Source organism: Antennarius striatus, chromosome 4 (genome assembly GCF_040054535.1).
Source record: "Antennarius striatus isolate MH-2024 chromosome 4, ASM4005453v1, whole genome shotgun sequence".
Lineage (NCBI taxonomy): Eukaryota > Metazoa > Chordata > Actinopteri > Lophiiformes > Antennariidae > Antennarius > Antennarius striatus.
In genome coordinates, this window is record NC_090779.1 from 11,860,543 (window position 1) to 12,004,317 (window position 143,775).

The 143,775-nt window shown below is 41.6% G+C and overlaps 9 protein-coding genes across 14 annotated transcripts in view; 4 read left to right on the forward strand and 5 right to left on the reverse strand.

Annotated features, from left to right (window-relative positions):
- The window catches only part of LOC137593551 (cadherin-related family member 5), a 9,833-nt gene extending 7,324 nt beyond the window's left edge, over window positions 1-2,509 (forward strand). The window contains exon 17 of the mRNA XM_068312363.1: window positions 198-2,509. Within this exon, the coding sequence (XP_068168464.1) occupies window positions 198-1,196 (999 nt within the window). The 3' untranslated portion in view covers window positions 1,197-2,509. The remainder of the gene's footprint in view (window positions 1-197) is intronic.
- Window positions 2,510-2,640: 131 nt separating this feature from the next.
- On the reverse strand, window positions 2,641-6,479 carry calub (calumenin b). The gene is made up of 7 exons (XM_068312364.1): window positions 6,415-6,479; window positions 5,298-5,532; window positions 4,918-5,111; window positions 4,622-4,788; window positions 4,476-4,536; window positions 4,123-4,322; window positions 2,641-3,921 (listed from the first exon to the last, which is right to left on the reverse strand). Exons 1-7 carry the CDS (start codon window positions 6,473-6,475, stop codon window positions 3,817-3,819), a joined length of 1,023 nt encoding a protein of 340 aa, XP_068168465.1. The 5' UTR covers window positions 6,476-6,479; the 3' UTR covers window positions 2,641-3,816.
- Window positions 6,480-7,061: 582 nt separating this feature from the next.
- Window positions 7,062-10,079, reverse strand: gtf3c6 (general transcription factor IIIC, polypeptide 6, alpha). Its single transcript, XM_068313757.1, has 6 exons — window positions 9,932-10,079; window positions 9,651-9,731; window positions 9,458-9,521; window positions 9,222-9,266; window positions 8,996-9,103; window positions 7,062-8,389 (listed from the first exon to the last, which is right to left on the reverse strand). Exons 1-6 carry the CDS (start codon window positions 9,953-9,955, stop codon window positions 8,241-8,243), a joined length of 471 nt encoding a protein of 156 aa, XP_068169858.1. The 5' UTR covers window positions 9,956-10,079; the 3' UTR covers window positions 7,062-8,240.
- Window positions 10,080-15,493: 5,414 nt separating this feature from the next.
- Window positions 15,494-32,541, forward strand: LOC137594339 (zinc finger homeobox protein 3-like). Its single transcript, XM_068313756.1, has 11 exons — window positions 15,494-15,666; window positions 18,091-19,795; window positions 19,880-20,418; window positions 20,554-20,767; window positions 21,417-21,524; window positions 21,654-21,784; window positions 21,950-22,060; window positions 23,603-23,765; window positions 23,932-28,685; window positions 28,805-29,470; window positions 29,577-32,541. The coding sequence occupies exons 2-11, from the start codon at window positions 18,127-18,129 to the stop codon at window positions 29,685-29,687; spliced, it is 8,466 nt and encodes a 2,821-aa protein (XP_068169857.1). The 5' UTR covers window positions 15,494-15,666; window positions 18,091-18,126; the 3' UTR covers window positions 29,688-32,541.
- Window positions 32,542-41,180: 8,639 nt separating this feature from the next.
- si:ch1073-390k14.1 (deoxyribodipyrimidine photo-lyase) lies at window positions 41,181-46,054 on the forward strand. Its single transcript, XM_068312114.1, has 9 exons — window positions 41,181-41,402; window positions 42,460-43,063; window positions 43,208-43,516; window positions 43,601-43,773; window positions 43,870-43,954; window positions 44,036-44,268; window positions 44,893-45,087; window positions 45,190-45,415; window positions 45,519-46,054. Exons 1-9 carry the CDS (start codon window positions 41,181-41,183, stop codon window positions 46,052-46,054), a joined length of 2,583 nt encoding a protein of 860 aa, XP_068168215.1.
- A 1,151-nt stretch (window positions 46,055-47,205) lies between these two features.
- On the reverse strand, window positions 47,206-49,516 carry gcsha (glycine cleavage system protein H (aminomethyl carrier), a). Its single transcript, XM_068313524.1, has 5 exons — window positions 49,333-49,516; window positions 49,042-49,124; window positions 48,891-48,954; window positions 48,044-48,175; window positions 47,206-47,705 (listed from the first exon to the last, which is right to left on the reverse strand). Exons 1-5 carry the CDS (start codon window positions 49,481-49,483, stop codon window positions 47,608-47,610), a joined length of 528 nt encoding a protein of 175 aa, XP_068169625.1. The 5' UTR covers window positions 49,484-49,516; the 3' UTR covers window positions 47,206-47,607.
- A 1,139-nt stretch (window positions 49,517-50,655) lies between these two features.
- fam107b (family with sequence similarity 107 member B) lies at window positions 50,656-67,434 on the reverse strand. Of its 2 annotated transcripts, none has more exons than XM_068312925.1 (4): window positions 67,272-67,434; window positions 54,482-54,620; window positions 52,217-52,373; window positions 50,656-52,035 (listed from the first exon to the last, which is right to left on the reverse strand). In XM_068312925.1, exons 2-4 carry the CDS (start codon window positions 54,607-54,609, stop codon window positions 51,916-51,918), a joined length of 405 nt encoding a protein of 134 aa, XP_068169026.1. In that variant the 5' UTR covers window positions 54,610-54,620; window positions 67,272-67,434; the 3' UTR covers window positions 50,656-51,915. The 2 variants fall into 2 exon arrangements, with proteins under 2 accessions (XP_068169026.1, XP_068169025.1); XM_068312924.1 differs by lacking the exon at window positions 67,272-67,434 and adding an exon at window positions 55,427-55,654.
- A 4,425-nt stretch (window positions 67,435-71,859) lies between these two features.
- elapor2a (endosome-lysosome associated apoptosis and autophagy regulator family member 2a) lies at window positions 71,860-95,899 on the forward strand. Of its 5 annotated transcripts, XM_068314089.1 has the most exons (24): window positions 71,872-71,999; window positions 73,907-74,017; window positions 76,198-76,284; window positions 85,393-85,513; window positions 86,862-87,051; window positions 87,133-87,280; window positions 88,084-88,173; window positions 89,040-89,145; window positions 89,234-89,386; window positions 90,598-90,686; window positions 90,771-90,951; window positions 91,058-91,186; window positions 91,787-91,877; window positions 91,952-92,054; window positions 92,131-92,268; window positions 92,505-92,768; window positions 92,856-93,029; window positions 93,106-93,292; window positions 93,461-93,557; window positions 93,644-93,745; window positions 93,851-93,977; window positions 94,118-94,296; window positions 94,704-94,872; window positions 94,964-95,899. In XM_068314089.1, the coding sequence occupies exons 2-24, from the start codon at window positions 73,997-73,999 to the stop codon at window positions 95,030-95,032; spliced, it is 3,015 nt and encodes a 1,004-aa protein (XP_068170190.1). In that variant the 5' UTR covers window positions 71,872-71,999; window positions 73,907-73,996; the 3' UTR covers window positions 95,033-95,899. The 5 variants fall into 5 exon arrangements, with proteins under 5 accessions (XP_068170192.1, XP_068170188.1, XP_068170190.1 ...); XM_068314087.1 differs by lacking the exon at window positions 73,907-74,017 and having other exon boundaries at window positions 71,864-71,999; XM_068314088.1 differs by lacking the exon at window positions 73,907-74,017 and having other exon boundaries at window positions 71,931-71,999; window positions 76,216-76,284.
- Window positions 95,900-98,928: 3,029 nt separating this feature from the next.
- grm3 (glutamate receptor, metabotropic 3) lies at window positions 98,929-117,215 on the reverse strand. The gene is made up of 9 exons (XM_068312524.1): window positions 116,952-117,215; window positions 115,883-116,489; window positions 107,086-107,328; window positions 106,798-106,987; window positions 105,465-105,774; window positions 105,152-105,345; window positions 104,822-104,954; window positions 102,819-102,996; window positions 98,929-100,673 (listed from the first exon to the last, which is right to left on the reverse strand). Exons 1-9 carry the CDS (start codon window positions 117,087-117,089, stop codon window positions 100,597-100,599), a joined length of 2,070 nt encoding a protein of 689 aa, XP_068168625.1. The 5' UTR covers window positions 117,090-117,215; the 3' UTR covers window positions 98,929-100,596.
- Between the last annotated feature and the right edge of the window lie 26,560 nt (window positions 117,216-143,775).

Sequence of the window (143,775 nt, forward strand, 5' to 3'; positions counted from 1 at the left end):
GGATTAGTTTTAACAACTGTAAGGTCTCAAATACATTGAACCCAGGTTTAATTATTATGCTAACTGTATTTGTTTACCTGATTTCCACTCACAACAGGTTTGACTTCCTGTTTGTTTGATGATCTAACAAATCCCAGAGGATTCATTGTTACAACCTTGGTTTTCTTTTTCTTTTTCTTACCTGGTGACGTAACCAGTTGAGTTACCGTAGCGCGATGCCTTACGAGGAGGAACGTTCCTTCAGCAGTGATGATTTTGGGACCTACAATCCATCCTTTAGCTTCACTAACAAACCAGACGACTACAGCGACAGAGAGTCTTGTCAGGCTCCTGTTTCACCCGGAGTGACCACCATACCTGATGTCAGCTTCCCCCCCGCTCAAACTGTAAACAGTCCTGTGATCCTCAAGAATAATGTTTCCACAGCAACCAAAAGCTCTTCTACTTCACCCACCTTTCATCCAGACAGAGTGGATACGAATCCAACGTATTCAGCTCAAGATGCAGCTCCACCTAAAAAAAGCCCCGGTTCACCTACCAATTCTTTACCGAACCCCACTGAGGCACTCCCCAACATCAGTCCCAGTCCTATGAGCCAGGATACCAGTGACAACCCATTCACTCATCCTGATTCACAAACTACACAAACAACCATCAACGACGACCCCACTGACCCCGTCAATAGCCCCTCCTCTCAGTCCAGCATGCCGTGCATTAACACACGAATCGCTTCCGCGGAAATAGACAAACCCCTCTGCAAACCCTGTGTGAAGACACCCCCTTACTCACCCCTTCCTAAGGAGATGGGTACGCCACCCACCCCAGACCATGCACCTTTCAAAGCCAAGATGGTGCACATAGATTTGTCGCCCTTTGACTCACCTTTAGCAATGCCAGAGCGAGCATCTCTGCTTATAACCACAGACGTAGAGAAACCCAGCACCTCACTGGACCAGGAGGATCAGTCAGGACACCCGGGGGGGGGCGCAGACATGGACAGTCCACCTAAGGAGAGAGAGAACCTGATGAACTTGGGGAGTGCACAGGACTGCTGCGATGTGGACGATGATGGTTTTCTGGGAGATGAAGATGGAGACAAGAACAGTGATGGTGATGAAGAGTTAGACCCAGAGGACGAAGAGCTGCTAAAAGTGCTTGCTTTATGTAATCCAGTTTTTCTCACATTTAGTAAGTGATGTCTTTACAACATCGCAGGCACCTAGAGTGATGAGATGGATGGCAGAGAATGAAGGAGGTGGTAAGATAAAGATGGAACCGATGGGACACACCATGAATAGAAGGAAACACTGCAGTCCAATTCTGCTTGTGCTGGAGGCAAAAGTGCCACAAGTAATGTGGACAGAATCCATGCAGAACACTGATATACTGTAGAGTCAGCACATTGGTCTGATAAAAGCAGACATGTAAATGTTCACAAACTGGAAAATAAACATTTAACACCAAGTATTTAACAACACACAATCAAAGGATATGCTGTAATTTCAGGTAAAGGATTTAGCTTAATCGATCACATGAATCAGTGAATTTGAATGCAGAAAATAACACTGGAGAAGCTTTGTCAGGGATAGAGCATTTATTACAAAGTTGTTACAAGTAGAACAGCCTGAATGAAACATTCAAATGTGTTTGTTTATGTTTACAAATGATATTGAGATTATATGTGTTTTGCAACGTCTCCATGAAATCACACAGATCGGACATGAATGACTTGATTTTAAATTAAATAGGTTTTGCAGCGGCAGCTTTTCTCTGTGTGGTTCCATGTAGACTTACTTATACAAACCTACAGACTACTTTATGTTCAAAACTCTTAGTGCCCCGCAGCATTAACTGTTGTGTTGTACCTACTCGACAAGCTTCCTCTGTTTGGTTCTTCTAACATAAAGTTATTGTGTGACTGAATCAATCAGCCAAGAGTTGCTTTCAAAGACATAAATAAATAAATAATAATGTGCTGATTTGGTTGAAAGTTTTGTATAAACAGAAGTCCAGCTGCTTCTGATGAAGTTCTGATAAAGTTCAGGTTCTGATATGTTGACAATGTAGCGTTGGAACTTTTCTCTCAGAATGGGACTTATTATTAATTTTCAATAATGGGATATTATCCGTCACTGATCAGTATAATTGATGAGAAAACTTCCTCCAGTTACCACATGCCATCACATCCTTTTCGTTTAGCAGCTTTAAAGGAGGTGCTTCAACAGTAGTGTATTTCTTCACCATTCTTCCTGTTCTAGCTGTTCTTGTGATTTAGCAAGTATTTATTCATTCATTAAGCAATGCAGTAATTGAATAAGATTGACATCCTTTACAATCAGAGGATCACTGATGAAAAAACTTTGTTTTAAGGTTTCATCTCTTTGTTAGACTTTCTAGTATTCACTTTAGGGAAATCAAGGAGCAAATATTCTCCTTTCTGAAATAACAATCCAGAGATTAAAAGGTCAACAGCTGGGAGGAAAGACAAACAGAACATTTCCTGAAAATGAAGAATGTTTGGAAAACCGCTGACAGCCGAAACGGATCACAACTTCCACATAACACAACATGGAATGGCTTAAAAGTAGAAGCCATCTGAAGAATGTTAATACTGAAGGAGAAATAAAAGCAGACAAAAAATCTCAATGTTTTTTTTATTGAGACGAATGTTTTAATCACAAAAACTGGACCTGATTGTTAGTGCTCAGTTTGCAGCCCAATATAGTTACTCACTAGAGAAAAGGTGGTCGTATCAGTGAGCATGTGAAAACAAACAACACACATTGTAACATACTATAAAAATATCAAGTGGTTATAAATGGTGGAAGTGATAATACGAGCAGAGCAGACATGTTTTGGAGGGCAAAGACTTTGTAGTGAATATTTTCTTTTTTTACCAAACTGCTTATAAATATGTTTGCTTGGCACAAAAACAAATTAGTTCAGCTGAATCAAACGTAACATGACATCAAATAGGGAAAGTTCATCATTTGAATGCAAATAATATGCACGCACACACACATCCACGCCCACACACAAACACACACAGAAAAAAGAAAGAAAGGAGGCAACCTGTGGGACAGAGAATCCATCACAACGATTGATTCCTTCATCTGACAGCACAACACACCCTCTTGTTGGGGCCCCGGCGTGAATTTTCAGGGACCAGCATCACAAACAGTTTGGTCATACGTGTGACGCTATATTGCACCACTGCAACTAGTCCATGGTCACTGGAGATAAACATTTACTTGTTATCCCAAACATTTCCAGTGATACCACATCATGATCAATAAAGACATGAAGATCAAGTTCAGGAGGGTCCGGTTACATGATTAGACAGAAGAGTACGACTAACTCTATTTAATAGAAATCATCTTTACTCATCACAGTCCAGTGCAATGCAAAAACAAATGGTACAATAAATTTGTATACTGTACTGCAAATCTAAATATTGTAATTTCTGCTGTCAAACACAGTTGTTTCATAAAACTATGCTTAAAAAAAAAAAAAAGTCAACAAAAAACTGTCCTTCGCCCCACCTGGTAAAGGCAGGTTTAGTGTCTGGAAGCAGAGCAGTAGCTGGACATATATTCCAGTCTACTACACGGATGAGAATGAAGATGCGCTGGTCAAGCGTGTACACTGTGCTTTCAATGTTAGTGTGTGTACAACTGGACACATTAAAAAAAAAAATCAAATAAATTATTGTCTGAGGCGTTGGATTAAACCAGCTCATCCTGTTGGACACCCCACCCAGAGTGGGAGGAGGAAGGTAGCACGAGGGATGAACAGTCTTTGCAGGACGACGGGTGTTTAAAACTCGTCGTGTCGAGTTAGAGCCTCTCCGAAGTCGGTCGCCTGGCTGCCCACAAACAGATCGTACTTATCCACGATTTCTGCCTTGGTCAAACGGCCATCCTGAGGGAGGAAGAACAAGAAACACGATAAGCCTTGACACCTTAAGACTGTTTTAGCTATTAACAAGATAAACAGGCATTGCATGTTTGCGTTAATTTGATATGTCTCGTATGTTGATGACCTACATTTAGCAAAAGAAACAGTATCAATTTCACGTGAACAACATTTGTCTGAGGAAATTTTAGATCTTATCATTAGTACTTTGTCTGAGTCTGATTCATAGACCAGATGTTTGGCCTCAGCGTCGGCGTGGTCATAATCGCTGGGCAGAATCCAGTCTCGAGTTTCATCCTTGTCCATCTTCCCATCTTTGTTTTTGTCTCTGAATTCAGTAAACTGTTCCCTCTCCGTCTTCACCCACTCTGGTTCGGTGGAATCTCCCTCCTGGTTGTACATGTCACCTGGAACATCAAACAAGCTCATTTCACAAAGGTTCCTCTACATAATTCCTCAAAAACCCACTCACTACTACTAGCTATTTGCAACTATTCTGTCTTGGTTTGTCACTATTAATGCAAATTAAACATTAAGTACAAACTCATGACAGAACTTACCGATATATTCATCTAAATCTATTAAGCCATCTCCATTCTTGTCTATGTCTTCCATGGTTTCCTACAGAAAAGAAAAACGAGAAAAGCAGTGAGATGAGTTGAAGTGTTAAAGTAATAATTCAGCAGTTGGGGTATTTGTCCCTCACCAGCACTACAATATCCTTCATGTGGTCGTACTCTTCAGGGTGAAGGAATGCTGTGAACTCCTCCTTGTTTGCTTTCAGGTCGTTGTCCTGGTCTGCCATTTTGAATCTCCTCTCATCACGAGCCATCATCTGCCTGTAGCTGAAGCCATCATCAGGGTCGGGGTCATCTGCAAGTCAGAGGTCAAGACATTGTTATTTAAAGTAAATCTGGTAAAGTAAAAAGGCTATGCCCGTGAAGTATGCAGGCAATACTGTATATACTACAACTATATACAACAGATTGCTTGGATCCATACCTAGAATGTACCCATAGGTGGCATTCTTGTACTCCTCCCAGGACACCACTTCATCCCCATTGAGGTCATGACTCTTCCACTGTCGATCCACATCGTCGTAGATCCACCGCTTTTGAGCGTGTTTAATCCACTTTTTCATTTCCTCAACTGTCACATAGCCATCTTTGTCGTCATCAATACGTTCTACCAACATGCTGTAAAGAAGTTAGCAGGCAAATATTCAGCTTTCTCTTGTTTTACGTATTTGTATGTCACCTCAGATCAATGTTACTTTAGGCAAAACTAGATTTTAATCCCACACAGTATTTACTATCATTATTATTGCAAATGAAAATCTCCAGTCAGTCAAATCTAGTTTTACACACTCCTCCTAAGCTTACCCAAGCCTCTCCTTGCTCTCTTCTGGTGTGAGCTGGTCGAAAGTTTTGGCCTCTTCTTGTCCCAGAAAAGCTTCATGGTCATAGTCGAAGTTCTCGCTGTCATCGTGCTCCCTGTTACTGAGGGGGTCGTCGTGGTGAACACGGTCCTTCTTCTCTGTGGGTTTGCTGGTAGCATAAACCAGACAGAGTGCAAAACACATGACCAGTGGCCGCAGCTCCATCCTGCAAACAAACACTGAGGACAGGAAGATATGGAAGACATCAAAAAATATTATTAGTGTCAAAAAAGTGTAGTTTTGTAAGCAGAAAAAACTCTAATCTATGCACATGTAGTAACTGCGGTTTCTATCAGTCTACCTTAGTGCTACTCAACTCCGCACACGCCAGTCAATGACTCACCAACAGAGTAAATACTATGACTAATTTATTTTCTTGTCAAATCTGTTCCACCTGATGCTACCATTTGTTCTCCCTTAGGGACCTAACTCAAGCTACACGACTCTGAGATTCATCATTCATGGGCAACAACTTATAAATGACTGAATGTATCCGTGTTTAAAATGACATTATTACTACTAATCCATCAGATAGGTGCTTCTCCAAAATTCCAACTTACTCAAATTAAATGCTAGACTAATACACGTCGTAATGTTGACGTTAACTTATACTATACATGTTGATTTAAAGGTTAAGGTAATGTTTGAAACTGATGGCGTTAAATGAGCAACACTTTGCCTTTTCCCTAATATTAATTAATCCCATAAACTATCGTAGCCAAATTGCTACGTTTCTCCTCAGAGCTGTTAGCTTGTTTTGTGTCATTCTTCTCACCTTTTCGTGCTTCGACACTTAAAATCTCATCATCATAGTTCTGCTGCGGATCGGAAGCAGGTTTTTCCTTTATTTCCATCTACATTCCGTTACAAGACAGAACCCAGGCTACAAACCAGCATTAGATCAGGTAACCTATCCTAACATTAGTTTCCCCCTGACGACCTACATAATCCCTCGTCCGAAGCAACTTCATTGAGCAAATATTAAAATGCTTTTACTGTTCTATTAAAAACATATTCCATCTATTTTCTGCATTTGAATAAAAAATATCAAGATAACTCACCGGTATCTTCAGGCAAGTTTGTCGATAGAGTTGAAGACCCTTCCCTCGGAAACACACCCATACACTTCCTGTGCTAAAACACCAACCGACCAATCAGGCTCCGAGCAGGGCTGTGTGATGTCGCACGCTCATTGGTCCACTTCACGTAAACATCCGTGATTGGATTGGCCGAGAACCGCCACGTCCTCAAAGGCAACAAAACCCAGTTCATTCATAATCTGACCCCACAGTGTGAACCAGAGCTGAGATCCACGCCGACAACCACAGATACAGTACATGCAATTTCCTCCGGGATTAATAAAGTATCTATCTATCTATCTATCTATCTATCTATCTATTTATTCTTCAGGTTTTATTTTTAAGAAAAAAGGAAACACGACATGAGTAACTACGGAAGAAAAGTAATTTACGTTGCCATTCTTAATACATTTATAAAACTAGGTGATACATTTTTGCTTTGTAACCACAAACAATAAGGTACACAGAATTCATGAAATAATGGAAGAATGAAAGAAAATCCTTATTTTTAGTTGAAACACCGGATAAATCTTTGTAAAAATCTGGAACCAATCTACAGTATTTGTTAAAAAATAACAATGGAGACTGCATTTTTTTAAAAGAAATCATTTTTATTCATTTTTAATTTAATACAGTTATAATCCCCGAAGGGAAATTAAGAACGCACTCTAGTTTTTGTTAGTCAATCAAATCAAATCACTTGCATGCATATTAGTGTGTACAGGCCCCTGTAATACACACACCATACACAAGGGGGCCTGTAGGCATGCAAGGGAGGTACAGTGCAGGCAGCTCCTTCTTGGTGCGCCTCAAATGAGCAATTTGTAAAGGGGACGGCACCTTGCTCAAGGGTGCCTTGGCAGTGCTCCGGAGGTGAGCTGACACCTCCCACTGTCAGCTCACCTCCGGGTATTTTTTTTGGGCGGGAGTGGGAATTGAATCGCTGATCTTGAATCATGGGGCAAACCGCTCTAACACCTGCTTTACCACTGAGCCACTGCCGCCCTTAAGATCTTGCGTAGGGGAAATTATTTGTCCACTCTAGTTGTTAGCTGTTGTTAGTCACGTGTATATATGTGGGTACAAGCCTGTGAGACGCACACACACGGGCCCGTTAACATGCAGATGATGAGAGGTAGAGTAGCAGTCAGCTGCTTTCTTATGCACTAATGAGCAGATTGTAGAAGGGACTGTGCCTTGCTCAGGGGCTTCTCGGCAGTGCTCAGAGGTTGAAGTGGCACCTCTACATTACCAAACCACATTCCAAACTTTTTGTGTCTACAACTGGCCTTGAACCTGCCACCTTCCAGTCCCCAGGCCCAGACCCAGTGGACTGAGCTCCAGTATTCTTCCACATCTTCAAATTAAACATCCCATTCTCCACTGAGCACATCTCTACTATAAATGTATAGCTCAAACAGATTTCTCTTCCTTTGCTGTGGGAACAAAAACTGATATTGGAGGATCACAATGACAGGACATCCTAAGCTGATGGTGCTCACCGTGTTTCTTGAACAGCTATTCCCAACAGCCCTCTAATTTGGAGCTGAAAGAAATTTTTTCCATGTTTCATACAACAGTAAAAGGCTGTTTAATCATCAGGTGTTACATAACATCGATCGTGTGTATGAAATTTCACTGATTTTGATGTTCAGCAAATAAGAGGCATGTTGGTCCTCTGGAAAGAAACTGCTACTGTGCAGAACTTTTACAGTACGATTCAGACTTTCCTGATTCATCTTGAACCACAGTGAAAGTGTCTGATTCAAGTGTGTGTCCTTCAGTGTCAAAACACTAGACTCCGCAGTTCACAAAACAGCAGCGTCTGAATCTCCCTCCACTGCAGAGTCTTTAACATCAGTGTTTTCCACATCGTCTGTTGACCCTTCCTGCGTGTTGGAGTTTTCTTGACTGGACGTACAGGTGATTGTTTTCTGTTCATCACCGTCACCACTTCCTAATGAGAAAATTAAAAGAACAATTTCACTTTTATTTCAGTGACAAAGTGCAAAACTGTTCCTCAAAGTCATATACAGTGCGCCGTCGTTACTCATGGTTAAGACATTCCAGGAACCACACGCGATTAATGAATCCCGCGACATAGCAAAGAACTATTTATCTTATTATTTATGGTAATTTAAACGTTCATGAACCCTCCCCATACTGATATTAAACCACCTTCTATCTGTATTACCTTTTCCAAAACTCTTATCGACTGTTTAAAGCACTTTGTGTCTCACGTGAGTCCGAGACTCACGGAACAGAGTGCACTTCTGGATGCCGTCAGCCAATAGAATGCGTGTATGGTATCATGTGACTGCCAACCAAAATCTGCGATGAGGTGAAGTCGCGACCGTTGATGCGCGAATGCATGAGGGCACATTGTATGTGTGTGTGTGTGTGTGTGTGTGTGTGTGTGTGTGTATATGTAAAATCAGCTACTGCTTAAAATAATTATGATTTACACCATGAAAATTCAGTCTCTTTAAAAATAATTATCTATATTAGAAGGAAGAGATCCCATCCAATTTGCACTACGCTTAGTTTTTCTGTTGGGGCTGACCTGTGTTGGATTCACCCTCTTTCTTCTCAGTGAGGAAGACTCGTTGCATCATCAGCTTCTTTCCGGTGTGACACGTGTACTTCAGATCTGGACCACTGCTTGAATTTCCTGCAGTCAGAATAGACGGTGAACCAATAAAATGAAGAAAAAGAGATATGAAAACTCAAAGGATTGAAACACATTCCACCTTATTAATTTGTAAATTCTCTTAGTTAAAAACCTTTACCTTTCTTTGGTCCTTCTTCAAACAGCACACAAGTTCCGAGTGTATCTTTGAAGATGGAAGGATAGCTAGTGAACAGTGTACAGTTATCCTTGTCATATGATAGGATGTTATTGAAAAAGGACTACAACAGTTAATTGTCTTTCCTGTGCTGGTGAGCACGACTATGACTAATGATAACCAGCGACATTATTAAAAACATTAGGAGAAGGTATTTATCTTCAAACTCTTGTGCTTACCTTCATATTCACCTGAAAACACATATGGTCCAATCTGCATCATGGGCTTCTCACTGGCAATGTCCTGGAACACACAGATGTAACTGAAGCTGATCTTATATTCTACATCAGTAGAATATATAATGCATACATAATAACATACTGTAATAATGACATAATACAGTATTCACTAGAGGACACGGCTGTAACTCACCAGTATCTTGCATGTTCCCCGACTCTTGGAAAGACAGTCATTGTTGATGATTCCAGAGAGCTCCACCACAACAAGCTGCTCCTAAACACACAAGGAGAGAAAAAACACTTTTCCTTTATATGTTCCAGAAAGTGCAATGGCAAACAGTTTGTAATAGTTTTCATTCAGATTATTATTATTATTAAATTATCCGGAGCCGACAGTGGCAGCGCTACCTATAGCTACATGAAGCTAACTCATGATGGTGTCGCTATGACGACAAATCTCATTTTATTTCGTACCTCCTCTTCCCATTCGTCTTCCATGTTGAAAGTCCAGCAATAAACTACCAAAATGCTGGATATTCTTTTAAGTTGTATCCACGGAAATCTACTTTTTGTGTCACCAAGATAGTCGTAAACACCGTTCGCTGATGTACGGTGTCCGGGAAGGCTGTGAGGGCTGCTGCCGAACATCTGCAGTTGCGGAGTCCAACCATCAAGGGGCGCTGTTGCTCAGCTACTTCCTGGTTTGTTCTATGGCTGAGCCTTTTACTCTGAGCTGGAAATTCAGTTATGTAAATAAAAGCCATCCTCCGTCCATCTATCTGTCTGCCTACCTATCTCTTCATTCTACTTATGGTCGAGTATGATTGGATCTAAATATTGGCTACCTGTAGGCACACTCATCTACATCTAACATTAATGTTATTAATGTTCTCCTGCAGGAGGCCATAACTGAGGTGATGAGATGAGATGAGATGAAATGAGACGATACACTTTATTGATCCCCAAGGGGAAATTCATCTGTCAAAGACAGCGGCAACAAAAACTATAAAAATAAAACACACATGCATCAAACACATCCAAAACAAAAAAGAAACATTCACAGAAGCAGGAGACCAGATGAGAAACGTGATTGACTCATAATCAAACTGCAGAGTAATAAAATTATATTAAATACAAAACCAAACCAAGACGCTTGATGTGTATGAAAAGCATGTGAGCAAGGTGATGAGTTTTTGAGTTTTGCTTTTGCAGGAACTGCAGATGTCTGACATGGAATGGACATAAGCGTGTACTTGAATATCAAATATCAGATTCACAAACATCAATTCACGTCAAAGTGTGTCTTTACAAATTTATTTCTTTCCTCAAGGTCACAAGTGAAAATGCAAAATCATTAAAGGCCAAATCAGGTAGATCTATCAGTTATGAGCCAAAGCTATTTTGTGAAGGTTTACTGAGTATTATGAAACGTGAGGAATGCTCCTGTATTTAATTTGCCCACACCATTTAATTTTGGTAACAGAACAACATTCTTGTTTTGAAATAAACAAAAGACATGGTATAGTTTCTGGAGAACAAGATTTAAATCAATCATTTTATAACAATTCAAACCAGGATCCTCTTTGATGAGAGGTGAAACATTTAGAATCATTATTTAGTCATTTCAAATATTTTCTTCATATTCGCTGAGAGGCAACACCCCTGGAGCTGGCTGGGATTCGTCGTCATCATTTTTCAGGACTGTTATCACGCATATGAGTCTTTTCAGCACGTCCTCCACTTGAAGGACCATCTTTCTAGTCCCCTTAAAAAAAAAACCTAAAAAAAAAACCCGACACAGGGGTGCCAGGACGGCCAGGAGCGGTTCTAATAAAGAGCAGATGTATAAATAATTCACAAGTGTTTCTGCAAATCTTCTAGGTTGGCTATTAGTTACTATAATATACATTATTTGTGCATTATTTACACATTTACAATTGTTATTCAACATATATTCTGGCAAATTGATATTTTCATGGGAGGTGGAGCCGTGAGCCCTTTTCCATGGACATCACATTTAAAACAGTGACTGAGTAAATCACAGTGATCCTAAAACTGGATAATCTAAGGTATATCAATTTTTATAGAAATTTGACAGATTTTAATGAATGGGGATTTGGGAATACAGACATTTTTATACCTCTGAGAAATCACATATTGGCACTCTCTTCCACATTCAGTAATAAATATTCTCCTCCGTACAGCTTTTCTATATTAACCAGCAGAATTTATCTGCTTTTTGAGGAAAATCGTTTATTTTAGGTCTGTTGCAGGGATACTGGAAGTAAGCAGCAGATTTTTTAATTGTACATATTTTAACTTTTGTTTTGAATAAGATTATAAAATTATAGTGGTGATAGAATAAAGTCGAAACATATTGTTCTCTCTTAATATGCTATATGCCCATTCAGGTGCCACCGAGTGAGGCAGGTACCAGTTGATTTGACAGTAAATACCAGTATAAATGTAAAGCAGGCTCATGCTGATATGAGCCTAACCCTGGAAGGAAAAAAAACACATTTTGAATCAAAATCAGGCAAACCAAATTAAAGGGGGTGCAACCCCCCCCCCCCCAATGCCTTTCCCCTCCCCATTTCTGGCCTATCATCTATCTCTGGACCATGGTGGGGTTGTCATGTCGACCGGCCCTCAAGTTACTATGACAACGGCTCAAGGGGAAGCACTTGCTAGGGAGGTTATTGCCTCCTTGGGGATGTAAGAAAGACAGGGGGAATGCAAGTAGAGACAAAGATAGAGGGACTTATAGACACCAGAAAGGCAGAAATGAAGCTGGAGGTCAAGTTAGTGTATGCTGGTCTGGACGTGTGACTGCATGTGTGTGCACTGCTATAATTAATGACTGGTACACATTAATAATTAGAGACACAGACACTGAGTAAATCAGTATTGCCCCATGGAAGCTTTACATGCAGAGTACAAACTTTTCTCTCTGAGCCTCTCATTCCCATGATGTATTGCATTTCCTCTTCAGTGCCATACCCTGAGGCATAGAGGGGCGGGGGCAAGGGAGGGAGTGACATTAAGGACCCTCCAAGGTGTCAGAAGGGTCCCCAGCAACCCCCATAGTTTGTCATATAAATGTCATAAAGACAAGTTTGGAGCTCAGGAGCTTTTGGTTCTCGTTCTGCCTGGGGGGTATCACGGTGGTTAATTGCCCCATTAGCACTGACAGGGTAAATTGGCGGAAGAGTAACTATATTTTACAGTGAAAACAACAACCCCTGGCATACACCTGAGGGCATTGAAAGCATGGCACCTTTTTACAATGCAGTCTGTATGTGCTTGAGTACATATGGAAGTGTACATTTAAGCATGGGCAAACACACAGACACACACACACAGACACACACACACACACACACACACACACACACACACACACACACACACACACACACACACACACACACACACACACACAAGGAGCTCTAACATTCTGTATTTCTGTAATTCTGTATTTGCCACGATGAAATGAACGTCCAGTGCAGGTCTTAGAGACCCGTTCTCTTTAATATGAACTTTGTCAGGGCATACATTAAAAACAATCAGGATAGTTTTAAAATTATTTTATTCCATTGAATTCTGTTCCATTCTACTGAATTCTATTCAGCCACTTCTATACATGTCAGTTGTGAACCACGACAGCATTTGTCACCCTTATTATACACAATCATAAACGTCAAGTACAAAGTCAAGTACTGACATTTTATGGTTTTAAATGGAACCTAAAACATAATTGCAAAGTCAAAAACAAATTTACATTTGTCAACATCAATGTAAATAATCCGAAAGACTATTTCAAAGCATTTGATCATTGTGTTACTGTATATCTTGGCACTAGAACATAACCTTGAATACTATTTTGTGCATGACAAAATTCATATACATTACATAATTAATGTAAAACCAAAGACAATTCTATAGATTTTTTTTAACCATTTGAAAACACATTTCATTTAAATGTGTGCGAGACACAAACATCTTACATATTCTAAACAAACTAGAGTTTGCAGGAAAAACAAACAAACATTCAAGCAGTAAAGCAGCACAGAGCAGCTTTAGATCAATTTGAGACTTACACGTTTGTCTTATTGTTTAAACCCATTATTGCACCAAAAGCATTTCTCATTGAATTTATGTCTGCAACACTCACGCACGCACGCACGCACGCACGCACACACACACACACACACACACACACACACACACACACACACACACAGGCACGCTCCCGATAAGGACTAACGTTAAAATGATTCCACCAGTCATCCTCATTGTGTTTCACCCATTAAACGCAGGTCATCACCGCTGCTGCAGCCATAAAACCAACACAGAACATTCACGTATGCATGAAGACAACAGGACAGTAACTGATTTATGTTTGTGATATCTTGCTTTGCTTGGGTGTAAATTGCATTTAAATCGTAAAATAATGTACACAAACGGAGAACAAATCATGTGGCACTTAATTCGGTGTTCTATGCATCTTTATATACGTGCCCAAATGCAAGAATATAATGAAACCAAACCAAGATAAACCAAAGTCGAAATGTCAGTGCGCTCAACGCCGACGAAATATCATAAATATTAATTTTCAGATATGGACATGTAGTGCGCAACATTGAGTTGATAGTTACGGGCCTAGTCCTCTTCACCTCCTGTAGTGAAGGATTATAATACTATACACATGCTTCATTACGTTTGATACAATTAAAAATGTTTATTTATACTGCACCTGAATGAGGACTAGATCATCTTCAAACCTAATAAAAGTTTGAAAACACAATATTACACGTAATAAATAAATGCAGTTTTCACCTTTTAAATTATGGACGATGGACAGATTGCACATCCAGCGTGAAATTCACAAAACCTATTATCATAACAATAGAACCGAATGGAGAGGATAGGACGGCCGGAGCTCTGCTCTGATGACGAATGTAGAAATGCACACATCAGTTCAGCTTCTTCTTCCTGTCCTTTTTGGGGTTTATTAGTTATACATAGCAATCAAAAAACAAGAAAGAACAGAAATGAACCCGTAAACTCACGCCTAAAACCCAGACCCGCTGCACACATCGAGGGTAAAAAAGTCTAGTTTTATATTTTGGCGTCTTTGAAGGAGACTTTTTTTTCTTTTGGATTTCAGCATGCGTATATAGCTTTTTGTTAAAGGTAAATATTTGTCTGTCAAATCGTCATGAGTACATGACACAACTTTTTCATATCAAGTGGAATATTTTTTTTAAATAAAGTAAATGTTTCATTTAAAAACAGACAGACGATTGGAGTCGAGGATGCAATACCTGTCGACATTTGCGCGTCTTTTTAAAAAACAACAACAAAACAACAAACAAACATAACATCAATATAATACTTCCAGAATAACCCTCTGGGGCCCAATGTTGTGTTTGGTGTTTTCAGTACGGAGTCACAGACGTATTTGTGGTGCGTTTACTGGCATTACAATGTTCCTATAAAATCGCTCTTGGTATTAAATGTATAATTTAGGTCTCAAATTTAGGTCTTAAATCCTGGCATTGTTGTAATTTGTAGTTTTTGTTACCCTTTGGCTTAACTATATTTTTGTGCAAAATTATTTTATTTTGCATTTTTGGATCATTCCGTTTTAAAATCAAATATAAACCGCTAACATTTCCACTCGTACAATAATAAACTGAAACGTTTCCGCCGTCATTTTTCATACTTTTACATATATTCTTATTTCTCTTGTCTTCTGTCCGCCTCCCCTGTAGCCCCCCCCCCGCCCTTTTCTCTCTCGCGGAATCCTATTGATCCAAACGGGCTAATTAGCGGTGTCTGCGCAATTACGCACATGCGCACTGGGCGTAATCTCAGCCATTTTTTGAAGGAAACTAATTAGCAGGAATAAAGAGCCAAGTGTTTTTCCCCCCACACAGTGATCAGAACTCATTCTACCTCTGGAGCTGGCACAAACCCCTCCGTCCCCCCATCTTCTGTTTACTACAGCCTACATGTAGCTTTAATTACACTGTTGTTTGGTCAAAACTTGGACCCCGCTGCTGTCTCTCCCTCTCTCCCCCCGTTTTTTCCTCTTGGCTCCGTGAAAACGCAGAGGATCATTCTTAAGGAATGAGTGTACGGTTGTTTTCTGGACTACTACGCATTCATCGTACGGAGCTTTGTGCCGGAGCCGCTGCAGAAATGTAAGTCTGACATTTATTTACGGTAATGAAGGGATCCGGGAGGAAGAGACCCGGCTGATGGGGGTGGGGGGGTGGTGGTGGTGGTGTTTTGTCAAGACAGCCTGGAATTCACACAAATAAAACGCTTTTGATGGTCTGTTTGCGCATTGAGTCACCTGTTACTGATACAATCACTCTTGGTTTGACTGAATCGGAGGGTGGTACGGCGCGATTCTCTGTAAACAAAGGGTGAACTAATCCAAAGTCTTATGTGGCTGGAATACACACGCACACAAATACACACACACACACACGCGCACACACACACACACACGCGTGCACACACACACTGGGAGTGAACTTCAACTCGCTTCTCGTTCAGTGTCCCTTTACAGTTCCAATAGTCGTGTAGTTTAGAGCTTTACCTTCAGACTGCTGTCGGCTGTGTGTTCCCCTGACGGTCCTCATGCGTTCAGACTAGAACGCGTCCGTGTGTTTGTCCTGGTTCCATCTTCATAAACACAGTACATTTTCACAAAGTATAGTCACACAACTCTTTCACTGACTCTCCCAATCACACCCCTTCTGTTCTCCTTTCTCTCTGTTCTTAACACACACACACACACACACACACACACACACACACACACACACACACACACACACACACACACACACACACACACACACACACACACACACACAGAGAGAGAGAGAAAGAGAGTGTCTGCAATGTGCATACCTAACAGAAAATGTCTATTATTATTATCACTGTTATTATTTATATTATTATTATTGCTCATTACTGCTTTAGTATACATTTAAGGTGTATTTTGTTTGCGTCTGTTTAATTGATGTGATCAGAATTATTTTTTTTTGCAGTAAACAACAGGATGTACATTAACAGACATATAGATATTCACACACACACACACACACACACACACACACACACACACACACACACACACACACACACACACACACACACGCAGACACACATTGTTAAATGATGGCTTCCCGCACTTGTGATCGATAGAGTCAGGAATGTTTATATAAATAGTTACATTGCCGATAGACCAAGGTTATTGATTGCAGTGTAAATGAAAATCTTTATCAGATTAGAGACTGTTCTCAGCTGCTGGCAGGCAGCCCCCCCCCCAGTGCTTTTCGGCAGGACAGTGGACAGCTGCAGTGGGCAAGGGTCTGTGGCCTGTGACATAAATGCAGTACATTAAAGCACTATCAGAGTGCCGATATGAGCCATATATCTTAAAGGTGCAGAGAGGGGGTGGTCGGGGGGGGGGGGTGTTTAAGGAGGAGAAGGGGGTTGGTTAGTTGAAGGAGAAGGTGAAAGGGTACATTAAGGTCTGTCCTTGATTAAAAAAAAGGTCAGTTAATGACATTGTGAGACTCACCCGGGCTAAGAGAGATGTAACTGTCTCATCTGGCGTCCATCTGTCAGAGCAGATGAGGAGATGTCTCATTAATTTTTTTAGGAAGTCTCTGTTGTGATGCATGATGGTGCTTGTGATTCATAATCTTTGTTAAATCCAATATTGAAATATTTGAATGATCAATCAATATATTATCTTTTGCTAGTTTGATCTATTCGTAGTTTGTTTTTTTTTAGTTGGTGAAACACATTGTTTACTCTAAATGCATGATACGTAATCTTTTTTAGTATGTTCTAAAAATGACATACTGAACATGAATGCTCATGTGCTTGTGTGTATTTTCATGAATTCTGGTGTGAGAGTTTAGTGCTTCAGTAGGTGGGTACAATACACCTGTAGTGAGGATAATGCAAATATGTATATGTGTTTTATTAAAAATTGTCAGATTTTAATCTACGTCAGTATGAAAGAAAAAAAGATGTATTCTATATGTTTGTGGTGATTTGGACTGAATGTGTTTTATAATGTTGTTTTTATGCATCTGCATAAAAACGACATTACTATTATTATTATTGCACTGTGTTCTAAAACAATAAACCTTGTTTTCTCACATAATATCTCACAAAACAAAAGCACTAAAGCAAAAGATATAAGATTGAACATTTGCATTAAAATTATTCTCTTATCTCCTCATGCCTAAGCGTGGCAATTTATTGGAAGCCCTTTAGCCCAGAGCCGCTCAGTTCTTTATTTAATCCTATCCCCTGAGGAATATTACAGACCTCCTGCATAGCCTTTACCCGCATTCCTCTACCTAGTTTAGCACTCATGCTATTGGTTTTCCCATTAAGGGCTAGCGCTAACCCCTGAGTAACCAGCTTCTGTGTTGTACACTGTAAAGGCAGTATTGAGTATGATGCTTTTCAGGAACTGGAATCAATGGCCTCCACTGTAATGCAATGCAATTTACACGACTCATTTATTTAATATTTCTGTCTTTTCTCTTCTCTTGTTTTCTCTTTTCTTTTTATCTGTCTGTAATTCACAGGTGGGGTAGTAATGTGTGGCAGCTGTAACCTCTGGTATGGACAACGGTGAGGGAGGAGGAGGGGATGGAGGGGGAGGAGAGGAGAGAGATGCTGACCTCAGTCCCCAGGCTTTATCTCTTCCTCTCCTGACCCCAGCGGTCGTTCCTGTGCAGGGGTCATCCTCTCATACCTCAGCCGTGGCCCTTTCCAAAGAGCCCCTGACCCTGCCTCAGCAGCAGGAGGTGGAGGGCACAGAGGGGTCCCAGGCTAGAGAAGAGACCCAGGGAGGTGAGCAGGAGGGAGGAGGCCGACGTTCGCCGGAGAACGGAGCGTGTCGAAAGCAGGGGATGAAGGAGGACTTACGGGAAGGATGTTTGTCAAAGCAAAAGAAGGAAGAAGGGGAGGCGCAGTTAGGTGTGGGAGAGGTGTCAGTTACAGGGGGCCTCCCAGCAGCCCTCAGCAGCAGAGGCGGAGAGGGGAAGGAAGAGGAGGAGGCCATCTCAAACCAAAGCCAAACCAAATCCAAATGTACTTTATTACCTCAACAGAGCCAGCACAGCTCTTCTTCCAGCACTGCAAAGGCCATTGGCACACTCGACAGCAAAATAGCCGCCTCTCCAAAGCCCTCCCCCATACCTTCCAACTCTCCAAAGCCCTCCTCTTTTCTTTCCACCTCTCCAAAGCACTTCACTTGTTCGTCCTCCTCTTCTGCCCCGCAGAGTGAGACAGAGGTAACAGACATTAAGGGAGATCAGGGCTGGATTTCTGGGTTTCCCCAGAGCTTTAAATCCCAGCAGTCTACTCTGGCTTTTCCACTAGCAGGTGTGGAGCCTGCCGGCACACCTGCTGAGGACGACGGGCCGGCGGGGGTTCTTCACTCATCCATTTCAAATGGAGATGGTGCCAAAGCTCCAGAACCAAATGACAGCCAGCCAGACACAGAGGTGGATGACGAGAGAGACAAAGACGGAGAACAGAAAGAAGCTGTCCTTAAAAATCTCAACCAAGACCTCTCTCCTAATTCGCTGACTGGTCACATGAACATATTGCACTCACGCAATTCCTGCAAAACACTGAAATGTCCCAAGTGTAACTGGCACTATAAATCTCAGCATACACTACAACTACACATGAAGGAGAAGCATCCGGAGACAGGAGTCCAGTGTGTTTGCGGTGCCTCTGGCGGAAAGTGTGTTTGTGGCGGTACAACACGTGACGTGTGCGGATATTGCAGTTCGGGGAAACCCCATCCTCGTCTGGCCCGGGGTGAAACCTATGCCTGTGGCTACAAGCCCTACCGCTGTGAGGTGTGTGACTATGCTACCTCATCGAAAGGAAACCTCAGCATACACATGCAGTCGGATAAACACCTTAACAACGTTCAAAACGGGGGACATTCAAACGGTCACTTGCACACGGCTCATATTTCCAACAACAGCGGCTCCTCCAACGGTCACGCAGTGGACGAAGCTGCGTACAAGCTCCCGCTCGCTATTCCCACACCCGCCACGCAGCCGGCTAAGCTCGCACCGCCTTCGCACTCTCATTCACACGGTAAGCGGTGGCGGTGTGACGTGTGCGACTATGAGACCAGCATCGCCCGTAACCTGCGTATACACACCACCAGCGAGAAACACACACATAACATGCTCCGGCTCCAGAGGGGTTACTATCTATCTCACTGTCGGAGCCTCGCCCCGCAGTTTAAACATCTACCAAACACAGGTGAGGAATGCATCATCACCTCTCAGTGGAATCCAACACTAAGGCTTAAAAAAATTCTAACAAGGTTTCTCTCTTGTATTTCAGGCACCGAGCTCGGCCTGAATATGCGACTGACGGTTCAGCAGGTTGCAGAGCAGCCGGTCACCCTCGGGTCTGCACTGACCCCTTCTCCGTCCCCTTCACCCTCTCCCCCCCCAGCCCCATGCCTGTCCCCGACGTCACCCCTCTCCCAGGGTGTGTTTCAATGCCTTGTTTGCTCCTGCTTTTCATCTGACAGCTTGGAGATGGTGGAGCAGCACCTGAACGCCCCTCGCTCTCTGCCCCAGTCGGAGTGGTGCTCCCTGGTTGCTGGTGGCTGCCACTGCAGGCTGTGTGGTTACACCACCCCGTTGAGGGCTAATTTCTCCTTGCACTGCCAGACGGACCGACACCGTACCCGTTACCAGCTCGCTGCTCACCTCCAGGAGGGTGGCGATAGGGGTCAAGAGGGGGCTGCCCTTATTTCTAAGGGCAACCCTGTCCAACTGAGATGTAACTTGTGCGACTACGTGACCAGCAGTTTGGAGAAGCTGCGAGGGCATTCCCTCAGTTCCCACCACGAGGCCAGCATTCGGGTTTACAGAGCAAGTGAACTTAAATCATATTATTTAGGACATGGAAGCAAACAAATAAGTATATTGTATAAATTAGAACAGAAACACATTTTTTCCAACAATAATATTTAATTATTTTCTCCCCTTTTTACTCACTGATTTTAGTTCCTGCAGCAGTATGATGGTGAGGTTGATGGAGGTTCATGGCTGTTCCATTGTCTCCTATGCAACCACTCCTCCTCTTCTAAACTACAAGTCCTGAAACACAGTCAAACGTCAACCCATCAGCAGAGGGAAGGGCTACTACAGCTGCAGCCAATGGGTGGAGAGGAGCTGGCAGCCATTTTTACCATCAGGAAAAGCCATGATGGTGACACAGGTGGGATTGGGAACTGTATTGGTTTTCATGTTGTATGTGCTCACTGATACCAGAGAACAGACAGGGGATCAAAATGCAAAGAGTGAGAAAATGATAAATGGCAGCTACTGAGGTATTGAGTGATTGCAAATTGATTAGTTGATAGACATCCTTGTTTTATCCCCAGTAACCCCTGACAACAGCTAACTAGCACCTACTAATCAATAGATCAATGTAAATCCCCTGAAAAAGAATGGAGCAGCAGAGGCAAGTCACCAGTCTGTTGAAGATCAAACAATGACTTTACATTGTCTGAAGGATTGATGAACACCTAAATATGACCACACACTTCAGTCATGAATTAAGTGCGTCCTGTTATTTCTCAATGCGCGGATTAAGACTTATCGAGGTGAAGTGATGTGTTGTAAGACCGTATTACCTCTACTCCACCTCTGAGGAGAATATAATGGAGAATCAATACTTGATCGATAATGTATGGATTGCGGCAAGAAGAATGAAGTGTGGTCTAAAGACAATGTTTTGTTTTGTTTTTTTTGAAGGATGCTATCTAGAGAACAATATAAACTACAATTAGCCTAATGGTTTGTGAGAACATATATACAAAGCACTGCCTTTCGCATAACGTCATTGTTTCTCCCGTCCCCACCAGGAGTGCTCAGTGAGGACATGGAAACTTCCAGAGAGACCAACAGCGGTCATTTGGACACAACCAAAGACTCATGTAACATGGGGGTGAAGCAGGTTTCTGAGGAGACGGGTATGGCTGCTTTCGCATGGAAGAAAACATGCAACATTATAGTAAAGTTATCATAAATTATGGTATGGTCATATGTGTTATAACATAGCTGAATTCTTTTTACATGTCTATCTACAATTGTACTTGTAGCAGATCTGAAGGGGAATGAAAAGAGAGAGACTTTCCCTCCGGTAAAGCGACCATCCTCTGGATGTGAGGAGATGGAAAACTGCATTTCAACCAAGCGCCCCAGAATACACCAGCAAAATGAGAACCAGCAGGTGAGGAGTTAGCACTCATCACTGGGAATGTAAAACGTAGCAGATGAACACAATAAAACACAGTTTTAGCTTATGCGTGTGTAGTCCTGTATATCAGATCACACATAAACCGTCAACACTTTTCTAATCACGTTTTCTCTCGCTTCCTTTTCTCCATTGTTTTAGACTGTCCAGTGCCCTCTGTGCCAGGTTAAGCTCCTACATCCACACCTTCAACATCACCTTACACATGTACACAGTGTGGCACAGGACTGTGTAGACAAGCTCATCAGCACGGTAAGCATTTGCAAGTGTGTATTTGTTGCATTTGCGTTTGTCAGGAAGCAAAAGAAAATGAAAAGACGTAGCAGTTGGGGTGTGTGTGTGTGTGTGTGTGGGAAGAACGAAATGTACGGAGACAATTCCATTAAGAAGGCACCAGAGAGAAAGGTTGTGCTTTTTTAATGCATGTTTAAGTAGCTCCTCGCTATCATCTTCGATGCAGCCACGCATCTGTGTGTGTGTGTGTGTGTGTGTGTGTGTATGCGCATCTTTCAGAGTCGTAGAGAGGGTTTGACTGAGTGAGTGAGGGAAAAGCCAGTCTTTCTGTAATGCATGTTTAAGTAGCCCTCTATTACCAGAAGTGCAGTCAAGCTAAAAAGGGGCCCCAGTGCTTTTTACTGTGTCTCTCCAACTAACAAAGACTGGTCATCTATCCACATCACCATCCTCCATCTCTGTGGCCCGTATGCTAAGTGGCCTTTGTCTATGACGCTCTTCGCCTCCACTTGACTGACTGCTTTTCACCCTTCTCCCCTCTGCTGTCCCCCCTCTCCCCCCTTCAGCTACTCCTATCATTCCCATTCAGCCATCTCAGCCTTCGCCCCTCCTTTTCGGTCTCTCCCAAGTGCTCTCTCAATTTCTTATGCGCTACCCCTCCCTTACCCACTCACTCTCTCCAAAGCACTTTTTTTGTTCATTGCCCCATACTTCCTCCCTCCTTCTCCCTGTTCCATCTCTTTTTCATATTCTACACCTCTTACACCCCCCAATATCGTCCTCCCTCCTTCCCCCTCCTACTCTTCCCTCACTCTCTCTGATAGTAATTGAGGTTCATTAATTCAGACTGAGGTGATGATGGCCATTATGTACCTTGCTTTCCAATTACGCTCTCTAGATTAAGCCTGACCTTCAGTTTTCTCTGCAGTGTGTGTGTGTGTGTCTGTTTCTATGTAGTTGTTCCTCCCTTTCTCTCTTATGAAGCCGTTATGCAGAGAAAACTCTTGTCATGTAAATCTCATCTTTGGCTGTCCATCCTTTCCTTAGGGTAGCTTGCTGTTCGCATAGATAAAGTATTTGCTCTCAGTGCTTGAAGCTGTGGAGATGGAGGTTTTCTATATGAAGAATGGTTTTAAATAAATATATTATTCAGCTCAGTAAAGTTTTATTAAACCCTTGAGGCATGTTGGAGGGGGTCGAAGGAGCTCAAGGGTAGACCCACATATCTTAACCATATACACTTGTTACTAAATTGATGGGCCTTGCTGTCTATCCTGTGATGCAGGCAGATGTAATATTTAAGGATACACTTATATATTCACACTTTAATGTCTTGTGTTATTAAGAAATGTTGTGCAGACCTTGTGCACACTATATTTATTCATCTTGCTATTTATTTGCTTTTGTGCTATGCAATTAAACATGTTTTATTCATGGTGTTAGATTAAGAAAATATGATAATACCCTTTATTTCTTTTAATGAAACTGGAAAAACAATATAGTGCAATCTACAATAAAAACAATTTAAAAGAGTAAACAGAAAGATTTCTTTTCTCCCAGGTCACACTATCTATGGAACAACCAGAGCTTCTGCCTCAAACGGAACCCCAGACAGAGTTGCACACAGATGATACTGAGAAAAAACAAAGCAACACAAATAATAATGCAAATTGTTTGCATATTGCTGATTCCATTGCCTCAGTTGATTCACAGAAAAACAAAGGTTTGTATAAACTGCATGAAAAAAACTGATCAAAACATGATTATAAAGAATAATAAATAAGTATTGTTATATTTTAGTATAATTTGTTCAAACACATCATGTGGTCTGCCAAATGAATGTCATGCAATTTTGAATTCACAATTGCTGTTTTTAATTAATGTTGCAGACCTTTCAACGGAGAACACTGATGGAGATGTAGCCACACCTAAAGATGTCACAGCTCTTCTTACCCCACCCCTAGAAGACAACACTGCTCACCCTTCCATTGGCAGACTGGCTCCTCAGTCCCCAACTCAGATCCCCCTCTCATCCCCGCCCACCTCACCGCCCAGTGATCCCCCTCCCTCATCTGCTGATCGCCATGGTTACCGATTCCGTTGCAGCAGGTGCAGCCTGGCGTTCCCCACTCAGGAGAAGCTTCAGCTGCACTGGCAGTACCATGCCATGAGGGCGGCAACAGAATGCCCCCTCTGTTCCAGACAATGCCGCAGTCAGGAGGCCCTGCAGAGACACATGCAGAACACACACTCACAGCTAGACAGCGCACAGGGGCAGAATTTGCTATTACCACTCCATACTGTGCAATACATTGAGCATAGTAAGAGTTTACTACAACAAGATATCAGTTTATCACCTCAAATTGGTCAGGAAGCTGGAGAGGGTGAAGAAAATGAGATGGAGGAAGAGACACTCAGTATGGAGGAAAAGGATGAAATGAAAGAAGTTCAGCCAAAAGACAGAGACTTGGTTGTTGATAGAGATGAGGAAGATTTAACTGAAGCAGAGAAAGGACCAAATGAGGAGATCTTATCAGAACCTAGTTCCAGCTCTTATATCAAAAAGAGCTCTAACCCCACGATGGACCGCTATCTTGATCCAACCAGGCCATATAAATGCACAATATGCTCTGAATCTTTCACGCAGAAGACCATTTTGCTTGTTCACTACAACTCTGTGTCCCATCTCCACCGGGCCAGACGAGCCTTGCAGGACTCTGGCACAAGCGTGGCTGCACCTGATGCTCCCCGTGGCCCGGATCCTAGACCCTACCGCTGTCGATTGTGTGGAGTGGGCTATAGCCAGAGCTCCACACTAGACATTCATCTTCGGTCTGTCCTTCATCAGACTAGAGCTCGTGCTGCCCAGAACATGGCTACGCAGACCTCAGCATCTAGTGCAGCTGCTCCTGTGTCAGTCCCCACGACTGTTAGTCAGTCTGCGTCCACCAGAGAAGAAACATCTAAGAGTTATCCTATCAACAAAAGGCCAGATGCAGTAAACTCTTCAACCTCTTCACTGTTAGGCTTAGCAGCTGAGGTTCAGTCGACGCTCACAAACCCAAATGACAGCCAACAGACTAAAAAAAGAGTTGCAGATCTTCTAGCATCAAGAAACCAGCTAATGCTATTACAACAACAGCAATTAGCCCATGTTCAGGCACAGGCTCAAGCTCAACTACAACACACTGCTTTGCTCCAGTCCCAATTAATCCGTCATCTTCCCTTGGGGCCTGAGAATCTCCTAAAACAACACTTCACCTTAACACCAGACAACTTGCTCTCTCTGCAGCAACAACTTCTACTCCCCTTTTACTTGTCAGGAGACATGAAGCTTAACCAAGAGTTAAGTGTTACAAGTCCCGAACCTAGTCAGTTGGTGTCTGTCACCTCCATCGAAAAAGAACAAGATAAGGAAGCTAAAAGGGAGACTCAGTCCCCGACTGATGAGAATCACTTGCAGAGAGAACATACAACCCCAGTTCTCAACCAAACAAAAGATCATGTGCAGTGTGAAGCCACTGCTGATGCAGACTTCATCAACCAGACAGAAAAAGAACACAGTGAAGCAGAAGAAGACGATGTGCTTGTTCCAACCACTGCTATAAAAAATGACAGCCAGAAGGCAATAACAGATTCCTCCTCATTCAATGTTCTTGGATTGAAATGTCCTCCTCCAAGAGTGCCCTATGCCGCTGTAAGTGGGGAGCCTCTTAGAGCCCTTTTGCAAAGTTATGGCTATGAGTTGGCTCTACAATATATACAGAATAGACATAGACATCAGCAGCAGATGTCAGCTCATATGGTACCAAATAAACTAGAGTACCCTGATATCACCAAAATGGACAGCTGCTCAGAGAAAGGAAGAGATGAGTCTAGAGGACTTCAGGATTGCAGGATAGAGGGCTGTGAGGATAACAAAGGAGGAGACGGCAAGAGAGAGAATGAAGTGAAAGAGCAAAACAAGCATGAAGAATTGGTTAACAAAGGAAAAAGATGCTGTGGAAAAGGAGAAAAGTGTAGAGACTGTGGAAAGTTTTTTTCCGATGCCTTGATTTTAAAAAGCCACAAGGAGTACATTCACAGGATGTTATTTCCCACTGCTGCACTTGAGAGATTTTCCAGAGAATATAGGCTGCAGTATGACCAGATGTACCCCATCACACAGCCACAATCTGTTGAAAATTCAAATGCCTGTTCACAAGGCCAGGCCCCAGCCACGGTCCCAGCCACAACTCCATTCTCAGAATCAGAACTATCACCAGAATCTGTTAAGCCTCAAGTTAAAACCCTTGCGTCCAAACCTGTTCCTTCAGATTCTGAAACCAGAACCAAGGTATGCTCTCCAGCTGCAGACCCAATTCCAATGGTTTCTACTCCTCCATTAACATCTCAAGAACTAGAAGAGGCACTTGTCCCAAGCACATCTATTGGATCAACATCCCAGACCACATCCCCAACTAATTCCATACCTCTTCCTTTACCTAAAATACCCATGCTTTCTCTCCCCTTGCCCCAGCTTCCTATACCCCCACTAACTTTACCTAACCTTCCCCTACCTCCACTTCCTTTTCCTATGGAGCTGCCTCTCCTTCCTCCAGTTGTGATGCAGTCTGTTGCTCTTCAAACCCAACCTTGGTTAGACTCAAGCATTAATCCTGAACTGTCAAAACTCTACCAATCTCAACTCAACCCTGCTCTGCTAGGGAAACAGCCACAACTTAGTCCAGCTTTGCTAACCCAGCAATCCCAGCTCAGCCCAGCTCTGCAAAGTCAACCTTCGCAGCTCAATTCTACATTGGTGGATCAACAATCTCAACCTAGTCCTATCCAAAATGGGCAGCCACCCCAAGTCAACCCAACAGTACTTGAACAAGGTAAGAGAACCCGAACACGGATTTCCGAGGAACAACTGACAATTCTGAGGAAACATTTTGATATTAACAGCCTCCCAAGCGATGAGGAGATTAACAAGCTCTCAGGTCTGTCTGGTCTGGCTCATAAAGTCATCAAACACTGGTTCCGCAATACTCTATTTAAAGAGCGCCAGCGAGACAAGGACTCCCCGTACAATTTTAATAACCCACCAACCATAGCCTTGGAAGAATGCAATGATGAAGTAGCACAAAATCCACCTCTGACACTCTCTCCTTGTTCACTGTCCCCGGGTCTCGCAACCACTGCCACCTCTCCACAATGCCAGACAACAGACCTCCAGCGAGGAGAACCCCATAGGGGACGACGCTCTTCCCGAACTCGTTTTACAGAGCAACAGCTTGAGACCCTGCAAGGGGTGTTTGAGGCTACTCCCTATCCCAGAGAAGAAGAATACGATAGGTTATCTGCTTTGTTGTCTCTCCCAAACAGAGTCATTGTTGTATGGTTCCAAAATGCTAGACAGAGAGCCCGCAAACATCAAGACCGGGGGACAGAGGATGGATTAGAAGTTAAGAACCAGTTTGACAAAATTCAGAGACGAAGAAATGGTTCCTACAAGAATCATGATAATGAGGATAACAGCTGTGGGGATGAAGGAAATGAGGAATCTCAGAATGAAAACTCCATGGATCTGACTTATGAGTATTATACCAACCCTGACTCACCTGCCCTTGATTCTGTAACTCAATGCACAGAAAACGAGCACTCAACACCCAAAGGTGAACAAAAACATGTTACCAACAAAAAAGAAGATACTAAAATATCTCCTGTAGATAGCAAGAGTCAAGCTGCTGTTCAAACTCAAAATGAAATATCAAATGCAGATACTGAACATAAGACACTTGGTCAGGTCATGAAGACAGGCTCATCTGTAAAATCTGAGCCCAATAAGCCAACAGAAAATATTTCAGAAAAATCCCAGCCTCACACATCCTCCTTTATTCAAAAATCTGGACCCTCCATTCTATCTTTGACTCATGCCAGCCAGGGGCATGCATACAACTCTCCTTCTGATCAAGCGATTGAAAAGCCTGTTGATGCATCACTCAGCCAGCTTGCTGCTTCAGAATCGGAAACAAGTCAAATCCGGTTTCCTGATGTCACCTCTGGTTTAAACCATGATACCCAGCCAAAAAACAAGCCCCAACCTCAAAATAAACCACAATTCCAGTGCAGCCTCTGTCCAATATCCTTGCCATCATTCCAACTGTGGCAGGAGCACCAGACGAGGCACGTTCTGGCAGCTCAGTCCCAGGTCCAATTTCTACACTCTGGCTTCTCAGATCGAACTATGCCTTACATGATGCTTCACCCGAACCCCACTCTGATGACAAGCCAAATGCTATCAAGCGCTATGTCCCAGATGCATTCTAATTCCACACACCCTATGATTCCACATTTAAATAGCATTCAACTTAAAAACACAATCTCTGATTTATCAAGTAATGCTTTCAACAGCCTCTCTCAAAGTTCCCTGACGCCCATGAAGCAGAATTCAAAGTTTATGCCAGAGACCAGTTTTGAAGGTCAAATTGGTAGTAAAGAGGTGGAGGAGGAGCACCGAAGGGACAAGCGACAGAGAACCACCATCACCCCAGAACAGCTGGAAGTGTTGTATCAGCGCTATAGCCTGGACTCTAACCCCACAAGAGGAGTCCTGGAAAGTATTGCACGTGATGTTGGCCTCACAAGACGAGTGGTTCAGGTACTTTAAGAATGTTTGCTGCATATGTCTTTATGAACAGTGACAAAAAATGACTTAAATCATTAATTGATGCTTTTGTGTATTTGAATTTTAAAATATACCGGGGCTTTCCTTTGCAGGTCTGGTTTCAGAATACTCGAGCCAGAGAGAGAAAAGGACAGTTTCGGTCAATGGGGCCAGGATCGAGTTTCAGCTTGGGTTTCAACCACCTCCGCTGCCCATTCTGCAGGGCTCTTTTCAAGGTTAAGAGTGCTCTGGATACCCACATGAGGTCACGGCATTGGGCAGAGGCTGAAAGAGCAGGTTACAGCTTATCCATGAGTAATGGGTCCAGCGGACAAATTGGCATGGCAATGTCTTCTACTAATGACAGGCCAGGTCCATCGATCTCCTCCAGTGCTATTCCAAACCATGGCTGTGTCGGCAGCATCAAAGAGTTAAATATAAAGTCATCTGTGACTTCTTTGTCTACAACCAATGATGTGAACAACCTTGAGGAGGATGATGACTACGATGTAGATGACGAAGACTATCCATGTGAGGAAGGTTCAAGTATAGCTGACCAAGCGTCTCCTAGTCCTGAAGGATCAGTGGGTCCAAGCTCAGATTGGGGTGAGACACAAACTCTGCAGCAGCAACATCATCAGCAGCAGCGCCAAAGGACGCAGATGAGCCACTACCAGGTTCTCCAGCTCAGAGACTTCTACAGAAGCCACCGTACCCCAAATCGTCAGGAGTGTGAGGCGCTGGGCCAGGAGCTGGGACTTCCTCACCGTGTGGTGCAGGTATGATTTTCAAATAATCAGGAATAAGTTATTGTAAAATGTGATTTAAGATTAAAATGAATATTACAAAACACATTATACTTATTCATATGAATCTTGTTTGTAGGTGTGGTTCCAGAATGCCAGAGCTAAGGAGAAGAGGGCCAGGAGCCTGAACTCTGATTCTGCAGAGCAGGCTGAGCTGTCTGCAGGGGCCGGGGAGAGAGATAGAGCTTAGAGAGGCAGACTGTGATCCCCTTTATTCTATTAACTACATGTCCCCCCCCAAAAATTCCTCCTGCACCTTCTGTTGACATGAGAACAAATACCCTCTCCACTTTGCTGCCAAACCTGTAACTTGAACACCCCAAAGATGCAGAGCCCCAGCGGCCCAAAGAAAAAACTCTCTCAACCGAAATTCAGAGAGATCCCAAACCAAGTCCTCTTTGCCACAGCTTTCCTCTTGTCATATTGTTCTGGTCTGAACCTTCTTGTTGAAAAGAGCTCCTCTCCCTCTTCTGTCAGAAAACTTCCTTCAACCAAACACCACCTTGATAAAAACCAACTAGATGCCACAGAGGCCAAAGAGCATTCTCCAAGTTTGTGACCTCACTGCCCAGCTAGACCTGCAGTCTACCTCTCTCAGTCTGCACGACAGACTCACAGTGGGCCCTCTACCAGACAGTTCTAGATAACTAACTGTGTAGCATGTAGTGCCAGCCCATAAGAGGCTGGAAAGAAATTGTCAAAGAGATTTTAGTGTAAATAGAGAGCTCCAAAAGAGAAACTTGAAGAAAAACAAAGTGGTTAACAGTGGAAGATTATGAAAAAAAAAATCCTCGAAATAGACAGAGGTATTCGCATAGAGCTTTTGTAAAGACTGACTCAGATTCTAAAGCTCGTAACCAAAATTTTCCATGTCTGTGGATTTAGTTTCAGCATTTCTGTTGTCAATAACAAACTACGTCTGTACAGTGAATGGGTGAGACCTGTAGCTGGCATAGGAAAACCAACTACCAATAGACTAATACGGTGCAGCTTCACCTCCCACAAGCCAATGATGAGTCTTCTGTTGTAAATGTACACTTTCTATGTTCCTTTAATGGATAACCATCCAAATAGCACAGAACGTAAAGGCCAGTGTGTCCTATTTTTTTATAGCACTCAACCATTATTCTGTATATGAAAACTTTAACCAAACTCAAACTTACATTGTGTGTGTTTAGTGATAGTTTCTTTACATAAATCCTATGAATTGAGATAAACTGTCTTGCTTCAATATTATAGTGTCATGACTATGAAAAGATTATGACAGCTTTGATATGTTCAGGCAAGGTGACTTACTGCCTTTCCTTCCTATTTGAATATACCAATGGCTGACCAATGTTATGTGATTAATGTAAAGCTTTCTATGCTCAGGTCAACAGCTCAATATGGCCCCTCCTCAAATGTGATCTTAATACTGAAATTTTCTGTTTCAAAAACAGAAAAAGCATGGTTCAACCGTTTGCTAAGTATTATAAAATACCAACAAAAACATCTCTATATTTCAAAGATCTGAGCTTTTCACCTTGGAGTAATAGATAGTGACAAAAAAACCTCATTAAAACTAAAGTGTTTAATTGTGTGAGGGGTAAATGTACAGTATTTAGCTTTTGTATGGTTGACTCAAGACTTCATTGGATGATTGAGACATAGCTTCCTTTTCCATGTAGAGATAGGAAGCTACTGCGCAAAGCTGAGAAAAACTTTGGATGTTATTGATGTTATTTTTGTACACTAATTTATTTTCCCTTTCTCCTTCCCCACCTACTTTCCTTTTTAATTTTATTCCTGTGTTCATTTGCAACCAGTCCTTATTCTGACTGTAATAATGATAATATAACAATAATAGCTAAACAATAATTAATGCTTTAAGACAAAAATCCAAAGACGTGCTAATACTTTAACCATATGACCTACAAAATAAGCGCTACTGTTTACTTGACAATGTATTGCTGTTTTTAAAGAAGGAAGGAGTCCCTATATCTAAGCTACTGTTTTCTGCCTCTCATAAGCACACTGGAGACTGTAACCAAAACCCCAAAATAGAGCCATGGCAGTTTGTAATATAGCGGTTAAAGAGTTTTACTTCTTTTTTCTTTTCTTTTTTAACCATAGTGTTGAACTCCAGCCCTTAAGGATGTCCAGTTTGCTGCTAATGTACTGTAGTTTCTAACGATACTGTAGAATGATGCATGCTCTGATCGCTTTACCACTAGGCTTTAATGACTCCAAACTGTAATGATACCTGTGATGCTGTTGATAAACTACTCCTCTTATTCTGTTAAACTAATGGATATGTGGGGCTCAATTCCATCAGGTTTGTTTTCAGTATCCTATTAATTACCCCTACTCTGAAAATAAAATGGCTTTCGTAATACTATAAATATTTTTTCAAGCTTCCACTTTCAGAGAAACCTGCCTGAGGCATTGACTTCTCAATACTTGTGGAGATACTGCATAGATATTTGAAGGAGTTCAGCCCCGAACCTTTCTCTGGTACGTTGTCAGTCTGTCTGTGTTTCAATGTCTCTCGTCCATTTATCTAGTTCAAACAGCTTTGCTGAACTCAAAATGACGTCACAGCCGACTTTCCAAAGGATGTGGACTGACAAACTCTGTCATGTTTTGTTCTTAAACTAACCAATGTTTACGACAATACCAATGAGCTTTCTCCTGTGCAGAAACGTGTATTCCAAATACCACAAAGGCAGTTTTTTTTGTACACTGATTATTTTACATTTCATTTCTCTTGTATTCTCTTGATCTTAGTGACTGTAAGATGTACATACTGGGGTCCTCTATGGTGAAGGGACTCTGTTATATTTACTGTAGGTAAAATTATTCTTTCTTTTTTTTCCCCTCGGATATGTTGTTGCCATAGTGATGACCAAAAAGATTCCTGTGATGTGCACCTGTCCTTATGTCCTGCTCCAGTGGTTTAGTGTGTCTCTATACTATCCTTTCCCCCAGTCTTCCCCCACTGGTGTGTGTTTCTCTTCCTTTCCCTCCCATACTCCACTGAGCTAAATAAAGTCTGCTTTGGTGCATGCTCTGGTCTCATCCCTTTGGTCTGACTGAGAGAAGCCATTTTGTGAATGTGGTGGTATGGGAGGGTGTCTCCCTGTTGTGCGTTTCATATTCCAGGGTGTATGTTTGGTATGTGTTTCGCTAGAAGTCTTCGTGTGCGTGTGTGTTTGTGTGTGTGTATGGTGAATGGAGCCATGACCTCTGGGGTCACTTCATTAATTACATCTGTGACATTCAGCCAGATGAGTTTCCTTTGTGACTAAATGATATGATGAATATTAACGACCTCGGATGAATTACACTGCTGCCTCTGCTGCTGCTCCTGATGATAATGTGTTTTATGACTCTGACAGGGGGGGTGGGGGGGAGGAAAACTGCACACTACAGCACATTTAAGACAGATTTTCATATGAAACCTTTTACAAAGTGGAGATTGGAAAAGCAGATTTTATCTTTTAAGTAAAACTTTTGTGTGGTTGATGACAAAACTTGCTAGTGAGGGAAAAAACTGCAAGACAAAAGTGATCACTCAGTGTGATCTTTTTGTTGTTCTCCAGAAGCAAGACATTAATTTAACCATTACAATACATGCAAATGTAAAAAAAAAAAATCTTTGAAAGCATTCTGAGGTTACAGGAAGAGACAAAAACATACATGGGGGAGAACAATAGCAAAAACACACCCTGAAGAATTGCCGGAATGGTTTCGTAGGTGATGATACCCATCTCAGAAAGTCATCCTGACAAAGTGATCCCCCACCATTTCTCCTTTTCCCTGTCCTCCCCCTCTTAATCAAATGAGTACTGTGCAGCTGGTGGGGTTGCAGCAAAAAAAGGGGGTACGAGTGTGTGCACGGGGGGGGGGCTTTGAGGGATAGCGTGAAATTATTGCCTGCTGGTGTATATGTGTCGCTGGGGGTAGCGAGGTAGAGTAGGGGGTTGGGGTATGGGCTGGGGCTTGGTGGGGATGGGGGGCGGGGGGTTGGGGGGTGTAATGTCATTGCCTGCTGGTGTATCGGTAGTGGGGGCTCATTTAGATTTAGATTGGCTATGTGAGGAGAGAGCTGAAAGGCCAGCTCATGTTTATGCATGAATCCCAAAGCATGCTGCTGTGGTGGAGCTGTGTTAAAGAGACAGAGCTGAAATACACTCCTACATTCATCCACAGCTCGGATCCTTTGGATAAAACCTCAGCAGAAGCAACGCAGAGTTATCAAATACATTCCAATCTGTGTGTGTTTGTTGGTGGCATTGAGCTCACACTGAGAAATCACATCTCTTACCAGATAAAGATGCTGCTTCTTTTATTCTAAAAAAACAACAACTGTTATCTAATTTTAGTTTCTAAAATGTGCACAGCAGTACCGACTGCCTGTTGGCTTCTTCAAGATTGCTTTAGCAGCCCATGCCGTGCTACAAACTGCAGAGGTGTTTCCCACATTACAATCAGTCACACACCCAGAGTAATCCATAAATGTCTATGAAGGAGAGTTTATTCAGCACTTCATCAGGTATAAAGTGGTTTTTATTTGGAAATGTGGTCCCTATCCATCTTATAAATGACTTTTTAATGGTCGTCACACCGTCCTAATCAATCATGTGGCAGAGCTACCCTGCAAGCGCAAATACACTCTATTTATAATTCCTACAATCTGCGGTAAAAACTGACACTCAGTGTCTCCTTAGTACTGTAAGCAAACAGAAAATGGAGTGAAATTCGCTTTGATTTGGTGGAAACATTAGAAAGACTGAGTCTCAGCAGCCTTCTAGTCATGGGGTTCTGTTTTTATATCATCTCTCTTTAAACATACGTACATGTACACGTGTGGAGTTTAACTTTATTTTAAAAATAGTACTTTGGTGTGTCCACATTCAGGCCCATACTTTTGTGACCCATTACCATCCCCCCATACACACCGGCACCCCCTCCTCGGCCCCCCCTTTAGTACTTTTCATCCGTAATGAGATACAAATATGCATCAGCAGGACAGTGTCTACGCCACGCGTCACTGTGTGAATATTACTCACACTTATTAGCTGGATTATGTTAATCTTTACACTCCCTGCTCACAGACAACAGACTCCCCATGATATGGCGCTGGTCACGGCAGTAAGCGTGTGTGTGTCGTGTGTCCGTGTGTAGACGGTGTGTATGGCTTCATTTGTGTGTTGGGAGTGATTGCCATGCTGTCCAACTGATCTGCATGTGAAAGGGTGGTCTAATTACATCACTTATGGAAATGAGAAATGTACGTATGTGTCCACATACACACACACACACCACTGACAGCTTACTACTGAGGTCAAAAAGACAATGTGCGCTCTCCTTTTTTAGAGTGTCATCACCACCTGTCAGAGATAGAGATGTCTTGGCACAAGTTACAGAGAATGTTTTGATACACTCCTTCACACAGATGAGAAAAAAGAGTGGAGGGATCAGGATGAGTAGTAGAGTGAAGCTCTTAGACTGATATTGGAAAATGTCTGACCACATATCAAGTGATTAGTCTTTTTTTTTTTTTGTCAGACTAAAACATTGATAGTATCCCCGTTGGAATGATTGATTGAGTCTGACACATTTTAATTACGCCCAAATTAAATGAATCGGCTGGCGGGCTATAAAACATTGCTGTTTAATAACGAGGTCTTCCATTTGCCTTTTTTTTTTTCTTCCTTCATCCAATCCAATTTTGGCTGCCCGCACCAAATAACCTCTCTCCATTTAATGATATGCAAATGAATTTTCATGAACCCCATGATCCCATGCGATGATTAAACTGAGATGACATTAGCTGCCATGCTGCCACCGCTGTCACTGTTTCTGTCTACCTCCTTTTATTTCTTGTTATCTCAACCATCGTTCTTCGTGTCCATGACAATGGCAAACCAGCAATATTAAAGGGTTCATTTCCACCGTTCCCTTATGAGTTTGCTTTGTTAGATGCAACATTTTTCCTATCCAGTGTTATTTCAGAGACATTTTCAAATGGCAGGAGAGACTCAGCGTTAAAGTATGAACCGGTCGTTCCTCAACCACTTGTAGTAGTAGAACACAGAAGACATGCATGTTACAGCAACACACTGTAATTATAATCCCGTAACATCATAAAGACAGATTTAGTAACCTTCCACATCTCTTCATTTTCCACTTCTAATACCGTCCCACCATTCCGTTTCAGTCTGGAGACAACTCCACCTCTGCTGTCGTCTATTGTACTCCATTTGCATAATGAAGCCCGGGTTTAATTAAGATCCCACTGGAGTCTGGAGCCAAGGATGAGGGAAAGAAGGACGAGGGGGGTTGGGAAGGGGGGAGAAGGATCCAGCGTTCCTTTAGCTTATCCGCACGTGTCCAAATAGGAGGCACAATTTGAGGGGGGGGGGGTGTATAAAAGTGTTGACGAGCGATTAAATCGCTAATTATGATCGGCTGTTAGAATTAGTGTGTGGCTGTTAATTAGCTGCAGACGAGATGCCCAGACAGTTGCCCGCCCCCCGATGACTGCAGCACCCTCCCTGACTGGCAATAGAGAAACACAGCTTGACACCCGGAGGGGACGATGCCAACATATCCCTCCCTTTGACACACACAGCAGTCTGAGGGTCTATCCCTTTAAGAACTTCCCAGGTGTCCATGCGCAGGAGAGAGGCTCTTCATCATCCCTGTCCATCCGCTCCCACTGTTCTTCGTTAAGCGAAAAAAATTCCCTGTTTAGTTCTTCTGCTACATCCTTTATACATTTGGCTCATTATTCCTCTTCTTTTCCTCTCCATAATGGAAGGTACGATCCTCAGTCTGAGCTCGCCAGAATGGGATGCAGCTTGTTTTCTGTGCAGCAGTTGGCACTGAGTAGAGTTGGCATTGAGAAAAATTGTTTTTCCTCCTACATTTCTACCCAAGTTACATTTATGCTTCTGGTTCCAACCTTCTGCTGCTATCTTGTTTCACCATGTTCTGTGCTTTTCGCATGGCTCCTGGTGGCAACCCGTGACTATCGCCTGGCATGGTGCCATCTGTGTTCCTCCTTTCCCTTGAGGGGATGCCCATCGCCAAAAACGTTTATGGCTTCCGAAATCTTCTACTGGAGGTTTCTGTTTCCAAATGTTTGCTTTACGCCGGCTTGGCAGCGTGCCATCTTCGCTTCCCTTGCCCCTTATCGCCCCTGAAAAGATGCCATCACAGAATTTGCTGGCAACCGTTGCCCTGGCACCTCCTGTTAGCTTTGTCCAAAGCAAACAAACGGCGATTAGCAGCAAATCCTCAGAGGTGAGTCTCCTTGTCGTCGATTAAGTCAGTTCACCGCGGACCCGCTTTGATCGTCCCGGTTCCACGGTGACTGCAGGCTGGCATAGCGCCTGTGGACTGGCACGCAGGTGGCTGGCATGGAGAGAAAGAAATTCCTGAAAATGAGCAGAAGTCACAATTTTCTGAGAACGGTTTTCCTCGTCTGACTACTGTTCATCAAAGAAGTTCAACTTTACGGTTTCATCCATTTCGCTTTTCAGCATCCCTGTATGCTTTCCTTATTAATGAACGGTATCTGACTCATCCTGTGTCGGCTGGCATCCAGCTCATCTCCAACGCTCTGCTCCCCTCATGTTGTCTCCTTTTCTCTCTGCCCAGTCTCCTGCTGGTGATTCTCCCCATTGTTCCTGTGCCAAGGTGGCACCATGGTGGTAGTATCAGGTCTGCTTTTCCTCCACTTCCATTCTTATTCTCTTCGCCCCTTTCGCCCATGCCCATGCCCGCCCCCGCTCAAGTCCTGACTGGATGGCACCGTGCCAACCTGCCACCGCCATCGCTCTCATTTGTAGCTCATCCCTCTGTTGCCCTTCCCCCTGTCTCTACATTTTCTTCCCTCTCTCTTCTTCTCATTCCATAATTCCATTCATCCGTTTTCTAAATCACTACCCCTCTCTGTGTATGAAATGCAAGGTTTTGTGAAAATACACATTACTGAAAACTTTTTACATCTATGTATACACACATCGCAAAATCATCCATCTCCGGTGTCATTGTGGAGACTTTGATGGCACCTGAAGGAATGCTCTGAGTGACTGCCCCCCCAAGCTAATTACTGCAACACACAGTTATTCCACCGAGACAAGAGGGAAAAGAAGAGGAGAGCCCCGAGTTTGGAGAAAGCTTGTGTTGTTTTAATTAACTTTCACCCCCTCCCCCCATTATGTGTACTTTGATTCACATCTAAAAGCAGCCTTATGCAGGTACTACTTGTTCACACAAACTGAAGAAATAAGATTGAGGATATTTTCAGTAGAATCGATGGTGCACGATTGAATTCAAGCACTTTCCTGGGATGACCCTTATTTCCTTGTTTTTCTTATTTCTCCCTCTTTAAAAAAACTCTCATGTCGCACAAAAGCTGCCAGTGGTGGAGGAGGTATTAAGCAAATACTCATTAGAACACAAAACATAATGACTATGTAAATGATGTGTGTAATTTATGCATAGGCTGAGAGACTTGTTCTCTTTTCAGTCCTCCATTGTATTCACTCTATTTATATCCCTTTTCTTTAAAACTTCACACTTATTTTCCTCTTTTTTTGCCCGCATCCAGTGAATGAATTAAAGGGGGGACTTCTTTGGGTCTCCCAACTGTCACTATTATTCTGTGTTTTTAACACATTTCTCCTGGCCTTCAAGCATAGTTTATTGTTCCCAACAGTCTCTCAGCATCTCTCGCTTCTTCACTTTTTGCTTCTTTGTACTCACAGTCTGTCCTTTCCAAAAACAAACCCAGCACTAATGCATTAAACCAACAGCTGGGTGTTTCAACAGGGTCTGTCTTCCAGGAATATGAATGGGTGAATAATCTAACACCTAAACAACATCCACACTTGAACTATTTTACATGCTGTGTTATCCTTTTGTTCCTCTGTGACAATGTTGGCCTTAATGTGTGGTCCAAACTGTGTGGTAAATTGAAGCGTGTCCTGATAGACGGCGAACAGCCTTGCTCCTGTCTAGGATAAACACCTATAATACTCCAGCACCCTTGGCAATCACCATAGCAACAAACCATGGTACCCACGTGAGTTGCATAATAAGACGTTCCCCAAGAACATGGATCATAAAGCAGCGGCAAAACCAGATACCTGCAGCACTGAACGTCTATCAAGAAATAACAATATGAATGTCGGTTTCCAGCTTCACCTCTGACTCATTTCGCACTATTATTTTGCTTTTATAAATAGGTGTGCATCACGCAAGGAGACGCGTGCACCTTCTCTCTGTCTCTCCAGACTTTAACAGGTGCTGATGAGCCACAGTCAATGACTGTAATGAGCTATCGATCACCGTGGGAAAACAGAGGGACAGAGAGGGGTGAGGCAGGTAGAGGGAACCAGAGGACACACACAAACAGCAGTAGGTGGGGAAAAAAAAGGAAAAACTTCAGATGAACTAAATGGAGACAAGCAAGTGGAGACAGGGCATCAATACTTGCTTTAATCAAGTCCTTATCTCCTATTGTCCTGCTTAAAATAGAATTTACGGGAAAGCCCTTTTGTACCAGTGCAGATCGAAAAAGAAGTGTTTCAGCGTGTGGTGGCTCTGGAACGGCTGATCTGCTCGAGGTGACCACGCAGACATGCTTGTCATGACCGAATCCAGATGCCAGTGAATGGCACTGACGCAGTAGCTCTACTGCCTCTCTTTTTTTGTGCTGTGTGCATGGAGTTGAGGCAGACAGCTTTAGGGAAGGGGGAGGTGCATTCTGTACGTGTGTGTGTGTCGTGTGTGTTGGCTGCCGTTTCAGATAATGAAATGCAGCAGGGAACAAAGAGCTGGGGGCCCCTATTCTCTGTGCTGCAGCTTCATTTTCACTCCCGTCAGTCTATGATTCCTGCATCCCCTCTTTCTTGTGTTTATGTTTGTATGAGCGGTTTGTTGTGTGTACCAGTGTCCCCCTCCTCCCCCTGTTAGTATTCTGCATGGCAGATCCCCCTAATGTAATAACTGTGTCTGCATGTCTAATTTACAGCAGGAGAGAGTAAATAGCCTGTGGTTAATTACAGTATGTGTGTGTGTGTGTGTGTGTGTGTGTGTGTGTGTGTGTGTGTGTGTGTGTGTGTGCGTGCGTGTGTGTGTGAGAGCCCCGTCTATGCATGTGTCTACATACGCGTGGGTGTGTCAGAATGATTTATGAGTTGCAAATAGCTACACCAGTGGCCCGTTTCTCCTCACTTAGTTTTTAATCTGTCGTTCCATTAATTTTCCTGGAGACGTTACTATGGTTTTAGAACCGTCAGCACGAGGATGCACATGTGAGTGCATGTATGTGTTAATGAGACAGAGGTGTGGGTGTTTTGGGAGGGTATGGGCTGCTCGGACACCTGAGCAGCACTCCGCTCCTCATCCTTTCTACCTGTCTCCCTCACTTCCTTTGCCCCCTTTTTTTTTTTTTTTTTTTTTTTTTACAAAGTGCTTCATTCACTTGCTTCCCGGAGAAGCACAATGAACACAGATCTTTATTGACAATACACAGTAGAACATGGAAACAGCAGGTCAATCCGTTTAGCCCAAGGGCCGATACACCAATTCACCAATTTGTCAGTGTTAGTTTGAGAGAGAAAAGCAGCTAATCTCTCCTCTCTGCTCTCTATTGATCACACACTTAGACTCCACTTCTCTGTCTAAACACTATTGATTCTCTCTCTCTCTCAATCTCTGTCTCTCTCTCCCTCTTTCTGTCTTGCTCTCACCACATACCACAGCTCTTAACACAGCTTTCCTCTGTACACCGAGTAGATCTCTGATAAAAGCCTGTTTAATTGAGCCTGAACGTCCCAGTACGTGCAGCCCCAAGTTGCATTTTAGATGAATTCTCAGAATATGAACAAAATGCATGAACAAAACAAGACCTACAATTAGATTCAACAATATACTATTATACATGGAGCTTATCAGCTTTTAGAGTTTGATCCACAAGTTTCACAAATCATTGTTCCCTGCTGCATACATTCAAATGCATATGCATGGCCTCATTAAAAAACCACGTTAGTTAGCAAGCCTTCTACAACCTGAAAACACAGTGATGAAAAAAAATGCACCCACAAAATACAGTATCCAAGATTTGCCTTCACATCAAAGTGTGCAATGGAAACCAATCACCAAGATGTGTGCTGTGTAATCATTAAATAAAGAGGATTATCCAGTAATTTCACATCAGTTCAATTACAAACATGGAGCTATGTCTGGATTTAGTTTTTGGAGAACTCTGTCATGACATTTTTATTTATATATATGATTTGGTGGAGAATTGTCCGTGTGAGGAAGGAAAAGTACATTTTTATAGCAGTTCGGTAATTATATCCATATTCCTTTACCTTAACTGGAGTCTAAACAGACGATCCAAACTGTTAGTGGTGATGTTAAAGACCAGGCAGACGTTCACGACCCTCCCTCAGCATTTACTAGACCGGGACGCCCCCTACCGGTGGGGTCAGCACATTACAGAAGTGGTGGCCGGTGGTTACAAAACATCAGCACATGGCTTTCGTAACTGGAAATCAGCGCTTGAATAACATCCTACGAACTACGAGTTTTACATGTTGGTGTTTGTTTGCAGGACTTTAACTATTATTTGTAGACAACTGGAGTTGTGTGGCTTTAATTCATCGTCACTTTTCACCTGAAGATGCTTCCTTCAGCCGAACAGAGTCAAGCCTCGGTTACAAAGATGCTGACAGAAGTTCTGTCGGGTCGAGAGGATCCAGAAGGATTTTTTGCAAAGTGTTTGTCGGTCCTGGGACACCAGGACACCCGATTACAGTTCCTGTCCCTCATCCGGCCTCTGTCCACGGCCGACAGATCCCTGCACTCCATCCTCACGTCCGTCCACCACCAATACTTCACTCATGTAAGTTGGATGCTGGATTCTTAGTTGTTATAACTTAATTCTTGGAAGTCCCAAATTTTTTGAAGCAATTCGTCAGATAAAAATATGATACATAATTCAAACAACAGATATAGGATAAAACCGACATAAACATGGTACAAGTACATAGCAATTCTAATAATAGTTCGTTGTCAGGCACGAATGTTTAAAATGCCTCATAAAAAATCAGGTCAGCCTTAGATCCTAACGTTATTTTTAGTATATAATTAAATATTGTTGCTCTGTTTTGTTTTCTTACCCTTTTAAGATGTCTACATTGATTTTTCTTCAGGAGAACGTTGCTATTCTAAGAACACTGGCACGTTAACTCCTTGAAAGGATTTCCTGCAGTGAAACGTAATGTACGGAAAACCATTAGGGCCAAATTAACCTGCTAATAAACAATTATGAATTTAAGGTTAGAACTTTTAGAATATGGACAGAACTTGGACTGCAAAGTTAGAAATACAATATAGTTTTCTTTTTACTCCAAGCTTCGAACCCCCGCCCCCCCAACTTTTATTGTAATTTTAAATTAAAACTCTTTTCATTGAGGCCTTTACCCCTCCCATAAAAATGATCAGTCCTTTCACTGACGTCACAGCTGAAAGTTTTTACAAGTAACTAGAAGAACAATTTTTGTTTTCTTGTGGTTAATGTTTTTTATGAAGTGGAGCACCTGTCATTAAGGCAAAGTATTTGTTAAAACCAACCATGAAGTCATAGTTACTCAATTACAGTATTAGTACTGACAAAATACTATCAGCTGTCAACGGTGTATGTTGATTTGTCTTTATATTTGAAATAAAGTTAACAGAGAGAGTTCTAGTAATACAGCTCCCCTCCTGAGAGGATGTTTCATCAAGCAGCAGTGAAAACAGATTTCTTGTATGAAGGATGCATTTATTCGAAGTTGGCAATTTGAATATGCAATTATAAGACTTGTCGGATAATTGTCTCCAGGAAGAAACCCAATAACTCAAAGCAGTTTTTTTTAGTGTAATATAACTGATAATGGTTTGTCCTGATAAAATTTTAGACAGATGATGATGATGAAGTTGATGACCTGCAGCTTGCATTGGCTCTTTCTCAACTGGAAATGACAGCTAACCAGCAGTCAATGCCCAACCAAGAGTCTCAGCTTCAACAATGTGGAGAAAGACTGGTGTCGGTATCTCCACCTCAAGGAAGCAGCCAGGCAAAAGTGTCACCAGGAAGTAGCCCCTGTGTCAAACTGATCCCGCCACGAACTGAAGAGAACGAGCTTCAGAAACAGACACATCCTCGTGAACATAGTAAGGACACACCATGGACAAGTCAGTCTAACTTAATGTCCAAACAAAGTGTGTTTGGACATAGGGATGGACTTATGGATGAAGGAGAGTCGACTAAATCACAGAAACCTCAACAATCTAAGACCAAGCGACGGTGCCGTAAAGGTGCTGGCCAGCGGGGTGTAGGTTTGCCCCGTTCTCCGTCTGCACCGCCGCCACTGCTGCTGTGGTTCAGGAGAGACCTTCGTCTTTGTGACAACCCTGCTCTCGTTGGCTCATTGGAAGTTGGTGCGCCCGTCATTCCCATCTTCATCTGGAGCCCTGAAGAAGAGGAGGGACCAGGAATTACAATGGCGCTAGGGGCTGCTAGTAAGTTGAGAGAAGAATAAGTCAAGCACAGTGCTTCAATTCTCCGAGATGTAGTTCTGCTTGTTCTGTTTATATGGAACTAATTTTAAACTTGAGAATGTCCTGAGTGTTGTCTAATCACATCTTTTTAAAATTTTATTATAGGTAAATTCTGGCTTCATCAAGCTCTGTCTTGTTTCTCTTCATCACTGAACCGGATTGGTAGCCACCTGGTGTTCTTTGATGCGAAGGGGAAAAGTGAGGGTGGATCTACTCTACTTACCCTCAGAGAGGTAGTGAAGCAAACAGGAGCAAGAAAAATCTTTGCCAATGCCCTGTATGAGCCCTGGCTGAAGGACAGGGATGATGCAGTAGTCTCCGCTCTTCAGAATGATGGAGTCGAATGCAGGATGTTTCACTCATACTGCCTCAGAGATCCATACTCTGTCAGCACACGGGGGGTGGGACTCCGAGGTTCGTCATTTTATTAAAGTGTTTGTGGTACAAACCGACGAACAATATTTTCCATATCATGGTAAATGTTTTCTCTTTATTCAGGAATAGGTTCAGTGTCTCACTTCATGAGCTGCTGCAGACAGAACCCAGGGTCTGCCACCGGGGTTCCCCTGGACGCTCCTTCATGTCTGCCCAGACCTTCCCACCAGCCTCAGGGTGTCTGTTTGGACACGCTAGGCCTGGCACGCATGCCCTGCAGGAAGGACGGCACACTGGTCAGTAACTACAGTAGAGCAGGAATGAGTTGTGGTCCAGGACATAATTAAAATTATCAGCCCTCAAGACCCTCTTCTGTTCATTTTGGCGTTCAGATTGACTGGGCAGCTAATATTCGTAAATCCTGGGACTTCAGTGAAGAAGGAGCACACAGACGAATTGAAGCCTTTCTTCATGACGGTGAGACACCTTGTGTACATTTTGTAAATGTATAACACTGTTGATCTAAATGCGTGAATATAATTATTTCCTATGTTCTAGGTGTGTACAGGTATGAAAAAGAGTCAGGCAGAGCTGATGCTTCAAATACAAGCTGTCTGTCTCCGTACCTTCACTTTGGTCAGATCAGTCCACGCTGGCTGCTGTGGGATGCCAAAGGGGCGCGTTGTCGGCCCCTGAAATTCCAACGTAAACTGGCATGGAGGGATTTGGCATACTGGCAACTAACATTGTTTCCTGACCTCCCCTGGGAATCTATCAGACCACCATACAAGGTAGAAATAGTGACGCATATTTTGTCAATGCTAACAAAGCAGTCAGAGACTGCAACATCCCGCGACAACCCTGAATTAAAAATTTTACCCTGATCTGCACATTTTTGTGTCTCTGGCTTCCTGAAAATGTTGCTTTTTGTTTTGTGATTATATCTCATCAGGTTTCCGAAATGTGACCTAAAAAGGTATAAAAGTGAAAATTTGACTTTGACCTAGTTTTTCAAGGTCAAGGTTGTGATCTAATTTTCATCCCCCTGCCTCCCTGAATATAACGCCTTTTGATTCGTCTTTATATCTTATCCGGTTCCTGAGACATGTGCAAAAAAATGTGCAAAAGTTGAAATTTGACCTTGACCTAGTTTTCTCAAGGTCAAGGTCATCATCTCATTTTCATCCCCTTTGCTGCCCGAGCAATGTGCTTTTTGTTTCATCTTTCTATCTGGAACGGTTGTGAAGATATTTGTTGGACGGACGGACGAACACCCAACAATGACAATTGCAATACATCACCGCTTTGCGGGATGTAATAATCTGAGCTTCTTTCTCATACATATTCAAAGTCTTATACTTTAAAGAACTACCGTATGTTCATAATAAGCATCATTGATCCTGTGGTACCTGCAGGCTCTGCGTTGGAGCAGTAATCGTAGCCATCTAAAGGCGTGGCAGCAAGGACAAACAGGCTACCCTCTGGTCGACGCAGCTATGAGGCAGCTGTGGCAGACAGGCTGGATGAACAACTACATGAGACACGTAGTGGCATCTTTTCTCATAGCATATCTCCACCTGCCCTGGCAAGAAGGCTATCGTTGGTTCCAGGTGAGTCATGGATGTCTCTGTGTGTGTGTGTATGTATGTGTCACATGTATTCAACAGTTGGTTTAAGAAGTTCTAATCAATGACTTTATTGGTGTTTGGCAGGACACCTTAGTAGATGCAGACGTTGCCATAGATGCTATGATGTGGCAGAACGGCGGCATGTGTGGCCTGGATCACTGGAACTTTGTCATGCATCCTGTTGATGCAGCAATGACCTGTGACCCCTACGGCAAGTTTGTTAGAAAATGGTGTCCTGAGCTTTCACATCTACCAGATGAGCTTATTCACAAACCCTGGAAATGTCCCGCATCTGTGCTTCGTCGTGCTGGTGAGGAAGCGATCACTGTTGTCCTTCGTAATTAATATCTTGTGTGTGTGTTTTTTTTAATCATTATAAGACACATCTTCTGTCTGTTCTGTTGCCTGTTCAGGAGTGCTGTTTGGACAGACGTATCCTGAGCGAATCGTGACAGATCTGGAGGACAGGAGGACTCAGTCTTTACGAGATGTTGCCCTCGTGCGGAAAGAGTTTGGACAGTATGTGGACAAGCGGTCCGGCTGTGATTTGGTGCCTTTGCCCCCACGTCTGGTATCTGAGTCTCTGGGTTCATCATACGGTGATGAGGGTGTGATGTCACAGTTCCTGTTGCCTGTCATCACCCGCATGGAGTTTAAACACCAGCTAGAGGATCCAGATGCAGATTCTACCTCAAATCCCTACAACGCTGTTCTAAAAGGATATGTTAGCCGTAAAAGGGATGAGACTATTGCCTTCCTGAATGAGAGAGACTTTACTGCCAGTGTGATGTACGAGGGAGCCCAGAGGAGGGAGAGGCTGGAGAGTGTTAGTCGCATAATGGAAGGACTCCCTAAGACCCAAAACCCTCGAGGTCGGGCTCGGCGAACTCCAGCAGCCAAGGACAGGTTTTCCATAGTGCCTGGTGGAGCAGTCAGCTCGCTGAGGTGATCCAGAGATAAAGCCCGAAAGCTCACACACTCAACATGACAGTGACTAGTTATTACCAGTAAAATTCAGAAGATGAAAATTTTTATTAAAATTGTTGGATTAAATGGATTGGAGGCTAACCCAGCTAAATGTAACTTGGTTTTACTGCAGCGTCTGTGCTTTAAGGTCCAGGCACAGATTAACGCACAGATCTGTTCCAGATGCATTTACCTCCTGTTGAGTTTGAGTTGTTGCATGACATTTAGTTTTGCTCATCATATAAAAACTATCTACATATATTACATTAGCAAATTAGCATTGATATCAAGTGACACTGACAGTCACGTATGTCTCTTAAGTGAACTTTTAAAATACTTTTTTTTTTTAAATTTAATGTACTGAATTAATCCCCGAAGGAAAATTAGTGGCACACTCTAGTTCGTCACAGGCATACATCTATATTGTATATATTAGTGTGTACAGGCTCTGAACACACAGACACACACACACAAGGGGCCTGTACACATGCAGGGGGAGGAAGACTGGCGGGCAGCTCGTTTTGGTGCACCCAAGTGAGCAACTTGCAAGGAGGGATGACGCCTTGCTCAGGGGCGCCTCGGCAGTGCTCCGGAGGTGAGCTGACACCTCCCACTGTTATCTCATAATCCGGGTGTTATTTTGGGCGGGAGCGGGAATCAGACCGCTGGTCTTGGAACATTGGACGATCCGCTCTACCACTGAGCCACTGCCACCCCCAAACTGTCTTCATAATACCGGTAATTTAAAGACGACTTTGGGGAAATAGGGTGGCACGGTGGCGCCATAGCGCCGCCCTATTTCGAGTCGAGTCCCGCTCTGTGCGGAGTTCGCATGCTCTCCCTGTGTCTGCGTGGGTTCTCTCCGGCTTCCTCCCACCTCCAAAAGCATGCGCTTCAGGTTGATTGGCCGGTCCAAATTGCCCGTAGGAATGAGTGTGTGCGTGCATGGTTGTCTTTGTGTGTGGCTCTGCAGTGCACTGGCGTCGTGCCCAGAGTGTCCCCTGCCTCACGCCCTATGCCGCCGAGATAGGCTCCGGCTCCCCGTGACCCGCTGCCGCGGATATAGCGGTGGTAATCTGAAGATGACTGACTGACTGACTGACTTTGGGGAAATAAAGTGACAAAATATTGTTTCAGGAAATGTTTATTGATTCATTTATAGGTCCCACGCCTACACTGTAGTTGACAAACATGCAGTGGAGACCAAAGTGCTATTTATAATACTAAACATGAAAGAAAAAGTTCTGAATGAAACACCTCGATTCACTGCATGTCTTTGTCTCTTCAGTTTGAAGATTTGAGGCTCAAACAACTCATGATTGGAAGCGAAAGAAGTGCGAACTGGTCCTCTACGGGAGATAAAGGGTTCCTATTGTTCTCAATACTGCAACACTGACAGGCTTGCAATCAGGAGCTCTTAAAATCCCCTGTGGTTGCTTAGTGTGGTCTTGAAACTGACACAGACATCTTGTGGATCTCCCTGCCAGTGATTATTAGAGAGGAGAGAGATCATCACTCTCATCGGATGGTGTTAGGTTAGTCCTCAATGGCGTGAATATATCTCTCATAGGCTGCTTCATCCATTAGGGTATCCAGTTCTGCAGGGTTGGCAATGGTCATCTTTATCAGCCAACCTAGAAAAAAAAAAACAGGTGTAAAAATAAGGTAATTGAGGGAACCAATAATTTGCAACATGCAAATAAGATCTGTACAATCATTTGTTTGCTCTGGCTCAGTTTTAAGGCACAAAAACTCGTCTCAGCTACAGAAAAACAACCCGATCTCTAGTGGATGCCCTCGTTTATGTTGCATTACTGGCATCTACTGTCTAAACAATCATGACACCATCCACGCATCTGCATTATTTTTTGCTGCAGGCTAACACTCGGTCATCTTTTTGGTATTGTCAATTTCCAAACCCTTAATAAAATAATACAGTGAACTTCACAGACTGACCATAATGAGAACTTACCATCCTTGTAACAGGACTTATTGACCAGCCCAGGCTTATCTTCCAGTAGTGTATTGACCTCGACAACTTCTCCAGTCAAAGGAGAATAAAGCTCACTGGCTGCTTTTACACTTTCCAGTGCTCCAAACTCATCTGACAGTAAGAAAAGTGGATTTATGCCAAAGATCATTTAACTTGCAGAAACTACATAGACAGAACAGCTACAACAGACATCATTTTTCCACCAGTGCTCAAACTAAACTGAGCAGTTGTCTTACTGTCAGTTCTAGAGAACTGCCTCTGATGTTATACAATATTGATATAACCGTAATATGAACATGCTCATTGGTGGAAACATCCTAAACACATCTCATAGTTCAATTAGCTTTCATGTCAGAAGGAACCTGACACATATCTGATTTAACACCAGACATCAAAGTGGACAAAATCAGAATTATAAACAACTGATTCCAAGCCATTTGTGGCGATTATACTGTTATGAAAAGCCATATGTCGTATATGAGGAAAAAAATCTGGATGTTTGTTTGATTTGAGTTCATTATAGTTCATTTTCTAAAATAATAAATATTAAAACAATCCTATCTTGGTTGACACATTGAATAAATCTTAAATTGCAACTTTGGGACAAATAACGTTTTTTGAACTGAAAGAAATCGAATCTTTATTGCTGTGGCAACACATGAAACGGCTTATCAGACCTTTACTCTGTTTATCCCTGTCTGATATAATGTTGTATCACCAGATGTAATGGTACGTCAACAGATGTTACATCACTGTTTGAGATCAGGTTTTAATGAACTCCTATCAAAGCTGCTGCAGTAAGTTCATGTCCGCCTGAACTTCGTACCTTGTTGAGCCAGCTGTGTTCCCACCTCTGGCAGTCCACAGTAAACTACATCTCCCAGAGCCTCCTGTAAGATGACGAAAAAAGGTCAGCGGTACAGGAGAAGCCACAGAGGAATTGTTTGCGTGGGAAGGAGTCTGGCTGTGGAATTTACCTGCGCGAAGTTGCTGATGCCGACAGTCCCAATGCCGCCATCTTCCACTCGGATCCATTCATGCTTGTCTGTATATTTAAGTTCTGTAAAGTAACATAACATACTCAGAATATGAAAGTCTCTCACTGTAAGAATTTTAAATATTTTCAAATCCCGACCAACACGAAGACAAAGAGATGACAGCCATGTTTGCACTACGCAGCACTTCGTCCTTTGCGAGTGGACTCATTACCTCACAGCAAAGGAGATGTTAGCTAATATGCTACAATTAAAGCCTTCACATAGGAATACCTGCTGTTGTTCGACTAGAGGAGGATAATGTTCTTCCAAAATACGCGTTAGATGCTAGCCGCAAGGGAGAAAGTGGTGCAGAGCGGGAAAGTAAAGGCAAAACTGTGAAAAAGTTGGAAGACAGGGAACGGAGCAGGACACAGGCGGCCATGTTTGTCGCTTAGTGATGAGAGCGGAGGTCTTCTTCTTCGTGGGATATAGAGAAGACACCAGTGCGTTACTGCCCCCTACTGGGCTAAAACAAAACTACCGACGTTAACAAATCATTCTCTATTGGTGCCATCATTTTGCGTCATCCATCCATCCATCCATCCATCCATCCATCCATCCACACATCCATCCATCCATCCTCACATAAACGAGACGACCGTAATTGACTAATCCGCAGCCGCTTCTTCTGCCTTGAGGGTCACTGGTGTTTCTGGAGCCTATCGTGTCTGTGTAGGTTCACAGTCATCCAGGTCATGGTTATCCAAAAGCTGTTGAGTCGATCCACTGGATGTTAACATCCATTGGAGACTATCCGAACTGAGAGGAGGGGTACCCTCCGGACGTGGCACCACGGCATTGCAAAGTCACACAAAAGACAAACAACCACTCAAGCACACACTTGAAGACACGGAACCTTTTTCCCGTGAGGCGACAGCACTATCCACTATGTCTGAAAGCTGCCCTTTTGTCATAACTATTATTTGGCAAACTGGAATGCATCAATATGCCTGAGCACTCAGGGAATGAGCCTAATTCAAACTCACATGAATTAAGAAATAAAAAATATTAAAAGAAGGCACCACTTGCTCCTGTCATTAAATAGGAGAAAGACTCAGGGAACAATATTGGGTGTTTTTTTTTTAAACCTTTGATGGGGAAACGAAATGCAATGAACAGATAAGCTGAAGTATCCTATCACCCCTCTTCCCTTCATTTGTGGGAAGAGATAATTGTAGGCTGCTACTAGGTTATTTGTCTTGATTTTCAAGCGTTACAGTATCAAGATTAAAAATGTTCTGCTACTGCCAAAAACTAAAATGAACATATTATTAATTTACATGTGAGTGTATTTTTTTCTGGATATCTCTGTGCAATTCCTAATTGGTATGTTCCTTGCCATCTGTAGGACTGCTGCTTTTTGAAATACTGCTCTACCCGAATTTAAACATTGGAAGGTCTGTGGGCAAAGTCATATACAGAAGAAATAAGCAGAGCATAGCTGTGAAAATCTATGTGAGGAGTGAACTGCAGTCCCTTTTATTAGTCCCTTTTAACATTTCTTAGATTTAAAACAAGAAATCCAAATTCTAAAAATGAAGTGAATGAATTGAGTGGGTTAAAATCACTTTTATTTAAAATAAACTTTTGGAGAAGAACACAGGGTTATTTCATTCTGAAACATTGTTCTCCTAAGAGAATAATAGCGATGGAGATCCACAAGCCTGAATTTTGACCCATAACATTATTTAGTGATCTCTAAATAATAGGAAGATGTGCACCCGAACATCCACGGTTGCTATACAGTTTCTCACATTACGTATTGATTTTTGAATTTGTGAATAGTAATGGCCACATTCATCTGTTTTGCAGATGCCAAAATTAATTTTATTACCCATATTCACATGTACTGTAATCTCCATTGTAACTAAAGAAAGAGTACTTAAGTGATAAAGTTCCAGGAGGCTTATTTTATAACCCAAGAACTACTAATCAATTCCATCTCTTGCTATGATGACCAACAACACTGACACTTATTAACCAATCTAACCAAAACTTAAATTATATGTAACACTTTTATTCATACAAAACAAATAATAAACAAAAGGCCAATGTCATTCCAGGGACTTCAACATTGCATCAGCTGAAAAAAAAAAGGCCTATTTAGAATTGAAGGTAAAAGAAAGAAAAAACATGAGCGTTTCAACACGACGTACACTCCCTTTGCCCCGTTCTGGCTTCATAAACTATGCTGTGAAAAAAACTAAAATACAGAACAACTAAAAGTGTCCTCTCAAACACCTGGGCTAAAAGCTACGAACATAAATAACAAAAGCACATTTGTTTGGCTTTTACATTACACAGCTTCAAGAGTGCATCCAGTGTCCACTTTTCCTTATTGATTCTGAAGATAAGAACGACAACAAAAACAAAACAATTATAACAACATCGATAACAGTAAAGAGAACAGCTTGCTGTGGAGAGAAAAACAGAGGAACAAGATCTCTTGTGCGTGTGTGTGTGTGTGTGTTAATGTGTGTGTTAGTCTCCATCAGAGCTTATTGGAAGCTTGCTTGCCCTGTTAAAAGGCGTGTGAATGTCTGTTGCATCCCTCCTGTAGGGGGGGCTGTGTGGTGCTGGATGAGTGTAAGGAGCAGAGGTGAGTGCTGGCAGTCTGTGGTAAGCAGACAGAGGGGTGGTCTTTAGTCCGTTTAGTGTCTCTCCTTATTGCGAGAAGGAACAGCTAGGTTAGGAAAGCCAGACGGTTCATGTTGGACCACAGTCCGGTCACCACCACACTCTCCTCTGAGCACCGTCCTGCCGCCTTTGTGTCAACGGAAACACGCACAGTCAGCCAAACACGTCTGCTGGTTTTTAGGTGGCTCGCTCCTCGCCGTCAGCCTCCTGCTTTGTCCGGCGCAGGTTGCTTTTCATCTTCACAAACTCTGGGGTGTTCTCCTGTTCCTCTTCATTCTTCTGTTGCTCCAGCTCCAGCTGCAGAAACAGACACAGACAAAATAATTTAACAACAGCAGCAATTTAAAAGTTAACGGTGACATAAAGTGTGGCTTGTTTCCGATTGTAAGATCTAGGATGTGTAGTCATTATCTTACTTTAACAAAGTTCACTCGTCTAGGTGTTAAAACTTTACACACATTGAATCAGTTTTATTTACCTGCTCCAGTTTCTGCTGTCGTTTCATGAGCTCTATTTCCAGGTCGCTCCTCTTCTTGTGGGCCTCCTGCTCCTCCTTCTGAGCCTTGAGAACCTGCTCCCGCTTTCTCTTCTCCAGAACCTTCTGCAGCTCAGGTTTGTTCTGAGGAGCCAGACCCCTGTGCAGAGCCCGAGTGAAACAGCATGTTACTACAGTAAAGCTTAATGAACAACTTACACACGGTGAGCCCCACTCAGAGGGAGGCCACAGAGTCACACGTAACAGATGAGTTCCATGACCTCATTCTGGTCTGACATGCGTGTCTGAATTAGATGTTCTGGATTAAACATGTTGATCTTGTTTCAGGAAAGTTTTGAATTTGAGCCAGTCACAGACTGTTCTGCCTTTTTTGATCAGTTTAGGATGGTTCCCAGTGTTGGAACAGACGATTCAAAAAAAGGGGGCAAACCTGTGCCCATCTCAATATGGCTTCATCTATCAAATAACTTTGAGAATATCCTTGCGTGATAAGTTATCTGGAAACCAGAGGGATGACATGTCTGGCTGGGAATGTGCAGTCATTTCCATAACAAGAGGACAGGGGGACGTCTTAGCAGTGTGAGTGTGTCACGCAAAGAATAACAAAAATACAGCATGTTATGTAACGGTGCAAGCTACTCCAAATTCAGAGAGAAGAGCATGGCAGCTTGAGAGTAGAAACAGACTAGACTCATCTAAGAAACGTGCCGGACCAGGAAAAAACAAGTTCATTTCCTCTCTCTGTGAACCCTGGGTACACACAGGGTCCACAGGTTTTTCGGAACAAATCCAACATGCCCACCTGATGATGTCTTTATTAAATGTATTGTTACATCTAGAGGATTATATAACTGAGCATGCAATGTTCCCAGAATGAGTGGGAGTTAATTAGCAAAAGGTACTGCTTCACCTTAAGTCACTGCTGCAGTCAAACCCTCTTTGTTTGTTCCCACACTTTACTGCCTGATGCACGGCAAAAGGGGACACGATATGATCGGGGCCATTCTGTTTCCAAGGGCCCCGCATGGAGAAAAGAGGAGGGGTCAATGTCACTGAAGCAATAAAACAGGCTATAAAGACGTTTTATGCCGCTCTGCTGTTACCCTGCCTCCTTTTACGTAATCCCCCGTTCATGACCCCTCTCGTGAGTGCGTGTCCTCCAGCAGACTAGTAAAGAATGCAAGCTTCAAATCCCTCCTTTCAATATCTGCGTTTAAAATGCTTCGCCAGCCTTGGTGGATGAATGTCTAAAACCCATCCAGTGTGTAGGAGGAGATACCACATCTGAGGTAGCACGGGCAGAGAAAGGCCCTCAGCTGGAGACTGTTTTGTAATCCTGATTACATAACACATTTTTTTTTTCATCATGCATCCATCCATCCACCCCACCCCCTCTCTCCCATCACTGTGACTAATCCAGTATGCAGGCAAGCTTTCTATACTTTACATGGCGCTCAACCCTGAAAACCTACAGATTCATCTGACAGACTTCCAGAAGCTTCGTCTGGATGGACAGAAACAACATTTATCAGCATTTGTAAGAAAAATGTCGAAAATAATCCAAAATATCTGGTTTCATTTCATGCATAACCTCTGTCTCCTGGCCTCGTGGGATTCTCTCTTAACATGTTAATGGTCTGCTTCCAACACGCCAGAAACACCTCACGATTTGACCCGATTAAGACAGAGCGTTGCTGCTGTGATGTACCAGCTGTCAACAGCATGTGTGTTTACATGGCTATTTTTAGTTCAGGCAAAAAAGGCTACGAGCGCCACTGTGTGAGAGAAAAATCTAAACACTGAGCATCACAAGTGTGATCGTGAGCCCCAAAATACATCACTGACACAGATGTACAGATGTTTGTGAAAGCCTGTGCCTGATATTGCCATCAGCAGCCGGATCGGGTTTATCCTGTTCGCTGACCTTTACATAACCAATCATTGACACATCGCTGCACTCCAGCTTTTTATGTAATAACTCCAATGCAAGTTTCCTATCTGCATGGATACCATCTGGTCAATTATAAGAAAGCAGCAGGATTGCTGTTCCAATAAATTAAACCTGGATCTGGACACGTTTGAACCAGTCCGATCATTATTTGCTGCATGGGAAGAGATCTTGTTTTATCATTGTTCTATAATAATAGATTTTAAATGATGCAATCTTTGCTGGGGAATCTGCACACGTGTATCTGTAGAAACATAAAGACGTGATGGATGCAGACGGTGTGCTTTCTGTCTCCTGACCTCTTCTGGTTCATGAGCAGCTCTCGGTGCAGGTCCTGGTGGTTACGGGAGTTCTTGACTGGGTTGATCAGCTTCTTGGGTTTGATGAGCTCATCACAGTCTCCCTCCAGATAGTCGGGCTCCGCCATGACACTCCTCCCTGGTGACAGTGACAAACCAGGGTCACACGAATCTGTATTAACAGTCAAATCTAAAAGGACTTCCATTTACCAGAATGAGTTTGGATTCAGCAAAGATTCATATTTGTTTTACAATCTATTTCATAGACCAATTGTTTGAAATCCTGAAATACTTTTCACAACTTGATGTTGAGCAAATGTTTGCTTCTCTGGCACGAGCTCAGGGTTTTTGTTAAGATGCTATCCATAGGGACTCAGTGCTGGGATTACGCAATTGTTCCACATGAAGTGAAAAGGAACATTTCACAACTCCATCAAACCATAAGGACACGAATCAAGAGGTGAAGCAAGGAATCCTTCAGGGACGTACTTTATAATATCCTGCGAACACATTAGCTCAAACCATTCAACACTGTATCGCTCATGAGTTTTTCCTATTTATGGGACAAAAAAATGATCACACAGCAATGAAAACGGACATATATTTCCCAAGAAATGTATTTATTCCAATGACCAACTCCCAGATCAGAACAGTATAACACAGGGAAGCCACTAAATCCCAGACAGTTTGACCAATGCTTCATGAGATCCCAGATGACACACCGTAACGCACAGTCTAACTTTTGATGGTAAGAATGTGCAACTGTTCCTGAGCCCACTTTACTCAAACATCAACAATTTCTCTTCATGATATAAATACCCAAAATTAAGACAAAAGAACAATTGAGTTAAATGATTCCTCATTTTTAACACACATTAGACTAAACACTAATCTGCATCTATGATTAAAAAACATCCAACAGAATTCAATCTTGACTTGACTCACCCTGCAGATGAGGAAAGACGGGGTATCTGAAAACTGTCGTCATCTCGGTTATTTGGTGGACAGATTTATTCTCCAGGGGGATCTTTTTAAAAAACTCAGTGCTGTTTATCGATATGAGAGCCTCACACACTAGAGATGGTTTGGTCAGCACAGCTGTCTGCTACTGAGCTGCTTGGACTAGAAGTCTGTTTTATAGTCTCTCTCTCTCTCTCTCATACACACACACCTCTCTCTCTCTCTCTCTCTCTCACACACACACACACACACACACACCTCTCTCTCTCTCTCACCCCCCCCCCACTCTATCGGTTCCCTCCCTCACCACTTCTGCCTTACTTTCAATGTACATCTCTTGGTTAGAACAGTTTTTCCCTAAAGAACATTCATATTTCTTACCTAATGGACCTTCATGAAACGTTTATGTTGTCATGGATAATTGGAAGTAAAAATATTTGTTTTTACCAATTCTGTGCTATTTGAAGCACAGAATTGTTAAAAGCACACAACAAAAATTGCTGTCTGTTTACTGTCATTAGAGTCATGCGTTTCTTCCCCTGCAGCTTGAGGAATGACAACTTTAAATAATGTTCTTTGAGTCCATCTTGTTTAGGACAGACCTATGAAGACAGGACAGAGTAATATCTTTAGACAATAACATTTATCAATTATTTATAGATGCATCTGCTCCACACAAATGTGATTGTACACTGTACACTCACATTTGTACACTGCACAGTACACTGAACGGTAAAACAAGCGGGTGTAATGAGTTAAACACATCACTAGAGGGCGATGTGCATCCAAGTAACTAGTCTGTCAATTACATAACAAAATAGTCTAAGAACGACATGATTTCAGGAACCAAGACGGAGGAATATTACACAATACCTCAGCTTGATGGGTACAGTGGAATTCAATGGTAATAAAGCTTCTTCTGACCAGATATGATCTACAGGGGCGGCAGTGGCTCAGAGTTAGAGTTAGTGCAGATGTCTTGAAGACAGATCGCCCAGCCATCGGTGGAACGATTCCCGCTCCCGCCAGAACATCTCCGGAGTGTGAGCTGACGGTGGGAGGCGCCACCTCACCTCCCAGCCACTGCCGAGGCACCCTTGAGCAAGGCGCCGTCCCCCCTACGAGCTGCTCTATTGGGGCGCACTCCAGGAAGCTGCTGCCCGTCACTCTGCCTCTCGATGTACAGCTTGATGTTGTGTACTGTGTACTAACTGCATGCTTATAGGCCCCCTTGTGTGATGTGGTTGTTTCAGGGGCCTGTACATACATATTGTGTGAAAAAACAAAAAATGTAACAAATATACACCTGAGTGACAAATGTAATTTCCCCGAGGGGATTAATAAACTGCATCTTCTTCTTCTTCTTCTTCTTCTTCTTCTTCTACTACATTTGGCATTTTGGATCATTAAACTTTATAACTGGTACTACCAAAACAAAAATCTTAAAGTATTTCATGAATTTGCAATACCATTGTGTAAAGTAGCAGGACTTTAGAGTCAAGAAGGGAAAAGAACATATTGGTGAATTTGTTCTTTAAAAAACTACCAGACTGGTTGGTGTTCATGGTGGAAACACAGCAGTCTGTGTATTATGTGACACAGCATGAACATGATGACGTTGTGTGTGTGTGTGTGTGTGTGTGTGTGTGTGTGTGAGAGAGAGATGGCAGCAGCTTGTAGGGCTGTGTGTGAGCACACGCCTGCTGCAGACATCAAAGCCGTTGGTGTTGATGCCAGCGGTGGGGGGCAGAGGAACCTAAAGACTGGCAGTGTTGTTAAAGTGGCCGTTGGTTTAACACATCTGCTTCTCCTTCCTGTCTGCCCTCGAGGAGAGGAGAAGTGACATAGGGAGTTCAAAAAGAAGCACAAATTGGACCCCAGCTTTTTGACCTCAGCTTTAAATGATGTATTCAAGGACCCTTTAATTTGAATGTTTACGAACATTTGAGCAGAGCTTTCATTCCAATGCTCTGCTTTCATTTGATTCATATTTGTTCATATTCTCTGAAGGCTCGGGGAACTCTAGGAGCAGTATCGCTGCAAATCATCAGGTGGCAACATAGCTACAGCAAGACAAGACTAACACCTACAGACATGAAGAAGAAGGGGACATAAAAAAGACATCTCCAGTCCCATCCAGTAGTTGTAATGTATTTAATGTTCTAACAGAGTTGCTGCTTTTGATTAAGGATTTACTTTACGACAACCTCCTGCTAACACCACCACTTCTCTAGTTCACTGCAGTCCTGTGAAGGAGTCAATGTCAGAATAAAGGGCACATGGAAATGTGTGAGTGTTGACAGTTGCATCATTTGAAACAGATTTCTCTTTTGTTTTTAGAGGGTGCATAAGTGAAGACTTTACAGTTAAGTGCCTGAAGAGCTGTCCTATTAGTGTTTGAAACTGGAACAGACAGTTCCTCAACAAACACGGCAGTGGATCACAGTATACTGCTTTTGGGACAACAAGTCCGGCTGGTCCAGGAATCCTATTAAAGCAGTTTATTGGTTTGGAAAACTCATTCTTACGGCAAAAGCTGCAGACAAAACAAATGCAAAGACAGAGATAGGGAGACAGGGGGAGAGAATTTACTTCTAAAAGGACCTGAATCTCCAAAATGTTGAAGAGAATGGGTAAAACATTCTGAATGTTGAAACTTTCAGAGGCAGAATGAGGAGAAAGTCGATTAAAATGATGGAAAAAACAAAGTGAAAAACTGGGTCAGAGCTGATTCTAGGAAAGGAAAGAAGGGAGTTGGCTGAAGACAGCTTCCTTCTGTTCGAGCCACTCTCTCCGGTCATCCTCATGACCCGTGTGACTGATGTCATGCACATTTTGAATCAGCTACAGCAACTAGGATAAGTCAAGGCTGAAAAAATAATACACCAAATTAGTGAAGCAGCAATTTAATTTTACACTAAATATGCAGGTTTTCAGCAATACTGTATATCCCAGATCTCTTGCTCACACACATTTCTGTTCACTGTGTATTTACGATGAGATGTTATGCATTTAGCATCTTTTCTGTTCTGAAAACAGGAAGTAATTATCTAAATGTGTTTGATGAACAGGGCCTGTATGTGAGGACGTGTACCTCACAGGAGTAGGTTGCATTAGAGCTGAGAAACTGTCTCATTGAGGACAGAGAGCTCACTCTGAGCCAAGTGATTGCATCATTGCAGCCTGCTGCTACATGAGCTAACACACAGAGACTTACATTCATAATATCATTTAGAACTCTGGAGGGTGTCCCTTAGAGTTAGGATCAATGACACTGGTCCCCTCAGACCAATGACACGCTGCTACAGAGAAGGGTATTTTTCCCAGTTATGAAAAACCCTCTGATTAAGAAGGGGTTATCTCTGCTGCTACTTGTGTGAAATATGGAAAGAAGCAAATGTACACCATCATATCAGCTTAAGTGATATGTCATTGCTGGATTCAGTTTAGTTCTGTTTCAAAAAATGTTCACAAAACAAAGTCGTTTACAGATCAGAGCGGGACAACATGACTTCAAATCAATAGGATTATTTTAGTGCACACATTGTGAAAAGTATGAATGAAATGTATTTACCAAAAGAAGCATTCTAGAGAGGTTCTAAAAGTCTGTTTCTGGTTATTTTGGTTATTTACCAAGTCCCAATAGATTTCAACAAAAAACATCTATTGATCCATTAAAAGCATTCTTCCTCATCTAACAGAGAGGAGCACAGATGGACAGAGAAATGATGGAGGATAGAACGAACACCCTAAATTGTCCATTAAAAAGGTTTTGATCCTAAAACATGACATAAAAAAAGTTACCAGCAGGGAAGGGATGACACAGCAGATAACAGTGTTGGGATCAGAATGGAAAGACTGGATGAACACAGCATAATATGAAATTTAGTGCTCATCAGTCAGTAGCTGCCCCCCTCAGATAATCAAGTGGGGGCAGCTGTCTCACCATCTGATCCCTCCAGGACACAAACACAGCACCGTCCAGAGCTCCACCCTGGGTGGGGTACCACTGTCAACTGTCATTGGATGACCACACCCATATGTTCATCAGCAAAATCAGGATTGGTGCACTAGAGGGTGGGTGGGTTTAGCAAACAGGATTGATCAGCATGTTAGCGTCCGGTCAGATACGCTCTGATCGAGGACAGAGTTCAAATGAAAAAGCATCAGTAAAGAGGCCGAAAGGAGCAGTGACACAAAACTGAATACCTCTAACAATGCAAGAGAGCAACTGAGGATTTGGGCACTGATCCAAAACTCTTCATATTAGTAAAAACAATGTCATGCCTTGACTACATTATACTGAAGAGATTCATTGAATTAACTATGTGCCTCCTCTCTCATGCAGTTCATCTTGTTCAAGCATCATCACTTCCTTTCAGACTGGGTCTCGTCTATTCAACTAACATATGGGAGGCCCATCCCTTAGGAGAAATTGCATAATCAGTAACCCCTAAAGCTACCCCCACATCTCTCTCTCTCTCTCACTTACACACAAACTCTGTTTCCTCCGTTCAAGCCGGACACGTAACGAGTGAATGTCTCCTTGCCTCTGTTAATGAAGCAGCCATTCAGCCATAAATACGGCCGGCTCTAATTAAAACACAGATATAGATGAGCTTTTAACTGGCAGCTGTGTGGGTGGGGGAGGGACTGTAGGTGTGTGTGTGTGTGTTTGGGGGGGGGGGGGGGGGGGGGGACTGAGATAGAAAGTGAGGGCTACGCAGAGAGTTGGGGACCTGGAAGTGAGCTCATTTCCCGGACGGGTCGGTTGTACGTACACACTCACAAGATTTACTCCTGACGACACATAAATCATGAGGGTGGGCAGCGTGGTGACGCACATGTGTGCATATTTCCAGAGCACAAAATGTAACAATAGACCTATGATTTTTCTCTGTCGCTAGCATGTGGAAATCCATTCAAAGTTTAGAAAAGACCACTACCCCTTCATTGTTTGCTTCAGCCCATACCCTCCACACACGTTCCTGCAGGAGCAAAGTTCTGCAGCTACACGCCACAGACACAAACCTTCAGGAGGTGATAGCAAACATTGAAAAATGGAATATGCTTGGGCGTCTGGGGGTTGTTTTGCATTTCCTGCCTTGGAGTGGGGGACCTGAAAGAGAAGCTGGGGAATTGTGGGGCCTCATAATGTACTGACCTTGGAAAGCGTCCACCCTGCTTCTACAATACAATGATGTCACTGGGAGAAGCAAGGGTATGGGAGTTTTCAATGAGGATTTTAGGGTCCATAAAGTGCAGATGTGTGCAAACAGCCCTACAATGAAAGAATGATGTTCCTCCCGCACATGATACATCATGTGAGCTGCTCGGCTCTAACTAGACCTTGCTGTGTATGTCTGCATGCCCACCACTCCACCTCTCACTATTTATCTGCTTGCTTACAGGTCCCTTGTAATTTTCATCAGACAGACAGAACATGTTAGAGGTTTTGGAGATAAAGTCAGAGAGACCAGACTGAGATGGTTTGGACATGTCCAGAGGAGAGATAGTGAATATATTGGTAGAAGGATGCTGAGTTTTGAACTGCCAGGCAGGAGGCCTAGAGGAAGACCAAAGAGGAGGTTTATGGATGTAGTGAAAGAGGACATGAAGGTAGTTGGTGTGAGAGAAGAGGATGCAGAAGACAGGGTTAGATGGAGGCAACTGATTCGCTGTGGCGAACCCTGAAGGGAAAAGCTGAAAGGAGATGAAGAATATATATACAATATTTATATTTGATTGAATTACAGTACATTTCTCCTTCTTCACATTCACTACTGTTTGATAATACCAGGATCCCAAAAGCTAGACGTACACTTTCATGGGCAATGAACACAAAATAATAGGGCATTTCCTGATTTGAGATGAAGCAGGTCTGACTAAAGCAAAGGCAGACATTAAAGTGAACTCATCCATGGATCCAGCGACCCAACAGCTGATAATCTCGCCCTCACAGAGACAAGAAAGGAGTGGATTTACAGTACGGTAGTACCTCCAGATATGAGCTGCTCAACATATGAGTTTTTTTGAGATGCGAGCCATCGCGAGGTCCACGTTTTTGTTCGACATACAAGCAAACTTGGAGATAAGAGCCATACTTCGGGATGGATGGATACAACATTAGCTGAGACCACACCTCATTTTTTTCCAGGTGTTGGTGGATGACAAGTAAACTCAAGTCTATTTATGCAGCACTGAATCACACCATAGGCATCTCAAAGTCAGAAAAAAAGAGAAAACCAACTGAACCCCCAACAGCAAGCATGAAGCCAAAGTGGCTGAGGAAAACTTGTGTAAGAAAACTGATTTAAGAAAAGGTTTTTAAACACAAGTATATATTTCTAGACTCCTTCGTGTTTTTACAAAGCTGGATCAGATTAGAACTAGAACCAAGGCAGTCACAGTCTGCAACATCTCGCGATCAAAGCAATAGCTTTGATCTATGGTCTTACTCACACTGGCATTCTCCCTTGTCTTTCTATCTTATCCGGTTCCTGAGTGTACAAAAGTTGAAATTTGACCTTGACCTAGTTTTCTCAAGGTCAAGATCATCTCATTTTCATCCCCTTTGCTGCCCGAGTAATGTGCTTTTTATTTCATCTTTCTATCTGTTTCTAACGGTTGCAAAGATATTTGGAGGACATACAAACGGACCAATGAACACTGACAGTTACAATACATCACTGCTTTGAAACGGGATGTAATTATTATAGTTACAGTATTCTAAATGGGGAAAATCTATTTGACTTACGGATTGTTCGACTTACAAGCTCAGTCATAGAACAAATTAAACTATCTCGAGGTACTACTGTACTTAATCTTCAGCACATTTCTTATTTCAGATACCTCAATGGCGACAAAAAAAAACATAAATGAAAATGGATGGATAGAAAAAACTATTTCCAAACTGATTGTTCAGGATTCGGTAGTGGGGCTTTATTCTGATTTCTAGCTTTTCTTCATCTTCAGTTTTAGTAGCAGACCTGTATTAATAAATTGTCTGATACAGTCATGAATACATTTTATTTCACTTGTGGTCAATGTGTAGATATTAACATCCATCTCAAAACATTTAAAAAATGCTCACAAAGTCCTTTCATTAGAAAGTAGAAGGATCTTTGCCACTCCACATCTCATGTAAATATTGAGCACAAGTGCTTTACCACAGTTGTTGTGTTTGGTTATGTCACAGTATAGAACCTGTTTGACTGCTTTAAGATGTGACTTTTAAGAGCTGATTGCTACACAAATCCGGATTTCTATGCAGAACTGTCAGTTACACCGTTATTGAGATAGGCACTGACCGCTCATCGTAAACCACAATCTTTTTGAATTCAAACCCGACTGTGACAGTACTTTGCGCTGAGCGCCGACTGAAGTTATGTGATGTGGTAGCTTGTCAACGGTCATGCCGCCACACGTTTTGATTCCCAGGCAGATTACAGCATGAATGGGACGGATTGAAAAGGCACAGACACCCCTTTGATTAACACTGTAGGAATGTGATGAATCTGCAAAGTGATAGACACAAAACAGCACATGAACAGACACATGCATACAAAGACCTAAACGCCATGTAACAACAATACTTGAGCGACAGAAACACTCGGGTGCATTGCATGTGCACCTTTCTTTAAAAAGGTTCAAATCAAAGTGCTGACTGAACATGTGTCCTGAATAATTAGTGAAGTGGTACATCTGAGGGTCACACCTGTCCACCAAATACAAAAGGCTGGTTTATCCCCCCCCCCACAGCTGACACTGACACATGGTCATGTACGTACATGTATAGACCTGATGAGAACAGGTGGACTAAGACGGACGGGCAGCAATTGCACAGGATCCATACAGATCTTTCCATACTAGACGCACCCTAGAAGGCAAATGAGGGATGGAGTGCATGTGTGTTCCATGTGGTTCCTCCTCCCTGAGATGTAAACATGAGCTCATACACTGCTCATACACATCACCCTTTTAAATGTAATTCCAGTGTTCATCTCTTAAGTAGTGCAAAGCCATGTAGTTAAAAAGCCACAGCCGTTTTGTCTGGCTCAGCAGTGTGAGGTGCCGTCCACTCATAAAGCAAGAGTCTTTGTTATGGCTCGACTGTCTGTTCCAGTTCCAGATTCAAAGCTTTGTGCTTTACTGCTGTTTTTTCCCCCTTTATGGATCAGAGCCACGCCCCTCCTCGCTGGCTACTGGCTGAGCACAACTGGGAAATGCATTCTGATTGGCCGGGGGGCACACCAGGGAGGATTTGGGAGGTTCTCCTTTGTTTACATGCGAGTAGAGAAAAACCCAATAACAACTGTTACACACAAGGCAGTCTACAATCAAACAGACAGACACCGATCGTACTTGAACACACACACACACACACACACACACACACACACACACACACACACACACACACACACACACAAACACCCCCCCCCACCCCAACCTGGTGTCCAAAAACAAAAGGAGAGTCTTTGTTCTCTGTGGGTCTGTGTTTAGCAGAAAATATAGCCACGTGCATGAATATTTTTAGTAGGAACACTATGCAATCATGTGGTTTCATTGTCTGATGAAACTTTCCAAAGCATGTGCAACCATACATTCTCAAAGTCCTGCAGGTTTCAGGCTATAACAGACAGAGGTGGCATCATTCATTTTGGTATGAATTTATGAGCAGCTTAATCAGATTCAAGCAGCACAGATATACAATCTCTCTCTACCTCAACTTAACAAGCTGCAAGGAAGAAGGCATTTAGATTCTCTCAGAGTGTGTGTCATTCTTTCCTGAAGTCTACACAAAGTGGTCAGCACAGTAATGGGGCTTTAGTGTGATTGAAGCTCCAGCATTACAGCCGGAAAATCAATGGGATTCTTTGAGAAGCTGAGTCTTTGTAGGTGAACAGGCTGTGTACGAGTCTCCGTGTCCGTCTTTGGAACACATGCATATCTTATCTGTCTTTTATGAGTCTAACAACATTCCTGAGGCTGCTCACACAGAGTAAATCCAGTCCCTGCACGTCTCATTTCTGTTTAAATTGACACACATGCCAGCTTGTTTATCACGAAACCCAGTACATTAATAGTGACATTACAACCTAAGACCATGGCAACAATGCATTAATACAGTGAAAGCAGCGTTTTGTCCTGGGATAGCACCACTAGTGCTTGCAGAAACCACTGAGAGCAGCAGCAAGGTGTTCCTGTCATGTTCATCCTTCCCGTAAAAAGGTTTCCGGTTGCTTTATCAAGGTTTTATCAAGGTTTTATCAATTTCCTGTGACATTAGAAGAGCTGCAACAAAAAAAAAAAGTTTTAACATATTTTTTTTCCTGAAAAGTGAGGGTTTTTGCTCAACCTGACAACTCATCACCATGACTGCTATTTCCTACTAAGGAATTGGTTTTATAGCGTTTCAGCACAGTCAGAGTCATCACATCCTGTCTTGTGATGCCACATTAAAAAACCTGTCAGGTTTAAAATATTCAGCTCACAAATTTGGATCATGGCGAGGACAACAAAACACTGAACAGACCACAATCACCTTTTACACAGCCTGCTGATGGCATGTCTGGTGCGCCTTTATTCTGCTCTGCCATTCTGTGGAAACACTCCAGTTATGTATCTCATAACCGGAGGATGTAAATTAGAAGCAGTTAACGGCTAACACAAAGAACACCAAAATCAACCTAAAACGTCTTTACTGTGAGGAGACAGCAATATGTCTAGGAAATACTTCCCCTCTGGTAAGCACAAGATCATTCATGTGACAGAGAAGGTATAAAACATCACGAGATGCCGAAGTGTTTTACACCAGTTTTGTTTGCAAAAAGTCAGCTAAATTTTGAACGCAGGGGAATTATGACTCCGTTGTTTTAATTAGTGCAAAGGCGGAAAAGAGAGGGGTCTTGTTTTCGAGGCGCTGATGCAATATCTGTCTTAAAAAGGTCTAAAGTCTGCCTGAACACGCGGTAGATCAGACAGAACCATGAGGGCTCCCATCATGGCAGAGACCCTCTGGTACCTCATTCTTTGTTTGCCTAGCTCATTATAGGGGAACAGACTTAAAATATTTGCTATGAGGTAGTCTTTCACCAGCGGGGAATAACAAGTCTGAAGAACGAGCAACAGGGTTTTAGCATGGAGCACGAAACACGCAAACACACACACGAAACACTGCGTCTTGTGTGGTTCTTAAGGATCATTGAGTTCTGCTGAGTAATGAAGATGTTTGCGTCCACAGACCGACCAGCAGGACTGCGAAAGAAAATATTGTGGTTACCAGACATGTCTCCTGGACACACACATTCCTGACCCAAATACCTTGACTTTCCTGAAGGCAGGTAGACTCTCTGACACGGGCTAAGTTTCTATACAAAAACATCAGAGAAATGAATCAGAACCACATAAACCACCCTAGCATGGAAACTTGTTTCATTCACTTTTTAAATTGTTTGAATGCAGCAATAATGGAGCAAGACAACATTCCTGTTGTAGCAACGTCCACATACACACACACACACACACGCAGACAGTGACAGCATCGATCCTTTCGGGAAACGGAAGACAGCAAGAGAGACAGAGTAAGAGAAAGAGACATGGGAAAGTGGGGGTTCAAAGACCAGAAAACAGATGTAGATCATTTAGCCAACTCAGCTCCAAATGACTAACACATGTGTGAGAGACTTTCCCCTCCTTTCACTTCCACACATTCTTGAAAGTATTGTACCTATAGGTGGTATAATGTTCATTCATACCACCAACTGTCTGACACGAGGCCTCATCTGATGAAGCGGAGTTACACTACCACCCTTAACATTTAACCCGTTATCTGCCAGGCTGCTGCTGCTGTTGTACCTCCACTGAGCAAACACGCACCAAGCTCAACCCACTGGCTCCAGTTTGTTTAACTTCCTGTTAAAGTTTGACAGTACTTCCCATATGTGTTAACTAAATATAATCTTTGAAGAAGAAGAAAAATGTCATGAGTTTGAAACAGCTGCTCTAATAAAAAAACAACAACACACACCTCTTCACATGACAGTTGTAGCATTTGCCCCATGACAGGCCAGGGTGTGTGTCAGCTCTGACTGAAGCCATGTGCTCTGACACAGAAGGCAACAGTCATTGCTCTGCAATTACACACAGTCTTATTCACACATGATGATTTCACACAATGGCCATCCATGAAGCATGATTTCCCATAATCCTTTTCTTTTCCAGTCAATGGACTTCATTTTAATAACAAAAAAATATTAATGCAGCTATGGTGATAAATGTGAAAAAACAAACAAAAAATGCGTAGATTTATTAAGTGATCACATAATTTTTTTGTAAATTTATAATCTTGACATGTCTTCAAAAACCCCCCAAAAACGATTCTATATTTCAAAAAAATCGTGTGGACACGTTACCAAACGTAACTGAACCACAAAGACGTCTGATTAGAATGGAATATCCCACTTGTATTAATAAACACTTCTATACTGTACTTGATTAACAGGAGTATCACAGCATCAGCTGCCATCCTCAGTATCAGTGCTGTGGTCTGAACAAGATGTTCACCCTCAGCGTGTTTGTTCTCCACTGTCCCGTCCGCCACAGTGACGCGCCGCGACCAACAAAAGGAGACAATGAAACAAGAGTTTGTTTTTCTTCAGGTCTTATTCTCTTTCTCTTTGGTCTTTTCCACACTTTCCAGTGTTGGAACCAAAAGCTGCTACTTTTTGCCATCGTGAGCAGGAGGACCCGCTTAGACGTCCTGCTTTTGTTAGTGTGTCGTCTAACAATCTCACGAAAAACGCTCCACACACACGCACACATCTACCTCAAAGTCGCCCCTGACGTGAGTTCTCCTGCTGAAGTTGTTCAAGCTTCACAGTGACGGTGTTTCAGGCAGCATCGGTGCCGCTTCCTACCACTTCGTGGGCTCCAGGGGCGTCCGCGCTACTCTGCTTTTGTAAACTGCTCTGATACACACGCATGCACTCAGTCAGGACCCAGAAATGTAAATTTAAACTGGCTGGGAGGGGTAGCGTGACGTCACGCCGGGGCTCCTCCTTCTATGTTTCCTCTGATGTGTCGGGGACTCCTCGCGCTCAGGGCGGGGCGTGAGTGGAGCGCGTGCCCTCCCGCAAATACGAGGAGCCCAAGATAAAACTAACCATTTTTTTTCTTTTTTCTTTTAAAATATTATTTATTGGTACGAAAGAAATTCTTTTGAGTTAGTATATTGCAGTACGTTCTAAAACATAACGGTTTGATTATAATAATATATTGTGTACCAGTTAAAAGTAATTTAATCCATCCAAAATGTAGATTCAAATACTGTAATTTAAGACCAGCTGTAGTTGTTGTTCATCACATAAGTGTAAGATTTTCAAATGATCAACATACATTTTTGCAACAAATATCCATGAATACATTAAATGGGTCTTATTATGAAAAACACGTTTTTTTCCCCGGGTCTATACATTTGCATAGTGATCCTCCCTAACCCGACCAAATCCTAGAGTATGGATAACAAACGCTTCCTCCATCAATAGATATTTGGAATCTTTTGGATTCATGGCTGGACAGGATCAAAAACAATCAGATTCATAAAACCCCGAATCTTACGTCATCTCCGGGGTGATTGATAGAGTAAATTGACCTATCCTGACTCATATTTGATTGTCCACCCAGATATAGGCGTGGTCATCCAAGAGGGGGAGTTCGCTCAGGCTATGGTAGCGGTGTGTGGTAACGTCCTAGCTCAGAGCTACACACCGAAAGTTCCTCACAAGCTGTTGCAATCAGCTAGCATTTGGCTAATTAATTAGCTCTGCTTTAGTCATGTGTGTACGTGTCTGCTAAAGGCGTATCTTCATCATCATAGTGAAAACAACTGTGTATGTCTACACCGCTCATAAACAAACAGCCCCAGCCTTTATTTGCAGCCTAACAGATATTCACTAGTCTGTCACCAGTCAAGGGTTAGTTCAACTGAAATAAAGCCTGCATGTGAAATAATCCAAATAATTACAGTTTCTTATTAGTAAAATTTTATATTGACGTAGGTTAGTGGACGCAGATAAAGTAGGGATGGCGCCCGACAGCCAACAGTTCAATATCCAGTACTCATCCGCTTTGTATTACCATTACCCGGGAACTGTTAGCTGTTCCGATGGTAACTTTGCTGCTCGGTGTTGTTAGTTAGTGATCGCACGTTATCTGTGACGATTGTCGGGAAACAGCTTTAATTACGTCCTGTCAAACATTGGTTGTCGTGTCCACTGACTTTTGTCCCATTTGAAGACACTGTTTTAAATTCTGCGCGATGTTTACTGATGGTCTCAGTAGGATCAGCCCGACTGTTTACATTATAAACAACGGATTAAAGTTTGTCTAAAAGCAGCTTCTCGCTCAGCGCAGAGAAATCAACAGTTATTAACGAGAAAGACAAACACAAGAAAAATAAGAATGAAATACTTAGTAACGAAGTTACTGAAAGAAAAGTTTCAAACAGACGACCGGTCCGACAATGGATCAAAATTAATGGCCTGTGAACACGTGGGGGGAGGGAGTTGTTGATGGAGGAAGCTTCAGAGGGGAGAGGGGGGTGGAGATCGGGACCAATGAAAGATATTGAGGACCACGGGTCACTTTAGGGCAAGACATTTCAAATACAGTGTAGTTGGACATCTGGCAGCTGAAAGACATGAATTAAAAAAAGCATAATATGGGACCTTCAAAACAACATCATAGTAGATCATTTGTAGTGCAGTCTACATGATTATATGCAACATGAGGAAAAACATTTTGATACAAACTGCTAAAGGAAATGATTACATTTTTCCAATGAAATTTTCATGAAAAACAATAGAAACCAGACAAGTACACAAATTCATGAAATTCAGCCATTACACCTAATTGGATCACAATCAGGATGATTAACTGTACCTGGGAGATTAAAGTACATATTTTGATGTAGGCACTGTGCATTTGGGTGCAGAATGATAATGGAGAGAGTATGACAGGGCCACATTTGATAGCTTTGATAATGCAGATTCATAGTGATTCAAATAGATTTTTTATGCATTTGTGAAGGCCAAGATGTAATATTTGGATGAAAAATAGACCAGCATCATCCTTTTTGGAAAAAAAAAATCACATATTGTTGATTCAGAAACTACTAACAATGAACACATGATTCCAATATTACTTCTTTTGGCTTATTGGAAGTGGTTGTTGAGAATTTAGTGCCAATGATGTTGGCAGAGTTTTGGCATTTTTTAATGATTTCTAGTTAGAATTTGGATTAGGGTTTCATTAAATCTAAACAGACTGGTGTGCCTAAGCAGAGGTATACTGACTTTGCTGAATGTCCTTATCATCGTAGATGATAAAGGTGTTCTTCATTCCAAATATTTAAACACATGATTTGAGCTGACATTTTGGAAAATTTGGAACCTTTAACATACTTTTCTTATGCTCTTTTCACATCAGCGTTTTAATGCAATGGCTCAAATGAGAATTTGTAAAGCAAAAGTGGCCTCCTGCAGTAGCTACCCTGCTTCTTTCAGCACTTGGTTTTGGTTTGATCTCACTGCATTTTTAGTTTTGCCCACAGTGCTCTCATAAGCAAAAATCAAAAAGTGGCACGTGACATTTTATATATATGTCATTGAGCACTTTTTAACAGAAGAATGTGACACAAACAATCAATTAACTTCCCCATTACATGGCAGTTAATCTCATCCCATTCTTTGGGTAAGGAGGTCCAAGACCTTTTTGTTTTTCCCCAATTTAAAAACATCGTTTTATTTGAGTTAACTGCTAACTGCTTGTAGCTGATCATGAAATCATACAAGTAGTAGATGCAATATGTTGCCCCACCTTGTCGCACCAACCTCCTATCTGCAACAATACTGCAACAATTACATCTGTAACACCTTTGTAAAGTTTTTACAGAACACTGAGGTACCATAAAGGCCCTAACCATCCTCTATTGAACTGGCTGTGTTAAAGGATTGGCAGAATTTATGATCTATAAAAAACTACTTCCCTCTCCATTAATAAGTCCAAATCAAAGATAAAATAAATGTAAATTTGGATTTTAATTACAGAGATGGTAATAAACAAAATTCCAAAAGAAGGTAAATATTCTGTGTCTGTCTTATGTGCGCGGCACGGTGGCGCAGTGGTTAGCGCTGCTGCCTCACATCACGGCGGACCCGGGTTCGAGTCCCGCTCTGTGCGGAGTTCGCATGCTCTCCCCGTGTCTGCGTGGGTTCTCTCCGGGTTCTCCGGCTTCCTCCCACCTCCAAAAGCATGCGCTTCAGGTTAATTGGCCGGTTCCAAAATTGACCATAGGAGTGAGTCTGTGTGTGAATGCTTGTTTGTTTCTGTGTGGCTCCGCGGTACACTGGCGTCGTGCCCGGAGTGTCCCCCGCCTCACGCCCTGAGACTGCCAGGATAGGCACTGGCTTCCCCGCGACCTGCGTTAGCGGATTAAGCGGGTTGGAAAATGAATGAATGAATGTCTTATGTGCTAAAAATGAGCAATGGTTTACCAACCATGTGGTAACTCATTGGGATGTCCATAGTTTTTTGACTCCTGTCTTGAACCTAGAGTGTGGCAGTACTGCTATTGCTGTTTAGGATTTAAGAATTGCAAGTGACCATATATGGGTGAGAGGGTGGAGCTGGTAAGGAAAATCATGTGGTTGCCATGCTGTAACCCTCTGTTAGTGTCCATAGTATTAGGGACTATAATTTAGAAAATGAACATCAGATTGCATTGAGGAAAATGCAAAACAAGTGAAGACAGCTTTGCTGTAGTAAAACATCAAATCAGAAGAATCATAATGGTCTCATAAGCTTTCATACAATTTGGAGAAGTACAACCACCCACTGCTGGTCATTAGAAAGAATACTGGTTCAAGGTAGTTTCTGAACAATCCTTCACTTCACAGCATTTCCAATCACTTGTAACAGAAACACTACTGTCCTTCAAAAAATTTTGAACTTGGTGATTTCCTCTGACTAATATTTTTGTAATTCTACACTTCAGTGACAACAGATCAGTCGTCTGACAGGCACAGCTTGAATATCGCTCGCATTCTTTGAGATAAAGCATAATCTGCTTACTGATGAAGGGTCAGCTTATCCACCATCCTTCTGTTAAGTCGGCTCAATAAAACCTCTAGTTTCATGGGATCTGTCTGGTTACGATTCTCTGTTGATCTAAAGGGACGATACTCTTGACCATGTCTGATTGAGTTCAATCTGTATTGCACAACAGGACAGGGCAGGCTTACTGGAAATTAATAAAAGTACAGGAACTAGCACAATATATGAAAGCTAAACACAAGGAGGGTGGGGATTTCAGAAAAGTTAAACATTCCTAAGGACCTTCTCACAATTTGAGAGGAGTGACTAAGAGTGTTGACCTGAACAATAGGATGAGTCATGTGAAGGGTCGCCTCTGACAGAGAGGACACTCCCTCCAGAGACCACCATGCTCAGGGCTCCCACCATGCAGGAAACAGATGTGCGCACAGCAAAACCTCGAGTAAGTTTAACTCAAACTGTTTCAGGATATTGATTGCCTTAAACCTTCAGTTTTTTGTTGTTGTTTTTTTTACAGCAAAGTCATTTTATTAATTTAAAACAAGTTAAATTAATTTATCCAAATTGAAATTAGATCACCATGGAGCAATCCGCAATTATATCACAGTAATATCCACCATTGTGACATAACTGTAGATATCTCACTATGAAACAATACAATATCACCACCATTTTATTGACCTCTACCTCTATAAAAAAGCTTTAAATGTTTGAATTAATTAATTTAAAAGAGTAAAAGTAATTAGGTTCTCATTATGTTTCACAGTTGCTGAATACATAACAGTAAGGGTGGCAGTAGATCAGTCCACTAAGTCTTGGACTGGTACAAGTCGCCGGTTCAAGACCCGGTGTGAAAAAATATTTGGATTGTGAACTGACAGTGGGAGGTGCCAGTTCAAGTCCTCAGCACTGCCGAGGCGTCCTTGAGCAAGTCACTGTCACCCTAAAAAGCTGCTCATGGTGCTCCTGTACGATAAACAGATATTACCACATCTATTTCTGAGAGACAAGCTTTTACTAAGTAAAACAAACATTTCCACTGCTATTTAAAATGAAGTTAAGCTAGAGTTTAAACTTCACTGCAGGAAGGAAGTCCATCCGCCCTGCTGTATCAACCGTCCTGTGGACATGATGCAACTCGTCTCATGATCAACTTAGCTGTAGCATCTGTTACTGGTTTCCGTTTCATCTGGTTTCAGAGGAACTTTCATACTTCTTCTTTACCACAACTGGGTGGAAGAGCTTCAGCAGAGACAAACTTGCACCAAAAAAAGGCACAGATTTTTATATCTATATATTTTATATCAGCTGAGTGAATGGCCAATGTATGAATAGGTCTAACCCTAACCCTAACCTTAACCCTCTCTGTAATAAAGGTTAAAAGGTGGATGTGGACAGGTTTTAATGGCGCAACTTGCATTATTGCCTCTTCTGATGTAAATGTGTAATGTCACTATCTGAAACTGAACATCTTTACTGCTCCCTCCTCTTTATCTCTACTGGAATTTGAAGTCTTATTAGTGGGACAGATGTTTCTGTTATCAAACCAGGCTTTTGCCCCGGTTCTTTTGCACATGCATTTGTATATTTGTCTGTGAGGTCCCTTGTTTTTTCTAAGCCAATCCTCCAAGGGCCTCCACTTTAAACAGGATATGGCAGTTATCTGAAAACCATGGTGACAGAAAGGTCTTCCTGTAAGTGAGGGCCGGTCTTGGAAAATGATAAGAATTAATCTCTCTTTTGGGACCAGTTGGTGATATATTCTTTTCAGAAGAAGTAAGCACGAGGTAGGGGTATGTAGTCAAGCAAGCAGCACCTTTATTGACTGTAAATTGAATTTTCCCGTCTGCGTGTTTTAAAACAAAATTTAAAAACGCACAAGACACATCAGTGTTCTGCACACTTTAAAGCCATACATAGAATCACACCAGCACAGGAAAGGAGTGAATGGTAAATAATGACATGTAATTGTAGAGTACATAAACACAACCTCCACTTGAGTAACCTATTTCTGAGTAACTGGGAGTTTCACCAGCAGTCCACTCTGCGTTAAAACAGTGTGGCTGTTGATTGAATCTGAGATACTGGTTGCGATGTCTTCTCATTTAAAACATGTTTTCTCTTTCTCACTCGTCCCAATATAGACTTCATGCATACTTTCCACAGTTTTCTCCCTCATGTCTGACTCAGTAACATTTTAGGGCATAAACCCTCACTGCAATTGGAAAGAAACCATAAAATATAACACTGTACTGAAGCGATATTCCACCATTTGTCCGAAATCGCTGTTACTGATTTGGTGAGCTGTATATCTCTGAGTTTGCATGCATGTGTTCTCATTTCCAACAGGGTGTGTGCAAACTGTTTACTGGAATATAATAAGGCTGGATAACTTTTTTGGACTGGAATCTGGGTTAACTCCCACTGTCTGCTTCTGAGATGTGCTCATCAGTTCTTGGGGTAACGTAATGTGTTATGCGTCTCCCTCCTTCCCCTGTGACTCTTCAATTCAATCACTGGTGGATGACTCATCATCCAGTGTCCCTCTGCACAGACACAAAGATGGCCTCACACAATATGGCATAGAAACCTGCACACACACACACACACACACGCACTCGCACACACACACACACACACACACACACACACACACACACACACACACACACACACACACACACACACACACGAACTGTGGTGCTCGTGCCATCAGCACCCCGATGAGATGATCTGTTGTTGTTCTCCAGCTTCATCAATCATCTCAAAAGATCCCTTTCTTTCTTATATTGCCTGATGATGCAATGTCATACTTTGTCCAGTCATTCACTATTTTCTTGTCTGCATTCCTCAATTGCTCTGTTCCTGTTATATTAATGTAACATTTCCCATGTAATACAAATAAAGTGACATGGATATACAGTTATAAAACACAGTTTGGAGTAGCAATCATAAATCTTACTGTTTCAGGCTTGCCTGTCTTTGAAATACTTTCATTAAAATGAAGAAAAACCCACACCCTGTGTTAATGTCTGTTTCAATATCAGGCATGTGAGCATCTGCAGAAAGATCAGGATACAGTTATTTTTTGCAGTTTCTTGGACGTGTCGCTGAGGTTGTTATTATTGGTCAAGCCTCTCAGATTTATTGAGCTTTACAGTACAGAGCCTTTCCACTTAGCCTAATGACTGCCAGCAGGAACGAGAGCAGATGGCCCTGTTACAGTACAGTGTGGGAGAAATATCCAGAGATCCACAGATTTCGATATAAATGTCCACTACTTATAATGTCCGTTATGGGACACAGACACACTATGTCGGTGCATGTCTGTGATTTAAATCTTTGCAGGTCAGTGAAGACTTGATGCAGCTCATGTTGTCATACTTTTATGCTTTTTTCTTATATTTTCCCTGTGGAAATACAGACATTAAAACTTACAATTAAAAACTCGGGTCACATCAGGTTATGTGACTCCTTCAATGACATTCATGCCACTTAATATTGTCAGTTCGGAGTTGGGATGGCCTTGGTAAATCCCTACGGCAGAGACAGACCACATGATATAGAAGCATGCATCCATCCTCTTCGCTCGTCCACCAGTGTGCATTTCTGTGTGTTTGGATATGCTGAATAAACACAATTTACAACACAATTAGCAGGAAGACCTTTTCAATAACACACACACGTCATGACCACAGGAAATCAAGGTCAGTGTGACAATTGTGGGCATGTTCGTGTATCAGCGAGATATAGGAGGTTTTGTATTTACATTAGCCCCCCGTTGCATCGTAATCTCCTTTTTTATCCCTAGGGGAAAGGAGGACCAACTGTGTGCTTGTATTGTTCCAAGTGTCCTCTCTCTGGAAGAGACCTCAGTTTAGAATGACTCATGGAGAGTCACACGTACTGTACCAGATGTTCCCTTGTTTACTTTTTCGGCGTATGTGTGACACAGAGGCACAGTTCTAGATGGTAATCCGTTAAAAGCATCTGAAGAACTGTGCTGGGTTAGTCAAGTATTAATGGAATCATGATTTGGTTATCATGTTGTGTCTGGGGTCATAAACTCCCTACTAGAGAGGATCACCTCCCTTCACCAGGGACAGTTTCAACACAGAATAATAATGTGTTTTAATATTAAAACATGGAAACATTTTCTGGCAGAACCTTGATATAAGTATGAACCCAATCCAAATACTGTATATATGAAGTGTCAAAATAGATATGATTTACACCTCAGAAAAACATGGGATATTAAATACTCCATTAAATATAATGTCTACAAGTAATGGAACACAGTACATGCCATCAGAGTAAATTTTGCAATCTAATGCCTTAATTTTGTACATTTTAAAATGTATAGTTTAAGATGTTTTTGCACAGGGACAGCAAGATTTTTTATAAATGTTTAATCCCCTAGCCTCCAACCTCAAATCCACTCCATATAATGCTATCAGAGGATAAAAACAAAAGACAGAAAGACTGCAGAGGGGCCAGGTTTGGATTATGCTTGCCAAGGTTTTGTTACACACCTTCTTCTATAAATCCACTAAATACACACTTACATTTAACCACACAATGTACACACTAAATCACATTATTAATCAGGCACTCATCTCCATCCTGTTACCCATTTGCAGCTTTCCACCCCTCCCCAGGCTTTTACCCCAAGACTCATTGCCAATGTAATCGCCCACACCCAGTTCACCACCAGTCATGCTGGCAAGGTGAGTCAACACACAGATGCACGCACGCACGCACGCACGCACGCACGCACACACACACACACACACACACACATCAAATGACAGTTTTTTTCAAACAATATTTACCAGAGACATAATTCCCCTAATTAGAGTACATGGAACAATTGTTTCTTATTGGCACACTGACAGTTTGGGGGCACAGCTGTGTGAACCAGATCATTTCTCCACACAAGAAGTAGTTCTTTACTCAAATACTCTGAGAAAAAAAAAAGAAGGTTTGTCTCCATATAAAAATGTAAGCCCATTTTCCATTTTCAAATCAGTGTCCAACAGCTCCAGAGAGGAAGAAGTCAGAAAACACAGAGCAGAGAGGAAAAAGGTTGTGTTGTTTTCCATACTGTACCTGATAACCCTTCATCCTCTGTCTCTCTATCGTCTGACCCGTTGGATGCTGTTTCCTGAAATTCTGATTCCTGAGGGGAGTGTGTGGGCGGGAACACAAAGGGATAATGTCAGTCACCGTGACTGTCAGGTCACCACTGAATAACAAAGACATAAATCCAATGGACATGACTCGGCAAACATCAATGGGTACAATAAAAATATGAGAATAAATATATAATGTTTAATTATAAAAACAAATCATTATTTGGGGGCAATATACAGTTATTTCTAGTCTGTGAAAAATCACAACCTTTACAAACAAATATGTGAATAGACCTAGATAATTAATAATTTTCTATATTTTGTTAAATATTGTTATACTGAAAAATTAGGTAACGTGATAAACAATGTCAAAGTAAAGTTATGTAAACACTGAACAACTAATCAACTGGAATACAGTGCTGAACACTCGTTTATACTCTGAAATGTGTGTATACAAAATGACAATAAATTACTTTCAGGAATGATAATATTCATATATGCAGGAGCACAGTTCAGTTGGCTGACCTGGTGAGATGAGGCCCTCGAGTCACTTCATAACAGTTAGCTAATCTTTTATTTCAGTGCGTGACCTTTCCCTGTCTTCCTATGTGTGTTTGCACATGTGTGTATGTGTGTCTGTTTGTAAATATAAGAGATTGATAATGAAGAATTGATATTTGTTTTTTACAATTGAACATTATTTTATGAATTATATAATCATTGTGAAACACACAAGTGGCTAGTTTCTGCTGCCATAAACTTGTCACTTTATCACACACTAATGTGGGCACGGACACCCCCACACACACACAAATAGGAGATCAATAGGAGTTCTGCTGGATAACAAACATCCTGATGGTTAACTTGGAATAGTCACACTGAGGGGTCACACAGTGGACTTGTACATTACTCAGCTGCCATCTGCTGTTTCTCACTCCTTGTAAATTATCTTACTGGACATATTGTCCAGTTTATTTTACAGTACTGTGCTTCATTAATGGCCAGTGTTTCTACACTCAGTTCCTCAAGCTCTCTCTGACAGAAGGGACATTAATTTGTGCCCTGAGGGCAGGAATCACTGTGGTTTCTGGTTGTGATTTGTGAGGGGATGACTGATAAGGAGGTGGGGCGCTACAAGCGTTCACGGACATGCTCATTCCTGCTCTCAAGCGCTGCAATCAGCCCTTAGTTCAATAAGGACACGACTCAGGGTGTTGCGCAGGATTTCATATTTGCCTTGCTAGAGCAAACATTGTGAAATCTCTTTCCTGTTTCAGAATAGTCAAAGGCATATGGTCAACAACATTTTCATGAAGCCTCCTAACTCAGCTCTAGAATGCACGACTACATACATTCGCTAACCTTATAAACCTGCTGCAGACGGTGGGCGGTGACAGGCCTTTATATTTATTTTTGTTTTATTGGGAGGTGGGTACAGCATAGTTAAAGGGGGCCTTTGGTTTGGCATACATTGTTGAATCATGTTTTCAGATGGTTCAGTGGTTGACTTAGTCAATGAATTTAAAATTCTCATACACAGTTTGTCTGAATGTCACAGTAAACCAGATCTTTAAACAATCAAACACAGCAGATGTTTCAACATCTGCTGTATCCTTTCAGATGAAGTAATCAGCTGTGCAAATACCAGGATTTTGATTAAAACCTCCCTTCCCCCTCTCATTCCTCCATAGCCACCACTATTGATTAGTATTATTGATCACAGCTTGAGGTGACTGTACTGGCTCACAATGGATCCACAATGGAATAAGACAGTCTCATGGAGAAAGACATGAGGGACACTTATTTGGCTAGTTTTTGTCTGAACTAAATAGCAGCAACACTTAAATATCCATGAATAAACACATGCATGCAGAGACAGTGACACACTTTGTTTGGAGAGATCAGAAAACACTGACGATGTTAACAGGAGCTCAGGAAACATTTCACTGTCATCCTATCTGCCGGCACTGAGCTGTCTAACCACAATGTGTGTGTCTGTGTGTGTGTGTGTGTGTGTGTGTGTGTGTGTGTGTGTGTGTGTGTGTGTGTGTGTGTGTGTGTGTGTGTGTGTGTGTGTGTGTGTGTGTGTGCACTGAGTTTCGGGGTTCTACTTCTCATTGATGAGAATATTTTGTTGCAGTCTCAAGCGAAAGTGACACAAGGAGACAAACCAAAGGCACCTTATCTCACCCCGTAGGCCCGTACTCAGGTTATGAAGGATACATTTGGGTTTTACATCCCCTTGTGGTGATATAATGTATTACATCCAGAGACGATTTAGGAAGTCCAAACAGGATTTGACTCAGTCATCAGTAAATGATTTCTGTCTGGATGACGACTGTCACTGGATGTTTTGTGATGTGGTGTAGTAATAAAAAAAAATCATAAGCAGAAAATACAAAGTACTTACAGCAGAATAACCCTACTGATCAGTTTTATAATAATGTATAATTCCATAATATTACTGATGTATCAATACATCAACAGTCCTTAGGATCTAGGCAAGGCAGAACTACTTTTATTTTATTCTTGTAGTCCAGGGTAGTTAAGGTTGAAATAAACATTATACTTTAGATAAGTAGTGGTGTAGAAAGTAAGGATTTAATTCTGAAATCACGTTATTTCAGAATTTAAAAATGAGGTAATGTTGAAACACTTTTTTTAGTGGTTTTATGTGATGATACTTTATAAATTTACTTCACAATTTATTAAGTATCATCACATAAAAACACTCAAAAAAGTCAAAATGTCAGTTTGTATGACTGTATTTTCTATATTGTGGAATAATCATACTCAGTTACTCTCCACGCTCTGAACCCAAACACCTTACCTTGGGCTCTCTGATAATAATAGATGGTCTGGGGATCTGGGGATATTTCATCTCCTGCTCCAGAACACAGTTGAACTCCAGTTCATCATCCTCTGAGGTGTAAGAGGGGCTATGGCTGAGTGGAGGTGATTCAGAATAATGGTCATCATCTGGATCCTGCAGGTAGCTGATCGTGTTTGTATTTGTATCGTATATTTTTCCCATGCTGGTGGAGATGGTGGAGATGCAGCTGATGGTCCTGTGAGGTTGATTATGTTGCTGCTCCTGTAGGCTGGCTGGTGGGGCCTCCGGCTGTGAGGTGACAGGGTATGGTTCCGGAAGCTGGTGGTTACTTATGTGTTTTATTGAGTTTTGTGTGTTTGGCTCCTGATCAGGTGATGGATCAGTATTAACATCAGATGGATTGCCGAAACAGTGGCCCATAGAGGAGCAAGGAAATCCGTGCATGGTGGAGGATTCAGATATTATAAAAATAGCTGTGTGACAAAATGTAATTACACTGACATTAGGTGGATCCAGAGTTTCCTGGTGTGTGGAGGAACATCTGGCAGCCGATCCGGTGTCACTTCTTCTGTATCATACAACCAGCAGCCATTGAAGAATTAATCTGTACACAATTTCCTTTAAATCGACCACGGGTGAGAAAGAGCGGACTGTCTCCGCACTTGAGAAGTGATGTGTGAAAGGAAAACATCTCTTTATCCAGGGAGGACATTCAGTTTGACCAATGCCAGAAATTTCCTCAATGCATGCCTGCCATGTTAGCGTCTTTCCTTTCATAGTAATTGTCCACAGTTTTTCCCAGGCTGAACCCCCAGATGGACCAGGTAGGCCATTTCTTCATCAGTGAGTTGATCTATCAGCCGTCAGAGAATAGATTCTATCCAAGTTGCTTACAAACCGGCTTCAACCACTCTTACAGACAAGGGTCCTGTGTTCGTCTGCCCCTCATCCCTCACTGGCGTGTGTGTGTGTGTGTGTGTGTGTGTGTGTGTGTGTGTGTGTGTGTGTGTGTCTGTGTGTGTGTGTGTGTGTGTGTGTGTGTGTGTGTGTGTGTGTGTGTGTGTGTGTGTGTGTGTGTGTGTGTGTGTGTGTGTGTGTGTGTGTGTGTGTGTGTGTGTGTGTGTGTGTGTGTGTGTGTGTGTGTGTGTGTGTGTGTGAAAGATACAGTGTCTCATTACTAGGCAGTTCCTGGTATGTTGTGATGCAGGGGTTGGGCCATTTGGAGTCCGGTTACTATCTGATTCAGGGTCAGTTACTAATACACTTGCCCTACACTTCACTACCATTAATTAATGAACTAATCTGATCACAGAGCAGTTGTCCAGAATGTAAAGGTTGTTGGAGGGTCACAGATGGTAGAGTATGAGAGTTCAAGTTACAGACAAAAGCTGACAAGTCTATGGAGACACAACTTAAATATTCATAATAAGTGGTCTAACTGGTGAATAATTACTATTCATAAGATAACATCAAGAATATCAACACCATGTTGTGGGTTATTTAAGAAGTGAAGCAGACACCATTCAATGCAGGCTAAAACCCATAAAATGAATCCCTTCTTTTATGTTTACTTGTTTAAACTGCATATTTACATAAGTCTGCCTTATGTACTCTCAAAAAGCAGTGATGTTGATTTGAATTACTTCATTCCTTTGGTTTGGATGAAAATAATTTATTTGGTCATATAATGTATTTTTTCCTCATTTGGCCATCCATCCTGTGTCCTTAGTGATAAATGTGGATCTGCAGACTGTGGCCAGTAATTTACAAGATGATGTCATTTTCTGTGGCATTTCAAACTTGATCACAGGCATTTTGGACGTGACCATTCATACCCATGTACTTACTGTGTTGAAAACCTGGAATGCTCTGCTGAGTCACTTGTCCACATACCACCCTTCTGTGTCATCAAATAATTAACAAGATCTTTTGTCTAAATGCATAATCAGCAGTCCACAGAACCAGACTTTTTCCATCATTGCAAAACATTTATAGAACTTTGAGACAGTCACGTGTGTTTATATGAATTGCTCCTACAAAACAAATATTAACTTGAGTTTTAAAACAAAGTAATAACAAATAGACAAAGCATAAAATGATGTGGCAGGCCAGATTTGGCCCTCTGGCCTTGAGTTTGACACACGTGCTGTAGAGGTTTGAATACAGCTATTCTGAAATTTGATTATATGTGGTGTGACAAAACTAATTGCCCACATACTGTTCCAGCCACACACACCTGTAAGGGCACAGTGGGTGGGTGGGTGGGTGGGGTATTGGTCAGAGAGTTCCAACTGATGTGCCTGATGGCAAATTCTGACTGATTTGAAAGATATTGTAGACATTACAGTTTCAACAGGACGGCACGCTGGCTGTTGCCTCATAGCAACACGGTTCCAGGTCCGAGTCCTGCTCTGTGTGGGGTTTGTATGTTCTCACCAAACATACAAACCCCACACCCCTTTCTGTTCTCCAGCTTCCTCCAAAAACATCAGGTGATGGTAGGTCCCCAATTATCTGTAGGTGTGAATGTGAGTGGTTGTATATAAGTGTAACATTATCCATAGATAATGTTATTATTTATGTGCAGCAGAGTCATCAAGTTGTGTTTGTCCTTGATTTCTCATTATAGTACGGATGACATAGAATGCTATGAACTCAAAGCCTTAGTTCTCTCCATCGATCTCGCCATCCTACTTGTGTTGTGAGAGTTTAAAAGTGCTGACAAATTGAACCAGGGTGTGATAATAAAACATGCATGAGCTCGTTTGTCTCACAACGTAAACAGATGTATAGCTTGAACTCATTATTTAGAGCCTCAGAGGGATCACAGAGTTAAGAATGTATGTAGTAAAAAACACCATGACATTCAATAAGAGTAAAGTACATGCATTTTATTTACATAAAAGGCTGCTGAGTATTAACATGGAGCTTTTTGGCAAGATGAGCTGGATAATATTTTCTTTGTGTGGAGGAGCTCTGAAAGGAATGAGTGTGCAGAAAATGGCCATATCAAAGAAGAACTGTGGATATGTTAAAAACAGAAACACATTTTTAAGGAAATTTAAAGGATTTACTGAGATTTCAAATTCCACCATCATCAGGACCACCATAGCACCAACCAGGGTTTTAAATGTTAGCACATATCCTTACACAATACAGTATATCAAAGGAATTTAAAAAAAACCCTATAATGTATGACTTATAAGTCTTTACATGTGTGCGTGAACCGTCATGAGGTCATGGTTCACCAATGTAGAACAGGGGCGCCCCCTGGTGGTCTACGGACGACAACGCTAATGATTGAGATTTGTGTACGGCATTCATTTAACAAAGACCGTTTTCAAGACTAGAAGAAAACGCAGCTCGGTTTTTAGAAAAGCTGTTCTTTCAGTCAAGTCATCATAAACATGGATATAATTACATTAAAGAAAATTTAAATTTGCCTCTACACTTAATTTTGTAATGTTTCACACATGCAGCATAAATGAAAGCCATCTTATTTATTGTTTTGTCACGATATTACAAATTACTTTTTTTCCCCTGAGTGACGTCACAAGCGCGTCAGTGCCGGTAGCCAAAGGCATATCTTCATAAATGGGTCAAGTTAGTGGAAGAATTGGTTATAGTCATATTTGTCCTTCCAGTTTAAGAGATCAAAACTATTAATTTTGAGATAAATGTCACTCAAAATGTGTGTAACGTGTGTACATAAAAGGAACTATATATGTGTCAGCTGTAGAGAGGAAGCAGCTAACCCAGTGGTGACCGATTATGCCCTCATTTTTGCGTCTAGAGATTTACTTTGAAAAGAAAACACAGGAAGTGACCGTGATTGTCGTGCGCTTGGATGGTGATGAGACAACCCCGAAGCGCACATTCTGAGGATCATCGCAGGTGGTTCGGGTTACAATCTGCCGACCGGAGGGGACAGAAGCAGGTGAACATCTGTGTCCAGTACCAGTCTCAGGTTTTCGGTACAGTTTCCTCTCGTATCGAGATTTTTTTTTTTTGTCCCCCTCGATGATCGACGATGCAACCCTCGGCTTGGTTTGTCGCCTTTATCCTCTGCACGCTTCCAATGACTGACGCTGCCAAGGAACAACAGCAGTGTAGTGAGGTGAGAGATGCTACAGTCAGTCAATAAGAGGTTGTTTATTTGACTACCTCCTTCTTTATTGTGTAATTTTATTGGATTAAAAAAAACAAAACAAAAAACAACCCACTGACATGGGTGCTCTGGTGACTGACTGCTATGTAATCCAGTTAAAGACATAAGAACAAAATTTGATGACACATTCCACATATCAATCTGATGTATGAAATCACGACCTACCATCATCTGGAAAACAGAGATGATATTAAGAAAACAAAAATGCATGTTGATAAAGAAATCACATGTGACCAGAAAACAGGTCTGGTGTGTGTTGAACTTCACCGCTGAGTGCTGTTGTGTTATCAGTTTCCTGCATGTACTGGCCTTTCCTTCCCTCTGGTCTGGCTCAACACCACCTCAGCCCTGCTGGCATCAAACACACAGACACACAGACACACACACACACACACACACACACACACACACACACACACACACACACACACACACACACACACGCAGACAGTTCTAAGATAGAAGAGTAACATTCCTCCAAGTCATTGTTTCAATCTCGGTTTTCACGCTGGCAAAGAGATTACAACACTTAAAGGCTCCAGTGATAATATTTGATGACTACCCTGGGGCTGCTGTGCTTAAACGATTGTGTGGCGTGACAGCATATGACAGCTAATATCTTAGTCTCAATGTTAACCATGAACAGAGGCTGTCATGCTATGTTTTGGTGACCGAGTATTGACAATCTGTTATATATGTGTTCCTAATGCAATCCTATTATTACTCAATGTCTTGTGTTTTGAATGTATGGAACATAACGTTCATTTAATTTAACAATTGTTAGCCATTAACAATGCTTCGATTCTATCACAAGTATTTCCGATCTCTGTCAGGAGATCCACAGACAGACAACGGAGAAAATCATTTCACACGCAGCAGAATGCATGTGTCACAGTGTCAGAATCTGTTTACACTCAAGGAGCAACATTATGTAAACTGTTAGAAATTAGGCCACTCTCTTCTGAAGGCAGACACCAAAGATTGGAGACTCTAGGATGGGGGTCCCAGGCAAGGAAGCCAGCAGAGCCCCCCTTCCCTTGTGAGGAAACATCCAGTCAGCTCAGGCCAAACATGTATGTGGTCAGTTGTGCTTCGTGAAATTAACACCTCACATCTACGTCCGACAGTTCATCAGTAGGTTTGTCCAAACTATTGCTGAAAGAGCCACACTTAGAGGGGATTTTCGGTTTATAATGCGTTGTAGTGTCTTGATGGGTGGTTTGTAGTGGTCATTGTAAAATGTGCCACTATGGATGAATATTTAAGGCCACAAACATTTGTGGTTGGCCTCTACTGATGGCGTGCCTTCGTAGACAGGATGGTACAGATGCAAGAATATATACTACTGTTTGACTGTTTTCACTGCAGACTACAGATTAAATCTAAAACAAAGGTAAACTGTAAGGGTTTCTGCTTTTTCCCCCCCAGCAGTTTACACCTGCCATTGTCCCTTTTATCGCTGTGGAGATGGTATTTTGTGTATCCAGGCTGGAAGAATGACTGCAGTTTGAGAGATAACACACTGATGTCTGTGTTTTGTGACTCTCAGTAGTTGCAAATGGATGTTAATTTCAAACGTGTTTGCTTATGTCGTAGTGTCATCCACCGAGTGTTGTCTCCACTGACTTGAGTGTGAGGCCTCTTGGTGTGTGATGTTTACTGACCCTGGCCAGCGTGTGTTTCATGTGTTTGTCACTGGCAGATGGACTACTACTTTGAATACACAGAGTGTGACAGCACAGGATCCCGGTGGAGAGTGGCCATCCCACACATGACGGGGTCCTGCACTGGACTACCAGAGCCAGTGCGTGGCACAGAGTGCAGTAAGTATGCGCATCATTGTGTTTTGGACTCAAAGTTGTTGTGTGCATCTCCCCTCGCTATCAGCAGCTTGGAATTTCCATTATTCTAATGGGGCTGACCCTGTTTGGTCACCCTCCCACCAACCACACTGTAAAGCCACAGGCCAATAATCCTGGAACCACAGCGTCACGTAATTATCTTGTGGTGGTTTATTTCACAAGCCACAGCATTAATGGGCCGTACTTTCACTCCTAGAATTTGTATGTGTCTTAACAGGAGGTGGGTTTTCATACCAACATCTGGAACAATTATGAACTTATACAGAGTTTTGTTTAACTGAGTCATAGGCAGCTTTAAACTCTGTCGGAGATATTTAAAGAACTTATGTCTCATCCGGATGGAGTATAGAAGACACTTAAATTGTACAAATCACATTTTTCATCAAGTGATCTCCAAATTTGTCTCTAGAAACGGGTTTGATTTTGAATTATGTGCATTAGATGATTTTACAGCCTCAAAAGTCACTCACTGCATGTGATGCATAAGAATGGGTCGTGTGTTTGAATGTGGGTGTTTTAACAGTAAATACAAACGTGCATACTATTGTCATTTTTATAATTGATTGTATGATGGTGCAATACCTCAGAAAAGAATGTTATCTGTGGTGTGCATCCTCATGTTACATACCTCAGCAGAGATAAAACTCTTTTGTTATTTTGACATTTTTCTGTTTCCTCCTTCCTGATTTGGCTAAAGCAAACAAATCACTGAAATGACACCAGATATTTTTTTCTTCATAGCAACCCTTCCTCCCGCCTGTAGCCAGTTGGGACAGGTTCCAGCATAACCTGTGACACATATTTCAGATAAGAGTCTGAATACGAGACACTGACTCTCACATTGGATATGATGGTGCTGTTACTTCATAGTTAATATTAATTACCATATTTCGCTATGGAAATGAACAAAACACTTCCTGTTGTGTACATTAACATTTTGCCTTCATTTTTACCTTTGCTCTCCACAAATATGCACGTCAAGACACATTTTTGCATTGGTTGCTGAAGCATCAAATTTGACCCCATCAGGTGTAAGGAAAAGCTGATGCTGTCAAACCGCTGGCAGGTGCAGAAGTCAAGATGGCTCAGTGGAACAGAAAAAGCACAGAGACAGACACAGTGTGTAACAGGATGTACGGATTAAGTTCCTTCATCACTGGGGATATATTTTATATGATGTAACCATGATTTTCATGCCCATTTTGTTTCAGTCTCTTCAATTTTACATTGAAGCAGCGTGGAAAGAAGCTTGGGAGCTCACATATTCTGGTTCTCATCCCTGTATGCCTTCTTGTTCTGTGTCTTCCAGCCTTCTCGTGTAAGGCTGGGGAGTTTCTGGAGATGTCGGCTCAGGAGTGTACCCAGTGCGCAGCGGGAAGCTACTCCCTCGGTAGCGGCATCCGCTTCGACCAGTGGGATTCCATGCCTGCTGGATTCAGTAGCCTAGCAACCTTGCTGGAGAACAGCCCCCATGGAGACGACAGGCTCACCTGCAACAGGTTTGCGGGGAAGGATGGGAGACAAACTGAAAACACAGCAGTGGAAGTGCAATGTTTAATTTTGTGTCTTTACCCTTGCAGTTCTTCATGGGTGCCTCAAGGAAACTATTTGGAGTCCAACCGAGATGAATGCACAGTCTCGCTCATCTATGCTGTCCATCTGAAGAAGAAAGGCTCTGTCAGTTTTGAGTATCAGTATCCAGACAACAACCGGCTTTTTGAGTTTTTTGTAAGTAACAAACTATTAGCAATAAAAACCTTTTACTTTTTTACCTCAGTTTATTGATTTATCTCAGTGGATTCTGACCACAAAGAGCACTTCATACTTTCCTATTAAAGCTGAAGGCTTTATTCATAATCGCCTTAAAAGACACAGCCACAATGCTAATGCTAATAGAAAGAATCAATCTGTAAACCAGACTGATTCTTCATGAGAACAGAAGCTGTTTTGTTGTGTTGCCTGTTGTGAGATTTTTTCCACTCTATTTGTCTACAAGTGCTCCATGAAAGACCCCTGTCCTGTATTTATAATGCTATAATTGTGTTATGTTGTGTTGTTTTGTCCCTGTCTACTTCTGACCTTGTTCTATAAACTGTTCTATAAACTCCCCTGCAGTTCTTCTCCACCCATTGCTGTTTAGTAGTTCCTCCATCTATTTAATTATGACTGCTGCACTGCAGCCACACAACGGTCAGTGACCCCAGAAAGCAGCACTTTGGGGTTTCCTGTATTGTATACATGTTTGAGGAAAGCGGAAAATAACTTAATGTGTTAATCCTTGCTTGATCTATCATAGTCATATATTATAGGAAATTGATTTATGATTATTGATTCTTGCAGGGTTCACTAAAGCAATAAGAGATATAGATTAAATGTGTATATAATATAAATATATACTTATGTGTTTGTGCGTGATTTACACGAGAGGATTAGGGCCACTGGAAAAAAACCAAGTCTATATTGTAATTGCCAATCAGTACTGAAGGTGAAGTGTGTAGCTGTTGGACATGAAGGATTTCTGTCCGTTTCAGATCCAGAATGACCAATGTCAAGAGATGGATCAGTCGTCTGATACGAAATGGCTCAAGCTCACTAATCATGGTGAATGGGCCACCCACACGGTGAGTGTTTCTTGCTGGAAGATGAACAGTGACCACAGAGAACAGAGCTTTGTGAGCAGTGTGGATCTACAGTAGTATATAAGCAAAAGCCTGTTGGCACACCGAGTGTGGCTGGCATCGCTCAAAGTGAGAACCATTCGGATGTTGGGGAGGAGCGTTAATGTATTATTTGGTACCTCTTAATTTAGCCTTGAGTTGCCTGCTTCTGACACATCAAGAAATGATTCTGGAGAAAACTGGTCAGTTGTTTTGTTTCATACTCAGTTTATCAAATAGCCACCAACTTAAACTGGTAACTGAGACTTATCAGTCAGTCTCAAAAACAAGAAAATTATATAGTACAGGCAGTATTTTTGTTGAATCTGTTCATTGTTATTCATATTTTGTTTGAGTAAAACAATTTGTGGCTTTTTTTGCTTATAGGCAAGTGTAATGAAATATATTTTTTCCATTTTAAGATTGAACTCGTCCACATTCAGTTATTCTGTCTGTGTAAGCAGCAGCTTTTAGCTGCATAATTTATGTGCATCATACACAATCAAATTACATTTGATCATTAAGTTTCATCACATCACATGGTGCATCTTGAATTGATAAATGAAAGTACAGCTTGTTAATTTGGTCAGTCAGTGCTCGGCCTGTCTCCGTGAAAGTATGAAATGATTGCGTAATATGGACTACTCTTAGGTTTTAGTTGCAGTATGTCAATTTGTCTTTTCCCATAAAATGAAACAAGCACGTACTAAGAGTACCAGATGTCAATATTTGAAGCTACTTAAAATAAATACATAAATAATAAACCGAGAATCCTTTCTTCTGATCATTGCACTCAACTAACTCATGAAATGAAACCATGTGCGTTTTAGGTGAGCCTGAAATCTGGCACTAATATCCTGTACTGGAGGACGGGTGGAGTCCTAATGGGGACCAAAGTGGTGAAGCCTGTTTTGCTAAAAAATATTCAAATTGAAGGTCAGTACTGACTAACACTTTGTATTACTCACTGCAATATTCAAAATATTTAATTTTCTTTTCATTCTCTGTCATTTCATTCTGACAGGAGTCGCCTACACATCGGAGTGTTTCCCATGCAAACCTGGGACGTTCAGCCACGCCCCAGGCTCCTCCATGTGTAACCTCTGTCCTCGGGACACCTTCTCCGGCCATGGTGCCAGCTCCTGCACCCCCTGTAACGCCACCTCTCAGTATGCAGGTACAGGAACACAGTCACAGAAAAAATGCTGCACATGTTTAGAATTTAAAATCTGTACTTTGTTGAATTTGCCAAACAATATAAATGTAAATGCTGCTCTGTGTTCCATGCTGTGTAATAGTTATCAGTGCTGAAGTCAAATGAGAGAAAGACAGATGTTCTTGTTTCCAGCCAGTTTGTAGACATTTGTTAGTTTAGTGTTGTGTATTTGTGTGATCGTAGGTAAAGTAACGAACATACAGGTACTCTTGTATTTTCCTTAAAACTCCTGAAATACTTGCTACTTATTTTACTGGTTATTTCTGAGCATAGTATGCTCCTTTGTGTGTTTTAGGATATTTCTCAACAGAAATATCATGCATTTTATATTTCCATATAAAATGCAATTAATGTATTCGACCATGTTTAGAAGTCAAGGCCAGCTGTTTCAAATCAATACAAGGTAGTAAATGATCTAGATAAATCATAACAGAAATGTTAAGCAACTAGTCAAATTAAATTATTCTATGCCATTTACAATTAATGCTTTGAATGCATGTTCTGTTTAGTGAAGTCAGAGACCTGACAGTGGGAAGGCTGGAATATTCAGAATATTTAATATTTAATGCAGAACACCTCTTTATGCATATTTCATAACCCCTTGCTTGTTTTCCGCTAAAACGGCCTTTAAGATCACACTCATATGTGTATTTCCCATCTGAAAAACTTTTATTCTCATATCTCACTGCTCACTGCATTGGGTGTAAGGGATTTTCAACATCGAGACATTGAAATGAGAAAATACTCAGCTCAAATCTTTATACCTTTCAAACTTTTAAATATTACAAATATACTGCAAAAATCTGTCCCATTAAAATGGTTCAGAAATAATTTCTAGTTTGATCTCAAAAACTTGTGTTCTCACAGTAACTCATTATTGCATATTTAAACCAGACGTTAAGTTAAATACAGTAATGATCCTTCACATCCTATAGCATTTGTGGTGTTCTTTAACCTCTACAGTATAATGATAAAAAAAGGATAGACATAGTAAATGATAGTAAAGACAGAATGCAATGACTTGTAATTAATTTTCTTGAATGCAGTATAAGGACAACATTTCTGTAAATAAAAAAAAAGAAAAGAAATGGATTCTGGCACTGCTTTTTTACATTTAAGTTGTCTTTGGCTAGTTTTACTTTTATTCAACTTGAGAACTTTTTGTTTCGTAGCTGAGGGATCTGGTGTGTGTAAGGACAGACCTCTATGCTCCAAGAAGGACTATGTCCAGATCCACACAGCTTGTGACCACGAGGGCATGGTAAGAATAAAGAGGCCACTTGGAGAAGACCCATTTTCTGCATTTCTGTTCCAGTCCTTCACCATCTGTTTCTTTCACTTTCAGACGCAGGTCATGTATAAGTGGATCGAACCCAAGATCTGCCTGGAGGGAGTGGCTGGAGCTGAGCAATTGCCTCCAAGTGAAGAGAGAGAGCCATGCCCTCCTTGTAACCCTGGTTTCTATAACAATGACACACCCACCTGCTCCCCGTGCCCATCTGGGACCTTTTCCACCGGGTTGAGACGTACTGAGTTTTCTTGATTTGTACTGAAAAACCCGGTCTGTTGATCTTATGAATGTTTTCTTTCTGTCTGTTTTTCTCATTCATTTTAATCGGACTCTTTTCACAGCATGCAAGCAGTGTCCGGCAGGCACAGAGCCCATATTGGGTTATGAGTATAAATGGTGGAATATTCTTCCTTCAACCATGAAGACTTCTTGTTTCAATGTGGGGAACTCAAAATGTGACGGCATGAATGGTGGGTGCTTTTGTCTGTTTGGCCAGTAGATCTTAGTCTTTCCCTTCCTGCATATCTCTCAGGGAGATATGCAGGGTTCTCAGATAAACATTTGCTTGCTTAGTTATGAAGGACAGTTATATTATCATTCACAATTTTTACATTAATAATAGTGAGCTGAAGCCAAGAGACATGAGCTTAGCAAATACAAATATGACACTTGAAAGAGGAACTGACTCTGTCCCACGTTAATGTCCTCAGACCTTAAGCAGTTTTATTTCCCAGATCACCTTCTAACTGTAAACGCTACTGCTCCCATCATGCACCTGTAAGTGGGTTCAAGATGTGTGCATATATATCTTTGGGGAGTGATAAGCTCAAAGCCTATATGCCAAAATCAAATAACTGTTTTAGTAAACATTTCAAAATTATGAACTTTTATTTGTCATTTACTTTTTGGACTGTAGATGGAATTGATCACATGTAATAGATTAACCCAAACAATAGTAAATATATTTCACCACAACAGACAGCTGTTTTGTTTAATGTAAATTGAACTGGCACTAACAGCTGAATGTATACTTCTCCTATTAATACAGTAATGTTGACTTGTCCTCTTAGGCTGGGAGGTGGCAGGTGATTACATCCAGAGTGGAGCAGGAGGCTCAGATAACGACTACCTCATCCTCAACATCCATGTTCCTGGCTTCAAGTAAGTACTGTTAACTTATATCTGTCTGTCTCATGACTCCTTCCACTCCTCCATGTTTGTTTTTTTCCCATCAGGCTTCCTACCTCTTTGTCCAGTCAGTCCGGGACAGAGTTTGGTCGCATCACATTTGAGTTTGAAACTTCGTGCTCGGCTGACTGTGAGCTTTATTTTATGATGGTGAGAAAAGCGCTGACAAGTGCTACGCATGCTTTGTTGTACAGGTGAGATGAATTAAGTCTTTTTTTTTTTGTAGGATGTTAACAGGAAAAGTACCACGGTGGTGGAGTCATGGGAGAGAACCAAATCAAGACAAACCTACACGCACATCATGACGAAGAATGCCTCAGTTTCCTATACATGGGCTTTCCAGAGGACTAACCAGCCTTCAGATGTAAGTAGGAGTCCGCTACCTTCACATGGAACATTCTGGATCACCATCATTATGCTATCGGTCCCAAAATAAGAACACTGACTGGCTTAGACCTCATCAATTGGGCACGCTCAAACAGCTGAATCAGTATTACGTTTTTATAAAGGCAATCTGCTGACGGCATTTCAGCTCTTCTGTGCTGGTTATTAGAGAGCACTTCTGAGTTGATTTAGTGTTTTGTCCCATCTGTCTCTCAGGTACGCAGGAGCGTCAACGATGTGGCACGAATCTACTCCATCTCAGTGACTAATGCCGTTGATGGTTTGTCCTCTGGGTGCCGTCCTTGTGCCCTCAGCGCTCAGCCCTCCGGCTCTGCCTGCGTGCCCTGCCCCGCTGGACATTACATAGACACACACACCAGCAAATGCACCGAGTGTCCACGCAACACGTACCTCGTACCTCACGCCGCACAGGGTGCAGAGGCTTGTAATCCCTGTGGACCAGCCAGCAAGAGTGACAGGGTTTGTTGGTGTTGGAAGTGTTCAAGCTCTTCCCTTCATTTACTAGTGTGAAACCTGAAACAACCTGCATTTTTGTTGTCTTTGCAGGATCACAGGTTGTGCTACAGTGACTGTCACTTCACTCACACAGAGGGGAATGTCACACTGACTTTTGACTTCAGTCCCCTTGGTTTTGTTGGATCCCTGATGAAGGGTCCAAGCTTTACTTCAAAAGGAACCAAATACTTCCACCAAGTCAACATCAGCCTGTGTGGAGGACAGGTATGAAAGCACAAATCCTCAAGCTTCTCTGTATGATCGCAGAGCGTTTTCCAATAGCTCGTCTTCTTTATTGAAGGGACAGCTGGCCGTCTGCACAGACAATGTAACGGACCTATCCATCAGTGACTCCCAGAGAGAGAAAGGTGAAGGAGGCAACACTGTCAAGACCTTCATCTGTCAGTCTACAATCATCCCAGCGGGTGGACGAGGCTTCCCCACAGCCCTGTCCTCACAGTCCATTAACCTGGCTAACACCTTCCTCGGTTGGTGAATATATAATAATGCAGTGGCGTGTAGCTGCCTAATGTGTTATTTTTTCCTCATGAATATACATACATTATCATTAAAAGGTACAGTTTCCATTATTTGTGTTACAGAAGAGAGAAAATCAGAGACACATTAAGTTGGCCTTTTGTTCGTGTGTTTAACAGGAGTGACAGTTGAGAACACACTCGATGGAATTGAGGCTAAGCCTGAGCAGTTCCCCCAGACCTCCAGAAAAGTCCCCGATGTCAACTTCTACTACAGGTGCCTCCTAGTATTTCAATTATTTCACATCAAAAAGGGCAGCACTCCACAGAACTATCTCACTTTCTGTGTCGTCTGTTCGTAAGGTCGTTGGAGCCGACCTCATCTTGTGAGTCCGGTAGGAGTGCAGTGGTCAAGCTTCGTTGTGATCCAGCGAGGAGCACGAAAGGAGATCTCTCAGTTCCCAGGTAAAGCAAATGTTTTTCTGATTGCTTGAATAGTATCTACTTTTTAAAAAAATCGGTACCGTAACGTGTTGTGTAAATGACATTCTGTGTTTGTTTCTGTCACAGTCAGTGTCCTGAAGGAACATGTGACGGCTGCACCTTCCATTTCTTATGGGAGAGCTCAGGAGCTTGTCCCACATGCACAGAGAGGGACTACCATCAGATAGAAGGAGTCTGCAAGGGGGGACATCAGGTGAGTGTGGACGGAAATATTAAATGATGGGCTATGGATGCAAGCACTTTTACACTCCCTGCTTCACTTGATTGCATTGGCATAAAGCTAACACAATGAATTCTACCTGTGTGTGTGTTTGTGTGTGTGGTTGTTGCCAGAATCTGCTGTATGTGTGGACTGAACCAAAGCTGTGTGTAGGAGGCGTGACCTTGCCTGAAAAGAAAACGTTGCCGTGTGAGGGGATGGAGTTCTGGGTCCGGCTCGGCGCAGGATTAGGATCTTTCACTGCAGTACTTCTCGTCTCCCTCACCTGCTACTTCTGGAAGAAGAACAAAAGGTCCCTGATTTTTCTCCTTTGTTCTTTACCCTTCCCTTTACTTTCTCCTTTGTCTTTATTGTAATGCTTCTTAACTTCATCTCTCCCCATCTCTCTTCTTCTTTCCTCTCTCTATCTTTTTTCCTTCGTATTCTACTTTTCTTCCTTCCCAACAGCCATTCTTCCTCTTCATTTGCCCTTTATTTTCTGCCTTCCTCCCTGCTTTTTATCATCTTTTTTTTTCTAATTTACAATACTTTCCCCCCCCTTCGGGCGTTTTTTCTCTTCCTTTTGTCTGATCCCATCTCTGATGTCCTATTTTTATTTTTTTTGGTCACATCATAGTTTTTGTTAATATTCATATGTACTGTTGCATTCTTTCTCTTTTGGTCCTTCGGTATTGATTCTCACACTTGTCTTATTGCTAGGTTGGAGTACAAGTACTCTCGTCTGGTGATGTCTGCCAATAAAGAGTGTGAGATGCCAGGAGCTGACAGCTGCGCTGTGATGGAGGGAGAGAATGAGGGAGACATGGAGGATGAAGTTGTGTACACAAAACCTTCTCTACTTGGCAAACTCAAAGCCATAGCATCTAAGGTGAGAGTAGTGACACAGTTCTACTTTTGGAGTAGAAAATCTCACAGTGGTAACATTCAGTTGTGAGATGAGTGTTTGTTTTTGATTTCAGGGAAACCGTGAGAGTTTCGAACATGTGCAGCTGAACTCGCCACACTCAAAAGCCTTGGTGTGGAGCTAGGAAGGTGGGGAGAGTGAAGGGGACAGATTGGCCCCTTGGAGGACTTTCCACAGAACCCCTTTAACCAGCTACCTGCTTCAATGAGGAATATCTGAACTACCAACTGTGTGTACATGTAAACATATACATGCACACATCATGCTATTAGAGAAGTACCACAAACAATGGTGGCCTTAAAACCTGATGAGACAGAGACATCCAGCTGGAAGCATTGTACTGTGCAGGTGTGTGTGATGAGACACTTTCATGGTCTGTAATGTGATTCATGCTGATGCCCCAAGAGGCTATCAGAAGAGCTCAGGGTAAGACAAAGACCTATTTAGTGTTCAGGTTTATCAATGTTAATTTCAGTCTATGTTGTGTCTCACAATCCTTTAGACAGCCATGGTCTAATTTGCTAGCAGGATCACCATGGCGAGTGTCTGTCCATCTCTCATAGACGTTTACACAGACTGGTGAATTCTGGCCTCGTGAAGCCTTTGCCTTCCCATGTTTTTGCTCTGTCTGTTGGTTGAAATCATAAAGAGATGTTCGTGTGTGGAACTGAAAGCGAAGGATTCAGATGAGAAGAGGTTGTGGTGTTGAACACCCGTACAAGTCAAATAAATTATGCTGTATTTATGTAGAAATGGTCCTGCTTTTATTGATTTTTGTCTTTGATTCTTTTTTGAAATCCACTGATGGGGTTGGGGATGATTGAGGCAAAAGGGAATTAAATATCAAGTATAATAATGTGATTACATTTTTTTGAATAATCTAACAACTCCCGATAAAGCAGGTGAGTACACTCCCATCTTCGTTTGCCTCTTTGCAATGATTAAGCTTTAAATAAAACTGAATGATATTCCTCAGAGCTCATGACTTTTCATTGGGTCGATCAAAAATGATTTAACACCTGATGTAATGTTTGCGATTTATAACTGGGAGTTGAAGGTTCCAGTTGTGAGGATGGAATGAACACTGGGGGAATTTTATTTTCCATGTTGACATTTATGTGTCCAAAGATTTGTGTTTTGTGTGACCGTGTTTCTAAACCCTCTGTCACTTTGCTGACACAGTCACTTTATCAACATGTAGAGCGTAGGCCTTCTATTATAGAACGGCTGTGATATATGATATCCTACAAGCTTGTGCAGAAGCAGTTCAATCGGATTTTGACATGATGAATTGCTTTTGAAATGATTATAACACAAGTCACATCACCAGCTCTGACTCAGGGTTGGCTTATTGGAGCAAGTTTTTCCTCACAATAAATGAGGTGATGGCTAACAACAGATTTTTAATCTGCTGGTATGTGTATGACGATGCCTCAGTTTGAGTTATTAACAGAAGAAGGAAAAAAAAAAATCTGTCAGTCTCTTTCAACACCTCCAGGGTGTGTTATGTGTGACATAACCAGAAAATGAAGAAAAACAGTCTGAAAATAATGACGATAATTTGATTCGACACAAGAATCAGTGAAAAACCTCAATTTAACCAGTTTCTAGTTTTGTCACACTATTGCTTCAGCTTTATAAATAAAAGATCTGAATGTCTTTTCCCCTCTACTAACCAGTGAACAGTATAATGGAGAGGGGAAAATTCCTGGATAGTTGTCAAGATGTCTTATGTAATGACCTGGGTCTATCACTAGAGGGCAATCATCGTCAGGATATGAATAGATATGAATTTCGTCTAAAATAGGACCTGTAGGCAGAAGGGCACAACTAGAGATTTGAGACAGGAGAAGACATTTAAAACCCGAAATAGCTGCAACGTTTCCTGAACTGAATCGACAACCTGACATGCGTTTCCTTTTTCAACAAAAATAAACCCTTAACGCATTGCGTCAGGCATATTTTTTTTATCACTACTGAAATATTCTGGCATAGATGTACTTTTTTCTTTCCCCATGTTAAATTCCACTTTTTTTATTTTTTTTTTACATTTCCTCATCTTTTTTCCATTTTCCCACTCAGTCCTGTTTTGGTGGTTAAATGAACTTACACACTGGAGTACATTGTCCTAAAGCAGGGGGCACTCCAGTAGATGCTTTAATTGGAGTGCCATCACTTCAGGAACAGATTAGACAGGAGTGTTGAGAGACATCTTTCACCATTTGCCAACACACACTATGAATAGAGCTAATGTATGTGTGAAAGAACCAAGGGGCTGTTAATGTTCATGAAGAGACAAATCAAACTTTGCTTGGATTCAACATCTAGATTTTAACTGAGAGTTACTTGTTTATTTCTGGCTGGATGGATGAGACACAGAGGGACGAGCAGACTACTGTTTGCTTTTTGTTATTTATTATGATGTCATCACAGCCTTGTTATTGCCTGTATCACAAACATGGCACTATTGCTTTTTGCAGCTGACCAGTTCCAGAGTTCAGCTTGACCTCAGCTTCATTTTGCTGCAGAAATCCAGTCTCATTTCAAAGCCTAGACACCAAGGAGAGTTTGTTGTATAGTGGGGGCTACAGCATAGAGACCTTTGTAGTACACATGACAGTTGGCAGAGGCTGGATAGAGAAGCAACATCCATCCTGGATGGTTTGCTGTTTCAAAGGAATACTTATCTGTAAAGCCAATTAAGGAAGCCACATAGAGAGTTGGTGGGTACATCATTTCAAAGTAATTCATTTCTTTGCATGTGCGTCCCATTTCCTTTTCCCATCTGCTCTCCAACTCCTTTATCTACCGTTCCCTCATCCCTTCTCCATCCTCCTCAAGGCTGCCTCTCTGGCATGTGCTGCAGTGGGCACCCAGATCTGAGTGCTTCAGTTTAAGTGTGGGCTACCCATCTGTTGTTCCGGCTTTAGGTGGTCTTGGCTGAGATCGAACCAGCAGCAAGTTTCACACATAGAGCAGCGAAGAGGTGGACACTGGTGGCAGGGGAAAAGGTCAGATGGGCGAGGTGAATTAAGAGAGAGGGGGTCACAGAGAGACTGCAGTCAGAGACTAGTTCCTGAACTAAATGAGAGGAGAATGGGGGTTAAGTGCTCTGTCTGTGTGGCCATTAAAAACTGGGAGTAAAGACCTGGGTCTTGCTGAGCCAAATCCCATCAGTTAATGCCAATTTGAATCACAACCAGCACCCCGTGTTTCCTCAATCTATTCCTTTTTTTCCCCCAAACCTCCTCTTCATGCAGACAAACAGACATTCTGGCAATGGATTTGGTGGTCGTTGTCCATAGCAACCTGCCATGCAGGGTGTATCTTGTGGGAGCAGGACCGCTGAGTGGATTGCTAAGCCTTCTGTTAACAAAGGCTGTGAATCTCTGAAATACTTTGAGTTTCCATAGAAGCGCTGTGACTTCTGGGTTGTGGGAGTGCTTTACATAATCCAACAGCAGCAGTTCTCCTCTGCTTTGCCACATCCCTCTCTCCTGCTGCTCTGGTCGGCTGGTCGGCTAGCTTGGTGGACCCTCTGAGATGACAGTCTATCGTTTGGAATGATAATCAGAGGGTAGTGTAGAAAGACCTGCTGTGTGATGGTGTATACTGCAAAGACATTGTTCAACAGTTCTGCTTTTACCTACTTCATTGATTTCAACATGAAGTTGAGTTACACAGCATGTTTGGGGACAAACAGGACAATCTGATTACACACCTTGTCAGAAATATCAAGTAGTCACAATTTATTTCAGACAGCATCTTATAGCATGTAACCATTACAGCCCAGTTAGTGATTTACTGTCACTCTAAAGCAAATAAATGATCTCAACAGGCTATTCTTTCAAATAAAATATGCTGTAACATAAAACTAATCCATTAACTTGAACTTCACATAGGTTTTCTTATTAAAACTTTATAAATCTGGTTTTATTACTTCCTAAACTCTAGTGACTGTCACCCATGAGAGAGGCCATCATTTTTCCCACCACAAAGATAGACTGATGGTTATGGGTGTTTATAAATGCTGTGTATGTTATGCATATACGTTCTAATCTTAAAATCCTTTTGTTAGCTGAGATCTGCCAGCAGCTGACATTGTGTGCTCTGCTCCCACTCGTGAGTCTCTGTGGGACTGCCGATGCCAGCTGCTCCACTCTCCCTTTCTACGTCGACACATTTAACACAGGCCTGTGTAAACCACACACTTCAATAAGTTAACAAGTCAATGACTCTACCTTAATGGCATTAGAGATTCTCCTCCCTATCGTTCTTTTATTGGAACAGCTGATCTGTAAACGGTTTAAAGCAAAATCAGTGCTATGGGCCTCTCAGTAATATCCATTTCACATTTCTTTTAATCACAAACCGGAGAAAGACAAGTGGTGTAAGTGGGCTGTTTTATCCTGATTCCTATGTAGTCCAGTAAACAATCAATGGCAGAAGGCTTGGGAGGAAATAAAACTGGCAAGTGTTGCTCTGAAACATATAATCTATGTTGGGATCACTTGTACCTTAACCAATCAAAGTTAGGTTGCAGCTGGTAATGCAAATGTGATCTCTTACAACCTCTACCTGGAGCATCAAACATACATTAAGGCACATAGCCATATTCAAAACATCACCGCATACTGTCTCTACGGGGCACAAACCATAAGCTACCATTTCCCCGGGGTTTAGGAAAAATCAATATGTGTTCAGTAAAGCAGACAATCATTTTGTTTATTCTCAGCACTGGTAGTTTTGAAGTGAAGTGAATCCACATATTTTCTCCCCCACAATTCATAATTATTAATCCATTATAGCAATTCCGTGAAGGGTCAGCCGTTCCTGAGTGGGATTGACTGTTGCTTTGGTGAATGCACGTCTGGAACTATGGCCATTTATATAAAGGGATACCATGATTAGAAATTAAATAAAATAACATTTGTATCAAAGGCAAAACTGACTTTTCCCCTACAAAAACTGCCACAATATTTTTGTTCTTTTTTTTATATGAAGCTGTGATTCAATGCGGAACTATCAAATCTACATTCAAGGAGATTGACGGATATTTGTACATGTCCGTTCACATGACCCAGTTCATCCTTTAGTCCACATTCATTCCAGCATTACAAGACTGTCAACATTTGTGCTCTTTGAACCATCAGTAGTGTAATATACAAATGTACAGATAAACAATAAAAACGCATACGCAATCAGTTATTACAATGAAAAACTACAAAAAAAGCATGAGAGTCAAATGTCTGTGGGATATTGCAAGTGAGGCAAGCAGAGCCACAAATGTGCACCCAGACTGTGGGACACACCCTCCTACCATTATTTTTTAGCGCGTTTCTATTTACACAGCATCATAACAAAGCTATCAAAAACAAAGGCTCCAAAAATTTCTCCTAAAAACTTTTTTTTGTTCTTTTGTTTCTCTACTTACAACAATGTTGATTCCATGTATGTACATCCCTAGAAAATAATTTAATTATAGTTACACACTTTCTACATTTGTGAAACAATAAAGTTCTAGTCCACAAGGAAGGTTTGTGTGTTTGTTTGTGTAAGCATGTATTTGTGTGTTTACATATGTAAATGTCATGTGGAAAAGGTGGAGGGGGGATGATGGTTGAGGGATATCATGTTCATCGATACGGTAACAGTCGTTGGGGCAGATTTAGACATGACTGGTTGTGGTCACAGGGAGGAAGTGGTAGAATCAACAATTTCTCTCCCGTTGCACACAGTTGGGACTTGGTGGGCACTGACAGAAGCTACAGAGAGAGGGAGAGAGAGAGGGAGAAGGAGAGAGAGAATGAAAAAGAAGAAAGAAAAAGATAATCACACAAAAGATAGAACTGAAACATTTTATAGCAGATTTTTTTATTAAAGTTTTCATAAACACCTCCTCTATTAATAATTATTGCTTCCAAAGCTATAAAAAAAAAACATTTTCTGAAAACTACTGATAATAATTGTCACAATTGCACAATCATGTTATTGGAACTACAGTGTAGATGGCTTGTTCCGAAAAATTTCCAAGAAGGTTGTAAAAACTATTATCTAACTGATGGAGGCATCGATGCAAGCATCGAGTTTAGCCATGTTTAGTCATGGTTATAGTTTTAGTTAGTTGTCCGTGTTGTTGACATGTTTCTGTTATGAATTTATGGTTACTTAAGTTCATGTGGGAAATAAAAAGTGATTTAATGTACTACAATATTAAGAAGCTAAATTATTGGGAAATGTAATATTATACGTGGACAAGGAAATACTTCTACAATAACGTTGTTTGCCTTCAGCACATATTGTATCTGTTGTGCTTCTGTTCTTTCTCCTTGTCTCCATTCACTGCTCTTGATCTCCAGCTCTTTGTTCTGACTCACCCTTGAGAATCCTGTATGTTGTTGAGCTTCCTGGTTACCTCTGTTTCTTGTCCTGTGTCTTGTTGTCTCCTATTCTTTGTTATAGGCTGTGTTTTTTTGCGTTCCTTGTAGTTTTTATATATATATTATATTCGGCTTTGCACATGTTTTTCTAGATTGTCTCTCTTTTCTAATTTTCTACTATTTTTTTGTCCTGTATGTACCTGTACCTTTATGTCTCCATGTTGTTCCCATTTGCTGAACTATCTAAAATTGTAACTCCTACCCAGTGAACTAAGTGTCTATAGCACTATGGTCATTTTTTAATTGGAGCTTTAATTTTGTTTAGAACAGAGTGCTTACAGACAATAAACAGGCACAATGTAGATTCCAACAACAATCTAAAAATAATGGATGGCTCTGGGGAGGAAGTGATGCAGTACACCAACACACTATAAAATGTTAACAGCCCATTCCAAACTATAGCTATAGTAAAATATGAATGCTGGTGCAAACGCAGACTTGATATAATGGCAGTAAAACAGAATCACTTCCAGCATCTTCTGAAGCCAATTAAGGTGCTTTTTGTTGTCACAAGAAAACTAAAATATGCTCACCCCCCAAAATCCAGTGGCCTCTTGGATGCATACCTGTTTCTTGGCATGCCATTATTCTGCTTAACACCGTATCTCAATTGACAGGATGCCATTCTTTAAAGTCTAAGTAGAGAATGACTGAGTGTCTATGATTTATCCCTGTCAAAGTAACAATTACTGCTTTTCAGTGACCTTTTTGGTTAAGGATGCAGCATTATTAGACTTTTCAAAAATGGCCTGTGGTTGTTCTCAATCAATAAAACAGCAAAAACAAAAGCAAAAAACAGAAAATAAACTCTATGTAGCAAAAATGTAAACATAAAACTATGAGGAAAATAAAATTTGAAAAGAGATCTCAAATATGTTTCATTTTCTTCTTCTAGACAACTATACGATCTGTAGGATACCAAACTAAGACTAAGGCTTATTTCTCCTGTGTCTCAGTTTTTTTGAGAAGCAAAGAGATGCACAAAATCCCAATTTAGTCTCCTTTTAAGTTTCTAATTCAATTCTCAGAGTCTCTAATAGTCTCACCTATTTCTAAAAGTGAGTTTTAGGAGAAACGTATGAGAAACATTTTAGAATATTTTTTTGTTTTGATTTTTGCAAAAACACTTTAATCACATTCAAACATTTAGCAATTTTACATTAGATCAAGCACTAAAGGGCTTCAGAAGAAGATTTCTTGCAAAAAAAAACTTCAATCACATTTAACATTTAGAACATTTAGAATGATATGAGAAACATTTTAGACATATACCTAAAATGAGACTGATGTGAGAATATTAAATTTGTCTCTTGAGCTATAGAAGAGCAAGCTTTGATTAGTAAAATTTTCCTCTGTTTGCAGCTCTCTGTACGATATTCTCTATAGTGAATGCTGAGAATAAGCATTAAAAAGAGGGCTGTGCTTTTTGGGTCTGTCTCTTTAAAAATGAGGTAACCACATGTAACCTACCATGAGATGCATATGATGCAGCAGTCCCACTAACACTGAAGCGATTGAGATTAAGCCGATGGCTGGTCACGTTCTTCTGGGGCTGGAACATGATGATGTGGACCTTGGGTGCAAACATACAGCCCAAGACCACAAAGCCACTGAGGCTGACTGAAATACACATTGTGGTAGTCTGAACCTGTAGAGGCAGAAGAAAGAGGAGGGGACAACACTTAGTAGCTTGACTTTCCTGGAAAAATCCTACGGCAATGTAGAAATTGTTGTAATAATCTGAAATTATAAAACATATGTCCAAGGTGCTTAAGAGAGAAAATAAAGATACATTCAAATAAAGCCAATTTGATAAACACAACACTAAAAATACCTAAAAGACAGTTAACCATTCAGTGTACGTGTATGGAGCCAATGAGGCCTGTTAAACGAGAATTTAACTTTGAATTGGCGGGCTGTGTTACAAGAACAGTCCAGAGGGCAAGAATTACGCGAAGGATCAATAAAAGACTTCATCAACTGACACCATAGAGGCCAAACTTTGCAGTATCTTTCATCGATCAAAGCATTAGCTTTGACCTATGGTCTTACTCACACTGGCCTTCTCCCTCTTTCTATCATATCCGGTTCCTGAGTGTACAAAAGTTGAAATTTGACCTTGACTGAGTTTCCACAAGCTCAAGGTCATCTTCTCTTTTTCATCCCCTTTGCTGCCTGAGTAATGTACTTTTTGTTTCATATTTCTATCTGCAACGGGCTATTTGGTGGACTAACTAACGAACGGACGAACACACGAACACTGACAATCACAATACATCACCGCTTTGAAGCGGGATGTAATAACATGAATCTCCATCAGAGTATTAAATAGAGAAGCACACCATTAACTTACACTCCAGCATCTCTGTGTTTATATACACTATACATACAGTATATTCTGTCTGTGTTGTGGGTGGTTGTGCATGTTGGTGATGTAATGCCTCAGATTACAAGGCCAAATAACTGCTTATTTATGGGGAGAGGAGGCTGTTGGAGTTTTTTTACAGGGATCAAATGAGCAGGCATCAGCATTCCTCACATAGCCTTTAGTAGGGTGTGTTGTATGTGTGTTTGTGGAAGGCTTCATGTTTGTGTGTGCTTAAGATTTGTATGGGTCAGATGTACACTCACTCTCCTTTGCTGTTAAATCTAGACATGTGTCAGCAGTTTGATTGAACATATCTGCTTCCCATCCCAATACTTCACAGCTGGGACAGTCGCTTACTGGATTAGAAAATATTTAGATTACTGCTACACCTGTGTAATCTGTATTTTTTGAGCAAAAACTGAGGTACAATCTAATTGGGGTGGAGTTAGCTCAGTCACTAGGTCTTGGCTTGGGGACCAGTGGGTTCCAGACCAGTGTAGACCAATAGCATGGAGTGTGAACTGGCAGCTGGAGAAGTGCCAGTTAACGTCCGGGGCGCTGCTGAGGTGCCCTTGAGCATGGCACTGAACCCCACAAGATGCTGATGTGGTTCTGTGTGGCTGCCCTTCACTTCACCATCTCTCTCTCCCTAACTTGAATGCTTACAGTCCCTTTGTGTGTTTGTGTGTGTGTGTGTGTGTGTGTGTGTGTGTGTGTGTGTGTGTGTGTGTGTGTGTGTGTGTGTGTGTGTGTGTGTGTGTGTGTGTGTGTGTGTGTGTGTGCATTCTCTGGCTTTTATATGTGCGGAATATATATAGAAGAGTGAAAAAAGTTATTTCCCCACAGGGATCATTAGAGGATGAAAAAAAAATCCATTTTGGGCCCTAAAAATAATCTGACTTTTTGGAAGATATACTTCCTAGCCAAGAGCCAGATGAAAAGATTGATACCGGTGCCAATTTTTTTATCTACCTCTTTGCAAGACCATGAGCAAGCCTAAAATGTCTTTTAACCTTTTTTGTGTGCAGGGTAACACTCGTTTGCTATGTACGACCTTTTGTGTGTGTGTGTGTGTGTGTGTGTGTGTGTGTGTTCAAGAAGGTACCCTGTAGTCACTGGATGTAACATAGAAAATGGGAAGAAAGGCTAGCCAAATTATACAGGTGGTGTACATGGTGAATCCAATAAACTTGGCCTCATTGAAGTTCTCAGGGCACTTCCTGGTCTTGAAGGCGTACCTAGACAAAGAGATTCACATTTAGAAATTATGAAGTGGTGTAGAAGAGACAGATACCTACTCCTGTCAATTATCGTTGCTATTAAAAACTTCAATAATAGGTTGTTATTTGGTCAAATTTATCTTAGAGCTTGGCACAAATGTTGAGCAAACCTTCATATAAGAGTGACTGCATATTAAACTGACTACGAAACTTACACAGTACACAGGATGACCAGGAGTACATCATATCCCAGTGACAGCAGCATGCTGGAGTCACGTACGTTACACTTCAGGATGACAGTCTGTCGTCGCTCTGGCAACGTGAAGCGCCGTGTACCAGGAACCTCCAGCAGCAGCCACACTGACACCATCACTAACTGGACGGAGATTAAACTTAGACAGATGAACACCTACAGTAGGAAAAGAAGGGAGTCGAGGTAGGTAAGGTCATCAAGATGCTCTACATACAGATGTCTGTCACATCCATCCATCTGTCTGTCTGGATGGATGTGACGGTTCTGTTGCTCACCTGAGAAAATGGGCTAATGAACCGTGGCCTTGCTGCACCCGTTCCATCTTTCACGCCATTGAAAATCCTGGCAATTCTGTTTGTTTTGGTAAGAAGAGCAGAGTAGCAGACAGCAAACGACGTACCCAGGCCGAGACGCCGCAGAGCACAGATGGCAGGAGAAGGCTTTGCTAAGAAGAGGAAAGTCATGGCATACGACATGAAGACTCCAGATAGTAGGATGTAACAAAGTTCTCTGCCTGACGCTTTCACCAGAGGCGTGTGATTGTGTCTGATGAACACCCAGAACACCAGACCAGTGCACATGAACCTGTGAGCAGGAGGAGACAAGTTATGCACTAAAAAGGCCAACAGCGTCACAAGATCACAGTTTAAGATGATTGCTCATATCTTGTTGATATTTAATATCAAATACATCAGGTAAATTTTATAACAACTTTCTAGATATGAAAAAAAACAAAAACAAGGAAAGTGTTCAGGTAAAAATTGTGTTAAGTATTGAACCCTTCACTCAGGCTCCACCCACTTAGTCTGGTTTACAACAACTATCTGGGTTTTATTTCTTTCATGGCAGACATCAAAGACATCAAAATTTATGTGTGGCAGATTTGCTACTTCAGTTTCTTAATTATATTTTCCTCAAATGTTTTTTTTTAAGAAAGAAGAAAACATTTTGCGCCCCCCATCTTCCACCATGTGCGCTCTTTTGTGCGTGTCCATGCGCGCGCGTGTGTGTGCATGTGCGTGTGTGCTCACTTAAAAAAAACTGCACACCATAGCAGAGGAGTAAATACTCTTTGTTCACATTCAATTAATTACAGTTATTGGCACATTACATGTAGACGTGAAAGCGCCACTGCCACCTACAATGGCGGATGTGCAAATACACTGAAGTTTCACCGTGTGCATTCAACGGGGTCACACGCACCCCCTCAGGCACCTCATCTCACGCAAACCACTATTTGAGAATCTGCTATAAATTATGACGTGGCTACACAGATTTCTCATTTCTAGCCAACGACTGTTGATTTTGCCACAATAACAGTTATTGGCAGATCTTTATCATCTGCAGGTCGCTAGACGTCGAAACCAATATGAGCTTTACAAATTTACCGACTTTTAAAAAATATTTTCATCCTTCTCATTATGAAACAGGTATCTTACGAAACACTTGACGAAATCCAATGACAGTCAGAATGAACTGGAGATCTTGTCCTGGTTGTACAGAATACTGTAAAAATGCCATATGATGCAAAAACTCAAACACAGAAACAAATGTACTTTTCTCAGGGTCAGTCTGCTAATGACATGTTGGTAGGCCTTTATCACTCACCCTACACAGGCAATGGTAATTGGGCCAATGGCCCAGGCATCTTCCCACATAATATAGTCCTCAGGAAGGTCATAACAGGATGTCAGATCATCGGTGGGCCACTGACCAGGAGCACAGGGTACGCAGGTGAACTCATCAGCCAGGTATTCATGAGGCTCACAAGCTGTACAGATCCAGCAGCAGTATTCACCTTGGAGACATCAATATGCACAGCAGAATGAGAGGCATTTCTGATGGCTATGGTATGTTGTTATGTTGTTATAACAGACTAGGGACATTTTCCCCTACCTGCCTGCATTTTCTTCATCTCATTTCGTTCACAGGGGTCACTGCATTGTGAGGTGGGCACTACTTCCTTGGGCCAGTGAATCAAATCACTGCTCAGAGTCAGACTCTCTGCCCATTCCCCTACTGGCACATACCCGTAGCGATTGCGAGAGCGCTGGTAGCTGAAGATGTTGTACCGGCCCATGCCGTCCCCCTGGGAATCAAACTTGACGACTGTCTCACTGCCCGGAGGAGCGAAAGGGGCTGTAATTGGTGAGAAGACACAAAAAGTGGAAAAGAGACATAAGTTGAGTGAAAAAACGAGGATTCAAACTAAACAATTACAACAATAGCTTCATTGATGCCTCCTAAAAAGCAGAAGTGAGGACACAAACAATAAACCCTGGTCAGTTAGGCCTGAGGAGACCAGAATAGATAGTGAAGGACATTACAATAGTGTTTTCCTTACACAGGACCAGCCTGTTACTAAAAGTATTTGCCAAGAGGCTATAAATGCCTGTTATGCTTGGTGATGTCTGCATGTATCAATGGCCTGCAATTCTTCCCTCAGGTCACATAAGGACAAAAATGCTGCTCTAAACTCTGATCCGACAAAGATTATTACCAAATGCATCATTAACAAATTCCCAATAAAGTCATATAGGCGTGAAGGCAGAGGACTGAATCTCTGGGCCGTGCTATAGCTACCCACACATGGATAGAATTAGCCTCTGGGTCTCTCATGTGATGGAGGCACACTGCTGAAACTGCCAAATTGGTTTGTATACAAGTTTTTATGAAAGGATTACCATCTACCCCGAGGATGAAGGAACAAAAGACATTGTGAAATTGGCAGTATGCTGAACCATTAAAAACAACCCAAGGAGAAAAGTAGCAATGGACCGGGAGAAAAGGATGACTCCTTCCAGGCAGTGTTGGACCTGACAGCGTTGACACCTGACTGTTTTGATGCAGACAAAGTGTATGCCACTCCTTTTGCACCATTCCTGTCCAAAGATGGAGGAGAAATCAAGTCTGCGCTGCCAACATACTGCACAGACCCAGGTGTTATTCCAGTGCCTCCCCTGTCAAATGATGATATGATGGAGGGTAGCATGGAGTTACTTGGATTTATAAAGCATCACACTTCAATGTATAACAAGGATTTCTGTTTTTGGTGAACTGCTATAATAATGATACTGTGCCTTGCTCATATTTCTGTGACACTGGGTGAAAACAGAAGTCACGGGCCAAATTATGTCTCCAAACGCAGAGCTGGGGATCAGTGGAATCAAAACGTAGTGAATAAGCTGTTGAACTACAAGCTGTGTACGTGTGTGCATGTGTGTGTGTGTGCAGGCCTGTGGAAGCTCCTTTGCGTGTTATTTTACAGTGTAATAGTTAAGGTATTGCTCTGAGCGCTGTGGGAGGCTGTGCTGACAAAACCAAAGCGCCGACCCTGCTGTTAGTGCTGTGGGTGTGTTTGAGCATGTGCGTACATGTGTGTGTGTGTGTGAATATGAGAGCGTGTATGTATAATTGTTTGCAACATTGACAACGGCTTAAGTTTTTCTGTGAAAGCTCGTGTGTTCAGAGAAGAATGGCATGTCAGATGGAAGCAGAGGGGGTTACGCTTTATGAAATCCATAAATCACCCGAGACGGCACAACCCTCTATCTGTTCTCTTTTCTCTCTGCCACAGGAAATTTTAAGTGTCAAGCTTCCTTTGAATAAAACGGCTAAATATTAAGGTGACAGCTAAATTAAAATGATTTTAATAACAGGGTGCTGATGGTATCTTCAGATGAATAATAGTTATGAATCCAGTAAGCTTAAAGTTGGCAGATAATAAAGTTTACTAATAATAGTGAGTGATAAGACAAGCCTGGCCCTTCCCCTCAGACACGAACACACATGCACAGTAACACTTTTCTACTAGCTCATTATCATAACTGCAGCTTCTTAGGACCTTAGTTGTGTTCTGAAGCCTAATTAGCTGTATAGGGTAATTATATGTAATGCAGACTAAAGAGATAACAGTATTAGCCAACAAAGCCATTTGAGAGTGCTGTATTGTCCTTGACTTCCCTCTAATGGATCACATTCAGAGAGCAGTAGACTCTGAGGACTAGTGATTCATCCCTACAACCAACATCAGCGACCTTGCTGACGTGACAAAGCAGCTTATCAGAAAAGTGTATGAGGGTGCAAGTTAAAGCTGGCGAAGGCCACTAAGACTCCTCTGGTGACTGCAGAGAGCTGAGACAAGCATCCCACCTCCTGGATGCTACTCTTTCCTTTAGCGCTGTTCTTAAATTTTTTAAGGTCTGGTAAGCTGACTTTTCGTGGCTAATTTTGGTTTTGACCCTCTTTATTCCTCATCAGCCTCCTAATCTATTTATTTGTTTTTAACATACAGCTTATTATAACTGTTTGGTCATACACCAAAGTGTAGGGCAAACTGAACATTTAAAATGACTGACGATTAAGAAGGAACCCTGTTCCACTTATCCATTATTCTTTGACTCATGGTGACGCCGTTGATCCACTGGACAGGCGTGGCTCACCAAGGAGTGGATTAAACTGGGTTGAGTTTAATAAAAGGCCATTTTTAATGTGCAGTATGAATAAATTCATTTTATTGGATATTGCAATATTGAACTCACACGACTAAGGCAGATGGAGATAAAGCTTCTTTTAAAGATCAGACAGTATATGGTATGACCACAGCTTTTCTGATGCAGTACGACACACATCCCTCAGAAAAAGTTTAATATATTGCTGATTGTGGCTTGTGGACTGGTGGTTCACACCTCCTCAATGCCTCTGCTGAGTTGCTGGGTGTTAGCAGGAGTAGGAACACACTGTTGCATACCCCAATTGACTGAACCCCTGAGACAATCAATGGATGATGTGCCTGTTCAGTATGCAAGCTATGCAACACCATGGATGTTCCTGTCCTCCAGGAGTTGGGGACGGGTCCTGTGCATTGTCATATTGCAACATGAGGTGATGGTGGTCAGTGGATGGAAAAACAGTGGGCTTTCAGATGTTGTCACAATACCTCTGTGCAATCAAATTACCATTTGCTTGTCTAGTTTGTCTGGGCCTGATGCCTCACAGATACTGTTACCCCACTGCCTCCTTGGGCCATTTTATATAGTGCAGCATAAACAAAATTCATCAGCAAACAAGAGTAAAAAGAGCTCCTCTCCAATGTGACAAAATTTGATAAACTTAATAATTGATAACTGAAGATTTGCCCACTGAAATTAGTTATGGTAATGAACTTCATTTTGTTAAGACCCTGGTGTAAGTCCAGAGTGTAGGTGAACTTCCTGAGATAATTTCTGATGGCATGTGATGAAATTCTTTTGAAAATGCAAACAACTGTAGCCTCAGATGTGTGGGTGTCTGGTCTCAGACAATTTTATAAGCGGATCAACTAGAAGTGATGGTTCAGAGCTGTCATGGTCTGTGGTTGTGAGGTCAGTTGGATGCACAGATGCATTCTTAGAAAATACTACTGAAGATGGTTAATGTTATAGAAATTTTTTAATTTAAATTTTTTTTACATTTTATGTACTGGTTTGATCCCCGAAGGGAAATTAAGAACGCACACTCTAGCTACTGGTTCAAACGCATGCATACATATATATTTGTGAGTACAGGCCCCTGTATCACACACACACACAAGGGGGCCTGTAGGCATGCAGGGGAGGTAGAGTGGCAGGCAGCTCCTTCTTGGTGCGCCTCAAATGAGCAATTTGTAAAGGGGACGGCACCTTGCTTAAGGGTGCCTCGGCAGTGCTCCGGAGGTGAGCTGACACCTACCACTGTCAGCTCACCTCCGGGTATTTTTTTGGGGGGCGGGAGGAGGAATCGAACCGCCGATCTTAAATCATAGGTCGACCCGCTCTACTGCCTACTTTACCACTGAGCCACTGCGCCCAAATGAACAATTAGTTCACAGGCAGCGGCTCTGATGTGGTCAGTGTGTCAAATGCAGGATTTTTCAAAACATCAGACATCTGTGGCATTGTGTTGTGTCATAAAATAAACATTTTAATGTGTTTTATGACCATCCCACTACCCACCTTTACAACAATGGTGTTGTCAAATCAGCATCTTGATGTACTTCACCTTTCAAGTGGATGAATTATCCCAATCAAGAGCAAGTGATAACATGGATTTAACAAAATTGTGACCAAACTTTGAGGGGAATATGCCTTTTCTGTGCATATTTTATTGCAATTCATTAAACTGGATCAAAAGTGAATTGCTGTAGTTCATATTTTGTTCGTAATATGGGAATGTCAATATTTTTACTGACTGGGACAAAGCTAAAAGTTTGCAAATCACCAATGTATTTTAATTTCTTCTTTTTGGAACAATTCATTTCCTTGCAAAGCATAATACTAATCCATTGTTTAGACTGAAAGATATTAGACAAGACATTGATGTTTTGATGTTACTAAATACACTAAAGAAAAGTAGAGAGTAGAGAAGTGAAGGGCAGAGGGTTTCCCAGCTCCCCTCCTATAGCATGTTTCTGTCTCCGATGACTCTGTGATCAATAACAAGCTGAACCCATTCTGATCGTTTGCTGAATTAAATGTGTTGTCTGTTTTTCAGCAGTCTTTGGGCTATCCTGTGGGTGAACACATACTATAACTGGACTTGAGAAGTAAAACAGTGATAATTGATGATTCCATGTGCCCTCATCCTTAAAACACTTCCACAGACCAGCTGAGGCTCATGGCAGCTCTGCCCTCTGTGTCGCCAGCATACAAAGACAGAACATGCTTTCTCAGTGGCCTTCTCAAACTCTAAATACATTTCAGTTTATCTGATATTAGAAATTTGTTCTTCATTTTTACAAATGTGCTAACGATCCTAATGATACTGAAAATATATGTAAAGTTAAGCGAGGTAAATTTTTATTTACAAAGAAGCCTGAGATATCTTATAGTTCTTGTTAACCCAAAAAACACCTTATTATACTACTTTAATGAGACACATGGTAAAAACAGGCTTTTGATTCAGAAGTTGTGAAATTAATTATGTTCTCAGCCATGTCAAGCAACAGTGAAGCCCTAGGCGGATTGTGGGTATTAAAGGCGCCTACAGAGTGTGTGGAGGCGAAGGGGCTCCGAAAGAATAAGAATGAATAAGTAAGAATAGAAAGAAAACGAGAGCGAGAGAGATAGAGGCTCATAGAAAGAGAGAAGGAACATTTCTTCTTCACGTGATTGAAAAAGTGCTGGCCATTGATTAGCATGAATTCCCCTGAAACAGTGATTTAATTACACATTTTATAAAGTAAACATTACATATAGGTCTATTCACACGCAGCAACACATCTGTTCAAGGTAAAAGAAAGGCTTAAATGGCTCTGCATGCTAATGGTACTACCGACCATTCTTATCCCTCCTTTTCTTCCTTCAGAGGGTTGATGACCTTATGCATCTGTGTCCCATACACACACGCACGCACGCACGCACGCACGCACGCACGCACGCACACACACACACACACACACACACACACACACACACCTCTGACACACACACATCTGAATACACACACATATGGACTCAGGGATGCACACACAGACAGATCACATCAGCTATATTTGTTCTCCCAGCAGATTCTATCCCCAGGGATGGAGGCGCTGCCTGGGCTATGAAACAACGGGCCACCGGGGAATGAGGGAGAGACAGGGTGAATAGAAGGAAATCTAGAATGAGGGGGAGAAATGTATAGGTGGACCGCTGCAGCAGCAGAGAGCTGATAGAAAGAAAGGTGGAGCGATAGGGCGCACAAAAGAGAGAAATGGCAGGCAAAAAGCAGGAGTTGTTCAGATGGAGGAAGAGCCGAGAGGCAAGATAAGGCCAAAGAAAGGAGGGAAGAGAAGTTTGAAAAGGGAGAAGAATACGAGAAAAAAGAGAAAAGACAGCAGAAGAGAAAAGCAGGAAACCAATGTGACAGCAGCATAGATATAAGTGGATGTAGGGAAGCCTTTAGACAAAGAAACAGAGAAAAGGTGAAAGATGGATGTAGGAATGAGCCAAGTGAAGGGGTGGAGGAACAGACCGGCGCAGAGAGGTGGTGGAGGCAGGAGAACAACCTTGTGAAGTTTGAGTGGGATGGGCTGTTTTTGAATGCTGTCTCTTTGTGCCGTCTCTTTCTCACCCGAAGAGTAGAACACTCTTTATTTGAGAAAGAGAATGAAGACAGTGAGAATAAGGGGGACAGAGAGAGAGAGAGAGAGAGAGAGAGAGAGAGAGAGAGAGAGAGAGAGAGAGGATGAGTATGAAGAGGAAGTGAGGTAGAGAGCGAGTTAAGGTTGTTCTCTTGCATATAAACGTTGCAGTAAGCTCTCTGCTCAATATGGCCCTGAAGGCACACCGCCTCTGCTAACACACACACACACACGCACGCACGCACGCACACACACACACACACACACACACACACACACACACACACACACACACACACACACACACACACACACACACACACACACACACACACAAAGCGCGGAGAAAGGGAATATCACATCTATCACCACTATTTGAACAGTGTGTATGTGTGTACATCTTGATATGTTTTGCTGCACATCGGGGAGGAGGGTGGGTGGGAGTTGAATGATGGCTTTGAGAAGTGTGTGGGTTTGTGTCTGCAATTTCATGCTGATAAAAAAAAAAACCAAGCATATCAAGCCGCCTCTTTGTAAAAAAGCTGACTATTTTGCACGTCTGTGTACACGTCTCTTGCGTGCAAAGTGTGTTCAGATACATAAATGTTTATTACTGTGTGGTGGGTAGCAGTGCCCATGATCTACTCGATCACTCCAACAATTGGCAACAGTGTTAGCTTCATTACCATAGCAACTAGCGAGATGGGACTAGATGAAGAGAGTGGCATTTTAAAACACGCTCCTAACCACACAACATACTGCCTCAGTGCACCACGTTCAGCAGCACACGACAAAAATCAGCCTTATCATAGTGAAAGATACAGTCTACTGTGTTAGACATGTAAAGTTAACACAGGGGTAATAAATCAGCGCTTTGGGACATGTCAGCTCAAACGCTGATGCAATGTAATGAGTGTGTAATGAGCATCCATGTGCATGTAAGAGGGAGATGGGAGAGAGAGAAAGTGGGAGAGCGCCAAACAGCGCTAGTTTCCCGTCTGCTACAGTTCAGACTGAGAGCACTGCGGATGGTGATGCTGCAGTATTTATACCCCACATTCAACCTCAACTCACCTCAACTCCTTCCTTACATACTGTCGATGGAATATGTATATGTGCAGCAGTGTGGGTGCATGACTCGGTGCTAACCAAGAACTCAAAACAAACGCTGCCGCAGTTCCCGCTTTGCCCGTGCTGCTACTTTCATCGTTGTTACTGTCTGATCGACACAAGTTCATTGAATTTTTTTTTTCTCACACACAGCTGTTTGCCATGCTGTCACCATCGCCACTGACAGGGAGCTGTAAAGACCTCAAGGTCCTTGAACATGCTGTTACTTTTGCTGCAGCCTCATGGACATGTACATAGGTCGTGAAAACAGAGAGAGGAGGAAGACTAGGAGAGGAGAATATAGGGGAGAAAGTTGATCAGACATAGAGATATAGAGAACCATGGTGAGGGTTTTCTACTCTCCTTTCCTCTCCTCTCCTCTCCTCTTCTATGCTAGAACCTGCATTCCATCTCTCTTTGTACGCACCCATCCTATAAGGAAGTGGTTATCATCTGTAGCAACCTGTCGCTGTGACTGAAATCACCTTGACTATTTCCTCTCCCTTTCCTTCTCTCTCTATCCCACTCATATTTTTCCTTTCTCCCTCATTTCTCTATCTCCTTACTCTCAAGCAGAAATGCTCCAAGTCCTTTGATTTGAAGCAGAAATGAAGATGAGGAATTTCAAAGAGAATCCTTTCCTTGCGCTGATGCACAGTGTCCCACCCCAGCATTGCCTCAGTGCTCCCTTGTTCCTTCCCTCCTTCCTTCCCCATCTTTTTTCCGTCTTTTACAGTCTCACTCCCTTTTACCTTACCCCAAACTCTCTTTTCATATTTTTTGTCGGCCTGTCAGTCTTATCTTTAAGCCCCCCCCCCCCCTTTTTTTTAGGTGATGCCATTCTTTGGTCCTCCATGCATCCCCGCTGCTCTCTCCCCAGCGTCTCGTGGCAAAGCTGGCGTGTTAGTCCTGTTTGTCTGGCTGTTTTGATGTTTGCTCCTGGTCACGGTTGAGGGAAGGAATAAGCAACTCTAAACCTGTGTCAGTCCCCAAGACAGCAGTTTATTTATAACGCTGCCTTTGTATGCCATCTGTCAGTCAAGCCAATCCTCTGTCTCCTCTCTCCCAAAGCTGCAGAAACTGACAGACAGACGTGGAGTCCGCTATAGAAGCTATTATAACGCACACAATCTCATTAGTGCAAGAGAGAAGAATATGGCTGACGGATTAACTGCAGCTCTCATTCCTCAAAGCAACTTTGCGGTGTCGTATCAATTACGCATGGGTAATAGGTGTCAATGGCAGCCTGGTCGGGACGATACATAGCAATTAAGCGGATTTGTCTCAGTACTTTTATGGTGATTTTTCTGCTTTGACTGAGAAGGAGGACAACATCCCTGTGTTTTGAGAGGACTGTTAACTAGGCACAGCACTCACATCCCTGTACATATTTGCTATCTTTCCACTTTCCAACCCAACTTCCACCCCAACATTGACTTCTTCCCAGTCTTCGTCCACCTTGAACAGCTTATCTAGGACTTTCCGGTCTCTCCACTCTTTTACCTGTGAAGGTGACGTTAAGGATGTAATCCCTGTAGAGTCGCCGCCCGTCCAACACTTTCATGCTGTCACACAGCTTTGTGGTGTTGAAGCACAGGCTCTGTTGCATGTTGTGGAGGGCGATGGCCATGGCATACACTGCATTTACCACAAACATAATCTTTGACTCTGGCTCAAAGTTACTTTTGTTCATCGACAAGTTCCTGTCACATGGTGGGGAAGGCGTCCCTCCGGGTTTAGGACTTGCTCCTCCACCATCCAAGGAGCACTGGAACCGCTGCTCCCAGAATTCCCTGTACCAAGGATTACGGTGGTTTTTGCCAGGGTCCAGGCTTAGGAAGTACTGATTAAATTCTGGTAGAGGATTGGCTGCCAGCTCAAGTGTGATGGCTCCTTCGGCAGTGATTTCATTTCCCTTGACAATGCTTTCCTGTGCCCCCCAGCCATCACTGGCCACCCAGATGAAGGAGGTGTTAAGCCTGGCAGCCGCTCCCAGCAGTTCTCTGGCATCATCACTACGCAGGAAAAGGACAGCCACACGGGCATTAGGCTTCTGGAGGAGCTGACGGATCACAGCTTCATAGGACTTCTTAGCATTAGAACGCCCCACCTGGACAAAAGAGACATAATGAATTTAATGGCAGAAATGTTGAACATTAATAGAGGTTGCTACATCATTTAATATCCCCATGATTCAAACAAAGACACAAACAAAAATTACTTCCCTCTCACTCTGTCATCCCTCTCTGTAGCAAATGAGGAGGAAAATGTGAGCGTGGAAGTATCCAGAACACGTTATCAGAGATAAGCTTTATTCTTTGGCTCACACCTGATAGCGCCAGTGTAATATAAGCTACATTTGTGTCTATGTCAAGATAAAACATGGAGACAAACATTTATGGTCTCACATTTAAAACCCCAATTCCTTGTTAGCGGTGCAGCTTCAGGCCACACATCACTGTAACGCCCGATTAAAGTTTGGACAAATTTTCTTTTCTGATGTTAATCACTAATTGCTTAGTTTCAAGTGAAAATAAATTCATATTTCATTCCATTCTTTTCCACATCTTACCTTCTCTGATGTGGCGATACAGATGTTCCTCATGCGTGCCTCCTGTTCAAAAGCCTCTATACCAGTTTCCCCATAATCCCCCTCTGATGCCACAGTAGACACATATGTCCAGTTGAAGAAGCGGAGGATCTCGGCCATCGCTTTGGCCTGGTAGAAGTCAGGGGGCACTGTGCGGGCGAAGTAATCATATCGGGTCTTATCGCTGAGCTTGGCGCTGGTCGACGCATAGCTTATTTGAGGAATCTGAAAGAGCCTGAGAAGATTGGCAACCTGAATGGGAGAAATACAAACATAAAGAAATCATTAAACATAATCACAGATCATTTTACAACACAACATTAATTGTCAGATATTTTTTTAAACCTGGATTTTGTTGCTTATGGACTAAAAAGGAGATACTTGCATTTTGTTAATAACTAATTTCATTTAACTGATGTCATTTCATCATATTTTTTTTTGGGCTTATATGAATTCTGTAATTAGCTCAGGAAAAACAGGACCATATGTCTGATCCTGCATCTCTGTATGTTTCTGACATTAGTTTGTATTTTCTCTGCACTTTTATGTCTGTTCAAGGCCCTCTGGTGATTGTGATGATTCACAAGTTTTGATTCACAAAAGTCTTTTTTATTGAAGGGCCACAAGCGATCAGCAGCTTGTCTTTGCTCAGGACAACGCACGTCACAACAGAGCGGGTTTATTACCTTTTTTTTTCATTTTCATTTTACAATTTTGCTCCAAAACTGACAGTTTTCATAGCTGTTGTTTTATATTCAACATACTGTCTCCTTACACGTTAGACATACAGCCTGTCCTTCATTTTCTATTCACATGTTCCACTGAGTGCAAAGTTCCAGTAGGATATATAGTAGGAACCACATTCGATGTATTTGAATCATAACTATAAAAAGAAAGCACATTGCATCAGTCAGGCCTGTAGTATTAAACTGCTTCAAACTGAAGGAAGAATGATTGTCAAGTAGCTCCTTGTAAAGCAAATATTTTGTGAGATGGCAGCAAACCACTAACTTTCAATACTCAATGGAAGAAACACTGTTTGACTGATTCACTGTCTCTATTGAAAAGCAGAGTGTCAAGCTCAAATGCCAAGAGTTAGAATTGTGATCAAAAATTTGATTTATTAATTTGTTTGTTTCCCCTTTAGCTGTGCATCATATCAAACATAGTCTTCCTGGATTTACATGGTGGCACATTTTCAAAAAAGTGAAAAAACAACAACAAAACAAAACAGAAAAAAAGAAATGAAACCACAGAAAATAGTCGTAATGATCCCCTTTAAATATTTTTTTCTTTCAAAAGAGAAATCATAACATATGAAGAGGTTTGTGGCTGGAATGCCTTCATGCGTAATGTGATTATTTAAACATAAATGATTATGCAGTAAGTAGCTAAATACGAACATCGTGCAGCACAAAATAGAAGCTGTGGGAGTGTTCACACACACACACACACACACACACACACACACACACACACGCACGCACACACACACACACACACACACACACACACACACACACACACACACACACACACACACACACACACACACACAGTTCAATAAACCACTGACTCATGCATAAGTGATAGACATCATCTGGGGTCTACTGACATCCATATAATATTCCCTTTTACTTGTGATTGGAGTTTGGTCATGTTCTCTTCATTACAGTTTTTATCAACAAACTCTACCATCTTTACGTATTTACATGCACACGAAAGGATTTCAAGCATGCCCAATAAAACATACACACATTGGCAAATTAGCACAAATATGGCCATTCTGTTTAATCCTAACAGAGAGCATCACAGCTTTTCTTTACTCCATTTGCTCAGTATTTGAGGCGTTTTGACAATAAATCAGAATTTCATTAAACAAATACTATGGAAGGGTGAAACTAAACTACATGAATGTGGACAAGGACAGGCGAACATGTTGCCTCTGCATTCATGACACACAGACACAAACACACACACGAATGACACAGACTTCTGGCAGTTTTTATAGTTTAAAGATGGCAGTTAACATAAATGCTACTGAAGGTCACTGTGCAAAATGTAGCTGCATTGCTCCATTACCTGCCACTGAACAATGTCTCCAGCAGGCTAAGAGGCCTGTCTGGAAGAACACTGACAGTTTACTCTGTTCATGTAAACTACTGCTTCCATGTGAGAAAAGGACGGGAAATAGACTGAAAGATTGTCATGAATATGAGAGATGACTAGAAAAAAAAATTGGTGCAGTGGAGGGGTGCTGTGTGTTTTCTGCTTGGAATGCAAGTCACACACACGTACACAGACATGGAGACACACACACGTGCAAATGATGAGGAGGTAGGATGCCTGCAATGTCAATGCATTTAAAATACCCAACTTCAGTTATGCACGGTTAAACACAAAAATAATTTCCGTTCGTCATTTATAAGAACAGACAGGCCAAATAGAGCAGCATGAAGGACTAGCTGGATTAGCTTCACTGGCAAGATATCAGAAAGCAGAGCAGGTCTCGTAAACAGTGCAGGTAAAAACAACAGCAATTGAACAAGCACAAGAATGAGTGCAAGAAAACAAAGGATAATTATGTATGATGAAGGACAAGAGACAGAGCAGATGTGTTAACAAAGTCTGCACCGGGAAGGAGAAGGAGGAGAAAAAGGGCACCGAGGTCAGTGTACACTGAGTTCTCCCCAAATAGCTGCAAGGGATGCCTCTGAATGCATAAAAAGAAGGGCAAGTGAGAGAAGTAGACAGATAAGAGGAAAGATTTTAGAAAGAAATGCACACAACAGGAGAGAAAGAAAAAGAAAAGGTGAGAAAATGATGACAGGAAGGCAGTTGCAGAAGATTCAGGATTTAAGGACTGATAGCATGATGCTTTTGTGCAGTCACAGAGAAGTGCGGGAGGAGGTTTTATGTTAAACTATGCAAATAATCCTGCTCAGTGACAAGAGCTGCAGGGATGCAGAAAAACACATCGATGGAACTCCATTCTAAGAAATAAGTACACACAAGCACACACACATACAATGAGGTCACACTTCTGACTTTTTTTTTCAATTGGACACATCCTTGGTGGCTTTTTTACAACCACCAAGGATGTAAATTTATGTGATGATGGTAAAAATGAGTGTGGATAAACACTTGTGTACCAGTCTGATGTGCATTACCTGTATAGAGACACTGCTGAAAGATCCCCCGATGACTCCAGCGATTGCTAGTGGGCTTTCGTCCTGGAGAGCATAAGATCCATCTGGGCAGATGAACTCTGTGTCGTCCACCTTGGTGAGGGAAGCTCTCACAAACTCCAGAGCCTAGGAAACACACCAACAAACATTTTCCATTAAATTATCTAAAGTATAAGGGACCGATCGATCAATCAGTCAATCAGTCAATCAATCAATCAATCAATCAATCAATCAATCAATCAATCAATCAATCATATCTGCTTCTGAGATACTGAGCAATACATAATATAATGATTTCTTTTTATATTTAGTATAACTTTTTACAGACATAAAAAGTCACTCCAGCACACTACAGATGTTCAGGCATCTAGTTTACTTTACCTGAATGTTACTTTAAAATGAACCCTTACATTTTCATTTACAATAGAAATTTGGCACTTTTTACTCTTTTTATCACAATTTACTTTGCAAAACAACAACTTAAACAAAATGGAACAAAGGTTTTAGTCACCCGGTAGTACAAGACAAGAAACAGTTAATGATGTCAAACATCTCAACGCTGCTGTATCTACAGGCAAATGCAGAAGCAAGTCAACATGTGTGAAACACTCATGATTGATGACATAATATTTGTTGTACATCTGGTCACCTGAGGCAGAAATGCAGATTATAATAGTAAAAAACAAAACAAACGTAGATTTTTGTGTAAAATGGTAAATTATGGTTGATGTATTCTGATGTGGACTGGCCAAGCACATGTTAAGATTTACAGTAAACAATTATTTGTACTAACAAAATCATATGTGACTTTTGAATATCATCCAATACCATCTGTCAGAATTATATATAAAAAGTGTCTGAACGTGAAATAAGTATCATTCAATATATAGTCCTTTGATTGAAACGTATATTTAAATGAGCTAACATAGAGCGACCATGCTGACCCACCTGCTCCAGTGCATAGGTATCTCTTGAGCAGGTATCCAGGATGTGGACCCCGAGGGAGACCCCAGGCAGCAAATACTGATCTCTATTGATTGTGTCAATGGCAAATAGCATGGCCTCTAGCCTTTGGATCCCTCTGTCCTCATTCACACGCCCACACTCCTCCACCCCAGATCCTTTCTCATGTACTGGGAAGAGACCTCCGAGCACCAGATCTCCTTCAATACGGATTTCTCTGCGGGATTGAGGTGGGTCTCCAATGGAGACTAAGACACCACGACACATCATGACCAGGATGAGAGCGGGAACTCGAATCACCATGATGGATTCAGGAAGGGCTAGGTTTGTCAAAATGTGAGGAGATTCTTGGCAGAGAGAGTGGTGGAGGGAGGTGGGGGCCTGAGGGTGAAGGGTGGGGTGGGGGGTTAGGGGAGAGGTGCTGTGAGGTGTGTGGATGCTTTGATAGGTTTGTGGCCCATGAAACAGTCAAGGAAAGCTGAACTGGAGTACACATGGAGGGGGACACCATCTGGACGTCAGTCCTGTTGGGAGAAGAGAGAGGAAACAAATCACAAAGTTGTCTTGGAGATGATGAAACAGTTTTGTAAGTGTTACTATCAAGTGTAAAAACAGCAACGTAGACGTTTTGTACAGCTTGACAACAAACAAGTCATTTCCGTTTGTCAGCCACAGCCAGGCCATGACTACAAAAGGATATAGAATTGTTTGAGAAAGTTATCCCAATGTTCTCGAACCGTTCCTCCTTTACACCGCCCCGTAAACATTCTCTTCCTGTCAACCTGTGTGTGTGTGTGTGTGTGTGTGTGTGTGTATGTGTGTGTGTGTGTGTGTGTGTGTGTGTGTGTGTGTGTTTGCTTGCCCCTGGTTGTATCGAGATAAGCCAGCTTAGATGGCTGGCTGATACATGAGCTCAGCCTTCTCATGCCACAGAAACAGAAAAGCTTCCCTAATCTCATTGCTGTTCCAACAATTCTCTGCTCATCCATGAGTTTATACCTCTAAGTGTGTGTGTGTGTGTGTGTGTGTGTTTGTCATCAGATTTTTTGTTGCTCTTTTTCCCTGCATAATTACTGCATGAAGACTGAAAGGATTTTACCATGAAAGAACTAAACTGAACAGCTAATAAAAAACTAACAATTACAGCTATCACTGTTAATACTTCTCATAGAGATTACCACATATATTATAGACGGTACAAAGTGTTTATTTATCAAAGGGGCATTCCATTTATAAAAGTTCAAATATGGACAGACAAGCTCAGATAGTACTAAAAAGTATCTAGAACTAGAACCAAGGCAGTCACAGACTGCAACATCCCTCGACACTCCAGAATTCAAACTTTTACACTGACCTACTTGCATAGCTCATAGATCAAAGCTAATGCTCTTGACTACTGTCATAGATCAAAGCACTAGCTTTGATCTATGGTCTTACACTGGCCTTCTCCCTCGTCCCATCTTATCTGGTTCCTGAGTGTGCAAAAGTTAAAAATTGACCTTGACCTAGTTTTCTCAAGGTCAAGGTCATCATCTCATTTTCATCCCCTTTGCCGCCTGAGTAATGTGCTTTTCGTTTCATCTTTCTATCTGCAACTGTTGTGAAGATATTTGGTGGGCAAACGGATGGACGGACTAACGAATGAACATACAACCGCTGACAATCACGATACATCACCGCTGCGAAGCGGGATGCAAAAATCTACCTACCTACCCCCCCCCCCTCTCTCTCCATCTCTCGCTATCTATCAATAAATCTGTCTATCTAGGACCTTCACCTGCAACGTGCACTGTTTAGTACACATGGTACCAGCATTCACTGTGGATATCTGGGTATTGACACTGGATCCTTGACCTTTGCCTTTACAGCTGGTATTAGTCAGTGTTGTTGTGATCAATCTCAAAATGCAAATGAGGAAGGAGGAGTTTGTGAACTTTTCAAAAAACACAAGGCTGTGCACCATGGGTGGGGTAATAATGAGGAAGTATGGGCCTCTTATTCATTCAAAGAAAAAAAGGCCATTTGTATTTTCTTTAATGGGATGGCTGGAGTATGTTGAATAAATTAGGCGTCCACTTGTTGTGGGAGTTTTCAAGCCCTACAGTAATAACTCCATGAAATTGACTATACATAGTAAAGGTCTATATTAGAGGAGTGACACTTTGGTGAAGGCATATTTCCTTTCGATTATTTGGTAAAGTATGTCAGACCAACCACACAGATGGGCACACACGAAGCACGGGTAGTAAATATTACAACCTACTCAGTAATTGTCAGCATGCTGGGATCTTTGAAAGCATGCTACCATGCTGACATTTGGAATTAGCTCAAATCACCTTTGTGCACTGTTACATCAACAAAAAGCTGCTAGCACAGTTATAGTCTGTTCCCTATGGGTGTAGCTAAACACAGAATTCGAATGGACTCATTGGATTCAGACTGAGAATAAGATTTAGACAACTTTGTCTACCCCAGGAGAACATGGCAGTCTGGCAGCCCTCTCATGTCGCAAAATAAATCAACACCAGGTATCCTTGTGCAGATTTGAATGTAATACTTTCTGTTTGTGTTTTATACACATGAATTACAAATAAATTTCTTGTTTCAATAAGATAACCATATACACAAATGGGGCACTAGTGTCAGCATATTTAAGACAATGCTGAATTTATCTTGACCTTGTTTTTTCTTTCCAATTCAGTAACCTTTTTCCAACTCAGTAGCAAATGTCTGACAATTTCCAGATTCAGCTTTTTTGATATGATAAATTGAATGTTCACTCTTAAGTTGATCTTTCACTCTCTTTCTGTTTTAAACAATATATTATCTGGCAAATAAAAAGTCAGTAAAACCTCTCAGTAAGAAAAAGCTTTCTTCTTTTAAATTTTGCTTGTCATGTTTGCCCTTCAGTCTCTCCAGTCCTCAGGAGAGATAAGACAGAAGCAGAGGGTTGACGTCTCGACAATGAAAGTCAATCTAGGCCAAGGAGCAATCTTGTAGGGAAATTTCAGTTGATTGCTGGCCTAATCCCTGGTGTATGTGTTTGTGCGTCTTATGTGCATGTGTGTGCGCGAGAGAGTGACAGAGTGTATGGCTGCTCTCCTTGGTGGGCATGCAGGTAGGAGGATGAAAGCTTCTTTTATATGCAGGCAGCTCAGATTTTACCACTCTGCTCTGTAATATCACACACATACAGTCAAACACACAAGCTCAGACAAACACCCACCCACACATGCACACTCAGACATACACACTCACACAAACACGAGCACACACCTCTGCTTCTCTAAGGGGTTGACCTAAAATCAGACTGTTTCTATGTCTTAGGTCTCATCTCTCTCAACCAACAGAGATCTGACTTAGTGTCTCCAGGAATCAGAAACTGATAAATCCTTATTACAGAAGGGTGAGAGTGCCGCTTTAACAACCCACTGGATCCACATGTCATGCCTATTTTTCAAGTCACTCAAGTCCCCAACAAGAAAAGAACTGGAAAAGCTTTCTTCCGCTGAAAATTTGAAATCTTTAATCTGTGTTTGATGCATATATAATTTAACTTTTTGGGGCAACGTTTGTAAAAAATTTATGTCTATTTCCAAGCTCTCACATATGCAAAAATGTGTACAGTACACATGTCTACAGTAAGTGTGTTGCTGCGTTGGGAAATACAAATACAAGCTCTTTGAAGGATTTCCAGTATTCCACAAAAAATTGTTGGAGTTCCTGGAAATAAACTTACAAAACTTTCATTGATCATTGTTAGAGGCCACTTTGAAACTAACACAAAAGGAAGCTTTGTAATGAGCTCAGTTTTCAGGACAATGCTGCACCAAAGCTGCAGAAGCAGCTGTGTGCTTGTTTGGAGCTTGCATGAGTTTGTGCACGGGTGAATACACACCTGTGCATTGTAGGATATGAAATTGTATATTTATGGGGCTGACACTAACAAGTCTCACTCAAGCCGTACCTTTACGGCATGCTTTCATGTAATTGACAGATCTTGAGGTCAATTTCACAAAGTGTGCCTAATAATACAGTATCTCCAAGCATTGTTACATTGCTCTTGTGATGTCAGCCGAAATTGAATGTTTGCTTCATTATAACCTCCTGGAAAGAGCCCAAACCCAGCTTCTGGGTCTCAAGAGCAACTGTGCAAGCTGAACACACTGTGAAGCATTTCACTCTTTGTTCTTCCTTCTTTTATTACTGAATATATTGCCAAACAGGCTAAAGCACAAGAGGGTGTACTAGACTTATTAATACATAAAATGTGTATAAATGATTATAGCAGCATATTTGTTGCATGTATTTGTTGGAAATCAAATCAACTGCTGTAAATATATCAAAGGTATGTAATCCTTTTCTCCTGTGTGAGTCTCGAAATGTTATTTTGCATAGGATATAAAAAAAATTTGGTCACTGGTCACTGTGAGATCGCAAACAATGGAGACAACAGGAAGTCACTAAGATTCCTTGCTAAGAAATACACCATTATATAACTCCAAGTAAAACCACATGATCCTATTTGACACTACATGTCAGCAGACACAAGCTACTTGTTTCCTCCAGTTTCCTGTCTATGTGCTAAACTGAGCTAACCAGCTGCTAACCAATTATGAGACTTGTACTTATTATTCCAAATTCTTGGCAAAGTATGTAAATAAAGCTCGTCCCATTGGAGCAGTTATTTTCTAAGCCTATCATTAAATGCGATGATCAAGATAATGATTGCATATTGTTTTCTTAACACGTACAATTGACAGGAATTTTATGTCTTACCTGGAGTAAGTAGGATGTGAGCAGATGGCAGCTGGCACATGGTAACATCACCACAGGTACCTATTAAAGAAAGAGGGGAGACACACATAAGGGACGTAAACAAATGCAAAAAACAAACAAACCTGTCAACAAAGGAGCAGGCTGAGTGGTGACCCTTCTTCCTGGGAACTGATGCAGAGTAACATCTGACAGACAACCCCATTTCACCTCTGACCTCCTTCAAATTTGAAGTCGGTGAGTAGGTCGCATACACACTAGCACACACTTCTCTTTTGATTCTCCTGTTTCATTCCCTGTTTCCTCCATGACATAACCCTTCATCTTTTGTGCAACTTTTTTCCCCCCTCTCCCATTCTCTCTTCACTGGTTCTCCTCTTTCCCCATTTATTTCCACCTCCCTTGTACCTTCCGCAGCCCTCGCTCTCCTCCTAACAGGCAGGGCTGCTGTGGATAACACGTATCCAGCTGAGAGCAGCCATGCAGGGTCGATGGACTGCAGCACAATGAGAGGAGCACTGAGTTTTTGTGTGTGTATTTTTTAAACTCTGCACGTACATGTGTGTGCTTGTTTATCTATGTACCTCCGAAGTCACACAGTTGCATCAACAAGGATGATACAGTATGGGGAGACACTGTGTGTGTGTGTGTTTTAACAGAAGGAAAAATGGATGTGTATTATCAGTATCTTTGTTATTACATAACAATATAACCTTTATTACACCTCTATGTTTTCAGGGTTTAATTCATCCTCAGCTTTTATCTTTCACTCGCTTTCCATTAATTTCCCCTTCTGTCTATCCCTCCCTCCTCCCCCCCCTCTCTGTCTCTCTCTCTTGTCAATCAAGGCCAAACAAGCACAGCGTGCCTCATTAATGCTGAGGGAATGTGATGTGAAAGCACATGAATTGTGGGAGCTGTGTCTAGTCCTTTAGGAAATGTGTGAGAAGTGTACTACTTTTATTATGACCCTTGCTATGTGCCCGTCACACACTTCTGACAGTCTAAAGGGTGCAATGGCTGTGACCATTAAATATTTACAAACTGCATTTTAGGAAAGCAAGACTGAGGAACCATAAATAGGACAGAAGGATATCACAAAACACAACAGCCAGTGAGACATGATGCCCATCCCTTGTTCCTTTTAAAGTAAGCACATCAACCCACATGCTGTGAAAAATAAACCTGTGTGGATTCTGTCCAAAACAGACTTAAGAAAATCTGAATAAAATATCTTTCTGACAATTGTTAACTTCAGTCAAACAACATTTCTAATCTATTATTCAAAATTTATAATAAGGTACATTATTAATTTTCTGTTCACATAGACGGATAGAAACTTTCCCTGTATTGACTGGCAAGTCCATTTCCTGACCTGCACGCGGTTCAAAGGTTAAACGCCTTGTTAGAACCATGGAAATTGATTTCCTGGACACAGCAGACAACTAAAATTAAAAGGATTTAATCAAAACAAGCATTTGTCTGTGCTTGACAAAACACACAGTCTAATCTATTGTTATTCACATGGTGTTATAGAGAGAGAAGAAGTAGGTTCATATAAAAATTAGATTAACCCCTATAAGAAGTGTTGTGGTAGAGGGGCACGGTGCTCTCGTGTGTAGTGGGCACTCCACAGGGAATCTCTGCTCAAAGAGCTTTTAACCTCTGAGCACCACACAAAGTCTGTGGTGGGTGTGTTTAATATTATGGACAATAATATACAGAAATTCTAATGTCAGTGGGACTTTCAAACATGAAATGAAGAATAGCGGCTCAGTGGTTAATGCTGTTGACTCACTGTAAGGGGATTGTCACACTCAACCACAGTCAGGACAGTGTCTTTGTGTGGAGTTTCATGTTTTTGATGTGTTTGCGTGGATTAGTGTTTCCAGTTGGAGCAAATACCACTAAAATCTAAATGTTGTCTTTGTTAAGGATCCAGTGGCGGCTCTTAATCGTTAAAGATGGGTACTATTATTAACATAAAATCACCATATTTTGATTAAAACTTTCAATCAGCATTCACTTACAATCCAATTAGAAACCAAATATGAGATTTGTATGAGATTCTGTGCTTTTCTCTGTGTTTATCATTGCCATTTAAAGATATTTGGATTTTTGACTGTTGATTGCTTAAAATTAGGTTATTGAAAACCTCTCATCTCTAAGGGAAAATGTGTTAAGAATTTGTCCTCATTTTTTGCTATTTTATAGGTCAGAATTGAAAAACAAAATAAGTCAGAGATTAATATGCAGTATTAGAAAATACATTTTAGCTACAGTCCTTAATTTATGGCATCTGCTCTGTCCTCGCATTACGTTTGTGCTAGACGCTTCTTTCTTTGGGGTCTTCAGGGTGAATTTTGGTTGTCTGCAGCTCAACTGATGTAGTGTGATTAGAAATGGATGTTCATCCTAAAAAGAGACCAGGGTTAGGAAATGTGTGAAAACATTCATCAGACCCACATTTCATCACTATCGTTGAAGGCGGGCCTGTCAGAAGGAGAATTACCCCTCTGTGGATGGCATCTATCAACTTAACTGTCATGTAATGACCCTGGGAGTCATTATAGAGCATCAGTCAACCTTTTCATGACTAGGGTGCTGCGGCATCCTACTTAATTCATGTTCACACCCCTCCAGTCTGTCGTCAATGAGATCAATAATTGAGGTGTGCAGTGCGTTACAATGGACAGGTACAGAGTAACGGAGAGTATCGACCAGAGTGTATCTCTGAGAGGAGACATATCATTTTGGTTTGGTTAGAGACACAAAGCTGTAGATGTAATGTTGGCTGGCTTTAGTTGATTCAGATGAGGTAGTGATGTGTAAAAGTCAATCCCCACCAATCAAACACATTTAAGTGATACTAGCTTCTTTGATTTACTCTCCCACATTTGTCACAATCATCATAACTGAAACATGGATAATTTAAATAATATATTCATAACTGTCAATGAAACATTGCTAATTATTTGCTTTTTTTTTAAAGAAATACCATATATGTGATATGTCTCTTTGTGGTGGTTTGTGAAGTAATTAAAATCATGCAGGTTGCTGATTTGCATTACATCATATGTATCAGATGATGTTTCTCTACAAATGATCTTCAGACATTTGTATTTTATTTATTATTAGAATTTGCAGAAACATAAAGTTGTGGGCATTACTATTAAATGTGAGACATAATAGTCACTAGCTAACACTTAATAAAGCAAAGTCCACCCTGGGAATCATTTTTTGTAGCAAAAAGTTGATTGAGTGATAATTATTTTGTTATCTGCTTATTTCAGGTGTATGACAGATGCAATGAGTAGATGAGGAGCAGTCGTTGGTGGTGTATGTACATATCTGTAGACACTAACAGAAAACTTTTCATTGTCACATTACTGACTTGATTAATACACACTGTATGAGATCTGCCACAACAGCTGAATTTTTGTTTTTCCAGTTTGACTTATTTTGACTTACTTGGCTTATTTGCTATTGGATCAGTCATTAAATTATTTGTGTGTTGGACCACATTTGTGGAGGCAACACATGAATAAACCAAATAATTAAATGTCACAACAATTATTGACAATTTGAGCTGACAACGTTCCTCTGACCTGAAGTAATGGATCAGAACGTGGGTTAGTAATTGAACACCTCAACTCTCCACTTGTTTGGTCAAATCTCAGATCTACAATCACAGACTTCTCACCACCAACTCTAAACAGAGTATATACTACTATGGCTGCAGATGTGTAATGCTATTTATAACAGTGACCCAAATTTAAATCCACTGCTGGATATTATCATGCTGACTTCACAAAAATTAAAATTTTTCAATATCACAGCTGTTGCATTAAGTTAGTCCAACAGCTATCATCTGATGGAGAGCTGATAGGGAATGCAAACATAACACATCTAGCAGACAAACATTTCTGGTAGTTTCACTCTCTGGCTTACCTTATCTGTAACTTTAAGTATGGCTCTTTCTACTGATGTTAACCACAGCATGACCACAGCATGATCTAGCCACACACTCCCTCTTCACAAACACACATTTCTTCTCAAGATCATCATTTATTAAAGAGTCTGATCTCTCTCTGAGACACACCATCACAGCTGTGCATCCCACTGCCCTTTCAATGCCTCATCCCCTGAGTCTGTGCATGTATGTGTGAACGTCTGCACATGTAGGGATGGATGGATGCCAGTGAACAAACAGTGTAGTGCTAACACTGTCCATGCATGTGCATGTATGCGTGTGCATGCGTGTGTATTTGTTGCTGAACTGTATGTCCTCATGAGAACATAGCCATGTAAGAAACACACACACACACACACACACACACACACACACACACACACACACACACACACACACACACACACACACACACACACACACACACACACACACACACACACACACACACACACACTTGCAGGAGTAACATCATTTAATCATTTGACCTGTCCTGCTGTTCTAGAAAACATGGCAAGCTTTTTCAGGATTGCTCGAAAGAAAAAGCATCAATAGCTATAACTAAAAATATGGTAACAATAAACTATTTTGCAGGAAAGGATGCAGGTATTAATAAAATTGATCCATAGGTTTTATTTCAAAACCCTTGGTTTGAACAGTGATCAAAACACAAGTGGAGTCAAAAATGCACTCTTATGGTATGTAGTCTGCTGCTCATTCCAATGAGTAAATGTAATGATGAAATTTATTTTCTTCTTTCTTTCAATTCCCTGTGAATAGTAAACAATTGAGATCACTCAGACAAAGAATAGATCCAACTCTATAATTTCTCAGCTACACTAATGCATCTGAAATTTTAAGCCAGGGGGCCATTTGAACATAGTTTTTTTAGAAACACTAATTTGTGGACCTAAATTGTAATACATTAATACATGTACCTGGTAACTGCACTGTACTAATGTCAAGTGTGAAATGTATTGGTACAAGAAGTTACTCTCCATCACTGGGATTCTCAGTCAAGTGTTAGATATTCTCACAGTTAAAGCCAAGATACAGTATAGTCCATACTCAAAAATTAGAAGAGGAAGCCCATCTGATTTTGTCACAAGAAGAAGGGAGATGCTCACATTGCTCCAGATTATGTCACAAATACAATAGTAAATCACTTAGGAAAATTCAGCTTAGTGTTTGTAGGGTTTTTAAAGTCCAATTGGAGTCCACTTAATTTCAGCCAAACAGTAAAATGGTGTGTGTTGCAAAAAAAATGACAGATTTTTCATTACCTACCTGTTTTATGAGTGTATCAGACTTCTCTTGACTCTAGTGAGATTAGATCCCATTGTTCTGTCACCTGGTCTTCAGCTCCTGCTAAACACATGAAAGCAGAAAGACAAAGAATGGACTGAGAGAGTAGAATTCATTATTCATCTTAACAGCCTTTTTAGTGTCCTGATACAAAGCAATGTGATGTCAATTTAATTCAAACAGCCTACAAAAACTTGTATTCACTTTACAATGAACTCAGCACCATGCTGTTCTCAAACTCCTGCAGAGCTTCAACATCATTCATGGAAACACACAGTTATTGAACGCACTATAAATCTAGTTGTCAATGGCAATGATATTTTTTCACCACATTTGTCCAGAGACCCCCTGTATGTAAGATCCTTAAATAGCCTATGGCTGAGTTGTTAAAGCTTTTTGAAGTTCTACATAGGTGGGGGATCCTTCCCTGGTGAGTTCCAATTCCAAGTCCCCAATGGCCCATTAAACCTTTATTAATGTTCCACTTTAATTGTGGATCTCAACTGATGATCAGGGTTATCTGCTTTAATTCCGTGAGAATATGCTGAAAATAGCAGTGGTTTGTATCTCATCTGTCTTCAGTTAAGTATGCTTGGAAAAATAATGTATGATGCTACCGGGCAAGTGACTTTTTTGGTAATTTGATTTTGTACATGCCTCGCGATGCGCTAGTGAACTCATCTCTTGCCTCTACCCAGCTGGATAGACTCCAGCATAAACCGTGACCTGCAAAGCAGATAAGAGGCTGAGAACGAGACGATAATGATTCAGGAAGATGAACAAATGAATGATTTTACCATTTGACACTGAAATATTTAGAAAAATGTTACAACAGAAATAAAAGTTTTGTTATGTTCTCCAATAACAATCTAAGTTTTAATTTTTGAATTTCTAACTGTTTCAATGAATGCCCTATAAATGGTTTAGAAGGATGGTGAGGAAAGAGAATATATTCACCTGATCTTATTTCCACCTCCAGTTCTTAAAGATGTTGAGCTGACAGTTAGGAATAATGTTATTAACATATACTTAAAAGAATAAATCACAATCAATGTCATGATGTTCTCACAATCATGACATTGATTGTGAGAAGACATTCTATTCATAACAATTTAACATTAACATTTAAATACTTCAATGTAGGATCGATAATTTAAATCAAGCTCATATTGTCACCAACATCTAAATATTGTATTGTTCAGTGGGTGGAATAAATAGGAAACACTGTTGAAGGAGAAAGGAGAGTAAAGAATAGTGAGTGTAATATTGGTGAAGGAAATAGAAAAAATAAAAGAAGATAATCATCAGTGCTAATACACAAACACACCCCTGTGTATGCACACACTTTCATCTCCTTTAATAAGCAGTCATCTCTGGAGTTTGCAGAGCTGAATCCACCATAAAAGCCCTTAGTCAAGTTCATTTGCAGCAGCAGTAGCAGTGAATGTTCAGCTCTGTGCTATGAGGAAGTCTGTGAGGTTGTTCATAGAAACTTTAAAACACAGTATGGAGTGTGATATCACTGATCTTGGAGTTGTTTCATTCCTGTGTCAAACTGCATCTCAGAATTGGAACCGGTAATTGTAAGTTATATCATCCTGCTTTGGTCAGAATAAGCCATGATTCCATGTTTAGACTGAAGTGTTGCAGGACAATTTCTGTTTTTCTGCATTTCCTCTTGTGTATCCCAGCATCTTGTAAGAACACAACTTTATTTTGCTTATTGGTTACAGAGTGTGCTCAACCAGTTTTTTAATTAGGCTTTCATCCGAAGCGCAACATGCTCAGGTGTACTGAAGTACGTCAAACGTTCCTGACAGAACATACAGAATAAAGACACCTGTCATGAATTTGAAATCATCATAGTTGTCACTATTTTATGTGAATATTAAATGGTATTTGTATTTTTCAGATTTTTATGGAGTAAGTCTTCGGGACTCAGCGATCACATATTTGGATAGAGTAACATCAGTGGCTGTTTCAAAAAACCTGTTTCGTGTATATACCTTTAAACTTGTCCACTAGGATTGAATATATTCCTCCTTCCCTAACTTTAAGTGTGCAATTCTAGAATTTAAACAGACTGTGTGTAGTCAGTAAGACATGCTTAACATGTTTAATTAGATCTCCATCTTCTGTTTGGACAAACCTTGCTCAGCAGACAAAAATCAAGCACATCACAAGGAAACAGGAAAACCATCAACCTATATAATCTGCAGCCTGTGTGTAACCTGAACTTTCCCTGTGCCAGAACACTGGTAACACCGAAGTACCTCAAATGATGCTGTACACACACACACACACACACACACACACACACACACACACACACACACACACACACACACACACACACACACACACACACACACACACACACACACACACACACACACACACACACACACACACACACAGATATGCAAACCCATGTAGGCACATTTACCTGCAGAACCATGCAGAAACTCAAGGCCAAACCCATTCAGTGACAGGAACTGTGCCGACTGACACAGAGATGCACACATGCATCATTACAGTAGCATGTGTGCCTGTTGTTCAGGTTAAACCATGCCACATATGACATCCACAGCCTTGTCCAAAAGACAACAAACTAATTGCAAAGTGTGAATGAACACAAACGGTTAATTTCATGATTATACTAAAGTGTGCGTCTAGTGACAGACTTAAACCCTGGATAAATTGCGGAGTACGTAAAAATGTCAGTATTCTTAATATACACATGCACACATACACAAAAAATAGGTAGAGCCCACCCCTCAGAAAAAGTATAGTGTTTTTGTTTCTCACAGCTGCAGAGCAAATGTATTATTATTATTCATTCATTCATCTTCTCATCGGCTTCTTCCACTTCTGCGGGTCACAGGGATTCTTGTGCTTCTCATTATTACTATTATTGTTATTATTATTATTATTATTATTATTTCTTCATCTTCTCATCGGCTTCTTCCAATTTTGCGGGTCACAGAGATTATTATTATTATTGGTATTTTAGAATTTATGTATCTGTGTTATGGCAGAGAATTCTAGAAATGCAAAGAGTAAGATGGTGTGTGGTGTTATCCCTGGTTTCTGCCTTGAATTAATAACTTTAGATCCAGGAAAGGAGGATGTAGCTGCATTATAATCACAATAAAGGTACTTTTTTTCAGGTCAGCACATTTATATGTACTTGATATATTGATGAGTGCCTACAGAAGGTAGGGCCCCTTCAGCTCTCTGTTGGGTGAGACAGAAACACCTGCACTACAGAAATACAGCCCATGGGCCTTGATTTAGTCTATAAAATTTCAAAATGTAACCGAATTGGAGGTGAGACCCATCCTGGGCAGGATTAACATGCGGGTGATATGCAGGAATATGTGCGCAAAACTCTGTGGCACCTTGAAGTCCAGTGGAAATAAGTAGCCTCTGACGGAAACGTTTTGTTTCTTCACATTTAAAACAGTTCCAAACACCTTTCCTCTGGCGCAAGGTGGGAAGAGTCATTCATCTAATGAACTGTGGCCAGCTCTGATGACCAAATCCACCTGTGTGCCTTTCGTCCATGGACGCACCACCTGCCAATCTTAATAAGGAACCCTAAATCCGCGGGACATGCCTCGGTGAGGTGTGTCTGAACCCAAATAACTTCTTCATGCAGCGTAAAATACGCAACTGCAGACAGTCTTTGTTTCATCTTCTGAATGTTTATAATGCATCTACTGCAGAGATTCGCCACAAGGGCTTTCTATCCCTCTCTCCCTCCATCTTTTTCTAAAAAAATAAATAAAAAAATCTCAATCTGCAATCAGAAGAAACCTGTGGTAGGAATTAATAGAAACAAAAAAATCACATCCAGCAGCACAGCTGCCTGTCCAAATCCTGCGCAAAGTTCAAAGCGAATTATTCCCCTCCGTTGAATTGGCGCGCTGGAACGGTCCCGGACTGACAATTTTTCACCGCACTGTCGCTTTACCCGAAATGTAAGACTGCAATAAATTATCCAGAGAGAAAGGAGTATATTATATTTAACCTACCTTGCCGGTTTTGATCATTCAAAGGGTGCAAACAAATCAGCTGTTGGAAGTTTGACTTGAGTCTACTCCGGATCCCTCGGAGGAGTCGCACTTAGAGAGAGGATGGGCGCCACTGCTCTGCGCGCCAGCCCCGTGGATGTATGTTTACGTGTGTGTGTGTGTGTGTGTGTGTGTGTGTGTGTGTGTGTGTGTGTGTGTGTGTGTGTGTGTGTGTGTGAGTGTGTGTGTGTGTGAGTGAGTGAGAGGGGGCGCGTGCATGTCAGGGTGAGTGAGTGAGTGAGTGTGTGTGTGTGTGTGTGTGTTTGTGTGTGTGTGTGTGTGTGTGTGTGTGTGTGTGAGAGAGAGAGAGAGAGAGAGAGAGAGAGAGGAGAGAGAGAACAGACGTGGAGAGCTGTAGCCCCTTGCCAAAGGATGCTTCAGTCTCCTAGCAACAACAATCGATCTGGCAAGAAGACATTTTTATTGGATAAAAAGAAAACTTAGCCATTCACCCCCTTAACACATGTCTACCACTCCGAACAACAACTCTGGCTATATAGAGTGAAAAGAAAGAGTGAGCAAGATGAGGGAAATGGGGAGAGTGAGATTATCGCAGATGAATGTCTTACATGTGCTATAGGTGGCATACAGAAATCATCTGGATCAATTTGTATTTGTTAGCAGCCCGAGGGCATTTCGTTTAATGTACAAAAACGCACAACCTTAATTGTTTATTTTTTCTTTTATTCCATGCAAGTTCCATCAGTTTCAATATTACACTGAAAAATCTAAACATGCTGTCCATGTATCATCATGTTGAGGCATGTTTGAAAAACCTGACATTGGCTACATGGGTCAGTGAAACAGATCCAGATTCAAAACCACCCAGGAGCCATGACTAGAAGTCTGCATCTGAAGCCTTTATCATACTTCACACTAACTTGATGCATCACATGTGACAACGGCACACACACACGCTCTGTTTGCTACATGTCTCTCTCTCTCTCTCTCTCTCTCTCTCTCTGCCTCCATCTATTTTCCAATCATGGAAACAGAAGCAGTGGTGTTTCAGTGTATGCAGACTTCCACGAATCTGTCCTTGTTTGTATGATTATGCGCATGGAGTCATTAGAATGCAAGTATGCAAGTGTGCAGCTCCTATTGAACAGAAAATCCTCTTCACGCATGATTGAGTCACAGAGCACTCTAACTGCCTAGCTTGCACACACACACACGAACACACACACACACACACACACACACACACACACACACACACACACACACACACACACACACACACACACACACACACAAATGCACAAACATGTACACAGACACACGTATTTGTGCATAAAACACACACAGTAGAGGTTTGATTTCCATATTGTAAAGTTAGTCAAGCGAAAAGAGATAAACTGTCCAAGGCTTGCTTAAAACAGTTTTTGATAGCAGCCAGAGGCCACAGTGAGTTTTCACCTGTTTTATACAGTATGTGGATGCATGACGGCAGGAAGCGGAGGTTGCATATTTTCCATGTACTGTATGTAATGTGTGACACCATATGGCATAAGGAAAGAAACCGTCGGATGGCAAAAGCTGATCAGCCAATTGGAACTACAAGTGTAAGAGTCCCCACTTCACACCTTTGAGACGCACATGTGTGCATGGTGCGTGGTTGGGTATACATACACACCAAAATCTGGTGTCAGTCGCCGTTATCCCGGACCTCATCCCTCATCCCTGCTGCTCCGGCTGGAGATGGAAGCTGCTCAAATAAAGGCCTCATTGTCGGCATGGCATGCGTAGAAAGCCCAGAAAGCCAGCTTTGTCCGACAAGGGTCCCTTGGCGAGAGAGCTTTGTATCTAAGAGAACCAGAGGGAAAGAGAAAAAGGAAAAATGAATGACAGACAAAAAGAAAGAAAGGAAATAAATAAATAAATAAATAACGATTTAGATTTTTGCAAAAACACTTTAATCACATTCAAATATTTTACAATTGTACATTAGATGAAAGCACTAAAGTGCTTCAGAAGAAGAAGAAGATTTTTCACATTCAGAACATTTAGAACATTTTACAATTTTTCAATAGATGAAACTTCAAAAACACTAAACACCAAAAACCAATAAACAAAAGGAAATACAATATAAAACTTAGTGCATTATAACAGAAAGTTTGCAAAAGTGAGGTGGTCATCAACTAAAGTGCATAGGACATTTAAAAAAATAAAAAAATAAAGAAGTAATGAAGGGAGGAAAGAAAGAATGAAACGAATAAAGAAAGAAAACCTCTACACTTCACTATACAGTATGATCCATTAACAGCATCTAGTTGTTTGGCTGTCATGGAAAACTGTTGTAGTTTGTGCAGCAGGAAGTGAGTCCATTGAGATGATGTTTTCTTCTTCTTTGATTACCCACAGATTGTTTGTGTCCCTGTGTTAATAGAATTAGCCATGCTTCATTTCCCATGGTCTTCTGTCCTGTCTTGGCCTCGTGATGGATGGAGCACCACACAGAAAAGCAAGTGTGTTATAAAGTGTGCCCAGTGTTGATCAGACAACGGGTCAATTTACAAACACAAGCTTGCACTTGCTTTAGTCACTTTTTGACTGGTTTGGTCAAGTTCGCAAGCAGGGATCTCACAATGCGGGGGCTTTGGCATTCTAAGAAAACACAGCTAATCTACTGCGCATGAGATGAGTAGATTGAAGTTGAGCATTTGCCTTATGACTAGTGATATTAATATTCTGAATGTTTGTTTTTGTCATCTATCAGGTATTTATGGTCAAAATAAGAAAAACATTTATTTTTTTTATCAGTGTTTAGTGGCATTTATTTAAATAACCTCCATCTCACCTTCTCTTTCAACAATAGGGGAACCCAGTGTAGAGACTATGCTGTCTTTGTCAAAACCTGATCTCACAGCTATATAGTAATAAACATGTTTTAATATCCAGAGGTCCGTTATTAGGGGGCATGTAAGATCCTTGGCTGCTCTAGTACCCTGTGATGCACTGGCGACGCATCTGGAGTGTACCCTGCCTCCTGCCCATAGCCAGCTGGGACAGGCTTCAGCAATGCCTGCAATCTGCAAAATGGAAAAGCGGCTGAAGAAGAGATGATTAAGGTTGTGAATTAATGGATGGATGGATGGATGGATTCATGGATGGATGGATGGATGGATGGTGGATGATTAGATGGATGATGGAATGATGGATGGATGGATGGATGGATGATGGATGGATGATGGATGAATGATGGATAGATGGATGGATGATGGATGGATGGATGATGGATGGATGGATGATGGATGGGCTGCTTTCATCACATGGTAGAGCAGGTAGACCTGTGTAGAAACAACAATCTCGTCCTGATGTAATAAAAATTCCAGGGTTCCTCATGTTAAGTTAATATCCCAATGAAAATCTTGTCATTAATAAACTTGAAAGTTGTTCCTACATAAATATATTTCAGTGTCTCTGTGGTGTTCTCACGCACCAACATCCTCACAGTTTGATACATTACAGACTTGTCCTGAGTATTTTTTTAGGGTGCTAAAGAAGAACAGGTTGTGTGTGTGTGCGTGCGTGCGTATGTGCGTGTGTGTGTGTGTGTGTGTGTGTGTGTGTGTGTGTGTGTTAGAGAGAGAGAGAGAGAGAGAGAGAGAGAGAGAGAGAGAGAGAGAGAGAGAGAGAGAGAGAGAGAGAGAGAGGGAGAGAGGGGGAGAGAGGGGGAGAGAGAGGGGGAGTGAGAGGGGGTGGTGAATATGGTTTGTAATGTTTTGTTCAATGTTTTGGGCTTTTTATAGCCCCTAACAGGAGGTTGGTCTCTAATTATCTTGGTCACAGAAGCATAGATAACAGACTGCAGGCCACAAACACTTCACAGGACATGCACTGACCTGTCTCATGTTCGTCTGCTTGTCAGTCCACAAACACAAACAAGAACACGTAAAAACACACATACACGCATTCTAATACAATTACATGTTAAATAAAATTTTCAGAAACACATGTTCAACGTTTCTTTTTTGTTTGAAGACTTATTATTTTTCTGTACTTTCATTGAATAAATCCCCAAGTTATGAAATCAGGTGGACTTTCAATTCAAACCTAAATAATTATCCATTATGACTGATTAAAAGCTGTGTTAGCACAGAATAAAAACACTTAAAGACAGCTAATGTACCTCGACAATGCAGTTCTTTCTCTTTGAATGACTTGTGAAAAATATGCAGCTTTTCTGTTTTTTGAAATTTTTTTGAAAAGACAAGTTGACAAATTGTAAAGAACAGACAAATTGTAAAGAACAGCTAAATATGTTGCTGGTGAAATTGAGCACCATGTCTTTCAGATGTTACGAGCCTTTCTAAAATTACTGCTAGTCAATGATTTACAAAACTCAAAACAATGAGCGTAAATGGTAGCATTACTCTACAATGAATTTATACTCAACACATGCAAATCCAAAATTATTTTCAGGCTTGTATGTGGTCACGCATGTACATGTGTGGACACACAAACAAACCGGACTGTGTACGTTATCTGATTTGGCCCATCCTCTGAGATTTCTTGCCATGACCACAATTCATTAGTAATTGACCGCAGCAGTCTCACTCATTAAACATTAACAGGCTACTGGTGAATAATTGATTAATGATATGAGGCGATCTCCAGCAGCATTCTGACAATAAGAGTGCATGGATGAGAGGAAGGAGAGGCCAGATCAATGCAAAATGAAGGAAAGGACCTGACACACACACACACACACACACGCACGCACGCACGCACACACACACATATTGGCGTGCACACACATGCACACACGCATGCACGCACACGCACACACATGCACCCACACACACACACACACACACACACACACACACACACACACACACACACACACACACACACACACACACACACACACACACACACACACACACACACACACACACACACACACACAATTCTTTTCAGTCACATTAAGTCATGGAGTAGTTTTGCCACTTTCATCAACCTTTGCAGGTTTTGTGTGTGTTCGTATTCTTTTGAAAGTTATGAATGGGTTGTAAGATTGTGCCAAACAAAAAATTAGACTGATGGAGGATCAGTCAACCATCCAGGATTACACTTCTGTCTGATCTGATTATGCTGCAAAACCCAATGGTTACATCAAATTTACATGATAAACTACGTATATTTGGAAAGTGTGGATTTTTGTGTGCAGTATTTGAATGGTTCATAGACTGTACTTATAAAAACCTTCTAGTCTGAGGTCTCTCAGCATGTAGACTAGACTGTAGTGGCCTGGGAACAAACCACCGACCTTCCAAAAATTGAATGATCGCTCCATCTCCTGGGGAGAGCTGTTGGCAGAAATGAGATATAATAGTGATGTCTAAAATCACTGGAAGAATTGGATGTTGTTAAAAATGACTATTACCCTAAGCCATAGGGGTGTGTGTATGTAATGGTTAAAAAGTGTCCTGGTTGACACTGGAGAATGATAATATTCACAGATTATAGAACTAACAAAGGCCTATTATATCAACATATACGGTATGTAATTTACATACTCAACATAAACATGTAATTCAACACTGTAGTGTTCAGTTTCTTACACAGACAGTGGCCCTTAGTCAACAGACACATCTTTCTCCATGAAAATAGATTATTTCTGATTGTTACATTTTTGGTTTATTCAAAGAAGCATCTTTTGATTTAATGACGGTTTAATGTTCCATGGAAAATCACTGCTACCGGGAATGCACTCCAATACTTTTGATTGTAGAATGTAGTTTATGTATTTATATTTTCCATCGGTAGGACAAACTTTAAATTTAACATGAGGGAAGGACACATCATACATAATTTACAGCGTAAATGCCTCTTATGAGCTTCCTGCTTGTTTAAGAGCAGGACTGTTGGATAACAAATTGACCAATTTTAATGGCATTAACTTGTCACTTGTTTCAGCCTCGAAGCCTCAGTGATTTGAATTGCTCATTGAAAGTGGTTAGACAGAGTTTCATTAAAGTTATCTGTCATTACGCTGATTGGACATTTTGAAGAGATTAGGTTTGTTTAAAGTGTTGTATCAAACCCTGTAACAGGATGTAGTTATGTCCCTTTCTTATGCCCATTCCACAAACCATTTTCTGTTAAATATATTAGTTGTAGGTAATTTACATAAGCAGCCAACAACTGAACATGACTACATTTTATTTCCATGTTAAAAGTGGATGTGAAGCAGGCAAACAGACAGCTGTAGCGCGGACACTCACAGAGTTAAAATTAGGATAATGACAGTCCTAATAAGAGCTGGATGTTTTCTTGCTGGAGTCAGGCTGAGAGCACAAGCTCATCAGAGAGAAAATAGACTGAGTTATGTCCACCGCCAGCCCTGATGAAACTCACCAGGACCTGGCATGAGGCAGTCACAGAGGTGTTCGATGATGAATAGGGGGCAGGTAAACCCCTTTAATCAACTAATGGTGTGTGCGCGTATTTATGCAGTCTATGCAAATACAAGTGTGTCTTGTCTATCTTGGTTCCTGACAGAGCAGTTAGGGAGACAGACCAGTTCATTATCACACATTTTAATATTTAATTTCCCGATTTGATAAAAGATATTTCATTTATGAGGTGATCCATCCCTGGATATCAGAAGCCATCTGAAGCAGCGCAGCTCTGTGTTATTAAATCTTGAACGTGTCTCATCTTGTTTTATGCCTCTGGTTTATCTGGAGATGGACCATATTGTTTCCAGCACATCCATGTATTTTTAGCTTATTTTAAAATTATTTTGCTTGAAATTTTATCTTCTTATCCATGTGTGCTTTGAATAGTATGCACATAATTTAATCCCTGTCCATTAATCTCCTATTTGTTTAATTATCACAGTTGCTAACTGCAAACCTCTCAGCTGAACTAGACCTCCTCTGATTCCTCCTTTTAAAATTCTTCGTCTCCATTCCCTCTCCGTCATTTGCTCCGATGCTTTTCGCTGCATGGCAATGTAGCCACAAGAGGACACAAGCCAGGATAAATACAGAGGGTTGCGTCAGGAAGGGCATCTGGCGTAAAACTTTTGCCAAATCAAAGATGTGAATCAAACCTATGACTTCCATACCTGATCGGTATCTTCACACGAAGAGAGGGAAGAGGAACACCAAGAATATAGGACTGACAGTAGAGACGTTGAATGTTGGAACTATGACAGGAAAAGGTAGAGAGTTGGTTGACATGATGCAGAGGAGGAAGGTAGACATTCTGTGTGTCCAGGAGATCAGGTGGAAAGGTAGCAAGGTTAGAAGTTTAGGAGCAGGGTTCAAGTTGTTCTATCATGGTGTAGATGGGAATCGAAATGCAGTAGGAGTAATCTTGAAGGAGGAGTTTGTTAGGAATGTCCTGGAGGTAAAAAGAGTGTCGGATAGAGTGATGAGTCGAAGCTGAGAATATCTGAAAATATCTTTTCGCTGCATGACAACAAGACAGTTGCACTGAAAACTTTGAATAAAAAGAAGTTTAGCTCTAACTAATTGATTCAAAATGTCTGGGAACATACCCAAAAATGAGAAGATCTTCATCCCTCAGCAGACAGTGACAGTAGATGAATCTCCAGGTCTGCCATTAAACACCACCCCCCATTCTTTTAAGTAGGCGCCTTGGTTGAGCTGGCTATGTATCACCAGCCCTATTTCTGCCGATGCCAGTCGCTCCAGGGGGGCTGCTCTGAGGGAGTTACTTTGAGGAGCTGTCCAGGTGAGAGCTTTGGCAATGGTAAAGCTTGTTCTGCTCTTTCACAACACAGGGTGGCCTTCAGGGGCTAAAATTACCATGCAGTGTAATGGATATTACTCAAAGCCACGCTAAAATCCCACAAAAAAATGGGTGAGTAAATGTATTTATGTGTGAGCCCCGCTCTCATCACGTCCAGGCTCCATCTCTTTCGTTGTTGTTGTCTATAGTGAGCAGTAAATTGCAGCCCAGGCCTCTTCTTTAATTAAGGCCTGGACGTTCGAAAGCTTGACTGATGTCAATAGAGCCGATCGGCCAGAAAGCTGCATTAGTGCTGTAAGTATCGATCAGAGTTGAGCTCTTGTTGTTAACTGCAATTGGCTGGTACTTCTTTGGTTTTAGCAAGTGTGATCCCCCTTCAAAATTCCAGCTTAACTTTAAAGTGATCTATTATTTCTATTTGGGGAAGATCGGGTAATGTTTTCACTTTATCAGTTTGTTGATTGTTTATCAGCAGGACTCTGGAATATACCTCCATAAATTTTGATGTGAATAAGGATAAAAAGGTGGCGCTTGGATATTTATTTTATTTCTTAAACATTGTATGGCAGGTTATTTTTTCATCACGTTTTTATTTCTCAGGGAATAATGCATCTTATTGAAGAAAATCAGGCACATATTGGTGGTTGGTGTAATTTTGCCAAAAATAATTCAGATCCACCCTTTTTAAATATTGTCTTTTACAAAGCCAGAAAATTTTGTTTGCTTTTTGGTTTTGATGTTGGGCAAAGCTTGGTTACATTTAAGGGGGCTATTGACCCTTAGTCCTCTAATAA

Coding starts and splice junctions, on each gene's coding strand:
- LOC137594339 (XM_068313756.1), top strand. CDS start 18,127: ATGGACAACGGTGAGGGAGGAGGAGGGGATGGAGGGGGAGGAGAGGAG. Junction 19,796..19,879: donor TAAACATCTACCAAACACAG/GTGAGGAATGCA, acceptor CTTGTATTTCAG/GCACCGAGCTCGGCCTGAAT. Junction 21,525..21,653: donor GCAGGTTTCTGAGGAGACGG/GTATGGCTGCTT, acceptor TTGTACTTGTAG/CAGATCTGAAGGGGAATGAA.
- calub (XM_068312364.1), bottom strand. CDS start 6,475: ATGGGTGTGTTTCCGAGGGAAGGGTCTTCAACTCTATCGACAAACTTG. Junction 5,533..6,414: donor AAACTTGCCTGAAGATACCG/GTGAGTTATCTT, acceptor TCCTGTCCTCAG/TGTTTGTTTGCAGGATGGAG. Junction 4,789..4,917: donor CACCTATGGGTACATTCTAG/GTATGGATCCAA, acceptor TCTGACTTGCAG/ATGACCCCGACCCTGATGAT.
- elapor2a (XM_068314087.1), top strand. CDS start 71,946: ATGCTCAGGGCTCCCACCATGCAGGAAACAGATGTGCGCACAGCAAAA. Junction 91,187..91,786: donor AAAATGTGACGGCATGAATG/GTGGGTGCTTTT, acceptor TTGTCCTCTTAG/GCTGGGAGGTGGCAGGTGAT. Junction 92,055..92,130: donor GTGAGCTTTATTTTATGATG/GTGAGAAAAGCG, acceptor TTTTTTTTGTAG/GATGTTAACAGGAAAAGTAC.
- si:ch1073-390k14.1 (XM_068312114.1), top strand. CDS start 41,181: ATGCTTCCTTCAGCCGAACAGAGTCAAGCCTCGGTTACAAAGATGCTG. Junction 44,269..44,892: donor CTATCAGACCACCATACAAG/GTAGAAATAGTG, acceptor TGGTACCTGCAG/GCTCTGCGTTGGAGCAGTAA. Junction 45,416..45,518: donor ATCTGTGCTTCGTCGTGCTG/GTGAGGAAGCGA, acceptor TTGCCTGTTCAG/GAGTGCTGTTTGGACAGACG.
- gtf3c6 (XM_068313757.1), bottom strand. CDS start 9,955: ATGGAAGACGAATGGGAAGAGGAG. Junction 9,104..9,221: donor TGAAGAAGGACCAAAGAAAG/GTAAAGGTTTTT, acceptor TTCTGACTGCAG/GAAATTCAAGCAGTGGTCCA. Junction 8,390..8,995: donor AGAGGGTGAATCCAACACAG/GTCAGCCCCAAC, acceptor TTTTCTCATTAG/GAAGTGGTGACGGTGATGAA.
- gcsha (XM_068313524.1), bottom strand. CDS start 49,483: ATGGCCGCCTGTGTCCTGCTCCGTTCCCTGTCTTCCAACTTTTTCACA. Junction 48,955..49,041: donor GCATCAGCAACTTCGCGCAG/GTAAATTCCACA, acceptor GTCATCTTACAG/GAGGCTCTGGGAGATGTAGT. Junction 47,706..48,043: donor TAAGTCCTGTTACAAGGATG/GTAAGTTCTCAT, acceptor TTTTTTTTCTAG/GTTGGCTGATAAAGATGACC.
- fam107b (XM_068312924.1), bottom strand. CDS start 55,469: ATGACGACAGTTTTCAGATACCCCGTCTTTCCTCATCTGCAGG. Junction 52,374..54,481: donor CTGCTCATGAACCAGAAGAG/GTCAGGAGACAG, acceptor GGCTCTGCACAG/GGGTCTGGCTCCTCAGAACA. Junction 52,036..52,216: donor GACAGCAGAAACTGGAGCAG/GTAAATAAAACT, acceptor CTGTTTCTGCAG/CTGGAGCTGGAGCAACAGAA.
- grm3 (XM_068312524.1), bottom strand. CDS start 117,089: ATGGCCGAGATCCTCCGCTTCTTCAACTGGACATATGTGTCTACTGTG. Junction 106,988..107,085: donor GATGAAGAAAATGCAGGCAG/GTAGGGGAAAAT, acceptor GATGTCTCCAAG/GTGAATACTGCTGCTGGATC. Junction 102,997..104,821: donor TTACATCCAGTGACTACAGG/GTACCTTCTTGA, acceptor CTGCCTCTACAG/GTTCAGACTACCACAATGTG.